General features: G+C 49.7%; 3 protein-coding genes and 2 long non-coding RNA genes across 14 annotated transcripts; 2 read left to right on the top strand and 3 right to left on the bottom strand.

Annotated features, from left to right (window-relative positions):
- Positions 1-42197: 42197 nt before the first annotated feature.
- Positions 42198-44452, bottom strand: LOC144455478 (uncharacterized). The gene is made up of 2 exons (XR_013484172.1): positions 43495-44452; positions 42198-43158 (listed from the first exon to the last, which is right to left on the bottom strand). It is a non-coding gene; the product is annotated as an uncharacterized LOC144455478 (long non-coding RNA).
- Positions 44453-45449: 997 nt separating this feature from the next.
- Positions 45450-47326, top strand: FTH1 (ferritin heavy chain 1). The gene is made up of 4 exons (XM_020968220.2): positions 45450-45873; positions 46537-46683; positions 46772-46897; positions 47008-47326. Exons 1-4 carry the CDS (start codon positions 45760-45762, stop codon positions 47170-47172), a joined length of 552 nt encoding a protein of 183 aa, XP_020823879.1. The 5' UTR covers positions 45450-45759; the 3' UTR covers positions 47173-47326.
- Positions 47327-48333: 1007 nt separating this feature from the next.
- On the bottom strand, positions 48334-67377 carry BEST1 (bestrophin 1). Of its 2 annotated transcripts, XM_020968256.2 has the most exons (10): positions 66871-67377; positions 65394-65488; positions 59519-59752; positions 57537-57691; positions 56686-56763; positions 55318-55470; positions 54285-54365; positions 52795-52946; positions 49231-50206; positions 48334-48526 (listed from the first exon to the last, which is right to left on the bottom strand). In XM_020968256.2, exons 1-10 carry the CDS (start codon positions 67356-67358, stop codon positions 48377-48379), a joined length of 2562 nt encoding a protein of 853 aa, XP_020823915.2. In that variant the 5' UTR covers positions 67359-67377; the 3' UTR covers positions 48334-48376. The 2 variants fall into 2 exon arrangements, 1 of the variants encoding a protein (XP_020823915.2); XR_002320905.2 differs by lacking the exons at positions 49231-50206; positions 52795-52946; positions 54285-54365; ... (4 more) ...; positions 65394-65488; positions 66871-67377 and adding an exon at positions 49038-49223 and having other exon boundaries at positions 48461-48526.
- Positions 67378-77180: 9803 nt separating this feature from the next.
- On the top strand, positions 77181-139522 carry RAB3IL1 (RAB3A interacting protein like 1). Of its 9 annotated transcripts, XM_020968432.2 has the most exons (12): positions 77771-77887; positions 85777-85915; positions 116984-117224; positions 118528-118623; positions 121149-121226; positions 125719-125946; positions 128477-128605; positions 128750-128862; positions 129944-129967; positions 132405-132546; positions 133403-133469; positions 137277-139522. In XM_020968432.2, the coding sequence occupies exons 2-12, from the start codon at positions 85779-85781 to the stop codon at positions 137357-137359; spliced, it is 1338 nt and encodes a 445-aa protein (XP_020824091.1). In that variant the 5' UTR covers positions 77771-77887; positions 85777-85778; the 3' UTR covers positions 137360-139522. The 9 variants fall into 9 exon arrangements, with proteins under 9 accessions (XP_020824094.1, XP_020824091.1, XP_078004709.1 ...); XM_020968435.2 differs by lacking the exon at positions 85777-85915 and having other exon boundaries at positions 77181-77887; XM_078148581.1 differs by lacking the exon at positions 77771-77887 and having other exon boundaries at positions 85663-85915; positions 132447-132546.
- Positions 78568-85608, bottom strand: LOC144455361 (uncharacterized). Its single transcript, XR_013484080.1, has 2 exons — positions 84415-85608; positions 78568-82296 (listed from the first exon to the last, which is right to left on the bottom strand). It is a non-coding gene; the product is annotated as an uncharacterized LOC144455361 (long non-coding RNA).
- Positions 139523-140340: the final 818 nt, after the last annotated feature.

Genomic DNA, 140340 nt, shown 5'->3' with positions numbered 1-140340 from the left:
TGCATGGAGTGGGTCAAAGGGATCTGGAAAAGGTCGATCAGAAGGCTGGTCATTTGCCCCCATGCACATTCAGGATAGGGAATGGTGATAATTGGAGTCAGCTTGAGATCCCAAGGCTACGTATATACATAGGACTGCAGTCTCTGGACTGGAAAAATCACAGCTCTTCAGTTGGACAGGACCTAGTTGGACCTTCAGCATTTTACAGTTACAGAAACTGAAGCCCATGTCCAAGATCACACAGTGATTTGAACCCAGGTCTTCTGTCCCCAGAGCCAATGTTCCTTCTATCATACCATACTTCATTCTGATGCTAGAGTAAAACTGACTGAAGGTGTGAAGGAAAGTCCCCATGGGACCAGTCCTCCTTGGGCACCATAGAAACAGAGCATCAACTTCTGCTGAATCCAGGGGATTGTTGATGTGAGCAAAGCCAGATGGAGTGAGTAGGGACCCCAGAGGAATTGGGCCACTAGCAGGGCACCCCTTGGCCCTCTTCCTCCCCACTTGTAGTATGACTTCCAGGCACTCTCTGTCTCTGGGCCCCATGTGTCAAATGAAGAGGTTAGCTTGGGTTGGCTCTCAGGCCTTCATTTTACGCAGCCCTTTGTTCAGAGAAATATGCAACTTGATTAAAAAGTGCTTAAGAGGAGAGAGAAAGATTTAAGTCCAAGAATCTTGGATTCTAGTTTAGAAGGGGCCAAAAGGGCATTCGGCTGCTCCAACCCCTACCTGCGTGGAGGGCCAGCTCTGGAACATTCCCAACAAGTGGCCTTTCAGCCCGAGCATACAGACCTCCAGAAGCATTCCGGATTGGCCTTTAGGCCCTCCACGGACTCCCGATGACCCAGGGAGAAGAACCATCGGACCTGGTTTGGACCCACAAGGGAGGGCTAGGCCTTGGGGACAATGCCAGGAGTTAAGAACAGATTTGCAACCAGAGTTTCCTAGGTCTGCCTGTGGTGATAAAACACACAAACAAATGTGGTTTTTGTGTCCTTTCCCCTTTTCTGGCTGACTGGGAAGAAAATGGCTAGAGGAATAGGGCTTCTGGAAAGAGCCTGGATTCTGAGTCAGAGGACCTTGACTGGAATCCTAGCTCAGCCCTTGTTCTCTGGGCCTCAGTTTCCTCATCTGTATAATGATCTCAATGACTTCCTCAGATGATCAAAAAGGTTCCTCTTCCAGCATAAGTCTCATGACTTATGACTTAAGACACTAGTTCACAAGTCACCCTCCCACATGTTTGTGCATTCCTGGGGGCCCTTACACTCTGTTTTTGTCCCCAGTTAAGCAATGGCTTCATAAAGCAAGAGAAGGGGAAAAAAAGGGGAAGGACTTTGGGTCTGCTTGGTTTCTTCTAAACTGAGGGCAAAATCAGTGCCTTAAAAAAACAAACAACTCTCCTCTTCCCGGCACTCTGCTGAGGCCATCTGCCTTGGGATTCCTTCTGTTGATTAGGGGGTTTAGTCCTTCCCATGACTTTCCTCAACCAAGAAATTCCCCTTTTCCTTAGTCCTGGAGCTTATTCCCTCTTTCCCCTGGTCAAAGACTCCTTCCCTTGCTCAAAGACTCCAGTCCCTGGTCAAAGATTCCTTCCCTTTATTTATTCAGCACCATACCAATCAAAGTACTGAAAAATTATTTCATAGAGCTAGAAAAAACAATAACAATTCATCTGGAAGAACAAAAGAACCAGAATATCAAGGGAACTAATGAAAAGAAATGCAAGGGAAGGTGACCTAGCTGTTCCAGATCTTAAATTGTATTGTAAAGCAGAGATCATCAAAACCACTTGGTACTGGCTAAGAAATAGAGTGGTGGATCAATGGAATAGGTTAGGTATGCAAGACACAGTGGTCGGTGACTACAGTAAATCTCCTATTTGATAAATCCAAAGACTCCAGCTTCAGGGATAAGAAATCACTATTTAGCAAAAACTGCTGGGAAAACTGGAAAAATGTATGGCAGAAACTGGGTATAGACCAACATCTTGCACCCTATACCAAGATAAAGTCAAAATGGGTACAAGATTTAGATGTAAAGACTGAAAGTATAAGCAAACTAGGAGAGCAAAGAATAGTTTACCTTTCAGATCTATGGAGAAGGGAAGAATTTATGACCAAAAAAAAGATAGAGAACATTATGAAATGCAAAATGGATAATTTTGATTACATTAAATTGAAAAGTTTTTGTACAAACAAAGCCAATACATCCAAGATTAGGAGGGAAACAGAAAACTGGGAAAGAATTTTTACAACCAGTGTCTCTGATAAAGACCTCATTTCTAAAATATATAGAGAACTGAGTCAAATTTATAAGAATACAAGTCATTCCCCAATTGATAAATGGTCAAAGAATAAGAACAGGCAGTTCTCAGAGGAAGAAATTAAAGCTATTTATAGTCATATGAAAAAATGTTTTAAATCAGTATTGATTAGAGAAATGCAAATCAAAACAACTCTGAGGCATCACATCACACCTATCAGAATGGCCAACATGACAAAACAGGACAATGATAACTGTTGGAGATGTGGAAAAATCGAAACACTAATGCATTGTTGGAGTTGTGAACTGATCCAACCATTCTGGAGAGCAAGTTGGAACTATGCCCAAAGGGCTATAAAACTGTGCATAGCCTCTGACCCAGCAATACCACTTCTAGGTCTGTATCCCAAAGAGATCATACAAATGGAAAAAGGACCCACAGGTACAAAAATATTCATAGCAGCTCTTTTTGTGGTGGCAAAGAACCCGACATGCCCATCAGTCGGGGAATGGCTGAGCAAGTTGCAGTATATGAATGTAATGGAATGCCATTGTGCTACAAGAAATGATGAGCAGGTGGACTTCAGAAAAACCTGGAAAGACTCGTATGGACTGATGCTGAGTGAAGTGAGCAGAACCAGGAGAATGCTGTACACAGTAACAGCCACACTGTGCGATGACTGACTTTGATAGACTTGGCTCTTCACAGCAATGCAATGATCTAAGACAACTCCAGAAGACTCATGCTGGAAATTGCTATCCACATCCAGAGAAAGATCTCAGGAGTCTGAATGCAGATGGAAGCAGACTGTTTGCTCTCCTTTTCCTTTGTTGTTTTGTTTTATTGCTTCATTCTCATGGTTCCTAATTGTTCTCTGCATCATGACTAATGGGAAAATATGCTTAATATGAGTGTGTAAGTAGAGCCTATATGAGATTGCACACCATCTTGGGAGGGAAAGAAAATTAAAAAGTCAAAATCTTACGGAAGTGAATGTTGAAAACTAAAAATAAATAAATTATTAAAAACAAAAAAAGATTCCTTCCCCTGTTCAAAGACTCCTTCTCCTGGCTGAATATTCCTTCTTTCGGTCAAAATCCCCTTCGCCTGGTCAGATCCTCCCCATGGCCTCTTGAACCTGATAAGAGTCAGCACTTGGCACCTCAGCTTTGCCTTTCACCATTCTGGTGGTTCAGAAACACACAGACTCCTAGGAGGCACAGCTGGAGCTGAATGAGGCATCTTTGGGCATGTTGGCCCCAGCTGAAGCTGAGCATTCCTTTCTTTGGGGAATTATCAGGGCTTAGTTCTTCTGCCTCCCAGGACGACAGATCCCCCCACCCCACATTGTGCCTTCGGAACCTTGCCAGGGGGTCCAAGCCGGGGAAAAAACCTGCCATGTCTCTAATGTCTGTAACCCCAGCACTTACTTAGAACAATGCCTGGCCCTTTGAAAAAACTCTTGCTGGGCGGCTGAATAAGGGAATGAATAAATGGATCTTAGCCTGAATCTGGCAACATTGGTCTCTTCTGAGGAAAGAGCTTAGACCTCACAGCTCCCCAGCGGTCAGTGGTGAGCCTTGGCTGAGCACGGATTCTCTGCCCAGCCCCGTGCCAGGCGCTGCACAGGAGACCGATGCCATGTAGCCTACGAATTAGTGGAGAGATAAGACACGTGTGGGAGTAACTGCCGGCCAACCAACCCAAGACAGCATTAAGAACAGAAAGGGTGGGTGGCAGCCTGGAAGGATGGAGGCGTTTTAAGAAGTGACAGGCTGACTGGCTGGAGTAGGCGCTCATGGCAGGCTCAGGAAGGAGGGATCTGAGCTAGGCTTTGGAGGCTGGGGAAGGATTCCCAGGGGCAGAGAGAGCGGGAGGGCCTCAGAATGAGGAGAGTGAATGAAGGCATAAGACGCAGGCCCTCGGGAGCTGGGAGCTGCAGAGCTTTTCCTGCTTCCACTCCCTCTCTCTTTCCCCCAAAGTATTATTTTGTGAGCATGGGCTGGAGGACCACCACTCTTGTGGCACCCTAGTGTCTATCTCTTCTTTGTTGGAGGTGGGGGTGAAGGAAAGAGGAACTGGCCCTGCAGAAGCCCAGGGGTGGGTGGGGGGGAACTCCCTCTACCAAAACAGGTAGGCAGCAGGGTGGGAGACATTGAAAGCAACATGATTTGTCCAGTCCCAGCCAGCAGTGAGACTGGAACCCAGGACTTCCTTAGAACAAGGATAACTCTGTATTGACCACATAGGACACATGGTCTGTCCGGCACAGTAAACACTAATTAAAGGGTATTTCGGGCAGACTGAATCAGAACAGCTCAAATCTAGCCATCTAACAATGCCCACACAGCTAGCCATGGGCAGGCTGTGGCATTTTTAAAGTCCATTCATGTCCATCCTTCCTTTGTCATCAGGCAGGCTTCATGAAGTTCTGACTCCAGCCTAGCTGGGAAGGATCCATCAATGAAAATTGATTAAGCACCCACCCCGTGCCAGGCACTATACCAAGCACAGAGGATACAAAAACAGGCAGACAGCTCTGCCCTCAAGGAGCTTACAATCTAATTAGCCAAGTGACTCCAGCCTTCTATCCACAGGAGATGTTTCTGAGACACTCTGCCCGTTAGCTCCAATCACATTCCTGATCATTTCCTTCCACTACTCAAAAATATGTTCACTGGCTCCTTACAGGATAACAAACAGGATTAACTCAATTCTGGAATAGGCGCTGATTAAGCTCCTACTAGATGCCAGACAATTCAAAGGTCACCAAGACAAAGAAAAAGATGCAAACTGCCCTCAAGGATTGTACAGTCTACTGGAGAGATGTTATCTGTGTGCAGTAAGCCAATAAATAAATACACATGTGTGTATATATGTACAAAGTAGTGGTGGGGAAGGAGTCCCAACAATCTAGGGGCTTAGGAAAGGGCTCTTGTAGGAAGTGGGGGCACCTAGGCTGAGCTTTGAATGGAGTCAGGGATTCCAAGAAGTGCATCATAAAGTTAGGAACCTCCTAATTGAAAATATAGAAATGACAGGCACTTGACCAGGGATGGAGTATACCCAACAAAGGGTGGGAGGAAGGTAATAGCATGACATATCAAGAAGACATGCTCATGCTCATGTGAGGAAATCCAGGGACCAGAGAGAGGAAGAAGAGTGAAGAGCTTGGAGGTGATAATCAGTGAAAGGAGAAAGACAAGGGTTTTTGTCATCAGAGTATACAACAAAACACCTGAACACAAGGAAGAAGAATGGGAGGGATTTGGGGAACAGAGTGCAAGCCAGGCACAGAGGGGTGATGGGAACTCAGTTATCCACACATCCATGACGAAGGTTTTGAGTCCAGCTATACAATACAGTGACTGGTTTAGGTACTCAGGGTATTTAGTCTGGGAAGACAAAACTGAGGGGCAACAGGAGAGCTATGTTCCAGTATTTGAAGGGTTGTCTTGTGGCAAAGGGTTAGGACTTGTTCCGCTGGCCCCGGAGGACAGGGCCAGGACCCACAATAGGTGGAAGCTGGAGGAGGAGATGGGACAAGTAGGACTGTGTTTTTGGGCAAGGAGACTGGAGTGGAAACCAACGTTGAGAGGATTTGAAGCATAGAAGGTTGTGGTGAAGATGTAGAGCAGGCTCAGCAGGGGCGAGGCACTGGGAGAGGTGGGAAGGTGTGATCGGATAGAGAAATTTCAGAGTGTTAGGTTATAGACATGGGGCACTTGGATGACACGATCAAGGAGGTGAGCATGCCTGTGTATGGCTGGGGTAGAGTGAAGGTCCCCATCATGGTGGCTGAGAAGATTCTCCTCCTGGGAAGCAAAGGTATCAGAAGGCAGTCCGAATGTAAGCCAGAGTCTGTGAGGCAGGTGCTGAAATCCTGGAGAAAGGAGTGACCAGCGTTAACAGGTACCAACATCTGGATGGAACCTCAGAGGAGGAGAGGCTCCTGGACACCCTTGGTCCAGAAGCATCTGGCAATAGCAGGGAGGAGTGAGAAGGATGGCTGTACCCAAAGGTCTGGCAAGGAAATAAATATACATCCAGAACTGGAGAGGGGAGGCTGAGGATGGATGGTCTTGTGGTTGTAAGGCCATGGAAGGAGTCTGAGCAGAAGAGGTCTAATGTGAAGGGCCGTTGGTTAACAATAGAAGGGGTCTCCATAAGGCAGTGGAAGACATAGCCGAGTCAAATGGAGACACTAGAAGGGTGGAGATGACATGTGATGATCCACTCTCAAATGTATAAAAGGCCCTACAAACCATAAGCATCTGATTGGCCCCCGGAGTTAAAATAAAGACGCCTCTCACAGGCAGAGAATGAGGTATGACTTCATCTCCTTTGCCCAGAGAAGCATAACCAACCTGCCAGCCTCTATTTATTTACCCCTGGTGACTACTTATTTACCAGCAGTGACTACTTTACTGCCGGTTATTAGGTTAGCGCTGCCCAAGCCCAAATCAGAGACCGTGGTGATGACATGCCTGCTGAGAGTTGTGCTGGGTGGGGGCTCTCCCAGCCCAGGGAGCCCTGCCAAACGGCCACTTGTAGGACGTGGTTTTATTGAAATGAATGGAGGGAAGCTGGCTAGGAGCACAACTATCTGGTAAACCCTGCTTTTCTGGAGATCCTCATCAAGTCCAACCCTATCAGATTGAATGTGTGACTTTCAGGACAAAAGATTCATTGGAATGGAATTGATTTTCACTTATGTGATAATAACAATATTGAGTCATTCTGTGACAGGAACCGTGTACGACATGTTCCACCATTCCTCAGAGAGATGTCAGCCCATCTGCTCTTGATGAGCACGTAGCAGATTCATAGATTCAAAACTAGGAGAGACCTTAGAACACGGAATGTCAGAGCTGGGAGGGAGCTTAGAACATGGGACATCAGAGGTGAGAGAGACCTTAGAACATATTAGACCTTAGACTATGGAATGTCAGAGCTGGGAGGGACCTAGAGCATAGCAGACCTTGGACCATGGAATGTCAGAACTGGGAGGGAGCTTAGAACATGGGACATCAGAGGTGAGAGAGACCTTAGAACATGTTAGACCATGGAATGTCAGATGTAGGAGAGACCTTAGACCATGGAATGTCAAAGCTGGGAGGGAGCTTAGAACATGGGACATCAGAGGTGAGAGAGACCTTAGAACATATTAGACCTTAGACTATGGAATGTCAGAGCTGGGAGGGACCTAGAGCATATCAGACCTTGGACCATGGAATGTCAGAACTGGGAGGGAGCTTAGAACATGGGACATCAGAGGTGAGAGAGACCTTAGAACATGTTAGACCATGGAATGTCAGAGCTGGGAGGGAGCTTAGAACATGGGACATCAGAGGTGAGAGAGACCTTAGAACATGTTAGACCATGGAACGTCAGAGCTGGGAGGGAGCTTAGAACATGGGACGTCAGAGGTGAGAGAGACCTTAGAACATGTTAGACCATGGAATGTCAGAGCTGGGAGAGACCTTGGACCATGGAATGTCAGAGCTGGGAGGGAGCTTAGAACATGGGACGTCAGAGGTGAGAGAGACCTTAGAACATGTTAGACCATGGAATGTCAGATGTAGGAGAGGCCTTGGACCATGGAATGTCAGAGCTGGGAGGGAGCTTAGAACATGGGACATCAGAGGTGAGAGAGACCTTAGAACATGTTAGGCCATGGAATGTCAGAGCTGGGAGGGAGCTTAGACCATGGGACATCAGAGGTGAGAGAGACATGTTAGACCTTAGACTATGGAATGTCAGAGCTGGGAGGGACCTAGAGCATATCAGACCTTGGACCATGGAATGTCAGAACTGGGAGGGAGCTTAGAACATGGGACATCAGAGGTGAGAGAGACCTTAGAACATGTTAGACCATGGAATGTCAGAGATGGGAGGGAGCTTAGACCACATCAGAACTTAGACCATGGAATGTCAGAGCTGGGAGGGAGCTTAGAACATGGGACATCAGAGGTGAGAGAGACCTTAGAACATATTAGACCTTAGACTATGGAATGTCAGAGCTGGGAGAGACCCTGGACCATGGAATGTCAGAACTGGGAGGGCTCTTAGAACATGGGACATCAGAGGTGAGAGAGACCTTAGAACATGTTAGACCATGGAATGTCAGATGTAGGAGAGACCTTAGAACATGGAATGTCAGAGTTGGAAGGGCTTTTGGAACAAAACATACATCACATTTTGAAGCTGGAAGGGATCTTAAATAGTAGAAAATCAATCAATAAATCACAAGTCTATATTAAGCATGCACTATATGCTAGGCTGTATGCTAGGTGGTGGTGATACAAAGACAAAAATGACTCAGCCCCTGCCTTCAAGGGGCTTACATTCTACTGGAGGTAGGCAACATGTACATTCATAAGAATGATGTCAGATCTGGGAGACAACTTGGAACATAGAGTTCAGAACTCAGAAGGACCTTAGGACACAGTGTGTTATTGGTTAGAAAGGACTTTGTAAATCATCTCAGCCAATCTATTTATTTTACACATAAGCAAACTGAAGCCCAGAGAGACATACCCAAGGGGGCCCAAAGGCAGGGTTAGAGCCAGGAATATAACTCAGGGTCCTTCATAATTGCTGCTGCTCAGGGTCCTTAGGCAGAATTAGTAAAAGGAGAGAGTCCAGCCCATAGGAGGTGACCAGCCTCCTGTCCTAGACCCTGGTCAGACTATAGCGGGCATTTTGTTTGATTCTGGGCACTACGCTTTAAGAGGGATGCTGCCAAGTTGAATCGATGTCCCCTCATAGGGACTCCCACCCCTGGAACCACAGTAACTTCCTGGCACCAGCCTCTATGGACCCTCCTCTCTTGCCAAACTGGACCATGTCCCACATACACCTTTCTCAACTGTGACCCTGGTATCAAAGGCCACCAAGGTCCCTTCCGGCTCTAAACCTACGATCTTTTAATTAAGAGTTATTATCGCCTGACCCTCACCCCCCACTCAGGACAAGATCACCTATCTAGAGCTGGAAAGCTATGGTCTCCAACCCCATCATCTTTTTAATGAAATTTTGTTTTCGTTCCATGAAAAATCTGCCTTTTCTCCCCCCCTCATCCCTGCCCCCCCTTTTGGGAAAGAAAAGAGCCTATTACAAGCATGTATAGTCAAGCAGCACAAACTGCACTGTTGGTCCTGTAAATAAAGCTCCCTCTACATCTGCCCCGAATCCGTCACCTCTCCAGAAGGAGGCAGATGATATGCCTCCTCATGAGCCTTCAGGGAATGGAGCCGGTCACGTCATTGAACGGAACTCTTAAGTCTCTCACAGCTGATTGTCTTTACAGTATTGTCATCATTGCAGAAACCGTTCTCCCCATCCCACTCTCTTCCCTCTGCATCAGATCGTAGGTGTCCTAGGTTTGTCTGAAGCCGCCCCTTCATCATTTCTTACAGCACAACAGTATTCCGGCACATTCATGTACCTCAGTTCGCTTGGCCATGCCTCAGCTGATGGGCACCCCCTTAGTTTCCAGTTCTTTGCCCCTACAAAATATGCTGTTAGGGATATTTTTGCAAACATGGGTCCTTTTGTTCTTTCTTTAATCTCTGTAGGTTACTACCAGTAACCTACTAGTAGTAGGTTATTAGTAGCACCTACTAGTAGTATCACTGGGTCAAAGGGCATGCCTTTTCATAGCTTTTTGGGCATCACTCCAAATTGCTCTCCAGAATGGTCAGACCGTTCCACCAACAGAGCATTAATGCGTCTTTCCATCATTTGTCATTTTTCTTTTCTCCCCCTCATCTTTACAGATAAAGAAATTGAGACACGTAATGGTTAAAAGCATTATGCTACCATATATGATGCCTCTGGAGTGGGGATTTAAGTCACTGGGCTATTTTGGTTTCCAGGGATTAATTTTTTTTTTAAACCTTGCCTCCGAAGAGGGGAGGGAAAGGCTTGTCTCCTAGGGAAGGTCCTCTGGTAGATGGGAGGGGTTATTCAGGGAATGAAGGGACAGATGCTACTCCTGAAATGTCTGCCTTTTAAGGCTGCCCCTAATCGAGGTCTCTGCCCCGTGCACCTGTTGTGGGCACTGGGGGCATGCAGAGGCCAACCAGCTGACAGGGGATTGGAGGCGTGGACTGGGACCAGGCAAAAATTGTCTCAATGCTCTCTGACCCCTACTCCACTCAGCTCTGGCGGGCCAGCCTGTCCTGGAGCGGCCTGAATAATTTATGGTGTAACTCAGAAACCCCGGCCTCCCACCCTCGCAGAAACTTAAAACTGTCCCCTTCTGGGCCAGAAGGACCTGCCCTGCTCACTCGGAGCAGGAGGGCAGAAGCTGAGCCCTCTTAGGCCTGGGGCAGGAACCAACTTCCTCAGGCCACCACGCTTCCCTGGCTGCTCGTGTTAAACATTCCCAGGTGGAGGAAACTTTCCTGGTTCTTGATTCTGTTCTGTTTCTCCCCGTTCTGCCTCCTTGCCTAGAATCCACTGTGACTCTCCCTATGGTTGGCCATGTGCCTTCACTCAACACCCTCTACATTAGCAATGCAGTGTGGCTGGAGACAGAGCCAGCCCGGAAGCCAGGAAGATGCGGGTTCGAGTCCTCCCTCTGACACAGCTCCCTTTCCAACCTTATCTGTGAGAGTTGCACCATCCCGCCTGACTTCCAATGTCATCGCCTTTGTGCACCCTTCTCCTCTCTCTCCCTCCCCTCCACATGCTGCTGGCTATACTTCTATCACATTTCTCCATCCACGCCAATAATAATTAGTAACAACAACGATAATAATGATCATCAGCTAGCCCTTGCGTGGCATTTTAAGGTTGGCAAAATGATTTACAAACATGATTTCGTTTGATTCTCTCAACAACCGGGGAAGGAGGACTATAATATCCCCCTTTTACAGATGAGGAAACTGAGCCCGAGAGGGGTTGAAGTAACTCTGCCAGGGTCACACGGCTGCATGTCGGAGGCCAGATGTGAACATACTGCAGGCTCAGCACCCCTTGATCTTGTCCCTCGGCATCTCTCACCTACGTTACTTCAATGCCCCCCCCCCAAGTCGTCTCCTTGCTACCCACCACTCTCCCAGAGGATCGTCCTTCCAGAATAGTCTTTCTAAGACGGGTCCTTCCCCTGCTCAAACACCCTCCATGACTCCTGGTTTCCCTAGGATGAGACCCTGAGGGCCTCTGCAGCCTGAATCCTTCCTACCTAACTCTCCTCCCTTATTGCATATCACTGTTTCACAAACTCTATGTTCTGGTCAGACTGGATCAGATCCCTACCCTCAATGTTCCCTCCATCAGCCTCTGCGTCTGGCACAGGGCAGCCCCCAGAATTCTTCCTTCCTTTGAGGCTTAGCGTTTAACAACGAGAGCGTGCAGGGACAGGATGCTTCAAGGTTGGCAAAGCCCTTCCTATGGGCTAACTTAGCTCGGGAATGCTGCTCGTTGTATGACCAGGAGGGGCTGTTTGATTAGCGGCTGAGCCAGTAAAGGTGTGATCTACTAAAGGCTCTAATAGCGCAGTCAACCTGTCTGTCCTGGGTTAGGTTGGAGTGAGGAGGTTGGACGGCTGTAAGTGGGGAGGTGGGAGAGAGACAGGAGAGAGAGGAAAGAGAGAGAGACACAGAGAGAGACATACACACACACACAGAGATAGAGAGAGAGAGAGAGACAGAGAGAGAGAGACACACACACACACAGATAGAGAGAGGAGAGAGAGAGACAGAGAGAGACAGAGACAGAAAGAGAGAGAGAAGAGAGAGACAGGAAAAAGAGAGAGAGAAGAGAAGGGAAGGAAGGAGATAAAGAGAGGAAGGGAGGGAAAGAGAGGAGAGGGAGGGAAGGAAAGAGAGGTGGAGGCTTGGGGTCTTTATTTCTCCACTGGGGCCCAGCCTGGCCATTGCTTCTGTCTGTTGTGTCTCTTATCCTGCTCTTAGGTAGAGAAATGTTGGAGACAATGACATCCTTGGAAGGTGTGAAGACCAAGATGCCAGAAGTCCAAGTCAGACTTGGCCAGTATAGCTCTCTCTGACCAACCTGCCTGACCCAGCGTTGCATGGACCCCATGGTTGAGACGCTATGCCCTACATGGAGGGACTAGTCCAGCAGCTGTGGGACATGCAGAGGTAAGCTCTGACGCAAATGTTTGCTTTGTAGCAGCTGAGTGAGTTTGAACCCTCTCTTCCCAGGGACTAAGCTGGAATAAGGGGAGAGCATGTCCCAGTTCAGGGAGACATTTTTGGACTTCTGTTCTTGCTAGATCTTTTTAAAAAATATCTCTTTGTAAGAGCTAATTGATGTTAACTGACTAAATTGATAGTGGGGGTGCTAATTACTGGTCAATCAATGATAAAGAGGCACTATTAATTGTAAAGGGCAACTAACATTGGAGAAAACACATCAGACTGGGGGCTTAAACCAGTAACATGACTGCTTAGGGCTACCCCTAGACTCCTGAAGGGGATACAGTTCACTGACCTCTGGATGAATTGAGACAAGAACCCCAGAGTCTATAAAGACTTCAGACAAAAGGTAGAAGCAGGAAGCAGAGCGTAGACCCTTGGGTTCTGAGAGGACTGTAGGTGGCCCCTGTACCATAGTGGACAGAACACTGCGTGGGAAGTTGGAAGAGCCCCCTCCCTGACTTTGTTCACTTTCTATTGGGGTGGCTGTGGACAAGTCCCTTTCCCCACCCCCATCCCTTCAGTTTCCTCAATGGTAAAATCTAGGGTGTTGGCCTAGATGAGCCTTGGGGGTCCATCCTGTGAAGCTCTAAATGGATCACCCTACGATATTATTTTGTGTGGCTTCTCCCGGTTTTCTCTCACCATGCCCAATCTGTTCATTCTTCCAGTCGATGAATTGGGGGGCAAAGGCCTGGAGTACCCCGGGGGCTGGCAGCCTGGTCTGCTATCTTCCTGGTCCCATCTGTTGCTACTTCCTTTGGTACATGAAAAATGAAAATGCAAGTCCTCTGCTCCCAAGAGAAAATGAACCTGGGGAAAGAGAGACCATGGGAGGTGGGGCCCTGGCAGTGCAGGGCTAAGCTCTAGCTTAGTTCTGGGATTCTAGGTGAAAAGCTCTGACTCCTGCCAGGCCAGAGCAGAGGGAGTTAATGTCAGCCTCCGGCTGGCTGATGGGCCCCTGTGGCCGAGTGCCCTCCCTCCCACTTGTGGTGGTCTGACTCCCTCTGGCTCCGCCAGCTGCTGCTCCGGGGCCCAGGCAGGGGGTGGAGGTGGGATGCCAGGGGCCTATTTACAGAGGGTGAATGTGGTGGTTGAAGTAACTCGACACACGGTGAAAGAGAGGCAATCGGGAGACAAGGGGGCTAGTCTGAACCCCCTCCTAGAAGCACCCACAGAGGCCCCGGGCAAGCTGCCAACTGTCTCAGAGGTCCCATCAGCCAACTGGGCATTCTGATCTGTGCCCTGCCCATCTCCAGGGCTGCTGTAAAGGCGAAAGGGAGATAAGAGGCATGAATGAGCTCTGAGGAGGGCAAAGGGCCCGACAACAGAAGAGTCCGATTACCACAAGGGGGATAGATTGGTCAGGGAGCACATTCATGTGGCACGGCTCCCCAGCAGAGAAAGACGGGAATTACCAAGAAAGTGGCCAGTCACCCAAGCAAGCTCTGAGAGCCCGAAGGGGGAGGGTAGAGGGAAAGGAAGCTGGAGGGATGAGGACTCTGCCCTGGACCACCATATGACCACCTCTGGGCTTCAGCTTTCTCCAGTGTTCTAGAAGAGCCTTGGGACTGAGGGTCTCTAAGAGCCCTCCCAGCTCTGCCATTCTGGGTTCTAAAGGCCCTCCCAGCTCTGCCATTCCATGTTCTAAGGGCCCTCTCAGCTCTGACATGCCTATTCTAAAGGGCTTCCTAGCTCTGACATTTTGTGTCCTAAGGGACTTTCTAGCTCTGACATTCTGTGTTCTTGGGTCTTTCCTCCTTCTGACATTCCATGTTCTAAGGGCCCTCCCAGCTCTGCTGTTCTGGGTTCTAAGGGCCCTCCCAGCTCTGCCGTTCTGGGTTCTAAGGGCCCTCCCAGCTCTGACAGTCCATGGTCCTAAGACTGCCCCTCAAAAATGGTAGTTCTCCCCAGTCTTCAGGCATGTCCAGCCTCTACCCTAGAAGAACTTGTCTAAGAACCAGAGTGGATTTGGCATCAAAGAATCTGTGTTCTGATAACTTAATGTGTGTGTCTGGTAGCCAGAGAATATTAAAGAACCAAAGGCCAGGTTCTTGAGGGGCAGTTCTTTGACCCCAGTGCTTCCTCTCCAGTTTAACTCATACTTTTCCTGAAGTGCAGCAGGTCTGACCATGTCACCCCCCTCTCAATAACTTCCAATGGCTGCCTATTACCCAAGGATCAAGTGGAAAACCCAGCTCTTTATAGACTTTTTAGACCTGAATCCTTTTCATAGTCTTTCTTAAATGGCTTCTCTGGCTTCCTCACTGTTCTCACTAAGAAATCCCCTCATTACCCCCAAGAAGGTTGACTTTGGGGTGAGACCCTCTGGACAAGGGTCTCAGGTACCCCAAGTTTCAGCGACATGAGGAGAGTCCCTGGAGCTGAACTGACATTCCTCACACTCCAACTACAGCCTGGTAGGCCAAGGGACAAGCTGTACCATCAGGGCACCTGAGGGTCGAGGCAAGGCCCTATTTCACAGTTCCAAGGATAGCTTATCGGGGAGAAGAGTCCCCGCTTTCCTTTTGTATTTTATCAGTAGACAACAAGATGCAGACCTACATCATCATGTCTTACTCTCATTAGGTCAAATGCAAAACAATGAATCCAAAATGAATCCAAAATCTAAAATCCAAAATGAATCCAAACGAGTGGTGCTAATGGTGGAATTCCAGGCATCACTGTGGGCTGGGGAGGAGAGATTTCTCTCTCCTGGAGTGTTTTGTTTGTCCTTCAGATTCTACCAGGAAGGCCTTCAGCTGTCTACTTTCAGTCATTCATTCCAATTCACTTGTATGTCATAGCCTCACCTCCCTGATATCATGGTCCTCTTCAAAAAGGAGCTGCCCTGGCCAGTTTCTTTTATTTCTCTTTCTCTCTCTCTCTCTCTCTCTCTCTCTGTCTCTCTCTCCCTCTCCCTCTCCCTTCCCTCTTTCCACATAAATTATCATCCTCTTACCTGCAGGTGCTTTGCCCAAAGGCAATATAAATTTGGATTGCTGAAACATTTAAAATTTTTTTTATCTTTTATTAATTTATTTTGATTTATCAATAATCACTTCTATATGCTTTTGAGTTTTAATTTTTTCTCCCCCTCCCTGCCCTTCTCCCTCCCCAAGATGGCCTGAAATCTGATAAAGGCTATAGGTATACATTCCTATTAAATTATTTTCACATTGTGATGTTGTAAGAATTACAACCAATAGGAGGTACCACAAGAAAGAGAAAACAAAATAAAACAGAAGAAAAAAATAGCAAATAGTATGCTTCCATCTGCATTCAGACTCCATAGTTCTTTCTTTGGATGTGGATAGCATTTTCCATCATGAGGCTTTTGGAGATGCCTTAGATCCTTGTATTGCTGAGAAGGGCTCAGTCTATCAGTATTAGTCATTGCACTAATGTACATTACTATGTACAACATTCTCCTGGTTCTGCTCACTTCACTCAGCATCAGTCCATGCAAGTCTTTCTAGGTTTTTCTGAAGTCCACCTGCTCATCATTTCTTATAGCACAATAGTATTCCATTACATTCATATACCACGGCTTGCTCAGCCATTCCCCAATGGATGGGCATCCTCTCAATTTCCAATTCTTTGCTACCACAGAAAGAGCTGCTATAAATATTTTTGTACATGTGGGTCCTTTTCCTATTTGTATGATCTCTTTGGGATACAGCCCTAGAAGTGCTATTGCTGGGTCAAAGGGTATGCACATTTTTGTAGCCCTTTGGACATAGTTCCAAATTGCTCTTCAGAATGGCTAGATCAATTCACAATTCCACCAACAATGCATTAGTGTTCCAATTTTCCCACATCTTCTCCAGCATTTATCATTTTCCTGTTTTGTCATGTTGGCCAATCTGATAGGTGTGATGTGGTACCTCAGAGTTGTTTTGATTGCATTCTCTAATCAATAGTGATTTAAGCATTTTTTTCATATGACTATAGATGGCTTTATTTCTTCATCTGAGAACTGCTGTTCATATCCTTTGACCATTTATCAATTGGGGAATGGCTTGTTCTTATAAATTTGTCTTAATTCTCTATATATTTTAGAAATGAGGCCTTTATCAGAGACTGGTTGTAAAAATTCTTTCCCAATTTTCTACCTTCCTTCTAATCTTAGTTGCATTGGCTTTGTTTGTGCAAAAACTTTTCAATTTAATGTAATCAAAATCATCCATTTTGCTTTTCATAATGTTTCTATCTCCTGTTTGTCATGAATTCTTCTGTTCTCCATAGATCTGATAGGTAAACTATTCCTTGTTCTCCGTCTTTACTTATGGTATCAGCCTTTATATCTAAGTCATGAACCCATTTTGACTTTATTTTGGTATATGGTGTGAGATTTGGGTCTATGCCTAGTTTCTGCCATACTCTTTTCCAGTTTTCCCAGCAGTTTTTTTCAAAGAGTGGGTTCTTATCCCAGAAGCTGGGGTCTTTGGGTTTATCAAATAATAGATTACTATAGTCATTGACTACTGTGTCTTGCATATTTAACCTATTCCACTGATCCACCTCCCTATTTCTTAGCCAGTACCAAGCAGTTTTGATGATTGCTGCTTTATAATACAATTTAAGATCTGGAATTGCTAGGCCACCTTCCCCTGCATTTCTTTTCATTAGTTCCTTTGATATTCTGGACCTTTTGTTCTTCCAAATGAATCTTGTTATTATTTTTTCTAACTCTATAAAATAATTTTTTGGTAGTTTGATTGGTATGGCACTGAATAAGTAAATTAGCTTAGGTAGGATTGTCATTTTTATATTAGCTTGGCCTACCCATGAGCAACTGATGTTTTTCCAATTATTTAGATCTGATTTTATTTGTGTGAAAAGTGTTTTGTAATTGTGTTCATAGAGTTCCTGGGTTTGTTTAGGTAGGTAGACTCCTAAATATTTTATAATGTCTACAGTAAGTTTAAATGGGATTTCTCTTTCTATCTCTTGCTGTTGGGCTTTGTTGGTAATATATAGAAATGCTGATGATTTATGTGGGTTTATTTTATAGCCTGCAACTTTGCTAAAGTTGTTTATTATTTCAAGTAGTTTTTTACTTGATTCTCTAGGATTCTCTAAGTATATCATCATATCTGCAAAGAGTGATAGCTTTTTTTTCTTTGCCTAGTCTGGTATCTTCGATTTCTTTTTCTTCTTCTATTGCTAAAGCTAACGTTTCCAGTACAATATTGAATAACAGTGGTGATAATGGACATCCTTGTTTCACCCCCGATCTTATTGGAAATGCTTCTAGCTTGTCCCCATTACATATAATGCTTGCTGAAGGTTTAGATAGATGCTATTTATTATTTTAAGGAAGACTCCATTTATACCTATGCTTTCTAGTGTTTTTAATAGGAATGGGTGTTGTATTTTGTCAAAAGCTTTTTCTGCATCTATTGAGTTGATGATGTGTTTCTGTTTTTTGTTGTTGATATGCTCAATTATGCTAATAGTTTTCCTAATATTGAACCAACCCTGCATTCCTGGTATAAATCCTACTGGTCATAGTGTATTATTCTTGTGATAAGTTGCTGTAATCTATTTGCTAATTTTTTTAAAATTTTTGCATCTATATTCATTAGAGAAATTGGTCTATAATTTTCTTTCTCTATTTTGACTCTTCCTGGTTTAGGTATCAGCACCATATTTGTATCATAAAAAGAATTTGGTAAGACTCCTTCTTCACCTATTTTCCCAAATAGTCTATATAGTATTGGAATTAATTGTTCTTTAAATGTTTGATAGAATTCATGTAAATCCATCTGGCCCTGGAGATTTTTTCCTAGGGAGTTCATCAATGGCTTGTTCAATTTCTTTTTCTGAGATGGGGTTATTTAAGTATTTTCCTTCTTCTTCTGTTAATCTGGGCAATTTATATTTTTGTAAATATTCATCTACTTCACTAAGATTGTCAAATTTATTGGAATACAGTTGGGCAAAATAGTTCCTAATTAATAGTTCCTCTTCCTTTCATTTTTGATACTGGTAATTTGGTTTTCTTTTTTATTTTTTTAAATTAAATTAACCAAAGGCTTATCTCTTTTATTTTTTTTTCCATAAAACCAGCTCTTAGTTTTATTTACTAGTTCAATAGTTTTCTTAATTTCAATTTTCTTAATTTCTCCTTTGGTTTTCAATATTTCTAATTTGGTGTTTAATTGAGAATTTTTTTTTTGGTTTGTTTTTGGCTAGGCAATGGGGTTAAGTGACTTGCCCCAGGGTCACACAGCTAGTAAGTGTTATGTGTCTGAGGCTAGATTTGAACTCAGGTCCTCCCGAATCCAGGGCCAGTGTTCTATCCACTGCGCCACCTAGCTGCCCCAATTGAGAATTTTTAATTCGTTCTTTTTCTAGTTTTTTTAGTTGTATGCCCAATTTGTTGATCTCATCTTTCTCTGTTTTATTCATGTAAGCATTTAGAGATATAAAACTTCCCCTAAGAACTATTTTTGCTGCATCCTATAAGTTTTGGTGTGTTATCTCATTATTGTCATTCCCTTGAATGAAGTTATTGATTGTTTCTATGATTTGTTGTTTGACCCATTCACTTTTTAAGGATTAGATTATTTAGTTTCCAATTATTTTTTCATCTATCTTTCCATTTATTTACATATAATTTTTTACATATAATTTTTACATATAATTACATATAATTTTTATTGCATCATAGTCTGAAAAAGATGCATTTAATATTTCTGCCTTTCTGCATTGGATTGTGAGGTTTTTATGCCTTAGTACATGGTTAATTTTTGTGTATATGCCATGTACCAGCAAGAAAAAAAGTATAGTCCTTTCTATTCCCATTCAATTTTCTCCAGAGGTCTACCATACCTAACTTTTCTAATATTCTATTCACCTCCTTAACTTCTTCATTTTGTGCTTAGATTTATCTAGTTCAGAGAAGGGGAGGCTGAGGTCCCCCACTAGTATAGTTTTGCTGTCTATTTCTTCTTATAACTCCCTTATAACTCTCTTCTAAGAATTTAGATGTTATACCATTTGGTGCTTATATGTTTAGTAATGATATTACTTCATTGGTTATGGTGCCTTTTAGCAGGATGTAGTTTCTTATCTCTTTTGATAAGATCTATTTTTGCTTTTGCTTTGTCTGAGATCAGGATTGCTACCCCTGCTTTTTTTTTTACTTCAGCTGAAGCATAATATATTCTGCTCCAGCCTCTTACCTTTACCCTGTGTGTTCCTCTGTTTCAAATGTGTTTCCTGTAAACAACATACTGTGTTTTATGGGAGAGTTCATCCCATTCACATTCACAGTTATGATTACTCTCTGTGTCTTTCTCTTCATCCTATTTTGCCCATTTATGCTTTTCTTTCTCCTTTCTCCCTTTCCCTCCTCACTAGTGTTTTGTTTTTGATCACCACTTCCTTCAGTCCTGCCTCCCTTCTATTAGCCTCCTCCCTTTTCTTTCCCCTTTTCTCTCCTACTGCCTATAGGGCAAGTTAGATTTCTAGACCTACCTGATGTTCTCTCCTTGAGTCAAGTCTGATCAGAATAAAGTTCAAATAATGCTCATCTTCCTCTCTTCTTTCCCTCTACTGTAATAGGTTTTTGTGCCTTTTCCTGTAATGTAATTTATTCTTGTTTGCCTCTTCCTTTCCTTTTCTCTCAGTATATTTACTTAGATCAGATTCATTTACTTAGATCCCTTTAACCCACTTGATTAGATTTATTTTTTCATTACATCAAAGTCAACTTATACCCGCCCCTCTATGTATACCCCTTTAACATGGTGTAATAACAATACAGTTCTCAAGAGTTGCAATTGTCATCTTCCCTTGTAGGGATGTAAACAGTTTGCCCTTATTAATAACATGTTGTTTTTTTCTGTCCCGTTTACCTTTTTATAATCTCTCTTGAGTCTTGAATTTGAAGATCAAATTTTCTATTGAGCTCTGGTCTTTTTATCAGGAAGGTTTGGAAGTCCCTTGTTTCATTGAATGTCCATCTCCTCCCCTGAAAGATAATGCCTTTTTTTTTTTGGCAATTGGTGTTAAGTGACTTGCCCAGGGTCACACATCTAGGGTCAAGTGTTTGATCTGAGGCTGGATTTGAACTCAAGTCCTCCTGACTTCAGGGCCGGTGCTCTATCTACTTCACCACCTAGCTGCTGCCGATTATGCCCATTTTTGCTGGGTAGTTGATCCATGGCTGCAATCCAAGCTCCTTTGCCTTATGGAATATCATATTCCACACCCTATGATCTTTTAATGTAGAAGCTGCAAGGTCCTGTGTAATCCTGACTGTGGTTCCATGATATTTAAATTGTTTCTTTCTGGCTGCTTGCAGTATTTTCTCTTTTACCTGGTAATTTTGGAATTTGGCTACTATATTCAATTTGAGATCTCTTTCAAGAGGTGATCAGTAGATTCTTTCTATGGCTATTGTACCCCCCTGGTTCTAGGACTTCAGGGCAGTTTTCCTTGATTTCTTGAAAGATGCTGTCCAGGCTCTTTTTTTCATTGTGATTTTCAAGTAGACCAATAATTTTTAAATTTGTCTGTCCTGGATCGATTTTCCAGGTCAGTTGTTTTACCAATGAGGTATTTTACATTTTCATCTATTTTTTCATTCTTTTGTTTCTGTTTGACTGATTCTTGCTCTCTCATAGAGTCATTAGCTTCCATTTGCCCAATTCTAATTTTTAATGAATTGTTTTCTTCTGTTCGATTTTGTATCTCTTTTTCCATTTGGTCATTTTATTTTTTAAGGAGTTCTTCTCGGTGAGTTTTTGTGTCTCCTTTTCTGTTTTGCCAATTCTGCTTTTTAAGGAGTTGTTTTCTTCAGTGCACTTTTTTCCATTTGGTCAATTGTATTTTTTAAGGACTTGTTTTCTGCAATTAATTTTTGTCCTTCCTTTTCCAAGCTATTGACACTCTCTTGCATACCTCTCATTTTTTCCCCAATTTTTCTTCTACCTCTCTCATTTGACTTTTAAAATCCTTCCTGAGCTCTTCCAAGAAGGCTTTTTGTGCTTCAGACCAGTTCATAATCCCTTTTGAGGTTCCAGGTGTGGGTTTGTTGACAGTGTTGTCCTTTTCAGAATTTCTGCCTTGGTCTTTACTGTTCTCATAATAAGACTCTATCATACGTTTCTTTTTGCTCATGGTGTTTGCTTATTTCCTGGCTTTTAAGGATATTGAGTTCTCCTGTTGGGGAGCAGAGGTGACTGACCCAAGCCTCTTGTGTTGCCCCTGGTGGCTGGCTTTGTGTGCTGGGGCCTCTGATGCTGACAGTTGGAGGCTGTAGGGTTCCGGTAGCTTACCCGGTGTCAGGCTGGAATCAGCAAAGTTGGAGCTCTAGGGGTGAGGGTGGGGAGTCTGGCCCCTGGAGGATGCCTGCTCATCTGGCCTTTCCTTTCCCTCCTTTTGCTTTCTTAGGCTCCTTTCAGATGGATGTTTCTCTGCCTGGGGCCCTTGGAGCACTTCACAGAGTTTTGCTGAGGCTCTGGAGACTTGGTTGCTATAGAACACTAAGGCATGTGGTGATTTTCCAAGCCGGTTTCCACCGGTTCCCCTGCCCTCACTGAGGCGCTCAGGAGTCCAGGTGTTGGTGTTTACCTGCTCCACCACCTGGGGTTCAGTATCTTCTCCTGGCATGCTGAAGTGGGGCTTTCTGCTAGCTTACTGGGACACCTCCCATTCTACACTGCTCCCCTTCCCTCAGGGCAAGAGGGGCCTTTCCCGTTAATCCCTCAAGCTTCCTGGGATACAGGACTGCTGCACCCTGCCTTTCTGCTGGTTCAGCTGTTCCAGGGTTTTTCTGGCCTTTCAGAGGTTAATAAGGGATGGAGTAAGAGTGACTTATTGCTTACTCTGCCATCTTGGCACCAAACCTTTCTTTCTTATGGACCATGCCTTAAACCCAAACCACTCTGGCTCTCATTGATTGGCCAACAATAGGTCCCAGGCCAAGCTCAACTAGATCATAGTTTAGGCTCCAATGGCTTAGAGTGAGTATAAATAGCAACTGTTTCTGTTTTGCCCAGAAACCCAGAGGGTCTTCCCTTCCTAGATACAGTTTTTTTTTGGGGGGGTAGGGGAAGGTAAAGAGACTATTCTCGCCTCATTTCTCACCTAGCCTTAAACACTGAATGAATAGGCATTGCCTCAGTCAAACTGAGATGTGTTAAAGACCCTCCCTTAAAAAGGCCAAGGTCTCCCACTGCACTGGGGGCCATCTCCAGGCATCCTGATCTATATCTGGCCACTGCACCCAGATGGCTCCAGAGGAGAGAGTGAGGCTGGTGACTTTACACAGCCTCACTTAAATCCAATTTACCTGCAGGTCACAGCATTGCCTCCCTGGTGTCCTGGTCCTTTTAGAACAAACAACTACAACTACCATAAACATTCGGTGAGCTCTGCAGAGGCAACAGCGTGATATAACCTATTTAGTGGAGAACATGAGCATTGAGAAAAGAATCAGCTGTGAATGAGACCCTGATCGGGCTCCAACCAGGGACAGCTTCCAAAGGCTGGGCCAAGGGACCTATAATCCCCAGGGGGTGGGAGGTTCTGGTGGCACCCAGTTACTGGGATGAATCAGCCCTTTGCCAGGAAGTTCATTCTTTCCTCTAATCTGTGCCTTCTAAAAAAAATCCCTTATTTTCTTTGCAGACTCAGGATAGGGATGAGCAAATACACAGTAAAAAATGAGGAAGCTTGAGAGCCTTGCTCTGGGCCAGTCACCCTGGGGAAGGAGATGCCCTGAAGCCAGGGCTCAGCGACCAGGAAGGGTGGCTAAGCCTGGCTCTGGCTTCCTAGGGATTGACTCTTGGGTTTCTGGGGGGATTTAAGATGTGACCTCAGCCTCTCCTGTATAGCCCTCTTGGTTTAATGCTGCTTCTTCCTGGAAGCCCTCTTGGCCTGGCTAACCCATGACAAATTCCTCCCCTCAGTTCTTACACAACAGGCCTTTAGGATGATGCTGTGCTGTGGGGAAGTGATTGTGTATGGGTCACGCCTGTCCTGTAGTCAGCAAGGTCCTCCCCCTTCCTCTCCCCCGTGTCCAGTCCAGCGCCAAGCCTTGTGATCTGACCTCGGGATTTTCCCATCTGTCCTCTCCTCACCACCCTCCTTCAGGCTGAGCTGACCTCTGGCCTAGGGTATTGCATTTGCCTCCTAACTCAGTTCCTGATTCCATTTTCTTCAACCACACAAGGGTAAAATCATTTTCCTAAAGTCTCAGGTTGGACCATGTCACTCTCCCCCCATCAGAACGGGCTCTTCTGTGTTCCTGACTGCTTCTAGGATAAAACATACACTTCTGAGCCTGGCATTGCAGGCCCTCTCCGACATGGCTCCAGAAGGAAGGTGACATGGTATAGTAGGAAGAGATCTGTCTCTGGAGTCAAAAAACCCAGGGTCAAATCTCATCTCTAGTAGGAAACCACTGAACACCAACAAACAGGTTACTGCTTATGTGACTTTTGACAAGTCATTTAATTTACCTGGGTCTCAGTTTCCTTGTTTGTAAAATGAAGCTGCTGGATTATAGAAGGGGTGGGGTAGGCCACCTCCAGGGTTGCTTCTAGCCCTAACTCTTTGATCTTGTCATTTTCGTTCTCTTCTTTTCCCATTCCTTCCATCAGTCGGGTGTTCAACGGAGTTCGGCTTTGTCTTCAAGAGACCATAGCTCCTGGCCTCCTCTCTGCGCTGGCTATGGGGCCGGGAGGAGAGGGTGGTACACTCTCTGATCGCTATTGCCCCTGTTAGGCACCCCCACCCCTGCCATCTCTCCTCCTTTCAAGCTCCCTCCATGCTGTCCAGCTTCTTGGGGCAATCATCTTGGAGCCCCTCCCCCATGTTCAGGACCTGGCTCATGGTCTTCTTCCCCACTCCATGTTGGCCCCTAACCCCCTGGCCTCCTCACCTCCCATGACCTGGCCTCCAGGTACATACAGGAACAATCACACCTTAGAACCCCAGCCCTCAGAGCAGAATTCCTTGCTACCGCTCTGGTTTCTTCATCTGTGAAATGGGAATGACCATAATTCTTACCTCGCAGGGGTGTTGAGAGGTTCAAATGAGATGTCTATAAAGTGCCCTATAAATGCCAGCTATTAGCACTAAATGTTTAATGAATTAATTAATGCACTTGAAGCCCTGGTGCTATGCTCAGGGAGTCAGAAACTCCACCTTCATCAGAGTAGAAGCCAACCAGTATGACTTCATTCCAGAGATGCTCAGTCATCCTCTTCTTCCTCCTCTTCAGGATGTCTGATGCTATGGTTGGGAACCAGACTGGCCCAGGGCTCACCTCACTTCACTTACCTCTGCCCTTCCTGCTGCTATTTCTCCATGAACAAATCCTCCACCCACGGTTTGGCTCAGGCTTAGCCAAAGGGAAGAGAAATACTCTGGGCACCATCTTGGTGCCCTCATGGTGCAGAGTTCTGAGGAAAGGCCCAGGGACATGAGGACAGAGCCCCGCCTTTGGGAGCAGGTGATCTATGGAGGGGAATAAAATGTGACTTCTTGGAAGGCAGAGGCCATGTGATTTTCTTTTTCCGCTTGTTTTTAACCTCCATATCATCAGCATGACTCATGCTGACCTGGTGGTTCAGGCTTGGGAATGCAACAAAATGAGACAATCCTAAACCATCAAGTATCCAACAAAATGAGCTTGACCTAAGGGCTGCTCAGGAGAATGCCAAGCCTGAGGAGCCCTGGACTTCTACACTGGGACTTTATATTCTGGTGCCCTGGAAGCTTTGCCCCTGGTTGCACGCTTAGTGCCCTGGACCAGTGAAGTCTCCAGGATGGTTTCATTGCCCAGCCTGGGGGAGGTAGATGTTGTGCCTACCGTTGACCAACACCTTCTGCCCTTGTTTTTGTATTAGGCCTGCAAGGGCTAGCAGGTGGACAGCCCTAGAGATGCCTTCAGAAGGTCTCCTGTGGGGCGGCAGAACCTCTGTGGACACTCTGTGGGAGCACATGGGCACAATGAGAAGGTATGAATAAGTAGTGACCACATCGATGGCAATGGAGATCCAGGAAAGTCTGGTGTGTCCTCAGCACTGGAGCAGGTGATCAGGAGACCCTCTTGGACTGAGGCACCTGGGGGCCCCAGCTCCACTTTGTGTCTTACCAAGTACACCCCCACCCCAGGCCCATCCTTTTCGGCTTCCTCTGCCCCAGGCATGCTCTCGGAGGGTGGTCAGCTAAGCTTTGCTAAAGTATTAACCTATAATTAAAAGAGGGGACTCTTTAGGTAGAACCCAAAAAACACTGTAGCGCAGTGAAAGGAAGACTGCATTTGCAGTCAGCAGAAGTGGGTTTCCATCACTATTCTGCTCCCAATGACCTGACTTGGAGAAAATCACATCTCTGGGCTTTCCTTTCTCATCTGTCAAATGCAGGGACTGGACCAGAGGATCTCAAAGCAACCTTCTGGTCCTGAGTCCCAGTACCCTGCCCTGTCTGGGTGGAGTGGCACCATCTCTCATCTAAAAAGACACAAGCTGCCCAAAGCCTGACCCCTGAACCGTATCGAGGGGCTGTGCACTCCCCAGGAAGCAGCTGGTCAGGGCTGGCAAAGACCTCGTGGTGACTAGAAAGGCCTGGCCCAGCTGTCAGAAGGGAAGTGAGCACTGGCAGAAGGGACAAATGTTGCCAAGTGTGGGAGAAGGGGCAGATGTGACTCTTAGACAAATTTCCAATGCACTTTCACTTCCCTTTCTGTTGGACAGTTTCTTCCTGATTCTGGAACTTGAACATTTTGGCATTTGTCACAGAGCTCTGTACTTGTGGGAGACGCCTGATAAATGGTGAGGACTGAAGACTCTTCACCTCAGTAGTTCCCCTCCTCTGGCCCCTCTCCAGCTCAATATGCCCTGCCCAGAACTGACCTCCGTCGGCCTGAGGTGGTCTGAGTGGGGCAGCATCTGGGGGTACCACATCCTGAGAGGCTGCCAAGGGTACAGCAGCTATGGTGGGCCTTTCCATAGCATCATTGTGATGCGTGGAGTGTAGAAGGCAGCAGATACACTGGGGGTGTCGGGGAGGGGGGCTGCTTCTTTTGCCTTGTAAAAAGGACAGCTTATGTTTGAATTGCTGGGTCTGGAGACTTCTAAGAGTTCACAGTAGGTCCAGTGCCCGAGCCCTTCCCCCAGAACCATGGAAACACACAACCCAGGGGAACCCAGATCAGGCAAGAGGGAGAAGGTTGCCGGGTAACCAGGATCCTGGCTGGTGGGGATTCCTTTCAGTGGGAGCCAGGCCTGGGCCACCGACATCCATTCCAAGCCCTCCACAAGCCGGCCCCACAATGCGGACACCCCACTGCCCACCCCCATCTCCAGCCTGGAAAGCTGTCCCTCCTCACCCCTGTCTCTTAGCTTCCCTGACTTCCTGAGAGACTCCATTTAGATCCCACCTTCTGCAGGACATCTTTCCCAGGCTCCCTCCCCGATTGCTGAGCCCTCCCTTAAAGATGACCCTTATTCTCCTCCACGTGTCTTGTATGTTCCATGGTGTTTAGATGCTGTCCCCCCTCCCCTTTTAGGAGATAAGCAGCCGGAGGATGGGACCTCTCCAGAACTTCCTCCCCCGCCTGCAGTTGAACTAGCAGGTCACTTGCCCAGAGTGACTTACCCATTACTCTCCTCGGAGTCCTAGGGATAATCCCAAAGGGGTTGGGGTTTTCTAGGTGTCCACCAGTAGCCCTTCCCAATGATTGCCTCCCACCTTTCCCCCTACACAGGCCCCCTGGCTGCTCCCCAAGCTACCCAGTCCATCTCCAGCCTCTCGACATTCTTCCTGGTTGTCCGCCGTGCTTGGACCGCTCCCCCTCTTCTCCTCCTGACTTCCCCGGCTTTCTTCAAGTCTCAAGTAAAACCCTGCATTCCAAAGAAAGCCTTTCCCCATCCTGTCTTCACTTCAATGCCTTCTCACTGTAGCTCATTCCCAATTTATCCTGAGAATCGCTTGCTCATAACATGGTTCTTGGCATGTTGTTCCCTCCATTAGACCGGGAGCTCTTTGAGGGCAGGGACTGCCTTTTTACCTTCCTTTGTATCTCCAACACTTAGCACAGTGCCTGGCACACAGGCCACAATAATACGCCGGCCTATTGACTGAATGCTTGCCTGATTAACCTCTCCTCCACATCAATTAACCAATGAACACCACTTAGCTTTTACAAAGAGACGTTTACTGGAGAAGGTATAGCAAGTGCCAGAACATAGTTACTGTCACCCACCCCGCTCCAGCCATGAGGCGCATTCTCTCCCCTTGGCACATCTGCTCAGTCTCTGGGATGAGTGGACTCTAGCTCAGAGAGGTGGCTACAGACCACCCGCCTGGGTGGGAGGGCAGTGGTGGTTCTGGCCTTGGACGGAGGCCAGAACTGATGGACTCATTTCTGCCTTGCTCAGCTAGGCTGGCTTCTTGCTGGTGTCCCTCAGGCTGGTGAGCCCTGGCCTCTGACTGCTACCACTCCCCCCCAGGCCTGGGTAGTTAGCGGGAGCTGGGATGGCTTCCAAAGATCTCTTGGATTTCTCCAGTCTCCTGGATACTTCAATCTCAGGACATTCTTTCGTTTAAAATGAGGTTTGAAGCCACATAGCAGGGACAAAGGTGCCGTGTGTGTTCATGGGCACATGGTGGCTGGGTGGCAGCTGTCCTGGCTCTGCCCCTTCTCACCTGGAGGGCTTACAGTGGCAGGGAAGGGAAGAAGGGAGAGATTGTCTGCCTGAACCTTTTGTACTCTGCTCATTACCCTCTTTGAAGGCCCTTTGCCATTCAGTGAGCCAAGAGGAAACCTTCAGAGGATACCTGTTTGTGCTCTCAAGTCGGGGGAGGGCCTCCCCATTACACATGGGAGGGACAAACCGACTCACCTGGCCTTGGGGAGTGGAGCCTCACAGGTGGCACATACTCTCCTGTTCTAAGAATGGGACCTCATCAGCCAGTCCCCTAGCACATTTATGTCTCAGCACTCAGCACCTGGCAGACAAGTGCTTCATAAATGTTTATTGGTTTCCACTTTCCACCTTTGCACTTTGCTCCTCTGCAAGGTCCTTCCTCTTCCTCCTTACTGGCTGAATAACCAAAATAGAATCTCCTCAGGGAAGCTTTTCTAGTTGGGAGAAACCCAGCCTTTTCCCCCTCCTCAGTCATGACTTTAAAAAAAAAAAGTTTGCCCCTTGGGACCTGAGCTTTGCAACTCTTCAGTGTGCTTGTCATGCATTCATTTGTATTACAATTAAATATCTTATCCCCCTAGCAGACTTGAGAGGCAGCATCTCTCTGCCTGCAGCCTGTGAGAGGTGAGCTCAGATCCTGCCTCAGACTTAGTAACTAGGTGACCCTGGACTAGTCATTTAACCTCTCTCAGCCTCAGTTTCCTCATCTGAAAATGGGAATGATAATAAGTATAGTAATTATACATCACAGGGCAATTGTGTAGATCAAATGAAAGGGTCGGTAAGCATGTCTTAAGTAACTACTATGGGCCAGGCACTATAAGCACTAGGGACATAAAGAAGGGCAAAAATAAGGAACTCACATCCTAATGAAGTAATTAGTATGTCATATGTAAGGACATAGAACAAATTCTATAAAGGCTTTGCAAACCTTATATAAACGTTCGTAGCAACTACTGTAATTAGGTTAAAGATCAATACAGTAGGTGCTCAATAAATGCTTGCTGATTTTAATGGGTTAATACAGGACAATAAAGGAACAAAAAGGTAGATGAAGACAGAAGGAAGATATGTCTAAACTTGAATCTCCCCAGGAGCCAAGCCTATAAACAATAGGGACTTAATGTATTTGCTGAGGTAGTGAGTGACTGAAAGGAAGTATAACATTTTAACATATGTATGAGAGACACTTGGTAGGAGTAGAGCCTTTGGGGCAACAGTATTTTTCTTCTAGTCAAGTAATCTCTCTCTCTCTCTCTCTCTCTCTCTCTCTCTCTCTCTCTCTCTCTCTCTCTCTGTATGTATATATTTCAATCTGTAAAAATTTACCTGCTTACCCTCCAAACTGCCCCCTATCCATTGAAAACAAAAGTTAAAAACTCGTAATTAGCCAGTTCTACATTGGCCTTGTCTCATTCTGCACCCTGAGCGCCTTGCTCCTCTGTGAAGAGCCGGGGAGCAAGTTTCATCTCTGGTCCCCTGGAACGGTGACTGGTCCTCATGCTGATAAGAGTTGCTAATTCTCTCCCAGGTGCGCATCTTTCCTGTTGTTATCATCGTATTAATTGTTCCTGTTCTGTTTGTTTCATTCTTTATCAGTTCCCACAAGTCTTCCCAGAGTTCCCTGAAACCACCCCCTTCCCCGTATCTTACGATGCAATAGTATTCTGTCACATTTATATATTATAACTTGTTCAACCATTCCTGAATTTACAGGCACTCTTTCAGATTCTCATCTCAAAAAAAGCTTAAAAAAATTTTTCCCCATTCTTTGTTTTGCTTAGGACCAATCTCTCCCTTTAATCTATCTTCTTTCTATTTCCCATTCCCTCCCCTTTCTCTCCTGTTTCCCTGAGGGAAATGTGCTTTAGCACCATGTGTCAATCAGTCAATCAATAAACATATACCAAGCACCAGCTATGTGCCAGGCATTGTGCTAAGCACTGGGGATACAAACAGGAAAAAAGAAGGAAAACCCCTGCCCCCAAGGAGCTTACAATCTAACCGGAAGGCTACACAGCCAAGGAAGATGAAAAGTGGTATTGGGTAGAGGGGTGGGACTGGCGGAGAAATCAGAGACGTCTCAAAGTAGACCAGCCTGGCGAGAAATGAGGTGTTCTGAGCCGAGCTCCCTCTTTAAATAAGTGAGTGTGTTGTGAGTGTGTGTGTGTGTGTGTGTGTGTGGTGTGTCTAGTCTTCCCTCCTTCGACCACTTCAGGTAGGAGTGAGGTTCAGCCCCCTCCACACCTCTTGCTTTGTCTAGATGTCTACCTATGTACTCTCATGACGTCAGATACCTTTCCCTAATCTTCCTTTCCCCTCCTCCCCCACGCACTCCTCCTCCCTTTTCTTTCCATTCTTTTCTTGAGCTCATTGATGGGTAACAGAACCTCTCTTTCTCCCCGCCCAGACCATGCCAGGGTTCTGGAGTCACACACCCTGTCTCCCCATATTAGAAGGAATCACTTTATCCCTGTTTAGTCTCTTAACATTTGTTTATTTACCTTTCTATGTGTCTCTTAACTTTTGCCTTTGCCTTTCAAAGTTTCCTTAACAAGAAGATTGCAAGCTTCTTGAGGGCAGAGACCTTCTTTGGCCTCTTTTTATACCTTCAGCACTTAGCATGATGCCTGGCACTTCATACATGTTTATTGACTGGTTGAGCTCTGGTCTTTTTATCAGGAGCTCTCAGAAGTTCTCTATTTCATTTCTCGACCCACAGAGTTTGGTCTAAGAAAGACAAACAGAATTAGGTTGTATTCGTGCATTTCTCTCAAAGGGGGCAGCATGCATGCGTCCATGATGACAGCCAGTCTGGAACTGAGCTCATTTTGGGGTTAGGCTGCACAGTTTATATGTCTTTTCTTTCATATCTATATCTATATCTATATCTATATCTATATCTATATCTATATCTATATCTATATCTATATCTATATCTATATCTATATCTATATCTACATCTACATCTACATCTACATCTATCTATCTATCTATCTATCTATCTATCTATCTATCTATCTATCTATCTATCTATCTATCTACCTTTTCAATAGGGGCTGATGTCATCCCATTCTCATTTCACCTCTGGGCAAAGGAAATACCTCTTTTATCAGACCACCCCCAGATTTGGGCTATCTAGACCAAAGAATCTGTCTCCACCCAAGTTTGAATAAAACACCATTGGCTTCCTCACCTTAGATTAAATTACTTGCAGGCTTGGGGTGGGGGCTGACCAGGATAAGGAGAGTCAATGCAATCTCATTATCAGTCATGTCCTTCTGAAGAAAAAAAAACTGAATTTAACGTCAAGACTTTGGAAGAAGTGGGCAGGGGAAGCTCTGAATCTCCAAGATATTGGTTATTAATAATCATTTTTCACACATTAAATGTTCATTTCCCCCTATGGCATTATACTCAGTTTTGCTGGGTAAGTGACTCGTGGCTGTAAACCTACACCCATCCTTTGTCTTCTAGAATATCACGATCTAAGCTCCCTGCTCCTTTACAGTGGTAACTGCTAAATCCTGAGTGATCCTGATGGCGCCTCCTCAAAAGCTGAATTCTTCTGTGTGGCTGCTTGTGGTATTTTTTCTTTGACCTGGAAGCTCTAGCTTTTGGCTATAATGCTACCAGGAGTTTTCATTTGGGGAACTTCTTTCAGGAGGTAACCAGTGAATCCCTTCTATCAGTCAACCAAGCTTCAGCACAAGGAGGTCTTAGATTCTCTGCGTTAGAGGTTCTTAGCCCTTGGCAGTCTGGGTTAACCACCCAGTCCCAGGAGAGTGTTTTTAGATCATTGGAGGGATGTGGTTTTTTTTCCCCGTCTAAATTCTTGGACTCCCTGAAGTCTAAAGCTCTCAACATCCTGTCCCCTCCTCCTTTCTCAACATGTCATTCAGTGACACTGGCCTCTGGCTATTCTGCCAATAAGACCCTTCTCTCACCTCCAGGCTTTCTCTCTGGCTGACTCCCCCAGGCCTGGAAGGCTCTCCCTCTGTCACTCTGACCACTGACCTTCCTGGCTTCTTTTAAGTCCCAACTCAAATCCCACCTCCTACAGGAAGCCTTCCCCAACCTCTCTTAATTCCTGTGCCTTCTCTCAAAAGTTGCTGTCATTCAGCTGTTTCAGTCATGTCCCAGGCCAAGTCCCACTTGGTCATTGTTTGGGCCCTGGTTGGCTCAGAGTGAGTGTAACTAGCAATCTTCTCAGTTTTGGTCAGAAAACCGGAGGGTCTTCCCCTCCCATATCTGTTGTTTTTTTTCAAGTAGGTCAAAGAGGCCATTCTTTGCCTCATTTCTTACCTACCCTTAATCACTGAATGGGTGTTGTCTCAGTCAAACTGAGACCTGTTAAAGACCTTAGCTTTAAGGAGCCATTTCTAGTTATCCTGATCCATATTTGGCCACTGGACCTACTGGCTCTGGAGAAGAAAGCGAGACTGGTGACTTTGCACGGCCCTCCCTCACTGAAATCCATTTCACTTGCATGTCATGGCATCACCTCCCTGATGTCACTGGTTCTCCTTGAGAACAAAGGACAAACAATAGTCATGCCCAACTCTTCTGACCCCCCTTTGGGGTTTTCTTGGCAGATACTAAAGCGGTTGGCCATTTCCTTCTCCAGCTCATTTTACAGATGAGGAAACTGAGGCAGATAGGGTGAAGTGACTTGCCCAGGATCACACAGCTAGGAAGTGTCTCAGGCCAGGTGTGAACTCAGGTCTTCTTGACACTAGGACCAGTGCTCTATCCAGCTGTAATGTGTGCAGCTGATGTCTTTGTGCAGCCGTGCCTCACTGAAATCCAATTTATGCACAAGTTAAGACGTCGCCCTATGATGTCCTCGGTCCTCTGGGGAAAACAAAAACCAAACAATTCCAACAACATTCCCTATGTATCCTTTATGTGGCACGCAGTAGGGGCTTAACACATGTTTGCTGGCTGACTGGCCGAGTTGTTTCCATTCTCTGGCCTGTTTCCTCATCTTTAACGTGAAAGTGGTGGGTGGGATGACTTCTCGGGTTGCTGCCAGCACTGAATCTGTGATCCCTGTCTGCCCTCCCTCCCCCTTCTCCAAATCCAGAATCCTGGCATGAACAAGGCTGTGAGCTCTGAGAGGAAGCTGCCTGGTGGTCTTTGGGATACCTTACCTTTATCAGCCATTGTTCCTGAGAGGGGGAGTGTTTCCCCCAAATCCACTGGGAAAGAAGGAGTGTTTGTTGTGACTGGAAATCTGAAAAGCCGAGAAGTTTCACCTCTCGGACATGCCCCAATTAATAACTAGTTCAACACCTATTATCTTAGAATGGGCAGAAATCACCTGTTATTACTTGATTCGGGAGTTCAGGAAGAAGAGGGCTAAAGGGGCTATTTCAAGAACCTCCTCATTCTGAAGCTGCACAGCCCACAGGTGCTCACCTGCCTTCCTTTCTGCTCTTTTGAATCCAGGCCTCTGAAGCATCACCTAGCTCTCCGCTCACCACAGACACCAACTTTCTCTGTATCCTTTCCAGGATCCCCAAGTGCCTTCCTTCTTTAGAGCCCCCAGGACTCAGGTACGAGGCCAACCGGGCTCCCAACCACGCTCAAGAAATTTGGGGAACACACTTGGGTCACCAGACTTAAAGAAAGGCGCCATACTCTAGGATCAAAAAACAATCTACATGTCCAACATCTGGAGAGATGGCACAGTAATTAATGTAAGCCATGGCACCTCAAGGGCCACCATGAAAATAGCCTTGGCTTTGAGGCCCCTTTGTGAATAGCGTCTGCTTAAACTCAGGAGCCCCCACCAACGTTTTCACTTCTTCAAGTCAACCAGAAGGCACGTGTAGGTTGCACAGGTCACTCCTCTGCTCAAGGAGTTCCAATGGCTCCCTCTTACCTCCAGGATAAGACATGAACCCCTTTGCTTTTTTGTCATCAGAAGCTCCTGACCATCTGGCTCCCAACTGCCTTTCCATGATTCTCCTGGTCAAGTTGCTGTCATGGTCCTAGAGTGGGAGGACCTGAGCTCAAATCCCACCTCTGATACTTGCTGTCTGTGTGACCTTGGGCAAATCAACCTCCCTGGGCCTCAGTTTCCACATCTGAAGAAGCAGTTTGGACCAGATGACCTCTGTGACCCTTCCAGCCCTAAATGCACGACATCATAATCCTGGTACAAGGCGTTCCATCTCCCTGCCCTCTTCTCCCCTGCTTCCTCACCGCTCCCCCTTCCCCATGCCTGGAGCACACTCCCTGCTCGCCTCCACCTCAGAGAATATGGCACCCCCTGTTCCTAGGGCCCTATCCATCTTAAACTGGTTTGTGTTGATTTCATACGCTCCTTGTTTTTCTTTTTCTTCAGCCCCTTTCTCGGTCCCCACTAGAACGGAAGCTCTTAGCAGGCAGGGACTGCTTTGTTTGCATTTTTGGGACTCTAGCTCCTGGCACGTTATAGGTGCTTAATAAAAGCTCATTGAGTGAATGGATGCAGATGTCTGGGCCAAGCACCTCATTTTACGGAAGAAGATCCAGAGGTCCAGAGGGATGTCTTGCCCAAACCTACACAAGTAGGGAGTATCAGAGATGTGGTTTGAACCAGGTTTTAATGACTCCAAATCAAGCCCTCTAGATTGCCTCTTCTGTTAATATGCTGTTTATTGTGCACAACAGATAACACACCTGAGAGGAGCAGGAAGGTGTGATGTAAGATCTTGGAGTCTGGGGACCCGGGTTTGAATCCCCCCTTTGCTACTTGATACCTGGAGCAGATCCTTACCCTCTTTGGACTTCAGATTCCTCCTTTGTAAAATGGGGTTGGCCTGGATGGGATCCCTGTGCAGCAGACTCTGAGGTCCCTTCCTGCCCGAGGCCTCTGACCCTCTGACCGCTCATCAGTAAGTCCAGAAAGCGGGGTTAATATCCCTAGTACTGGGAGTGGACCTGCCACACACACCTCACATGCTCCATCACTCCCATCCCAAATGCTTCCCCCCTAGGGACTTTGACCCAAGCTGCTATCTTAAGGCTCCTTGTGACCCATCATCACACACAACGGGAGTGAGACCTCCAGCGTGTGCGACTGAACACTCAGACCCATCACTGAGGTCTGTCTCATGAATACCACTTCCTCATCACCCGGGCTAACCAGCCACAGATCACAGCTCCACCTACCATTTATTAATCACCTACTATGTACCGGTATACCTGCCACATTACTTAGAAAATGCTGATTGTCTGATAAATCAGGCACCCTGAAGAAGCTTCTATTCTGCTGTAGTACTATAAAACCCTCTCAGGTCCATGCCAGGAATTCAGTGCCCTTTCAGGATCCCCTCACTGCCTATCCATCAGCTGAACAGCTGGTGGAAAGCGCTAGTCTTCTTTGGTAAAAGATGGAGGGACTGGGGCTTAGAGGGTCAGCTCCGACATTGAATAAGAGCTGGGTCTGATTCAGGCCTAAACCGCCCAGTTCCTACCCGCCCCCCAGCCCCCAAGGGAAGGGCAAAGTCAGCAGGCCTGGGTACATTCCCAGAAAACCTCAGGCTTGCACCCAGAGGGAGACCCAGTTGGCCTTGGGTACCCTCATTCTGCTCATGGACTGGCCTAAAGGCTTGCTTCCTATCCCAGCTTCCCTGGACAGGTTCCTGACAAGTCCCTTTCTTGGGATCATGGGAGCACCAGTTCAGAGCTAGAAAGGTCCTTGGAAGCCATTGGGTCCAACCCCTTCATTTTACAGATGGAGAAACTAAGGCCCAGAGAGACTAAGTGAATTGCCCATGGTCACACCCACCATGGCAGACTGGGAATTCAAACCCAGGGCCTCTGGTTTCCCAGTCAGCACTCATGTCTTCCCCATACTGCTTCCTAACTTAGACAATCCCCCACCCCACCCAGCTGGACCCCCAGAAGAGTCGACTTCCTGCCCTTCCTTCCAACAGGACTCAACGAGATGCCAAGCTTGATTTCCAGTGAAACAGCAGAAGCAGGGTGCTCCTGCAGGTTGGAGAGAGAGAAGGTTAAGGAGAAAGGAGACAGAGCAGAACTGCAGAGCAGTACTGTGTGGTTAAACAGGCTGGAAATGAACCAAGAAAGAAGATTATCAAAGCCAAAAGGAAAGAGAGTTTCCAGATGAAGAGGGGGCCCATGGTGGAGGGGATTTAAATGTCCACTGGAGGTCTTAGAAAAGAGATTTGGCCTGGGGGCCAGGGAAAAGGGGATGAGGAAGGAGTAGGCTATGGGGCAGTTGGGTAGCAGGTGTAGATGACCCTTTCTGGAAGGTGATTGATCAGCAATTGGGTAGATGGGATGCAGAATTATTAACCTGGGTCCATGGACCCCTTAGATTTCAGGGAGCCTGTGGATTTGGATGGGAAAGAGAATCATATCTTTTATTTCCACCAACCTCTAACTGAAATGTAGCATTTCCTTCAACTATGAATTAAAAACAAAACCTTATTCTGAGCAGGGTTTGCACCTGGGACTGCCCCAAGGGCTCCAGGACACTCCTGACCTAAAAGGAGAGGCTGGACAAAGTGAGCACTTTGCAGGATTGGGAAGATCTGAGCAGCTGTGCAAGAGAGAGAATACTGGCCCAATTTACTCTGGAAGGTTGTGAAAAGAAACGACCTGAACACCTGAATGTACTGAATGTACATTGCTCAAGCTGCAAGCATTTATTAAGCACCTACTATGTGCCTTGGAGGAAATCCTGGCTCTGACACTTATTAGCTTTGTGACTTTGGGCAAATCTCTAGGTCTTTCTGAAGGGAAAGGGAAGGGAACATACATTTATTAAGCACCTGCTATATGCCAGGCACTGTGTTAAGTACATATTATATATTTTATATATATATACATATTATCTCATTTGATCCTTACCACAATCCTGGGATGTAGGTGCTATTTATTATACCCATTTTACAGTTAAGGAAACGGAGGCTGGCAGCAGTTAAGTGACTTGTCCAGGGCCAAAACAATTAGTGACTGAGGCAGAATTTGAATTCAGGTCTTCCTGAGTCCAGGTCCAGAGCTCCAGGGCCCACCTAACTGCTTCTGGGCCTCTGTAAGGCCTAGAAGGAAACAAAATTTCACTGACATCCCCACAGGTTTAAGGTAAGAAGAGTAAAGCTTTTAAACTTTTTTGTTTTCTTCTGACCTTAAAGAACACCAAATGAAAAAGCATCCCCACGGAGAAAGAACAGAAAAAGGGAATCACACATGAATCTCTATTATCTACAGCTTGCTTTTCCTTCAAAGGATTTAATAAATTCAACATGTAACTTTCAAAACTGTCCTGCTTATTTGTTTCCTTCTGTTCTTCTCTGTGAATGTAAAAATAAAATGTTTCCATGACTTCCTTCCTTCCTTCCTTCCTTCCTTCCTTCCTTCCTTCCTTCCTTCCTTCCTTCCTTCCTTCCTTCCTTCCTTCCTTCCCTTCCTTTCTTCCTTCCTTCCTTCTCCTGGAAGTATCTCCCCCACCTCTTCCTGAGTCTATTTTTTTAAAATTTTCTAATAAATGAAGTACCACATTTTAATTTCAGGCCTTGACAATTATAAACGGTGTGTACATTTACTCAATCGAGAATCAAACTTGGTCTAAACCGCTGTATAAACACAAGGAAACAGAAAGTCTGAGTCATTAAAAAGATGCCCGGGGTTCTTTACTATAAACAAATGATTAAGGGTGTTAAATTATCTTGTACCTGAACATCGTTTATGATGTTTATTGTGAAGGGGGCCACATGATGGCACTGGTTTTATCATTAAATTCTAAGACACAGCTATAGCTGCTCATTGCAATAGTACGTGGAATGTGTTAAGATGACTGTAGTCCTTAGTCATTCTCTATCGTGTACAGAAGCCAGCACCACAACGAAGCACCTTCATCGGCCCACTGAGAGGTTTGACTGACCCACAACCTGGGCTGCACTGGCATCTTCATAAACCTTTCCATTGTCATGGTGACTCCTTTCTTGAGATGGGCCAAAGTCCACCAGCTCTACCTTGTCCTTTTCTTCAGTCCTCTTTACTTCCCGGCAGTAACTTTTCCAACAAAGACCTTAGCTGAAGAAAGAAGGTCATTCTCTGGGAAGTTTACCTTAAATTCAATTATTAGGCGACCTTTTTCCATATGGTTAGTGATGAGTTGGCATGCTTTCTCTACACACTTGACATCTCCATGTTTGACAATATGACCAAGAGAGAAGTGATGTCAATAATTCTATTGTCAAGAGTTGATATTAGCTTCTGAAAACCACCCAATGCTTCAACCAACTGGGTATCCTTACACATCGAAAGGTCCTCACTTGCAGCTGAAATACTGCCCAAATATGACCCCAAACAGCACCTCCTGGCTCCACCTAATCTTCCTCAGGGAATGGGATTTTCTGCTCATCTTTCCTATCTTTGTTGATAGGAACTGGCAGAATCTTTTTACCTCCAACAATTTTCCTTCCATTGTAACTTTTACATCTGTCTTTAGGGCTGATTTCTTATGTTCTTGCTATTCCACACAAATGGACTAAATTTGCTGAAACATTCCAAGTGCTACCTGATGAATTCTTATTTGCATTCCAATACCAGTGCCATTGGGACAAACTTCCTTACCACCCTGTCCTTTGCACACAGTCCCAAAAACTGTCCCAGTTTTTTTTTAAATTTTAGAAGTTTTATTGATATTTTCTTTTCTCACATTTCACTCCCCTTCCCCCTCTCAGGGAGCCATCCTGCTATCAAAGCCAGTTTTCTGGTTGCACCATCACATACGTGCGTTTCCCAAGGTCACTGACTGACAACTGCTGAACAGGATTTTTCAGGGAGATTCTTCTGAAAATGATGTGGGATGGTTGTTTGTTCTCCACCTCAGCCTTAACATAGGTCTGTCTTTGCAGCAGAAAGCCGATGCCTAGAGGGTCTAAGTAACTGACCCAGAACCATCTCAGCCAGTAAGCAGCAAAGCCCTCGTTCTGGGAGCTTTTGTGATCTGAACACTTGGCCGCCTTGTCCCGCAGACAGATCACACTGGCCTTGGGGGGGAGGAGGGGCAGGGTGGCCAAAGGAAGTGACAGCAAGACACAGGATGCGACAGGATGGGGAGTCAGAGGGCCGGGGTTCAAATCCGGAATCTCCCTCCCCCACCCCCACCCCAGTCACTCCTCTTGTACTCTACAATGCAGTGACCCGACCTCCTGCCTGTCCCTCCATCTCCGGCTCTCCCCACTTAGGTCCTTGTCCTGACTTCTTTCAAGTCCCTAAAATCCCGCCTTCTATAGGAAGCTTTCCCCAGCCCCTCTTCGTTCTAGAGTCTTCCCTCTCGTAATGATTTCCACTTTATCCTGTGTCTAGCTTGTTCTACATAGTTGTTTGCATGTTGTCTCCTTCAGACTGTAGGTTCCTTGAGGGCAGGGACTGGTTTTGCCCTCCTCTCCTCCTTCCTCCCTCCTCTTCTTCCTTTCTTTCTCCCTCCCTCTGTCCTTACCCTCCTCCTGCCCTGCCTCCCTCCTCCCTTCCTTCCATCCTCCCTCCGTCCTTCCTCTCCTCCTCCCTCCCTCACTACGTCCTCCCTCTCCTCCTTCCTTTCTTCTTTCCTCCCCCCCCCATGCAGACCCCATCACCTCCCACCTGCTGCAAGTCCGTCCCCACTCCAGCCATCCTCCACTCAGCCATTGAAGTGATTGTACCAAACACCTTTAAAAAACACAAGTTTCCCCAACTCCAGGTGGTCCAGTGTGACCCCTTCATTTCATAGAGGAGAAAACAGGCTCAGAACGGGGTTGGCTCTGCCCGAGGCACACTATGTTTTGTATTTTATTTTATGTTTTTCCCCAGGCAGCTCAAGGTTACACTTCTCAACTCTTTGGTGAGACCTTGGACAAGCCCCTTTCCCTCTCTGGGGCTCAGTCATCTTTTCTGTGCTCAGGGAGAGGACGTGTGGGCTGTGGGCCTCCCAGAAAGCCTGCCCCCCAGCTCCAACCTGGCTGGATCCCCGGGGCCTCGATAGACTCTTCAGACCATAAGAATTGCCTCTGGGCCTCAGGGGTATGTGCCCAGCACTGCCTCTGATTCTCCTGCCAAGCCCTGGCCTAGGCAAAAAGACCCGAAGGCATCTCCGAGGGACCTGACACTTTCCTAAATTTGGCGGGCCTTGCACTATGATCTACTGAGAATGGTTCACTTTAGAGCCTGGGGCCTGGAGTGTCTCTTCACTGAGCCCCCACACAACCTGCTCATAGAGACACCAACATTTCTCGACACCCCAGGGCTGGTTCCCCCAGGGAGAGCAAGGCCTCAGGTCCCTCCTCAGCTTCCTTTAGATGGCCTCCAAATCCCTCCAAGCTCTGACATCTCCCCAGCTCTGGTATCGGACATCTGAGCATCTTCCCAGCTCCCACATCCAAGGCATCTCCCAGCACTGACATTTTATATTTTAAAGGTCTTGCCCAGGTCTGACGTTGCAGGTTCTGGGGTCCTGCTCAGCTCTGTGTTCTAAGGGCCCTCCCAGCTCCTGTATGAAGCTCGCAGGTGGGGCTCTTGACGTCTGTTGTGGTAGTCGGGTGAACCCTACGAACCCCTTCTCAGAATAATGTTTTTAAAGGCATAAAATAAAATACATTGGATTACAAAGGAAACCCATTATACTGAAATAGTCATGAAAATATTTTCTTAACAAGTTCATGGGCCCCTGGCTAAGAATGTGTGCCAAGGTTCCACCCAACTTGACCATTCCAGGTCCTAGGGTCCCTACGGGCTCTGCCCTTTCATGTTTTATGGCCTAAGGTCCTTTTCAGCTCTGACAGCCTAGCAATTCTGGGCTCCCCCTTTCCAGAAGGAACACCGAAGCAGGGTGGGGGCTCTCAGCCAAAATCTTTGGGGGAGGGGCTCTTCCTCCCATACCAGCTGGGCTTCCTGAGTAGCATTTCTAACCCCCCCCCCCTTTCCTGGCCTCCAGAGGTGAGATCAGTAGCAACAGTCTCCTGGACCCACCCCCACCTCACCTCCAAATCTCCCATAAAACCTTCAGGGTTATTGCCTGAGACTTCCCCCAGTGGGGAAATTCCTGGTATTGCTTCCCATCTCTCAGTCAGAGTCCTTCACCTCCCCCCTACCCCCACCCATGACAAAGCAAGTTTTCAAAGGAGTCCGAGCCTGGAAAATGTGCAGAGTCACGGTGGGACAGCAGTCTGATCTGTGTCCCACCTACCCCTGCACTGCCCTCCCAGGCCTGCCCGGAAACCCAGCCTGGGGGCGGTCCAACTACGTGGCCGGGCCAGGCCAGATCCAGCCGGCCCCTGAGCTCCCCCTGGCCGGGCCCCCTGTCCGAGGAGCCCCTTCCTGGCCTCCCTCCCTCCCCGGTAACCGAGAAAACATCTCCAGGAAATCAGGGGCCGGCCGACTGGCCGATCTTCTAGCAGCTGCCGTTGCCCCGCCCACACTCGGGCACACACACAGCACTTCTTCAGGGATGCCCAGCCCCTGGCCAAGCCACGCAAGTCCAGCGATCAGAGGCAAAGGACAAAGCCCGGTGCCTTCCCAGCATGGACAGCCCCTTCTGTGCTCTAGGAGCCTCCGGGTTCCACCTTCTTCTGTCCTAGGGCTCTTTCTAACCGGCTCTATGTTTAGCTCCCTTGGAGCCCAGAGACCTTGGCTGCAGGTCCTACTGTCCCTTCAAATTCAGACATCCTGTCTGAACAGAAATGCCCTCCACACCCCCACAAGACGTCAGGTGGCCCCCTCCCCACCTTGGGTCAGGGCCACACAATTTTCAGTTTTCCATCACCTGTAGGTGCTTCTCCCATCCAAGGTGCCACCAGGCTCATCTTGTCTTGCTGACCAGGGGTGACAACCTGCCATGTATCTAATGCCACCCAGCCCACTCACTTTACAGATGCGGAAACTGAGGCTCTGGGAAGTGAAACCACTTGCCCCAGGCCACAGAAGCATCAGGGGCAGATTTGAACCCAGGACCTCTGCCTCGGGGACCAGCTCTTCCCACTACAGCAGCATACCCCAGAAAGGCGCTAGGTGTCCATTGACTGATCGCTTACAGAGCAGCACCACAAACTGCTACAAATTAAGCACATCACACACCGAACATTGCAAAGGACTTTGCATCTATTAGCACACACCTCATCTCCCCAACACCCAGCCCAGTGCCTGGTATACAGGAGGCACTTAATCAGTGCTGGTGGCCTGACGGATCTGTGGTAAGATCAACAGGTAAGAGCCTGTGAGCCGACGCTTGTCCAAGGGTACACACGTCAGGGTCTGGGACCTGAACCAGGGTCCTTGAATTCCAAATGGAGGTAAGACTCCTCTGGAAGCCCGGAGAAGCCTCCGGACCTGGCTCAGAATCACAATTTTAAATTCATACAATATATAGGATTACCCTCTCCCAACCTCAATTTTATTGGAATAAAGATCTAACTTTTTTCCCCATCCAAGTTTCCAGGCACCTCCCCCATTTTTCTCTGGCCCCTTCGGGTGGGCACCCGTGGTCCCCAGTGAAGAAGTCCCAGTCTAGTGAGCCCCTGGTCGATGGGGATCTCGGAACATTTCAGTCGGCCCTGGGACCTCAATGCTTCTTGTCCCCAGGGCTGGGCCCTAGGAAAGGACCTAGTGCCTAGTTTTCCAGCTGCAGCTGCCCCTAGAGGTCACATGACTGAATCGGAGTAAAAAATCCTTTTTCCCAGGACAGGCCAGGTGAAAGAACGGATTTCCCCCATTTTCTCATTTGCCAAACTCAGCTACACAAAAGATTTTCTTAGAAAACCTAGTGACCCACCACCCCACCTCTCCTCCCGAAAAGTTTCTGGGATGAAGTGGGAGAGGGTGGGGGAGAGAATGCATTCAGGAACAGGCGGGAGCTGGTGACATCAGCAAGTCCCACCTGGGCTGCCCAGCCTGTTCAGAAGAGAGAAGGGAGCCATATCTGCTCTCAGCAGAACCCAGGGAGGGTCCGGGGCCCCAGGGGGAGACAGGAGCACATTCCAAGCTGGCTGTTTGGGGTTATCTCTCTTGCGCCAATTTTCTCTGTCTCTCCTCTGGCTTTCTGCTTCTAGGAGATAAGGCATAACAATGTCACATAGGTATGGCTTGAAAAAAAAAACGGTCTTTTCATGGGAAGGGTGAGGAAGGAGCCCAGGACTTGGGGTTCTGATCCCAGCTCTGTCATTAACTTGGGGTGTGGCCAATGGCCCCTCTTTGAGCCTCCAGCTTCCCATCCACCCGATGAGGGGGCTGCCGACAGCTCCGAAATCCTACAACCAGCCCTTATTAAGAAGCAGGAGGGCTGCAAGGCTCTGGTCATTTGCTCGCCTACTTTGGAGGACCCATACAAACTGAGATCCCAAGTTTCTGCCCCTGGGTTTGGCAAACCACTCGATGACCTCACCTGGGGTGCATCCAGGAGTCTGCCGATAATGATTGTTGTCTTCTGTTCTTAAAAACATGCCCAGTGCCAAGGGCCTGCGGGCGCCAGTACGGATTGTAAGAATCCACCCTCCCACCTCCTGGCACGGGGAGCCAAAGTCTGGGGACCATCAGGCAAGGCGGGAGATGATAGCACAGGGCTGGCCTCTGCCCTCTTGGCTCCCATCCCCACAAAGCCACAGGCATCCAACTGCAAGTGACCATGAGACTCACAAGTCAAAGTGGGAAGGGGCTTATTTTACAGAGTGACGGGGGAGGGGGGGATTGAAGCTCAGCACGAACATGATTTTGTCCGATGCCATGCGGCTTGGCAGGTCACCCAGGCTCCGTCCACTGCACCCTATTTCCTCTTGCCCTGGGTTCCAGGGCCCATTGCAATACCGAGGGCTGCATGCCAGTTTTTGGAATTTCACTAGGGTAGACCCTGGACTCAGAACCAGAAAAGGCTCAGAGGCCATCTTGTCTGAGCCTCTCATTTTTACAGGCTGAAGCGGACTTGGAAAGGTTAAGGGATCTGCCTGGCTGAGGCAGAGCCGGAAGCCCCTCCTCTGACTCGGACCCTGCAGGGCAGGGCGGGCTGCCGCCTCTGAGCTGGTGGAAAGAGCTGGCCAAGTGCATTGAAAGCTCGGTCCAGGTCGGGCCATGGGTGCCCCCCTCCCCATCATCTTGTAGCAGTTTCCCTGCGCCAACTCCAGGTGTCTGCAACCTGGGGTCCAAAGTCATCCTTTAAAAATGTATTCTGGTCACTGCATTTCAATGGAATTGGTTTCCTTTGTCGTAATCTCGTGTATATTATGCCTTTGAAAATAGCAGACTCCTGAAAAAGGGTCCCACCTTCTTTCCCAGACTGCCAAAAGGGTCCAGGACACAACAAAGGTGAAGAACCCCTCCCTCCCTGGTCCCCCTGCAGTCTTTCTCCATCCCCTCCCCAGCATCGCCCCGTTGGCCTCCCCCGAACCACCAGGTACACACGGATCTCTACAGACTCTCAGTCTTTCCTTGGGGACAGAGGTCACTTTTGTCTTTGTCCCCCACCCCACTCCCAGCTCTTTGAGCTCTCGCAGAGAGAGGACTGTTTAATTTTTTTCCCCCTGGTCTTTGTGCGGACATCGAAAGCGGCGCCCAGATTATCTGGTTGTTGATTGACTTGGATGACCTTGGGCAAGGTAGTTCATTTCTGGGGGCCTCAGTTTCCCCATCTGTAAAATGTGGGGGGGGGGCTTGGAAATCAGACATCCAGGGTTGGAAGGTCGGAGACCCGCTGGTCCAACGCCCTCATTTCACAAGGGATGGGAGGGGGGCTCCGCACCCCGCGCTCTCTCCAGGGCTCGGACCCCGACTCAGGGCTCAGATTCTGGAGGTCCCAGCCCTCCAGCGGGGGGCCACCAGGGTCCATCTCTGCTGCTGCAGGGCTGGGAGGGGGAGGCCTCGCTACAGAGGCGGCGCTGAAACCCCCTCCCCAGTTTTCTCTTCACTCCCGGGGGAGGGGTCCCTATGCCAAATACAGTCCCCTCCAAAAAACGGGGAAAAGAAAGTCATCTTAGACAAAGGGGCGCGTGGGTCCAGCCGAGGCGCTCTCAAAACCCCCCCTCCCCATCCACAGCGTCCCCCCACCCCAAGACAGAATGCATGGCTGGCCGTGGGCAGGGGAGGGGGGAGAGCGCGGTGTTGGGAACAGCGGGAGACTCGAGCCTCCGCTCGCCTCCCCCCAGGGGACGAGAAGAGCCACCCCCCCCGTCTCCAGAGCGCAGACTCAGACGGAGGGGGCTGCGAGGGGGAGCGGGCAGCGAAGGGCGGAGGCGGCGGGTCTCGTGATGCCAAGGCCCGCCCCCCCGCGCACCCCCCGCGCAGCCATTGGCGGGGGCTGACGCGACGCGGGGCGGGGCCTCGGCGCGGCCATAAAAGGCGCGCGCGGGCGCCCCCGAGTCGCCAGAAGCGCAGGGAAGGGGAGTCGCTGCGGTTTCCTGCTTCAACAGTGCTTGAACGGAACCCGCTGCTCGATTCCCGGCCGGAGCCGCCCTTAGCCACCTGTCCACCTTCACCTCCACTAACCAACACTTCTTCCGTCCTCCCGTTCGAGCAGCAGCCGCCCGCCTCAGCCGCCCCCGGCCGTCGCCGCCGCCGCCGCCGCCCCAGCCTCAGCCGTAGCCGCTGCGCAGCCGCCTCCTCCCGCCTCCTCCTCCTCCTTCTCCTTCTTCTCTTCGCCGCCTCCGCCATCTCCGCCGCCATGACGACCTCGTCCCCCTCTCAGGTGCGACAGAACTACCACCAGGACTCGGAGGCCGCCATCAACCGGCAGATCAACCTGGAGCTGTACGCCTCCTACGTCTACCTGTCCATGGTGAGGACGGGCCCCGGGGAGGGGGGGGCGGGGGCGCCCCTCCCCTTCCTCCCGCTCCGCTCCCCGCTCCCCTCCCCCCTCCCGGCCATCACCGCGGGCCGGGGCGGGGGAGTCTGCGCCTGCGCAGTGGCGGCTGCGCAAAGCCCCGCCCGCGGCGGGGGGGCCAGCTGGGGCCATGCGGCCAAGGGCGGAGCCCGGGCTGGGAGAATGGCGGAGGCGGCCCCTCCCCATACCGGATCCTCTCTGGTCTTTACACGCTGGATGTCGGGGGGGGGGGGGGCGGCAGCCTGGTGCCCAGTTTGACCTTGAGCCGCTTTCGAACGCAACCCCCCCCCACCTCGTGGGGTCTTGCAAGGGCAGGCCCCCCTTAATGAATGGACATGTGGAAAGCCCAAGGAGCCCGGGAGGAGAATCTCGTCAGAGATGGCTGTTCTGTAGCTCAGATATGTCGAAGCCCAGGAAGTGCAGACACCGCAGCCCGGCCAGGCGGAGCCCTTGGGCGCCGGGACCCTAGGAGCAGAGCGGGGGTCTGACAGTGGCAGTTATTTGCCCCAGATGGTACTTGAAGTGACGCTAGGTGACCCCGTAATTAGCCTCTTGGGGGTCCTTTGTTTTTGGTTCAGCAGGGCTCAGAGAATAATCCAGGTTTTGCTGTCTTTTCAGTCTTACTACTTCGACCGAGATGATGTGGCTTTGAAGAACTTTGCCAAATATTTCCTACACCAGTCCCACGAGGAGAGGGAGCATGCTGAGAAGCTGATGAAACTGCAAAACCAGCGAGGCGGTCGGATCTTCCTGCAAGACATCAAGGTGAGCAGGGGCCCGGCAGGAGCTCCGCGGGTGGGTGGGGGCTCCCGGGGGCGAGCGCTGGCTCACAGGCCGACCTCGGTGTCAACAGAAACCGGACCGAGATGACTGGGAGAGTGGGCTGAACGCAATGGAGTGTGCTCTGCACTTGGAAAAAAATGTCAATCAGTCTTTACTGGAATTGCACAAGCTGGCAACTGACAAGAACGACCCCCATGTGAGTAGCCGGGCCCCTCCCCCTCTGGGTGTGCCTGCCACAAGTGGGTGGGTCCTTAGGTAGCAGCTGCTCCCTGAATGACCGACAGCCCTGCCTTCCTTCGCTTTCAGTTATGTGATTTCATCGAAACCCACTACCTGGACGAACAGGTGAAGTCCATCAAACAACTGGGTGATCACGTAACCAACCTGCGCAAAATGGGGGCCCCCGATTCTGGCATGGCGGAATATCTTTTTGACAAGCACACCCTTGGAGACAGTGACAACGAGAGCTAAGCCACACGCGGCTTCCCCCACACTTGGGAACTGTGGGCGTGACTCCTACTGTCTTTCAGTGCATGCATATTTTGGTTATCTGACCTTTTCATAATCTGTACCAAAAAACGACCACCATTTACATCCCAATAAAGTGACTTGGTACTGATGAAAATCACTGTGCCGAGTTTTTATTTTGGGAGGCAGTGCACCGTGTTATTTGTTACACAAGCTTTAGAAGCTAGTCAGCTAGGGCTAGAGGCGTCAGTAGAGAGATGATTTGGGTTGATTTAAGCGGGCCTGGGTGAGGGATAAAACTGCTCCCCGACCCTCAGACCGGGAGAGGAGCCTTGTGGTGGCCACTTCAGGCGTGGGGCTAATGGGCCCCCGAAGGTTTCCAGGACCGGAGCTGACCAGACCTCTGGGTTGGGGAGGCGTGATGTATGCCCCTTAAGTACCCCTAGTCCAAGGAAGAAGGCGGAGTTCCCCTAAAGAGTAAACAGTCCCAATGGACTTGAAATTTGTCACCCAGGATCCGCCCTAAATTTTAGTGAGACTTGCGCATGCGTTTAGTTGGCGTGAGACAGGGAGCCCTTTGTTCGTGCTGTAGAGGCCCTCCCCTCTTTTCAAGAGAAGCTAGACAGAGCTGTGAACACTGGGACTGGCTTCTAGTCCGGCTCTGTTCAGCTGTACCTGTTTGCCGGTTAGATAAGGGGCCTGGCCAGTGCAGGGGGCGGCGGTAGAGTCCCGCTCCTTGAACCCAGGAATGGTCTTGGCAGGTGGGACCTCAGGCTAGGCTAGGGAAAGAGTTGCTTGACAGAATTGGGGTTAGGGTTAGTCTCCATGAGGCCACTGCCCCGATTCTGCAGGGTGCTGGTGGTTTCACAGAGTCCCGAAATCCCAGCGGTTCTTAATCCTATCTACTCTCTAGGCTAGGGATTTCACCAAAATCCTACGCACAGCCTGGGAGAGTGCCCCTTGAAATGCAGGGGAATCGTGAGCTCCTCCCAAGCTGTTAGTGTTCGGAGGAGAGTGTCATCTGCAGTGCAAGAGCTTGGACTGCGACTGCTCAGCCTTAGGCCTGGTCACCCCCACCCCCACCCCACTCAGCCTTAGGCCTGGTCACCCCCCACCCCCACCCCACCCCTCCCACCGGAAGGCTAAGTGAATGTGAAAGTGGGAGTCACCACTCTGGACCACATCGCTTTGTTTCTTCTTTTTTCTTTTAGCATGTGGGCTGAGAGCTTGAGGGTTCAGGATATTTTGAGTCTTTTGTGTTTGAAAGAAACAGCTGACTGCCGTAAGAAGGGAGAAGCTTGACAGGACAGGCTGCTGGGGAGGTGGCGGCTAACTGTCCTCCTGAACAGTACTCAGCCTGTGGGAGAGAAGGAATGATAAAGAAGCAGGCTGTGCTGTGTCCTCTACCTTTGCTGGTCCTACACTGCCCCTTTAGTGAGCAAGTGGGAGTAACTGAAGCAGTCATGGTGCCCTTCCTTCCTTCCTTTCTTTTTTTTTCTTTCTTTTTGCCTTTTTCCTTTCCCTTCCTTCCCTTCCTCTTTGTTTCCTCCCTTCCTCCTTTCTCATCCCTCTTCTTTCCTGCCTTCCTTCCCTTCTTTCCCTTCATCCCTTTTCCCTCCCTCCTTCCCCTCTTTTCTTTCTTTTTTCCTTCCTTCCTTCCTTCCTTCCTTCCTTCCTTCCTTCCTTCCTTCCTTCCTTCCTTCCTTCCTTCCTTCCTTCCTTCTCCTTCCTTCCTCCCCCCTCCCCCTCCCTCCTTCCTTCCTTTCTCCTCTAACTGGCTTTCTCCTCTGCTGTCTAGTTCAGCTGGGCCATGGGTCTGCTCTGTAACGGAATAGAAGGAACTGTGTAGGGAAGTCTCAGCCCCTCACCCCTGAGTTAAGAGGCCCCGGGTCACTGGTTAACTGAACCTGCCCACTTCCCCCAGTTAGGTAACTCGCTTCTTTCCAGGATTGCCTCTATCAGTCCCACCAAGTCTCCCTCTGCTAGGGAGATGCCCGGGTCTTTGGGGAAAGGATGCTCAGCAGCTACCCTGTGCTCTGTGGCGAAAAGGACAACACTTACAGTCCCCATATCTTTTGGAGGCCCAGGCGTTTCCATGGAGACCTGGCCAAGGGTGCTGGGTCCATTGTCATCCGAGCCGGGCATAGCAGCTTTGTTGTGCCTGACTTGAGGGAACAATGGAGGTGCCTGAGGGATGGAGCTGGGCAGGGAAGGGTCGTCACTGGGGCTGCCCACTGCTGCAGGGAGTGACTCTGAACAGAGCAGAGATGTGTTCTCCAGGGCCAGCCAGGGCTGCCAGGGGCTTCTGGGTCTCCTAAAGTTGTCCGTCTTCTCCACGTCAGGAGATGCAGCCTGAAAGAGGACGTTGGGGCTCTCTAAAGCTGTGGTCTGGGCCTCGGGGGTCCCTGGGGCACTAAGTTCCTCGTTTTTCCTGGGCAGGTGGTCCTCCAGGGTGGCCACCAAGGAGGCATCGGGAGTTTTGCCTCTCTCTGTAGGCCAGATGAAACCTTCCCTCATGCTGGAAGTCACAGAGTTTTGGCTCGCATCCATGTCGCTGGCCTGCGATGGGCAGAAATTGGCACGATTGTCCTTGGTGAAGGATGAGGCGGTCTGGATGCTGGAGAGAGCAGCGCCTCTTCTGCCTGGTGGACGCCTCAGGGGGAAAACCAGAGGGAAGGAGCTGATGGGCGTCTGGGGGGCACTGTAGAAGCCGGGCCTCTCGTAGAAGGGGGTGGATATGAAGGCGTCCAGCTCCCAAAGCTTAGAATCTTCACTCTCCCACTGTTCCCTCAAGCTGGAACCAGCCTGTGCAGAGGAATCGCCCATTGAGGTCCAGGCACTTCTGGGCTTGCCCACATCCTGGTATGGGTAATCCCTCCTCCGCAGCAGGTTCATTCTGGAGGCAGACCTGGTGAAGCCGGGTGGCTGCACCCCCAGGAGACGGCTGAAGGGGCCCATCAGTGGAGTGGAGTGGCTGGCTTCTTCATTCTCTTTAATTTGCTCCAGGGGCTGAAATTCCATCTCTTCCTTCTGCATGCTGGGAAGAGGTAAAATCCCCACCTCCTGAGCCTGGGTCAGGACCCACTTCTCCCAGCCACATCTATCCCTCAAAGCGAACCTTTGCTCAGCCTCCAGCCTGCAGAAGGCGCTGATCAGCACAAAAAGAGCCAGTTCTTGTCCATTACACTTCTACAATAATAACTCACATTATTTACAAAACGCCTTCCGTTCGTTATCTTTATTGGTCCTTACCACCCCATTCATGTAACTAAGTGTCATCGCTCCAATTTACAGATGAAAAAAAGACTCAGTGAGGAAACTGAGGCCTATGGGGGCAAAATGACCTTGCCCAAGGTCAAAGTGGAAGAGATCAGAGTCTTGGAGGCTTAAGGCATTGTGGTCTAATAGAGAGAGCACCAGATGCAGTCAGAGGACTTGAGTTAGAATCCTACCACTTTGCTAGTTAGGTCATGTGTGCTAGTTACTTTTTGGCAAATAGAAATCCCCCCTCTGAGAGTCACTACTTGTGTGATATTGGACATGTCACTTCACTTCGGCCTGCCTCAGTTTCCTCACATGTAAAATGGGAATAGAACAGCATCTATGTCCCCAGGTTGTTGCTTGGATAAATGGCATAATATTTGCACAGCGCTTTGTAAACCTAAAGCACCATATAAATGCCAGTAGATAATTCGATGGCTTTCTCATTTGATAAGGTATCTGCATTCCCTTCCAGCTCTAAATTCTATGATTCTAAGACTCGCAGCCCTAAATCTCATGATTTCCTGAAATTGCAAATGGTAGGATTTCAGATTTTGGGGCATCTGAATGGGGAACTTGCTTTGACTCCTTCCTGGCACTTCTCAAATCATACCACTAGGGGACCCCCAACACCCAGGCAACACTCCACCACCCGCAATGGTCGCCATTGCAGAACTGCTCTCCTGAGTCCCTTCTGCCTCTAACATTCCGCGGTTCTATATGGGATCGATGCGGCCAGTGATGGGGTGACTCAAGCCTTCCCCAAAGCAATGCATTACTCAAGGAAATGGGAGCTGGCGGAGGAGGCATCTTAGGGCGGAGGGAAGAAGAGCCCCCGATTTAGAAATCAGAGGATTTGGGCTTAAATCCTAATTCTGTGGCTTCCTTCCCAGATGGGACCTTGGGCTGGCCACCTTCATTCTCTGGGCCTCAGTTTCCTCATCTGCAAAATGGTGGGGTTGGATCAGATGACCCCTAAAGGTCCTCCCAGGTCTCAATTTATGATTCAATCCTTTGTGACTGTAACTGGAAAACCAGACTAAGATGGAGGAGGGCTTCATTTCCGGAGCCTGGCTGGAGAGCCCCTGAGCCTGCTAGGGGTTCCCTAGAGCTGGCTGGAATCCTAGAGAACTTTTAGCCCCACTCTTTACTTTTTGCTATTAATTTCTTCTCATAATGTTGTCACTGCAGTGCCATATTTTTAGGAGATGTGACTGTGGGTTAAGACTCTGGTGTCATTTGGAACCGTTGGGTTTGGTGTTTATTATTATTCTGTATGCTTGTTGGGATGTCCAAAAGACCAGATGTGCCATAGAATAAAGGTCACATAATATGAGAGAGAGAGAGAGAGAGAGAGAGAGAGAGAGAGAGAGAGAGAGAGAGAGAGAGAGAGAGAGAGAGAGAGGAGGAGGGAGGGAGGGAGGAGGGAGGGAGAGGAGAGAGAGAGAGAGAGAGAGAGAGAGAGAGAGAGAGAGAGAGAGAGAGAGAGAGAGAGAGAGAGGAGAGAGAGAGAGAGAGAGGGAGGCAGGGAGGGAGAGACAGAGACGGAGACAGAAAGACAAAGAGAGGGAGGGAGAGAGAGAGTCAGAGACAGAGAGACAGAGACAGAGACAGAGAGAGAAAGGAGGCATGAGAGAAGGGGGAGAGAGAGAGAGAGAGAGAGAGAGGGAGAGAGAGAGAGAGAGGCAGGGAGGGAGAGACAGAGACGGAGACAGAGAGACAAAGAGAGGGAGGGAGAGAGAGAGTCAGAGACAGAGAGACAGAGACAGAGACAGAGAGAGAAAGGAGGTGTGAGAGAAGGGGGGGAGAGAGAGACAGAGATAGAGAGAGAGGGAGGGAGGGAGGGAGAGAGAGGGAGGGAGAGACAGAGATAGAGACACAGAGACAGAGAGAGACAGAGAGACAGAAAGAGAGGGAGGGAGAAAGAGAGTCAGAGACAGAGAGACAGAGAGAGAGACAGACAGAGAGAGACAGAGAGAGAGGGAGAGACAGAGAGACAGAGACAGAGATAGAGAGACAAAGAGAGAGAGGGAGAGTCAGAGACAGAGACAGAGAGAGAGAGAATGGTGTCTTGGAGGTCCAAGTAAGGTGCCTGGGGTCACCCAGCCAGGAAGAGTCAGCCATGAGTTACCCGGGCTTCTCTCTGATGAGGAGAGACAGCGAGTGTCTCGTGTTCATGTCCTTCAGGCCTCTCTGCTCCAGGATGTCCTATCAGATCAATCTACCTCCTTAGAAACCACTTCCCTCTAAGCCTCATGGGATTTTCCAGCAGATGAAAGGCCTTGGCGTCCATCCACTCCTCCCTCCATCTCCCCACCACTGGGGGTGGGGTAGGGGAGGGCTATCCCGAGGCAGGGGGCTCACCTGATGTCGAAGGTGGAGCCCAGGAAGGAGGCCCGCCTGGACTCGGCAGCCGCGGCCGTATAGGGCGGCTGGGGGTCTGGGTCGTTCCAGTACATGTCCTTTTCCAGGACGGGCAGGTCTTGGTGCATGTCATCCACAGCCAGAAGAGATACCTATGGGTGGGCAGGGGGAGAAGGAGAGAGAAAGAGGAAAGGGACTGCCCTGGGGAGCCCCAGGCCGTCCCTTGAAGCGCAGCTCTCGGGACCAATCATCCCCTCCTTTTCTTCCCCTCTGTGTGAATCTGGCTGAAGTTCAATGACAGTGAATGAACCTAATGAAGGAAGGGCAGGCTGCCGTGGGGAAAGCCAACTTCATCCATACTTTAGCCAGCCTGGCTACTCTCCACTGCACCCCCCCATCTGGTGTTCTCTGGCCCCCAGCCCTTGGCTGACACTGTTACCTAGATCTGGAATGGCCTCCCTCCCGCTTTTGCCATCCTTTAAATACCCACCTCAAATGCCAGCCCCCCCGCCGGGTTTTCCTCATTTCCCCATCAGTGATATGCTCAGACCTCTCCCACAGGTCTGTTCTCCTGCATTAAAGCCTCTAGTGTGGAATATATATCAACATCCCTTTGGGGCTTGTTAGAGTATAAGCTCCCTGAGGGCAGAGAGTCACACCCTAGTTAAAAGTCGTAGCATCCTGGGCTGGAGGCACAGGGCCGGGCACACAGCAGCTGTTCAGTCAAAGTGTGCTGGATATGGAAATGAATGAATGGAATGTGTGTGAAGTGGGAGGTCCCGAGAGAAGAGGTCTGGCTTTCCCGGTTTAGGGTTGTTTGTGCAGGTATGAGCCTCAGGCTTTTTGTTTGTAAATCCAAGCCTCCTGGACTCTTAGCACAGTGCCAGGCAGATACTACTTGATTAACAACTGTTAGTCGACTGACTGCTAGTCAACCCGTTTAGGTCTGACCTCATCATCCCCACACTCACTAAATTCCCCTGACTCACTAGTAGTGCTTAATAAATGCTTTTAAAAGGGGCTGGGTGGCAGGACTTGGGGTCAGGAAGCCCTGATTTCAAATACAACTTCAGACACCTGCTAGCTGTGTGACCCTGGGCAAGTCACCTGCCTCAGTTTCCTCATCTGTAAAATTTGGATAGTTATAGCCCCTCCCTCACAAGGTCATCGTGCTTTATGAAGGCTAGCTAGTGTTTAGCCGACTGGTGACACGGGCTTGTTAGGGAGAGCAGAAAAGTGAATGTGTCTGAGAACATTTTGATAAACTAGAAGTCAGCCACGTGGCGGGTATTTTTGTAAGTCGCATTGGTGTCTTGTCCCGGGTTGGACTGGAAGCTCCAGGGGATGAGGACTTCGTCATATCTAAATTCCGTTATGTCCACACCGACCAGCACGAGGTGGTTGGTTTTTTTTTTTTCTGTCTTGGTGCCCAGAATGAAGCAGGGCCCGCCACAGCAGCTCCGTACGAGCTGACCTTGTCATTCCTGTACCTGTAAGTTCCGATCAATCAGCCAGTTGGCCTCAAAGTCATCGTCGTCCTCTCCAAAGGGGTTAATGAGCTGCTCAGCCACCTGGTATAGGGAGAGAGGAGAGAGCGCGGACCTGGTTGGGAAAACTCATTTCCTCAGCCTTGCGGATGGATAGGACGGGCTCCGACCTGCAGGAAAACTGCAGCTGAGTCCTTAGTGTCAGGCAGGCACAGCCTCTGCCTGGCGGGGGCACATTCGGAGGAGTCTGCCGTATCGAGCGCTCGCTGACACCTTCCTGGGCCCAAGCCCCTCCAAGTATCTCAGTTTGGTGCTCGGCCTCCACCCCCCAAATCCTCCTCTGAGGCCTAGCTCCTTGAGCGTCTTAGAACAGAAAACATCAGGCGGACATAGAACATTAGAGCTGGAAGAAACCCAAGAACTTGGAACAGAGAATATCATATCTGAGAGGGCCTTAGAACAGAGAACCTCATCACTGGCAGGGACCTTGGAACGGAGAATTTCAGATCTGAGAGGATCCTGACTTTAAAAAAAGAGAATGTCAAGGAGAAGCTAGGTGGCTCAGTGGGTAAAGCAACCATCCCTGGACTCAGTAGGACCTGAGTTCCAATCCTAGCCTCAAACACTTACTAGCTGTGTGACCCTGGGCAACTCACTTAACCCTGATTGCGTCCAAGAAAAAAAAAAGGAACATCTGAGCATAGAACATAGCTCACAGAATATCAGGGCTGGAAGGGAGCTTAGAACACAGAACTGAGAATGGCTGGGATGGCAGGACCCTCAGAAACTGTCTAGTCCAATCCAGTCATTTTATAGAACAGGACATAAGAGACTAGAACATTCCTTCTGGCAATCGCTATTGTGGGGGTCATTTAACACCTCTTTCTTCCAGGGCCCCGTTCCTCCCTCTCCTTTCTCCCCACCTCAGATCCCACTCTTACCCCCTCCCCCGCTGTCCCCTCCCCCCACTGCCCAGCTCCTGGCCACTGGCACAGCTGGATGGTGTCCATCGGCGCAGGACGGCCCCAAGGCTCACCTTTAACCAGCCAGCATAGAAGAAGAACTGGAGAAGAGTGAAGACAGGTATGAAAAGGTCTAGCTCGTGGCCTGGGTAGGACTTGGCTGGATCCAGAAACTGCCGCCCTATCAGACAGGCCAGAAAGAAGCTATAGACGGCGACGGTGACCACCTGGGTTATAAGGTGGAGAAGGCCGTGAGTCACCCCTCACTGAAGCAGGGGCTCCTTCCCTCCCATGCCCCCTTCCAAGACAAGCGGAGACATTGGAGGGCTGGCGGCCTCCCCGCATTGTGCTGGCTTCTCCACCAGCCCAGCCTGCTGATGGAGCTGGGCCTAAGGGTCTCAGCATCTCAAGATCATGGCAGCCTAGAACCTCAGAACTGAAAGCTGAGAGTCCAGAGGTCCTCCTTGTGCAGGGACCCCCCAGCTTCCTGCTCAGCCTCCCCACTTCAGGGAACAAGGGTTCTAGGATTCTCTGCTTCTAAGCAGAGCTGGAAGGGAGGGACCTTAGAACCCAGCACATCAAGGCTGAAAGAAGCCTTAGAACCTTGGACACTATAGGATTTGTCAGAATTTCATGCTTGACCCTTTTAGGCCAAAGAGGCCAGGGTCTCTCCCTCTCTCTATCAGAGGAAATGGAATTATAATGTAGCCACAAGACGGAGAGGGAAGCTCAGAGCTCCAAGTGTCCTCAGGCCGTGTGGTCCAGCCCTGCCTGGACAGGAATATTCTCTAAAGCCACTAGGTGGACTGTGGGGGCCCCAGGGCACACTGAACTCTCTCTGCCTGCAAAATGGGGCACACATCAGCTTCCAGCTTCGCAGGGTTGTGAGGATCACGTACATGCAATGAGCCCTAGAGGCGTTAATGATTATCACCAGGGATTCCCAACAAGAGGTCATCCAGTGTCCACCCGAAGACCTCCAGTAGTGAGGAGCTCACGGCTGGCCAGGTTCACATTTAGGCAAATCGCATCCCCAGGAAGTTCCCCCTTATATTAATCTGTCTCCCTGCACCCTCCCACGTGGGGAACATGTAAGACACAAGTGACAGGCGCTGCTAACATCACTGATCACAGACCTCTTGCTCTGGAAAGGTACCTTCTTTCCAGAGGCTCTTGACTGGGGGCCATGAATTTAAATTTTCTTTCAAAAAAAATCACTGTATTTCAATATCATAGTTTTCCTTTGTAATCCCGTGTATTTTATTTTTATGCCTTTAAAAACATGAGTCTGTAGGCTTCCCTGGACCGCCTGCCCACTCTGCCTAGGACAAGAGGAAGACTGAGCCCCTCAGGGGACATCTCTGCTGGCGCAGCACCCAGAGCCCCTGTCCCTCCCGGAATCCTGCATCGTCCTGTCCCTCCCCTGGGTCTGGTTTGCTCACCTGTGTGTAGACCAGAGGCACACTGATCCAGTCATAGCCGTAGAGGGCACCGCACTCGGAGCGTAAGGTGTTCAGTTCCTGGAGAAGAGTAGTAGAAGGGGACAGGGAGGACACCATCATGTGTGAGCTCTCCTCAGTCCTGCTGACCCACACCTCCCACCCTCACTACAACTCAGCGTGCTTGTTTGGGAACTGGCCATCTCTTGTGGCTGCTGGCAAGGTGGCCGAGAGAGAGAGACAGTGGGGTGTGACAGGGAGAGCCCTGGGATCTGAGGACTACCATCTCAGAGCTAAAAATGACCTCAGAACACAACGTCAAAGTCTAGTCTAGCCCTCCTCATTCTACAGTCAGAGAAACTGAGCCCAGGGAGGAAGTGCCTCGTTCAAGGTCAGAGCGACTGCACCACGCATCTTTTGAGTCCTTTGACCCTAAACCCAGAACAGTTTCTAATGTGCTTCCTTTTCCTTATGCCTTTGGAAACCTTTAAGCCTCAGTTTCTCCATTCTGTAAAATCAAGATCACATCATTGGACTAGCCATTTCACAGGGTTGTTGTGAGGAAAGTGTTTGTAAACACTTTGGAAAAACTTTGTAAACAAAGAAAATGAGAGCTCCTCTCTGCTCCCAGGGACAGCGTGCCAGTCAGGGCCACTGTCCCATGTGGTGCCTCGGTGGTGCTACTCGGCGGAGGTTTAGGTAGTGGCGGGTGGATAGGAAACAAGTCTAGCCCGAGGTGGTCTTCCAGGGGCCTGCCCCCACAGATCTCACGCTGCCTCTTACACTCATCTACCACTAACGGGATGACACCCAACCCTCCTCCCATCCTAAGCCCCAAGGACTCCCGAGCTCACGTTCAGAATCCCCTGGAGAACAACGCTGTCCCTGATCTGGCCCTCCCTTCGGGCTTTGGCAGCCAGGTTGGCAAACCACACACACGGAACCCAGAATTTGTTGTGGGGAGAGTTGAGGCTCTCAAATCTCTTGTGCTCCTCAGGGGTCATGAGGCCTGGGGACAGCAGGAGAGAAAACGTCAGGGATGGGCGGATGGGAAGGGGCAGAAGGAGGGACAGAGAGAGATACAGAAATGAGGGCAAAACAACCCAGATCCCCCCAGGGCTAGCTGAATGGCTCAATAGGGATCAGCTCCTTTCTGTGTTGAGTTGGGGCAATCAAAGGCTAGGTGGGAAGACTGCCAGATTTAGAGTCAGAAGTTGCTGGATTGTTTCAGTCATGACTGACTCTTCCTGACCCCACTCGGGGTTTTCTTGGCAAAGTTACTGCAGTGATTTGGCATTCCCTTCTCCAGTTCATTTTATAGATGAGGAAACCGAGGCAAGCAGGGTAAAGTGACTTGCACAAGGTCACACAGTTATTAAGTGTCAGAGGCCAGATTTGAACCCAGGAAGATGAGTCTTCCTGACTCCAGGCCCAGCACTCTATCCACTACACCACCTAGCTGCCTTGTGTCAGAAGACCTGGGTTCAAATCCTTGCCCTGTCATTTGCTTACCTAGGTGACCCGGGCAAGTCATTTAACTCTCTTGGGCTGAGGAGGTTAGACTAGGTGACCTCTGAGATTGTATGCTATACTAAATCTCTAAGCCTCAGGGGGACTAGTTATATGTATTCTGCCTAATGTTAGAATAGGCTGTTAGAAGGAAAGCCCTTCGTAAACCTCCAAGAGCTCCTCAAACATGGGTTGTTGTTATTGTGATGGTTATTGTCTAGGCAGTGTGGTGGGTATAGTCGATAGATATTCAGCTTTAGAATCAGAAAGACCAGGATTCAAGTCCCTTAACCTCTAAGTACCCCGGGCAGCTCTCTAAGATGATAAATTACAGAGCAGGGACCCATTCGCCCTGAGGGTGGGTGTTGACTAACTGAGTATTATAAGCACAGGTCATTCTCTTCCTAAATGTACCCAAATTGTTACTAGCCAGACTTCCCAGAGTAGGAGTGAAGCTGCTGACCTCTCAGTGACCCTCAGGCCCAGAGTAGAAAGGCTAATGCTAGATGGCATTTGTCAGCACTCAGTTTTTGTTTTGCCTGACTCCTTCCCTCCACTATACCCCATACCCCCAGACCCATGCCCGCATGTATTGGTAGAAAGAGCCAGGAGATGTGAAGTCAAGGAGGCTACCGTCCCAGCTCTGGTGGTGATGGTAGGAGTTAGTACACAGAACATGACCCGGATTTGGAGGGAGGGTACTTCACCTCTCATCCTGTCTTAGCAGCTAGGTGACCTTGGACAAGTCATACCTCCTCTTTGGGCCTCAGTGAGGAGGACTGGGCTGAGTGCTAGATTTCTGGGGTCTTCCTAGCTCAGCTGAAATCCCATGAGATCTATAGTCTAGGCTCCACCACCGACTTGCCCTGTGGCTTTGGGCAAGTCACTCTCTGGGTCTTTTTTGGAGAGCTAGGTACTCCTTGGGATTCATGACCTCTTCTGGCTGGGGTTCCAGTCTAGCCAAAAAGCCTGAGCTAGCAACAAAGTGTAAGGATAGATCAATGGGCCTGGAGTCAGGAAGACCCGAGTTCAAATCTAGCCTCAGACACTTGCTAGCTGTGTGACCCTGTCAAGTTCTTTACCCTCTTTCTGCCTCAGGCTCCTCATCTGTAAATGAGGAGAGTTCATAAAATAAATAATAAAACCTACTTCTCAAGGGTTGTTGGGAGGATAAAATGGGCTAATATTTGTAAAACACTTTGCAAAATTTAGAGTGCCATATAAACGTTTGCTGTTATTATTGTAGAGATGGGGGCAGGACCCAGGCCCGAGCCAGTGGGGGCTGGGTATCCCACAGTGCCCCTTCCTGTCGGCCCTGCCCGCTCACCAGCCTGCACCAGGTGTTGGGTGCTGGGGAAGCGCTTGTAGACCGCGGTGCTGACAGAGCGCAGGATGAGGACGGTGCACAGGTGGGCGTAGCGCATCAGGGTGCGGCGGAGCAGCCGGCCTTGCTCATCCTCGCCTTCCACGTTGGCTGAGACCAGGTTCATGAGCCGGTCAGGCCAGGGGATGCTCTGGTATTGACTCCACCAACGGGATACAACAAGGGTCACGTAGAAACCTGGGCCAGAGGGGAGATGGAGGAAGAGGAACTGAGACCCGCCGTCGTTCAGTCCCTCCATCGGCCAACAAGCCGTGAATGAGACAGTGTTCTGGGCTCTGGGCCCAGCAGGATGGAAAACAAATCAAGGAGCTCACAGTCCATTGGGGGCAACATCATCAACACACATATGTGTAATCACGATAAATTTAGAGAATAAATCCCAGGTGGTTAATTACAAGGTAGTTTTGGGCTAGAAGACACAGAGGATCAGGAAAGACAGTGGGAACCAGAGTTCTACGTGAAGGAAAGGAGGGAGAGAGAGAAAGAGAGAGAGAGAGGAGAGACAGAGAAGAGAGACAGAAGATAGAAGATAGAGAGACAGAAGACAGAGAGAAGAGAGAAAGACAGGAGAGAGGAGAGAGACAGAGACAGAGAGAGGGAGAGAGAGACAGAGAGAGAGAGAGAAGAGAGAGACAGAAGAGAGAGAAGAGAGAGAGACAGGAGAGAGGAGAGACGCACACAGAGAGAGACAGAGAGAGAGAGAAAGGAGAGACAGAGAGAGAAGAGAGAAAGGAGAGACAGAGAGAAAGAGAGACAGAAGAGAGAGAGAAGAGACAGAGACAGAAGAGAGGAGAGAGAGAAAGAGAGACAGAAGAGAGACAGAGACAGAAGAGAGAGAGGAGAGAGAGAGAAGAGAAAGAGAGAGAGACAGAAGACTGAGAGAGAAGAGACAGAAGAGAGAGAGGAGAGACAGAGACAGAAGAGAGAGAGGAGAGAGAGAAAGAGAGACAGAAGAGAGACAGAGACAGAAGAGAGGAGAGAGGAGAGAAAGAGAGACAGAAGACTGAGAGAGAAGAGAGAGAGACAGAAGAGAGAGAGGAGAGAGAAGAGAGAGACAGAAGAGAGAGGAGAGAGAAGAGACAGAGAGAGAAGACAGAGAGAAGACAGAGAGAAGATAGAGAGACAGAAGACAGAGAGAAGAGAGAGAGACAGGAGAGAGGAGAGAGACAGACAGAGAGAGAAAGAGAGAGAGAGGGAGAGAGAGAGAAGAGAAAGAGAGAAGACAGAGAGAGAAGAGAGACAGGAGAGAGGAGAGACAGAGAGAGAGAGAAAGGAGAGACAGAGAGAAGAGAGAGAGAAAGGAAAGACAGAGAGAGAAAGAGAGACAGAAGAGAGAGAGAAGAGACAGAGACAGAAGAGAGAGAAAGAAAGGAGAGAGAGAGAGAAGAGAGAGAGAGAAGAGAGAGAGAGGGAGTGAATTCCAGGCATGAGAAGCCACCAGTACAAAACCATGGAGATGAGAGATGGAGAGGAGGCCACAGTGCCTATATAAAATACTGTGGGAGGGAGGAAACTTTCCAGTGAGCTTGGAAAAGTAGGTTGGGGTCTACTTTAAAAAGCCAAAATGGAGGAGTTTGTATCTGCTCACAGAGGCAATAAGAAGTAATAGGAATTTATTGGTGGGGAGGTGGACATAATTAGGTGGATGCTTAAGGGAAATCACTTTGGCAACTTCGGTTAGTGGATTGGAATGAGGTGAGGCTGGAGGGAGGGAGGCTAATTAGGAGGCTGTAGTCTAGGTGAGAAGTAGTGGGAACCTGAACCAAGATGGTGGCCATATGAAGTGGATGTGACAGCTGTAGAGAGGGGAAGGGCAATGTTGGTGAAGGATGGGATCTGCTGGGTGGGCAATCCAGGATAAGCTAAGGGGAGGAGCCTAGGAGGCCAGCCTAGGGATATTCCTGGGGTCAGGAACCTGCCCTACTGGGTGGGAGGAGCCAGGGATGGGAAGGGGCCGAGGACCCTGGGACAGACTTGGGTCAGAGGGTTATAGGACTCTAGCATTCAGAGCTAGAGGGACCTTCAAGATCCTGACACTGAACAGATAGTGAAGTTCAGAAAGGGGAAATAACCTGCCCGAGACAAGTTTAAGGCAGAGCCAGGATTTGAACCCAAATGTTCTGACTCCAAAGTCACTGCTCTTTTCGCTCAGGGCCAGGTATTAGTGACCATCTTCCTCTCTGGGTTTTGACCCTAGAGGTGGGGATGGGGATTAAACCCCAGGCATATCTCAAGTTCTTTTCGCTGTCATCTTCACTTACCCCATGACCTCAGGAAAGGTGGAGGAGCCAGTACTGTGCCTCAGTTTCCCCCTTCTCTGTACTGGAAAGGATCAGCCCTACATCATCAATTCCCAAGGGATGAGGGGAGTGTGAATAAGAACACAGCTTCCTAGGGCCAAGGGGGTCCTGGAAGGTTCATTTCGCTGCTCATTCCCCTAGGTAGAGTGGCTTTACCACCCCCGAAAGACCCTTTTCTTTAAAGTCGCCTGAGAAAGAGCTTTCACTACTGCTCTCTACCCTGTCTACCCATAGCCCTTCTGGTTACAGTTTTAAACTGTTCCCTATTTCGATCACTCAACAAGGATTTATTAACCTCCTTTTATGTGCCAGACAGAATTAGTTAAAAGTGAAACGGTCCCTGTCTGTCCTCAGTTCCAGTGGGGGCAAAACAAAAAAGTCATTATAGAATTCAATTGAATTCAGCAAAGATATATGGACCTGGGGATAGAAAGAAAAAGGTAAAATTGCTCCTGCCTTCAGGGAACTTACATTCTACTGGGAAAAAAACTAGACACAGCTAAGTAAATACAAGTTTCTTTGGGGGTGGGGAATCGGGAAAGCAGTTCGCTGTGTAGTGGAAAATGCTCTGGGCTTGGAGTCAGGAAGATCTGTGTTCCAATCCAGCCTCAGACACTTACTAGCTGTGTGACCCTGGGCAGGTCACTTCACCTCTGTTCGCCTCAGTTTCCTCAACTGTAAGAAGGGAATAATAACAGCACCAACCTTGTAAGATTGTTGTGAATCTCAACATGATTTTTGTACAAAGCACTTGGCACTTAGTAGACGCTATATAAATGCTTATTCCCTCCCTTTATTGCCCATAAGAGTGAGGTGAGCCTTGAATGAAGCCAAAGATTCTGGGAGGCAGATGCGAGGAGGAAGGGCATTCATGGTATGGGTCACAGTCTGTGCAAAAACATAGGGATGGCATTTTGAGGAGAAGGGAAAAGTTATCAAACCAGTTTGCTTGGAATGCAGAGCTCAAGAATAGCACGGAGTAAGTCTGGAAAGAGAGGTGGGAGCCAGACTGGGGAGAGCTTTAAATGCCTACATGAAGAATTGCACTATTCCCTAGGTACAATAGGGAGCCCAAGAGGATTCTAGAGCAGGGTGTGACTGTGATCAGAACTGTGCTTTAGGATGACTTTCAGCAGCTGTGTGGGGGATGGATCAGAGAGGTAGAAAACCAATTGGGATGCTGTAGGAGAGAGGATCTGAGCAGGGAGAAGAATATTGTTCATCCTTGGTTTCTGAGGAGTTCCGACGACCTCACGGAGGGAGAATCGAGGAGCCTTCGCAGATGAGTAGATGTGGGGTCGAGCGGAGGTGAGGGAGAGGGAGGAGGTCCCATCACAGAATATATGAAAGTTCAGAGGAGGGAGGACGGTCAAGGAAGGAGGGGGAGAGATGATTAGCTCTGTTTTCAGTTTGTTGAGTTTGAGGTGAAGACGGACAGCCAAGTGGCACTACCGGGCAGGTATCTGACTGACGCTGTGAGACAGGAGTGCAAGAGAGGAGGGATGGATCTGGGAGTGCTTTGTGGAGAGATAAGAATTAAACTCACGGGAGTTGAGATCACCAGGAAAAAGAGTAAAGCAAGGCTTCTTAACCTGCGGTCCGCAGATCCCCACAAGCGGCTTGTGGAGAGATTTCAAGGGGTCCATGAACATGGGCAGGAAAAAACCCTTTATTTTCACTAACCTCTAACTGAAATTTGACATTTCTTCCAATTGTGAAATTGTTTTAATTAAAATAAAAATAAAATATTACGAATTTCTTTTCCTGTGAATGGATTCCTAGGTTTCACCAGACTCCCCAAGGGATCCACAACACAAAAAAAGGTTCAGACTCTGGCGGTGAGGCAGAAGAGGAGAGGGCTTGGGGGAGGCTCACAGCTAGTGGGTGTGGCACGGCTCCAGAGGAGGAGCGCGCGGAGAGACAGGGGAGAGCCAAGAAGGAGCAGCATCAGGCGAGGTTGGGAGGAGGCAGGGCGCAGGAGGGAGGCTTGGTAGATTGTCCGCAGGTGCAGAGAGGGCAGACGGAATGAGGGCTGCAGAAAGCTCCTCAGATCTAGAAATGAAGAGCCTCCGAGACAGCGACTCCAATGCGGCTCGGGGTTTGGAAGCCAGATTCCAAGAGACTGAGAAGTGAACGGTAGAGGAGAAAATGGAGACAAGCATTAGATAATTCTTTGTAGGATTTTGGCTGTGAACCGGAAGAGCCGAGGCTAGCTTGAGGGGAGGAAAGGCTTTTCTGAGGCTAATGAAGGTCTGCAAAGCATCTGGGCTGGCGTCTCTCGAAGAGAAGAACCTGGAAAGAGTTTTGGAGAGACCTGGGAGCAGGGGTGGGGGGCCTGCGGCCCCGAGGTCACAAGCGGCCCTCTAGGTCCTCGAGTGCGATCCTCCGACTGAATCCAAACTCCACAGAACAGATCCCCTTCATGAAAGGATTTGTTCTGTAAAACTGGGACTCTGTCAAAAAGCCACACCCAAGGACCTAGAAGGCCACATGTGGCCTTGAGGCCGCAGGTCCCCTACCCCTGCCTTGGAGCCTGTGTAGATGTTCTGTAACTGGTTCTGGTCAGCGAACCATGTATTGAAGAGGGGGCTGTGTGATTGGCTGTGGAGGAATTTTTCTTTTTTTTTTTATTAATTTATTTTAATTTATCAACAATCACTTCCATAAGCTTTTGAGTTTTAAATTTTTCTCCCCCTCCCCGAGCACAGGAATTTTAAAAGGCCTGTCACCTCCAGCTGCTTGTTTTCGTCCTCTTTTGACTTCATTCACTCCTGGTGTCTGGTGAGAGACCCTGCCAACCTCAGCAGCTGTGAAAGGTTGGGAGGGTGGGCCGTGGGGATCCAGGCTGGGCTGGGAGTGACCCCTGGAACCACAGCCTAGCAGTAGCTGAGGCTTGGGTTCATCTACCAGCTGAACTACCTTTGAACGTGAGCTAGGTAAAAACCAACGTTAGGTAGGAACAGAGCTAAATTTGGAGGCTCTTCCCCCAGAAAAGGAGGTGATTTTAGGGAGAAGAGCTTCCACGGTGTTGAGAAATGTTTGTACGTGTGTTCTGAAGTAAACGTCCCTCTAGAAGCTTCAGGTATTAAGAGGTTAAGTAGAACCAGGCTAGTTACTGGCCTCTAACAATGGTGGACACAGAGTGGTGGGTACTTGAGTGGATGGCAGTAGGGAATGCACCCCCTCCCCTGCCTCAGAATGCCTTAGGGCCTGCAGAGGCCAATAGAACTTGCCGGCCCTGAGAGACAGGGGCCAGAACATACATCCTACCCAGGAATAGAAGAAGACCTGGGCCTGCTTATAGGCAGCAGGAACAGGGCCATTGGATGAGGAAAGATGGAAAATGGGGATGTGGGACAGAAGGATAGAGGGGATAAGCTCCAGGAGGAGGTGAGAGGTTCACAAGCCCCAGGCCCTGCCCTTCCAGCCCCAGCCCCGCTCATTCTGTACATCAGTGGCCCAGCCCTGGCTCAGGAAAGGAGGTCTAGGGGACGGTAGGAGATGCCTTCAGGACTTACCCAGCACAAAGGATACAGGGATGAGCTGGGCATACTTATCACAGTACAGGGCCAGCTTCTCAAAGAGCAGCCTCTGGCTGTCACTGAGGATCAGTCTGAGAAAGACAGGGAGAGAGGGAGGGGGTCATGGGAAGCATGACAATGAGAATGAGCAGACAGGGCACTGGAAGATCAGGAAGGTCTGGGTTCTAATCCTGCCTCAGACACTAGCTGCATAACCTTGGGCAAGAAGGTCAACTAGCATTTTTTGGGAGGTGGGGCTAGGCAATGGGGTTAAGTGACTTGCCCAGGGTCACACAGCTAGTAAGTGTCAAGTGTCTGAGGTCACATTTGAACTCAGGTCCCCCTGACTCCAGGGCTGATGCTCTTATCCACTGTGCCACCTCGCTGCCTCACAACTAGCACTTCTTAAGGACTGAGCCAGGTACTATGCTAAGTGATGAAGAGGGTCCCTGCCCTCAAGGAGCTCACAGTCCAAGGAGGGAGACAGCATGCAAACAAATTACAGACCGGAGGAATTGGAGATGATCAGTGGGGGAGGGGGAATCCACAGAATGGAGGGGGATCAGGACAGGCTTCTTGTAACTCAAGCGCTGCTGACCCACAGGAAACACCCATCAAAAACTGCCGAAAAAGCAAGTCAACATCCTTCCTCTTCCCTGGGCTAGAAGAGTCAGCAGATCCCTCCCAGCTGAGCTTCCAAAGGCCCTTATGCAGTCATGGCTTCCCAGGGGCTGGGCTGGAAGGTCCCTCCAGCTCTGACATTCGAGGTCCTAGGTTCTAAGTTTTCTCCAAGGCCTGACGTTCTGTGTTCTGTGTTCCGAAATCCTTTCCAATTCTGAGATTCTTTATTCTGAAGTCTCTTCTAGCCTTGACTTCCTATGATCAAAGGTTCCTTCCAGCTCTGATGTTCTATGTTCTAAGATTTCTTCTAGTTGACATTCTAGGTTCTAGGTTTCTCCCAGCTCTGACATTCTGTGTTCTGTGTTCTAAAATCCTTTCCAGTTCTGAGATTCTTTATTCCCAGGTCCCTTCTAGCCTTGACTTTCTATGATCGAAAGTTCCTTCCAGCTCTGATATTCTATGTTCTTCATTTCTTCTAGTTGACATTCTAGGTTCTAAGGTTTCTCCTAGCTCGACATTCTAGGTTCTAAGCTTCCTCCCAGCTCTGACATTCAAGGTTCTAGGTTCTAAGGTTTCTCCAAGCCCTAACATTCTGTGTTCTGACATCCTTTCCAGTTCTGAGAATCTTTATTCCCAGGTCATTTCCAGCCTTTACTTTCTATGATCAAAGGTTCCTTCCAGCTCTATTGTTCTATGTTCTTAGATTTCTTCTGGTTGGCATTCTAGGTTTCTCCCAGCTCTGACATTCGAGGTTCTCTATTCTAAGATCCCTCCAAGTCTAGACATTCTCAGTCCTCAGGTCTCTCTCCCAGCTCTGACCTCCCCTCTGATGGCTTCCCTCCTTCAGACTCACCTGTAAATCATGCTGATAGTGAAGTAGCAGAGAATGAAGATGGAGAATTCGCAGTAGAGAAGCTTGTAGATGCTGCCTCTCCACTGAAGCAGGAGCCTGGAGAAGGTGCCCAGGTGGACGTTTGCCACCCGGTTGGTGTAGGTGACAGTCATGAAGCTCCTGGGGCGAGGAGAAGCCGAGGGGTGGGATGTCGGGCAGCAGCAGCAGAAGGGGCCACAGAAACAGGCAGGGGGCAGGATGACCAGGAACAGAGCACAGATGAGTGGCCTTTGGGGGTGTTTCCCCGAGAGCTGGGGGAATGTAGCCAGGCACTTGTTGCTGAGAGGAAGCACTGAGGCTGGCAGGATCCCATACTTCCCATCACATCCCCCTGCCTCCTCACTTCTGCTCCCGAGGTAGGGAGTTTTCCTGTCCTTTGTCTCTTTCCCCCCTGGCTGGGGAAACTCTCTGAACCCAGAGATTCTGCCGCACATCCCTTGTCCTGACATATGTCCCTTCGAATCCCAGCCTTTCTAAAGCTTATCCGATCAAATAAACACAAGGGCACGTGTGTTGCATGCGCTACTCTACAGGGACATGCATGTGGCTAGGTGTGTCCATGTATGTAATGTGCTCGTGCATGTACGCACATAGCATGTTGGGAGTACACCGGCAGGTGTTCACATCTCTTCACTGACCAAGCCCTGCCGCCCCTTTATTCCCAGAAAACAACTCCCACTCTCTCCCCCCCATACTCACAGGCGGGACGTCCGCGTTCTACCGGTGCCTGGGAGTGTTGGCTGCTCAGTGCCCTGATCGACTCCCCAGGGAACCGGCTGCTGTTGCCGCCCCTACCCCTCATCCCCACTCCCCACTCGGGGCGGGGGGCTGAGTCTCGACCAAACCCCGGCCGGGCTGGGCCCCACTGCCAGCCCCAGTCACTTGATTCTGTAATCCCCATTCCCTCCACAAAGGAGGCTCTTGTCTCTGCCCGGCTCTCTGTCTAATCTTCTAGCTAAAGCCTGCTTGATTCATTGCAGCCTCCCTACTCCTCAACCCCACCTCCACCCCCACCCCCTTCCCTGGGGTGAGGGCCCCCTCTAAGTCTTTCCTGCTCCCCTCCGGCCCACGTGGCCGGAGTGAGGCCCCACACACTTTAATCAGGGCAGGAAGGATCAGTGCCCAGACCCACCTCCCCTAATGTTCCCAGACTTCTTCCAGTGGCAGGGGGAGGAAGAGCAGGAGGAGGTGAAGAAGGCAGTGTGCGTGGGGGGATGGGGAGGTGGGGTGTAGCCAGGAGGACGCATGAATCCCACATGTCCTGGGATGGTCTTTCTGAGGAGTAAGTGAAGATATCAGCTGGGAGAAGTGGACGAGATGGAGGAATGAATGAATGAATGAATGAACATTTATGAAGCATTTTCTACGAGCTAGGCACTAGAGGAAAAGGAAGAGGAGGAGGAGGAGGAAGAGGAGAAAGGGAAGCTGGCAATTGCTACTGGTTTGGCCTGAGGTGGGCAAGGCTGCTAACATTTGGTGCAACGGAAATCATTGGCTCTGAAGTCAAGGATCTGGGTTCAAATCCTGCCTCAGATATTTTTTACCTACTTGGCCTTGGACAAATCACTTGTCATCCATGAGACTTGGGAATTAGACTGGCCCCTGAGGAGCCTCTTCCTGCCCTAAATCTCTGATCCTGCCACTTTCATCGAAGAAGTCCCTGAAAGTCTCAGAGGATGCCACCCCCCAGACCTGGTGGCTATGGATGAGATGCACGACGACCAGATCCCCTCCACTATAGATGGCTGGCTGCAGCTGCTGCATCCAAGCGGGCCTCCTTCCTGCTGACTTCCCTGGATACATAGAACAGTAGGAGGCCCAATACCAGCGCAGCCCAGGGCCTGGGGTGCTCTCCCACCCTCCACTCCCTCTGGCAGATTGGGTCCCCAAAGCATAGCAAAGGGTTAGTGCTATTCCATTTCTAAAAGCTAGTTAAGCTTTGCTGCCTAACTGATATCAACCTGATAACCAGTGGGAGGGTAACACACTGGTGGGGGTTCCAGAGTATTAGAAAACCATGTCTTGGCCCCTCAGGGTCCTCTAGAACCCTGAAGGAAGAAAAGAGTTTGCTATGCCTTGGGGGACCCAACCTGCCAGAGGCAGTGCAATAGATGGAGCTCCAGCCTTGGAGTCAGGAGGACCTGAGTTCAGATTTGACCTCAGACACTTGACATTTACTAGCTGTGTGACCCTGGGCAAGTCACTGAACCCTGATTGCCTAAGCCAAAAAAAAAAAAAAAGAAATGGAATAGCAAGTTGTACATAGTTGATTGGCAGTTTCGTGTGTAGTCTTTTTTTTTTTAAATTAGTATTATATTATGTTATGGAAATGCTTGTTTTTATTCAATAAGTTAAAAATAAAATAAAAATTTAGAGACTAAAAATGTTTATTTATTAAGTTGTTAGAGCAAGAACAGTTGGTATAAAACACCTCAAACTGAGGGAACGCTCTCCCCAGAGAACACCCCTCTTATACCCACATTATGGTGCTGTCCTTTCTGCTCTGGCTTTGTCCTTCCCTCCCTCCTTAGAGGGGGTTGTGGTCCTTCCAGAAGGCACAGTTAGAGGGGAATAGACCCAGACCCAAGAAAGGAGCCCACCTTGCCTTTCTTGGTAACTACTCTTGCTGCCAAAAGCTGGTGGGCAAGGACTTCTTTCTGGACTGTGACTTGGGCCTGAAGCCCTTCCTCTTCCTCTGGAGGCACCCATCCAGTTACAGAGGGCCACTTTGTCTGCTGCAGGAGATAAGCTTTACGCAGGAATCTTTGTCTTCTCCACTCAGTTCCCTAAAGTCAGCCTTGAATAGCTCACATCTTCCTCTCCCGATTTCCTGAGAAATCTGCTTTCTCTTCCTCGTTCTGCTCCAAGCTTCCGTCCAGGCCAGCTGGTGGGTCAGTTCTCAGCCATCCTTCAGAAGCTGGGGAGCTGGCTTCTCTGTCTGCTCTTCCGGGTATGAGGAGGACATGAAAAAGAGCAGCCACGCTCGTTCAGACAGAGCGGCCCCATCTTCCCGGGCACCCGATGGATGGAGAGGGGGGAAGGATTCACAGATTCCACAGAGTCCCGGCTCCACATGAGACATAGGGGTTTTGGGACAGCACCAAGGCAGGAATTTATTTTGCTTCACTAGTCAGAGTTATTACAAGAATTTTGTTTTTCTTTTTTCTTTTTCAGTGGTGAGGGGGTATGAGGTGAGGGAGTTGATTTTTACTCCTGGAAAGAAATTCATTTAAAAAGTGTCAGAATCCCAGGGTTGGAAAGGGCCTCGTAGACCACATCAGCTTGCATTAAGGTTTACACAGCCTTTTGCACACATTATTTTATTTGTTCATAATAACCCTATAAAGGTAGGCTTCTATTTTACAAATGAAGACACTGAGGCTCAGGAAGATGATTAAGAAACTTTCCTGTCGTCCCTCGGAAGTGTCGGGCTAAATCTATGCCCACTCTGTCTGACTCCAAGTCTGGTTGTCTATCTATTTGTTATGCAACATTCCCTCTCATCCTCTCAGATGGGAATCTTCTCTGCCACGTCCGAGACAAGGGGTCATCTAAGTGCCCAGGTACATGAGGGGGTGCCCAATACCTCCTCCTGTAGATTAGACCATTTTGGGGAAACTCTGTTAGGAGGTTTTCCCTAACATTGATACTAAATCTACCTCCCTGTTACCCCCCCCCCCACTGGCTCTAGTTTTCCCTTCTGGGACCGAACTAGGAGGTCCAGTAGAGTCAGGAAGACCTGAGTTAAAATCTGGCCTCTGACCTTTACTAGCTGTGTGATTCTGAGCAAGTCACATACATGCTGCCTGCCTCAGTTTCCTCATCTGTAAAATGGGGATAATAGTAGCACCTGCCTCCTAATGGCATTGTGAGGTTATAATGACACAATGGATAAAGTGCTTTGCAGACCATAAATCGCTAGATAAATGCTAGTTACCATTTATTATTAAACAGAGCAAGTCTAATCTCTTTTCAATGTGGAGGCCCTTCCAATATTTGAAAAAACTCTCACGCTCTGCTTCCCCCTACCCCTAAACTCCAGGCTTCTCTTCTACTCTGTCTATGCTTTATTGATTTTACTCAAAGCTTGCCTTCAATAAAGGGCTTCCCATACAGAGTTAAATGGCAGGCGGTGACTATGGGAGTTAATCTGGTCCATGATCCACTGAGTATGCACTTCAAGGAGGGCACAAGGTGATGGAGGATATCTTTCATGGAGACCCATTACAGGAGGGAATTTCTCATAGATGGTAAAGTTCTCCAGATGCCTGTAAATCTATCTTGTAATCTTTGCATACATTTGTTTGCATGTTGTCTTCTCCATTAGATTTTAAGCTTCTTGAGGGCAGGGACTGTCTTTTGCCTCTTTTTGTATCCCCAGCACTTAACATTGTACCTGGAACATAGTAGGCACTTAATTAATGTTTATTAAATGTATGAATGAATAAATGAATGACATTTTTACTAAATGAATGAGTAAATGAATTAAACGAATGAATGCCCAGATGAGATTCAGCTGATTGCAGTAAGCTTTAGAACACTCCTCATTAAAATCCATGGTCACTTGAAAAAACATCAACTTAGCCATCCAAACAGAAAAAAAGAAAAGCAGACGAACAACACCTATTGCTCTGATAACAATGTGTGGTTAGCTGAGTAGCCCACTGAGAAAATCTACCAAGTACATTTATCCTAGACTTGAATTACCCATAGACAGGACAAAGAACTGACCAGAAGGAAACGAGCAGGCTAGATCACTGTTGGGAAGTCCTGTAGAATTTTTGACAGTCCCAAGCTCCTCTCTACTCCAAAAGACCATATTTTCAATATCAGTATTCTTGGTGTTCTCCACAAAGTCTTACTCAGATGCTTCATCAAGACAAGAAGGTGACCTTGGGGTCTTTCTATCAAAGGCTTGAGTACTGAGTATTCTTTCAGCAACTGTGAATCCTCAAATACCATACTCTTAGAAGAATCCATAATAACGGCTAATATTTAATAGCATCTTAAGGTTTTTAAAAGCACTTTATGTATATATTACCTCATATGATCCTCCCAACAACTCTGTGAGATATATTACTATTATCCACATTTTACAGATGAAGAAACTGAATGAGGCAGAGAAAGATTAGGTGACTTGTCCAAGGTCACGCAATTAGTAAGTGTCAGAGCCTTGGTTTTCAAGTTCAACACTCTGTTCACTCTGCTGTCTGGCAAGGACAATGCAAAGATCAATGTCAAAGAGTTCTTGGGAGGGCTTGGGGAAGATAGGAACTCTCATGCATTTTTGGTGGAGTGGTGAGTTGGTACATCATTCTAGAAAACAATTTGGAATTATGTGACAAAAGTTACCAGATGGTTCATATCTGAGCCAGAGTGGTCCCATTGCATTAATCCCACATGCGGCCCCAAGAAAGCCAAGGACAAAAAGATGAGTCTCATATACACAAATATTTTCATAGCAGCACTTTTATGGTCACAAAAAAGATGGAGACAAAATGAGTGCCCATTGATTGGGGAATGGTTGAACAAACCATGGTACATGAGTGGGATAGAATATTATTGAGTTATAAGAAAAGACAATTACAGGAGATGCTGAGAAGCATGTGAATCTTTCAAGCAACTGATGCAGAGTGAAGTAAGTAGAATCGGGAAAGCAAAACGTTGTAACTTCGATGAGGGAAGTGAAAAGATCAATGAAACAAAGCATTATTGTAATGGCCCATGTTGATTCTGGAGAAGAAACAAGGAAATGCACCTCCCTCTTTTGGTTGGAGAGGTGGGAGACTATGGGTGCAGAATATTGAATACACCCTCAGATGTGGTTATGGTGGAAGCTGGTTTTCTTTGTTATGAGGGGAGACTCGCTTGGTTGTGGGCATGTGTGGCTAGGGCTGGGGAGGAAGTATAGCTGGAAACGCTTGGTCTCTAAGAACAAAAGGATAGAAATAGGGATGGACCTGAGAATTCATTGATATGTGGAACTCCTAGATAAGAGAACTCTCTCTACCAAAGCAGATTGCACCCCCTCTACAAGTGATCATTTTTGAGAATTGTGTGTGACACTGAGAGGTTTAACAACTTGCTTGGGGTCACTCAGGTTGTATGTGTCAGGGGAGGGACATCGCTAAAACTTTAAAAAGAAGTCATTTGGTGGGTCTGAATTGAGTACAGTGAATTTCCAGGGTTGACCTTTGCATACAAGGTCATGTGGGGTGTTCAGGGAGGACCAGCACCTCTGGTGGGAGGGCTTCTCAGGGCTGCTCGTCCACCTTTGGTATCCACCTGTTGCCCAACTCTCACCTGTGACTCCAAGAAGCTGTAGCAGGTGCGGTGGTGAAGATGGGCTAAACCAGGTTAAAGGTAACTGATGGACCTCAAACCCATTGGAGAGGTAGGGGCTGTCTACTTCCAGCACGTGAAGATTTCTCCCCGGGGAATGGGTACACATGCACGATTTGTTCCAGCGGCAGAAGCAGGGAGTGCTTAGAGTTTGGTTAGACATGGAAGACACCAATGCCATCTCTGGCATCCGGGGCCATGGCCAATAATCGTGACTGGATTCTGATGACTCTGGAAGAGAGAGTGAGGCTGACAACTTTGTGCGGCTCTGCCTCACCGGAATCCAATTTGTATGCAAGTCAAGTTGTCACCCCATAACGTCATTGGTCCTCTCCAGAAATGAAGGACAAGTAAGAAGAACGCAAAGCCTGTAAAGGAAATCTCTCTGCCAAAGCTCACCACAACACACGGTGATTTTGTATCTACCATGAGATGCAGCATGGCGTAGCCCACAGAAGACCCCGGCTCAAGTCCTGATTCTGAGAAGTTCCAACTGTATGATCTTGGGCAAGTCTCCTATCCCCGCCCTGCTCCAAAAGTTGCAGAAAAGGAATCAACCTGCATCAGTGGAGGGAATTTCCCCACTTAGGAGTTCTGACATCAATGACATTACTTAATCTCCCACTCCGAATGCACAAGACACACCATTATCCTCTGTGACAATGGTGGGCCATCGAGAGACTGAAGACTGACTGTAGACACCCAAGGTTGCCCTGAGAACCACAGAATCTTTGAAGACCTCAAGGAATGCCTTAAAGATGTAGATCCTTTATTAGGGAGGAGAGGACTGAGATGGGCCTCTATCAGCACCAGTGGGAGGACTGCCCTTACCAGGGAGTTCACAGATCCATTACAATGTGGCTTATGTGCACCTCCCTCCCTTTGCTGACCTTCACAAACCTTCAATGACTCCCCATTACTCATGAGATGAAGTCCAGACTCCTCACCCTGGCCTTCATTGACATTGGAGAGTCCAATGCAGGTGGAGTCTTCTTTAACGACACACACAGGTAAGCAAAGCATTGAACCAGGCTGATGTAAGGGGGCGAGGAGGGGGTGCTTATGGGTGCCTGGCACTGCATGGGACGATACTGCCCTCGGCTCATGGGTCAGTGCGTTCTGATAAACTGTTGTCCCCTCTTTTTCACTCTTTGTGATGAGGCCTAGCTCTCTTGGAGGATGGGGGATGTTGGGGAAATGGATGTGATGTGAAAACTAAAGATATAAATAACATTTTCCTAAAATACAAAAACGCACAGACAGAAATAAAATTAAAATTAAAATAAAAGCACACATTATAGGATATATGCAAATTAGTAAAAAAGGAAAAAAAGAAAGGAAAAGAGAAAGGAAGGAGGGAAGGAAGGCAGAAAGGAAGGAAGGAAGGGAGGAAGGAAGGAAGAAAGAAGGAGCACATGGGATCTCTATTCCCAAAGTATTTGGTCTCCAAAGCCAGCCTCCCTCAGCTAGAAGGGTGCTCAGCGCTCTGAAGTCACATCCAGCCTTCTCATTTTATAAATGGGGGTGGGGTTTGACTAGGTGACCTCTGAGGCTGCTCCCTGCTCTAAATCTGTGACCCCACAAATGGGCTGGGTTGTATTTGGGAAACACAAAGGTTTTCCCCTGAAACAAAGGATCATCTTTTAGATTACTAACCATAGCCAAAACTAGGGCAGGGCAATTGGGGTTTCTCCCAGGGCATCAGATTTAGAGGGCGCAGAAAACACTTGTGGTATCAAAAGAGATAAAATGTGTAGAGCGCTCTGCCAGCCTTAAAGCATTTCTAAGTTCTCTCGGGAGATACCAGGCCCCTTCCTTCCCCGGGGTCCTGAGGCCCAGGGAGTTTGGGAAGTGCTGATCTAGATAGCCTCATGTTCCCTCAGACGGGATTCTGGGCTGTGGGTTCCTGCCTCTCCCAGAGTGACCACCGGAGGGTGCCTCAGCCCCAAGGGGCCCTCCTGCTGGCCCTTGACCTTTCCTCTTTTTTTCTGAGAAAAAGGTCTGTGCTGTGAGCATACCCTGAGCCCCTTTAAGATGGGTTGGGGAGAGTTAGGGGTAGGTGACACTGGCATTGTGGGAAAGAGCTCTAGATTAAAATCAGGGGACCTGCCGGGAAGTGTCGGGAAAGAGACTTCCGCGCCTCCCCCACCCCCCTCTTTTTCTGAGGTGGGGGATAGAGCCCCACATCATTGCATATCATATCAATATTTTTTCAATGGACTGATTAGTTTTTGCTGAATTTTTTTTCTTCTCTTTCTTTAGAAAAAAATTCCTTGTTATAAGGTATGGCTCTTTGGGAGAGGGAAGGAGAGGGATGTAGAGGAAAATCCAGGTGATGTAAAAACAAAAAAAATCTATTTTCTTTTTTAAAAAAGAGTTATTTCTCATTTCTGGGTCTCAGTTTCCCCATCTATAAATTGGGGACTAATTATAGCTAGGGTGTGATATTTGAAGAGCACTTCTCTTAAAGTCAAGAGACTAGAGTTCATATCTTGGGTCTGAGTCTTATTCCCCATATGACTCTGGGCAAGCCCCCTCCCCTGTGGCATGCACCTCAGTGTCCCCATTTGTCAAATGGAGATGACAAGCCTTGGACTGCTTCATTGGTCTTTTGCTGACCTCAGCCTTCTGGACCTCTCTTCAGTCTTTGGCACTGTTGGCCATCCTCTCTGCTTCCTCCTGTCTGAGTTTTCATTCCCTGCTCTTGTCTGATTGTCCTCCCCCACTCCAACTTGGTCCTCTTTGCTGGGTCTTCCTCCCTAACTGTGGGTGTCCCTCTCAGGCTCTGTCCTAGGCTCCCTTCTCTTCTCTCTTCTCCCTCTCTACTGGTGATCATATCAGAGCCGCAGAAGCTAGAACAGAAACCCTCTGAGGGCAGGGGCAGTTTTATTTTTATCTCTACTGCCACAGCCCTGGCTCAGTGCATAAGAAATGCTTGTTGAATTGTAAGGAAAGCATTTTAAAGAGCTATAGGAATGTGAGCTTTTATCAACATTAAATGTTATTAATTACATTAATGAGTCTAATAACTTATTTTATTTTATAACATGTTGTAAATGATGTTTCAAGGATCTATGACCTCATTGGCCTAGGCACACACTTCATAAAGCCTGACCCTTCTGAGATTTAGTGGACAGTTCTATGAGAGTAATGAGTTGTGCCTGAAAAATTCCACTCTCTGGCCAACCTGGTGGTGAGAAAATTAATAGCATAATAATGCAAAATTAAATAAATTAAATATAATAGCGTTTTGGTAATCATCCGTCTAGGGGACTCCCATGGTGGAAATTCTCTTTGTCAACGCAGAATGACTTGTTCCTAGGGAGTGGCCCTAGAGGACTGGGACTGACCCAGGCAGAGGCTAAGGGACTTGTTCAAAGTCGACAAGCTACCAGAGGGTCACAGACTTAAAAAACTAGGAATCTTAAAGGTCAAGTAGACCAACTTGTTCATTTTAAAGATGAGCCTTCGTAGGGCTCTGCAGGATCAAAGTTACAGGTCACAGATGGTGAGACTTGAGCCCCAGGGACTCCAGACCCAGCACACTTTAAAATAAAACAATTATTTACTTTTGGTTTGCAACATTCACTTCCACAAGATTTTGAGGTCCACATTTTCTCCCCATCTCTCCCCTCCCCCCACCCCACCAGCACACTTTTGATTTGCTCTTCCTGACTCCAAGTCTAGATACTTTCCAAGGAAATCAAGATTAAGTTGTATTATTGTTTAGACCGTGACAGACACAGACAGATCTCCATAGCTTTAGCTAGTATGGACAGAGTAAGCCAGAAGGGGGAGATAACTGTGGTTGGGCAGGTGGGGGGCTCCAGCCCTCGGAACGCTGACATCATCATATACTTAGGGTAACCACGGCAACGGAGCACATCACAGAGGTCTCCCAACAGCCCCCGAGTCCCCTGGACACCCAGGCCAAGAGCCATCTTACTCAGTAGGCTTAGAGCAGGACCCCCCGGTGGAGGTGGGCAGAGGAGGGAGGGGCCCTGGGGGCTGACTGTCAAGGCCCTCACCCTGAGAAAACCCCCAGGGCCTAAGAAAGAGGCACAGAGGGTGGCTGGCTACCTGAAGACAGAAGGGCCCCCTCTGTTCCTCCCTGCCTCAGGAGAAGGAGTCCATATCCCGCCCACCTGGTGAGGAGGGTGAAAGCTGCTGGAAAGGAAGAGACCCACCTGTTTTGGGCTGGGGGAGATCAGAGGGCTGGAGAGATGAGGGACCCGTGGACCTGGGGTCAGGCCTCCTGAGCTTCCAAAGACTCATCGTATCTGGGGGCTGGTCTGAAGGGTCAGCTGGTGTGCCTCCAGCAATACCAAGCTGGACCATCTCTACTCCCACGCCCCATCCCACCACTGTAACCATGGGGAAGCAGGGCAAGAAACTGACGCTGTCACCTGCTGGGCCCAGGAACCCCTGAGCGGGAAGTAGAGAGAGACCCTGGGTGCCCTTTATTTAGACCAGCCTGGCAGATTCCACCTGGGCAACATGAAATAGGCACCAGCCACTGCGGCCAGCCCAGGGCAGGGCCTGGACGGTCCTTGGAAGAGAAAGAACTGGACTTGGGGAGGCTGGGCACTGACCCCTCCCCAGGCCCCATGGACACTGCTCAGTGTAGACCGGCAAGGTGAGTCCCCCACCCGCCATCCAGCACCCAGGCCTGGGGCTTCCAACACCAGCCAGACCCATGAAGCCTCCTTCACTGGACCATAGATCAGAACTGGAAGGGAGCTGAAAGGCCACTCAGTCTAGCTTCTTTTTTTACAGATGAGGAAACTGAGGCCCAGGGATGGGAAATTATTTGCCCAAGGTCAAACAGGGAATAAATGAGAGAGGCGGAATTTGAACCCAGATCCTTTGTCTCTAGAGATAGGACTCTGCCCCATAGCCCACCCTGCCTCCCTTCTTTCCTAAGCTGGGAGGCAGGAAATTCTGCACCTAACTCAGCGTGACCAGGAGAGTTCATTTTTTATGGTGACTTTCTCACCGCTCCCCTGGGAGGCTGGGAGTCCAAGAGTTTCTTTTGTTTGGTCCAGACTTAGGATTTATTGAAGTAGGGCACTCCAGGCATGGAAAGTCTTTCCTCTGATAAAGCTAGGCAACTCATCTGTAACTCACCGTCTTGCCTGGGGGACCAAGAGCTTGTATGAGCTGCCTAAAGCCATGCAGCTAGATGCGTGTCATAGGCAAGATTTGAACCCAGGTCTTGACAGATTCAAGGCTGGTTCTCTGTCCCCTGTGCCAGGCTGCCTCTTAGTGCAAGGATTATTGTACCCATTCAGCAGAGAAAACCTATTCAGCAACAGATTCATGTTCAACCAACATTTATTATGCATCTACTGTGTACAAAGTCTTGGGCTGGACATTGGAATGGAGAAAACCTTTAGAGAAAACCCAGAGTCCCTGCCCGCAGGAAGTTTTCAAATAGTAACAGGCTATGTCAGCGACACCGAGAGCTACGTAATGCGCAATATCACCTGGTAGGATCGTAAGACTTGGTTCTCGGAGGCATGCACGTGCAGGGGCTCGTCTTCTTTTCTGTGACCTGGGTTCCTTGGGTAGCAGTCTGGTGGGGACATCAGTGGACCCCTGCTCAAAGTCAGGTTTTCAGATAATTTAAGGAAATGCTAAATTTCAGTTAGAGGTTAGGGAAAACATATGTGCCTCCTCCCCCTAATCTGTGTTCACAGACCCTTTGAAATCTATCCATGTCCGTGGGGTTAAGAACCCCTGAACTAGTCCAACCCCCATAATTTATGGAGGAGGAAACTGAAGCCCTGAGAGGGGAAGGGACTTGTCCAAGGTCACCCAGTGGATTAATGACAAAATAATGCGACTAGAACAGAAGCACATTAGAGATGTCAAAACCAAAGTCCTATGGGAGGCCTACCTTGGGATGGTTGGGAGGGAAAGATTTTAATCAGCTGGGAGGATCAGGGAAGCTTCCTGGTGGAGGTGGTTTTTGAGACAGGTTCTTGAAGGGCAGTCACCTGGAAATCACCTGGTCTGCTCAGTCCTCAAGGGCAGAAAAGGAGCAAATGGGGGAATTTGCCAGGAGACGACATTAGACTGGGGTGGGGGATGGGGAGTGGGAACCAGAAGAATTCCATGATCGATTAGTTTCCTTCTGGGATACGATTACTAGGCTAGTAGATGGGGGGATTTTGTGGCTATGGTATATACTGGATTTTAGCAAAGTTTGTGATAAAGTACATCATACTGAGAGACAGGCATCAGGCGAGAATAAAATCAGGGGTGCATCTTCCAGTTATAGGGAGGCGATCAGTCCCACTGTGCTCTGCCTTTATCAGATTTCATTCCAAAACCCAAATTTAATAAGGAAGCTGATTAACTGGAGAGGGCTCAGAGGAGAGTAACTGGGACGGGGAAGGGCCTTGAATCTGTTGGAGGAGCTGGGGAAAGACAAGCCTCAGGGAGAGGAGGGGCTGTGAAAACTGTCTTCAAATATTTGAAATACTTGTCCCAGACGGCAGAGCCAGGAACAGTGAGTGAAAATTGCGAGGAAGAATATTTGGGCTTGATGTTAATACAAAATAATAGTTAATATTTGTATAGTGCTTACTCTGTCTCAAGCACTGTGCTCAATGCTTTACAACTATTATCTCCTTTGATCCTCACAACATTCCCAAGAGGTCGGTGGTATGATTATTTCTATTTTACAGTGGAGGAAACTGAGGCAAACCAAGGCTAAGTGACCTGGCCAGGGTCACCTAGTAAGTGTATGAGGCTGGATTTGAACTCAGGTCTTCCTGACTCCAGGGTCCAGAAAATCTTCTAAACCCTTTGCTCTCTAAAAGTAGAAAGGCTACTTTGGGGGGTGATGAGGGGGAGGAAATTGGTGGAAATCCAGTTGGTGGAAATTCCTTTTGTTTATGGACCAGGCTGGATGGCCACTGACATCCCTCCAGGCTCTCAGATCCTGGGCTTCTGGGACGAGGGGGGCTCACAGGGATGTGGACGTTTGTTGGGGTTGATCTACCTTGTTGGAAGCTTCAAACTGGCAGTCCCACAGACATTCTTTTAAATTTTCTTTTTTAAATTTTGGAAGCCATTGAGGTTAAGTGACTACTTGCCCAAAGTCACATGGCTAGTAAGTGTCTGAGGCTGGATTTGAACTCAGGTCCTCCTGACAGCAGCCTGTAGACACCTTAAATTCAACACATCTCAAATGTTGTCTTCTCACCCCCAAATGTCCCCTCCGCGGGACCTGCTGCTTCTGTCAAAGGCATCACCGTCCTCCTGGTCACCCAGGCTCCCAGTCTCAGAGTAATCACACTCCCTATACATCCCAGATCTTGTTTCTGCCTCTGTATCTCTCCCATTGCACCCCTTTGCCTCTTCACACCATCACCCTGATCACTTCTTTCCTAGATTATTGAAGCAGCAGCTTCCCATTTTATCTATCTGCTTTCAGACCCTCAGTCCACTCCTGTCCAATCTCCACACAGCTGCTACAGTGACATGCCTAATGTCACTGCTCTCCCTCGGTAAAAACCCATGGCTCCCTATTACCTCCAGGAGCAAATAGAAGTCCCTCTGTTTGGCTTTTAAGACCCTTCATGACCTGGCTCTAATCTTATTATCCTGGGGGTATAGGGACGTAGCTTTAGAGCCAGAAGCATCCCAGGCGTCATTGTTCTAACCCCGAGATCTAGACAGGTTAAATGCTTTGTCCCTAGGCGGATCACGTGGAAGGGGCAGACTCTGGGTTTGAGTCCATCCTCTGCTTCCCAGGCCAGGGCCCTCCCTCTCAGAACCGGCTTGCGTTTCTTTTGTATCTCTGCTCCCTCTCCCAGTAGACTGTAAGCTGCTCGAGGGCAGGACGGTTTCACTCTTGTTCATGTTCTCCCAGGGCAGCACAGTGCCTGACCCAAAATAGCCACTGTGTGCACGTTGAGGGAATGACTGTGTGAACGTGGATCAAATCCTGTGGAAGCCTGGCCCTTCCTGAAGGACACAGTGTCAGAGACTGGGGGTAAACGGGGCGACTTGGACCACTGGGGTGCTGGTGCTGGGCCGATAAGAAAAGGTTAAGTGCCATGTGGGGGAAGGGAAGGAAATAAGTATTCGTACGGTACCTCCTATGTGCCCAGGCACTGTGCTAAGTGTTTTACAACTATTATCTCATTTGATCCTCACATCAACTCTGGGAGGTAAGTGTTATTATTATCCTTATTTCGTAGATGGGGAAATCTAGACAAACAGAGGTTAAGTGACTTGCCCAGAGTCACACAGCTAGGAAGAATCTGAGGCCGGATTCGAACTTGGGTCTTCCTGACTCCAGGCCCAACACACTAGATCCACTGAGGTGTCAATGGACTTCTCCAGCTAGGGCCAATGTGGACCCTCTGGGCCTCTTTCCCCCTTCCTGGAAAGATTCTGAGAGAGCATCAGAGTTCAGAACATGCCTGGGGCCCAGATAGATGCTGGAAAGCTGTTAATGGCTGCCTCACAGTCTGCTCGTAGTGGCAGGATCACCTCCACGGCAAGAAGGGACTTCTGAGGTCATCTAGTCAAAACCCCTTGTTTTACTTATTAAAATTCTTTTCACCTGATTTTTATTAATTTCAATTAAATTAAAATAGTTCCCTTCCACCTTCTACCCTCCAATGAAAAAACAAAAACAAAACAAAATGACTTGCAAGAAATATGCAGAGACAAGCCAACCAAATTCCTGAAGCGACCACCGTCGGTATCTGCCTCTGTGCCCTGAGCTCCCCACCTCGCTGTCCGAGGCGGGCAGCCTGGGTCCTCACGAGTCCTCTGGGACTGGGGTCAGTCATTGGGTGAACCATAAATCTCGATCGTCTCTGAAAGTACTGTTGTTATGGGAGAACATGTTCCCTGGGTTCTTCTCCCTTCCCTCCGCATCGGTTCAGACGAGTCTTCCCAGGTTTCTCGGAAGCCGTCCCCTCTGTCGTGTCTTGCTGCATGAGGGTGCTTGTTCAGCTGTTCCCCAGTTGGTGAGGAGCGCCCCTGCAGTTTCAAGTTCTTTGCCACCGTGTGAAGGAGTTCCTATAAACAAACATAACTTTGACATACCTCACTTCTCAGAGGATGAAAGTGAGACTGAGGGAGGTTATGTATACTACCTAGTTAGGTTTGAGTGTCAGGCATAGGATTTGAACCTAGATCTTCTGAGGAGCATTCTTGAACCCCAAGTTTTTGGTCTCAGCCTCAGAGAGGCCAGGGGCATAACCTCAGTTGGAGAAGTGACTGGGAGTCGTAGGATCATGGATGCCAAGCTAACAGAAACCCCAGAGGCCATTTAGTTTACCCCCCCCATTTTCTAGGTGAGGAGACTGAGGGCAGGGGACATAAAATGACTTGCCCAAGGTCACTGAACCCAGCTTTCCAGAGCTGTTAGGAGTTTCTGAGCCTCAGCCTCTAGATAGAGAGGGGATCTTTCCTTCCTGCTGTCAAGATAAGGGGTCATCCCTGGGATGTGCCAGCCTTGGGGTTGCCTTCCCTACACTCCCAAGTTCTAGAGTTCTGGGACCAAACCTTTTAGAGAAAGCAGAACTCTTGGGCAGGTCCAGCTTCCTGCAGAGGGCCCCGTGGGGCATGTGATTAGTATAACAGCAAAGGGCAAGAGGTGCCCTCAGAGCCTGCACTTTGCCCTCCCCTATTGCCACAAGTTTTAGACAGTGCAGCTCCAGCAGAAACAGGCTGCTTTTGTGTAATTCTATACACATTTCCCTCTCAGTGAGTCCCACGCCCAAAGTTGCTCCCTGAGGCTGGAGGTCTAGATGCATTTCTGCACTGAAAGGACGACCCATCTAAGCATCAGGACCAGCTAACAACCCTTAGCTCCTTCCCCTCCTGAGAGGAGTCTAGAACCTGGGTGGTGCTGCGAGCCTGGAGGGCTGCAGGGGAGCCAGGAGGCTAGAATGACCCTCTTGTCAAGACACTACTTGTCTTTTATGTTGTTTTTCTACTTTCTGTTGGGTGGAAAAAAGACCATCCCATAACCCAAATATTCATGCTATAATCTGAGGCTGTTGGGCTGGGTGGCTACAACTGAATTCTATAATTTTACCAAAGTTCAGGGTCCAAGATCCCAGGGAGGAGAGATTGGGAGGCTCAGGACCTGGGTGCTCCTTTAGAAAGGTTGGTCACCTGCTGGGCTGAGGCAGCTCCCCTCTCTGTCCCTCTCCCTTGGGGCACCGGGAGATCTGGCTCATTGGTAGATTCCAAGCGGGTGACTGACCTGCCTTTCTACAGGCACCAAAGATGTCAGGCCTTTGGGTGGGAAGGTCTACTCTGCTCCCTGCCCAGACGGCTGAGTGTTTGCCCACCCATAACGTGTCCCCGAGGGCTCAGGGAGGGGAACATCCTGGGGAGCCAACCCCTCAGCTCTGGGAGAGCCAGGGACCCCTCCTCGTCCAGGATGGTCAGCTGAGGTTGCTCCGAGGGCATTGGGCACACACCCCTGGATGCTCCCATGACCACCATTGCTTATGGGATCTAGGAATGGAACTGAGAGACCACTGTGTCCACAGCAGAGGAGGAAACTCAGCACCAAGCAGGAGAGTGCCATGACTGAGGCCACACAGATGCTCAGCAGCAAAGCCAGGGACTTAAATGGCCATGGTATCTGTTGCTGGCTCCGCAGATAGAAGCAGGAAGACCTGAGTTCAAATTTAGCCTCAGATACTTCCTACCTTTGTGACTGTGGGCAAATCACTTCACCTCAGTTTCTTCATCTACAAAATGGGAACATAACAGCGCCTACCTCCCAAGGCAATTGTGAGGACCAGATGACATAATATTTGTAAAGCACTTAGCACACATTGCACGGCACACAGTAGGTGCTACATAAATGCTAGCTATTATTTTTCATCATCATCATGGCTTGAACCCCAATTTCACGGAATCATAGGATTCGAAGCTGGAACAGCTCAGAGTGGTCAACCTGTCCCTGTAAACAAAGAAAAAGAGGCCAGCCACACCACTGAATGATGAAGCCACCCTGCCTGGCTTATGTATGTAGCGTCCTGCAGCCACAGCCCCCCACTTCTCAACCAAGAGGAACAAAGCACGTTTCTTTCTCTCTCTCCAGAGCCAAGACGCTCTTCACAAGGAGCCTGCTTGGGTTCAGCCCCCTATTCTGGGCTCTTGTCTTTTACTTACTGGAGCTGTTCTGTTGCTCATTCGCTTGGTTTTGTTTCTGCTCGGTCTGTCTGACTTCGCTTACGTTTTCCTGTGTTCCTCCGAGTCCTTCCTATTTATCATCTCTCACAGGGCATTCAGGGACTCCAGTTTATTCAGCTGGCTCCCGGGTGATGGGCACCCACCCGATTTCCACTTTGTTGTCCCCCCAAAAGTCTTGCTCTGAATATTTCGGTGTCCAGGGGGAGCCAGGGCGGGGTGGGCGTGGGCTTTCTTCCTCTGACCTCTCCATGGAGTGTGCTCCCTGACGGGATCGCTGGGGCCAAGGGCTGGAATGGTTTCGTGTCAGGCCTGAGTGTTCTCTGATGACATCAGCCAGCTGGAGCCCCCTTCTAGAGGTCAGCACCTTGGTGCGCAGCCCCATCTGCCCCAGCTCTGACGCTGGTGTAAGGTCAACCATTGGGAGGTGCCAGTGAGACGGAGTGGGGACAAGAGGTCCAGAGAGGAGCCTGGCCACGATCACAGCTCCTTAGGAAGGGGCTGAGATGAGGACCCTGGTGTCCCGGCTCCTCGGGCCAATGGGTCATCCTCTAGGTCAGCTTGCTTCGTTTGGAGGCACTGACCCTTTTTGACATAGCCACTGTGGGACCTGTCATCCTGCTTAGCACAAGCTGAGTAACCATGGCTGGAAGTTCCTACAGGCCCCCTGCAAACATTAGCTGACCAGTTATATCAGCAAGGGAAGAATCTCAAATGGGCTGAGGCCTGGGTCACGCAGGTGGCCAAATCCAGTCCAAAGACCCAGCAGTAAGCACTTAGAAAAGCTTCACCCTTGTCCAGCTGGGCTCCCAGGGCCATGGGAGTGCCCCGGACCCTCCCTTCTCCCTAGAGCAGCCCCCGGGCCTCCCTCTGAGCCTGGCCGCAGCATCAGATCTGCAGCAGGCTCCTTTGTCCTCCCCCACTCCAGGAGTGAGTGCTCGGGGCCTGGGGCCTCTGGGGCTCAGCTCACACACCCTCAGCAGTCCATGGCACTTCCCTCCAGGCCCAGCCAGAGTCCTCTCCAGCATGGGACTCTAGCTGGTCTCCTTTTTGAAATCTGAGCTCCTAGATCCTGGAAACCCCTGGGAGAATTCTTACTGAAAAACATTCCATGCAGTTGTTCAAACATTCCACACAGCTGGCTGCAGGGAGGGGGCGGCCCGGGCTGGAATTTCGGAAGCCTTTGGTTTCTTTCCATTTCCAGAGAAATACATTTCCCAGGAGAGGCCTGGGCTGGGAGGTCCCTGGCTGCAGGGCTCCCCCGCCTCTGACCTGTCCCTGGGATGGCATTGCACGGCTGGCTCAAGATGAGCTTAGCTCTTCATTCCTTCTCCACTCTCCCAGAGATGCCTGCACCCAAAGTCCTTTCTGGTTCTGGGCAGGTGCCCCAGCTCAGGCAGCCACTGCCAAGCTACCGGCCGTTTCTGCAGGCAAGCCAGGCTGGAGGCCTCACCAACTGTCCCCTCGTGCCTGGGATTATTGGGTAAGTGGTGAGGGGAGGGCTGAGGTGGAGAGACTGCCAGGAGCATCTGGGCACAGCAGGGGGCCTGCGTTCCACTCCTAGGACGACCACAAATTGTGGGTTGGCTTTGGGCAAATGACTGCTCCTCTCTGAGCCTCAGTTAACTCATCTGTAAAACAAGGGAATTGGGCTAGAGATTCTCTCCATTTTCTCCACGTTCTGTCTCCTCCTTCCTCTGACATTTCTGTTCTTGGTGGCCCCAGTACTCTCTGGTCCCGCCCAATTCTGACATCCTATGTTCTAAGGCCCTTCTCTCTGGGACAGCCTGTGTTCCAGGGCAGCTCCAAGCTCTGCTATTTCACAGGTTTGACTTCAGCATCCTAAAGTCCTTCCCAGCTCTGTGTTCTAAGGCCCCGTCTAGCTCCAACGTGCTCTGATTCTTTCCAACTGAGACCCATTTTTTGGTTGCGCTCACATGAGGGAAGGTACAGCGATCCAAATCGGGCCCAACCTGGTCATAAAAGCTCACTGTCCTGTCGCATTTTGCTTCATCTGGCCGAGGCAGGGGGAGGGCAGCCAGGAATGCAAGGTTTTTATAGAATCCTTTAGCCTGCGGGCTGACCACCAGGCCCAGAAGTCCCCTTTCTCCTTGCATCCCCCACGCTGACCATTCTGGGGGACCCTCAGTCCCCTCTCCCTTTCCAGTCCAGCACGTCCTGTCATTGGTTAAGTGTTTCCAGGAGGGACTAAATGTTGACTGTCAGGGAAGGTGATGACATGCTAGAAATTTAGTAGTGAGGTTAACCATGAAGAGAAAACAGGAAGGGAGAGATAGGAGCTTGCTGGGAAATTTACCGAGATGGCACGCTGCAGGAAGGACGTCTCCTCCTCCAACTCCTCCTCCTCCTTCTCCTCCCTTTCTCCTCCTCCCCTCCTCCTCTTCTTCCTTCTCCTCTTCTTCCTGCTCCTTCTTTTCCTCCTTTCCCTTTTCCTCTTCCTCCTCCTCCTTCTCCTCCTTCTGTCCTTCCACTCAACCAGACCTTTTCCCTGAGTTTGGCCGTCTTTGAGCAAAGGGGAAGCTGTCAGATCCAGCAGGGTGACTCCCCTCCCACCGCTCTCCAGCCCCATGGATCCAGGCCTCTTCATGATAGAGATTGCTAATGTTTCTTCCTGAAGACTCAATCAATTAAGCACCTACTATTGCCAGGCAGTAGGGATAAAAGAGAAAAATGAAATCATCTCTGCCCACAAAGAGCTTTATAGCTCGCTTATGGAGATATTCAAGAGGCACCCAGCATAAGCTTTGGCCAGTTTTTTTTTGTATAGCATTTTTTAAAAAATTCTGTTTCATTTTATTTTCAGTTTCCTCTCCCCCATCTCCCCCACCCATCGAAAGGCAAGAAAAAGGCAACCCATTACACATGTAAACAACCATGGGACATAAATTTCCACATTAACCATGTTTGGGGAAAAAAAGGCAAGAAAAAGAAAGATAAAACAATACGATTCAGTCTCCCCTGTGAGGCCGTCGGTGCTCTCCGGACGTGGATGGCGCGTTTCGTCAGGCGCCCTTTGAAATTGTGGTGGGCCACTGAATCAGTCAGAGTAGTGTCAGGTCATCTTTGCAGAAGTGCTGTTACTGCATGAATGGTGACGCTGGGTCTGCTCACTCCCCTTTGCATCAGCTCATACGAGTCTTCAGGGCCAGTCTTCACAGTCCCTCTACAAAGGGCACATCGTGGTACCCTGGGGAGTGTGCTGGTTGGTACAGACCCCTATCTCCTGTTGCTATAGCCTGGTGGGTCTCCTTCAGTCCATCCTCCACTCAGCTGTGGGGGTGGTCTTCCTCAAGTACAAGTCCCTCCCCCTTCTCAGTAAATTGCACTGACTCCCTATCACCCCAAGGCTCTGATGTAAAATCTCTTCCAAACTTGCCCTGCATCCTACCCTCCCAGCAGCCTTCCTCCCTCTCCCTGCCACATGCTCTTCCATCCAATGATAAGGATCTCCATCTCCAGACTCTGGGCATTTGACCTGGCTGTGCCCCCTGCCTGGTGTGCCCTCCCTCCTCTTCTTTGCCTCCTGGCTTCCTTCAAGCCCCAGCTAAAATCTCACCTTCTACAGGAAGACCTTTCCAATCCTCCCTAACCCTAGTGCCTTTCCTCTGTTCTCACCAGTATATACTATGTATATAGATAGCTTGTTTGTTTATAGTTGTTTTCATGTTGTCTTCCCCCTTAGATTGGGAGCTCCTCAAGGGCAGGAACTGTCCTTTACCTCTTTATGTCCCTAACACTTAGCACTGTGCCTGGCACACAGCAGGAGCCTAATAAGCGATTGTTGATTGCCTGACCCTGGAGTAAGACAACCTGGGCTGCAATCTCCTCTCTGATGTAGGCTCTATCTGGTATAGCAGAAAGGTTCATCAGAGGATCTGGGCTGGAATCTTGATTCTGCCACTCAGCGCCTATGTGACCTTGGGCAAGTCACTTCTTCTCTCTGTTCCTCAGTTTCCTCATCTGTAAAAAGAGAGGATTGGACGAGTTGGCCTCTGAGATCCTAGCAGCTCAAAATTTGTGATACATTATTGATTGGTGTGATCAGGGAATCTAGCTCTGGAGCTGGAGGATACCTCAGGCACATAGTAAGTATTTAACAAATGCTGCTTGTTTTTTTTTTTCCAATGAATAAGAATTTTTTTTTCTCTCCCCTCCCCCCCTTGGAAAAAGAAAAAGAAAACCCTTGTAACAAATCAGCATAGTGAAACAAAATAAATTCTCAAGTTGGCCCTGCCTAAGGATGTACCCCATTCACTCTTCATCTTGAATCCATCTCCCCTCTATCAGAAAGCGAGTAGCATGCTCAAACATTGGTCCTCAGAGCCCCTCCTTTTTACAGATAAGGGTGCTGGGGCCCCAAAGGGGTTTAAGCAACTTAACATGAAAGGAATTCTGGTAAAGTAATGAGTTGAACTAGATGACCCCAAGAGTCCCTCCCAACTCAGAAATTCCAGGTGGGGAGTAGAATGGTTAGAAAGTAGGTCTGATGCCCATACGTACAAAAATATTGATAGCGGCTCTTTCTGTGGTGGCAAAGAATTGGAAATTGAGGGGATGCCCATCCAGTGGGGAATGGCTGAGCAAGTTGTGGTATATAATTGTGATGGAATACTATTGTGTTATAAGAAGTGAGGAGCAGGCTGCTCTCAAAAAGCCTGGAAAGACTCACATGAACTGATGCAAAGTGAAGTGAGCAGAACCAGATCATTTCACATAATAACAGCATACATAATAGCAATAATAATCATAATCATAACAGATCATTGCACATAGTAACAGCACATAATATAATAATAATGTAATGATGAGCAAATGTGAAAGGCTTGGCTGCTCTGGTCAGGAAAATGATCCAAGACGATTCCAATGAACTCATGATGAAAAAGTTGGAGAGACCTGATGAATTCTGAGCACAAACTGAAATATAGTTTTCTCACTTTCTTAATTTTTCTTGCTTTTTTGGTGACATGGCTAATATAGAAATATGTTTTGTGTGATTTTACACATATAATTGATATCATATTGCTTACCTTCCCATGGGTGGGAGAGAGAAAATTTGGAACTCAAAATTAAAAAAAAAAGAATGTTATAACTAATAAATTTTTTTAAACAGGAAAAAAGTAGGTCCAATGGGGGGGGATGGGGGGAAGGCAGTGAAGGGTGGCTATCTATCGCACAGGCAGATCTCTTAAGTTACTTCTGAGTGGATGGTTCCTCAAATTTGTCGCTCTGGAAAGCATGTTAAGACCTAAACCACTGGGCAAAGAAGCTTGAACGGGTAGAGGTGGGTGAGAAACCGCCTCTGAGGTGAGGTGGGGCCAGCATCAAGGCTTTGGTCTTTGTAAGTGCTCTAGTCTCTTTTCAGAGGGCCTCTTATACCTAAAGCCTATTCTCCAAGTCCGAATCCTCCATGAAGCCTTCCCAGATTGCTCCAAGCCATAGTGGGAGGGACCTTAGCAACTGTCTATTTTGCAGATGGAGAAACTGAGGTTATAAAATGCTCTGACCCTTAAAGCCCATTACCATCTGGATCCAGCTGACCTTTCCAGGCTGGAGTTCATTACTCATCTCACTCTCCTCTCCACATACACCAACACGTTCCGGGTTTCTGCCAAACCATGCTTCCTCTCTAGACTACCCACCTCTTGCCTCCATTCCTTGGCCCAGGCCTGGCCCTCACACCTGCTATGCTCTTCCTCCTCACTCACACGTTTAAAAACCCCTGGATCCCTCAAGGCTCAGCTCAATGCCACTTCCTCTAAGAGGCTCTTGCTGATTTTCCTAGCTGCTAGTGTACATCTATATATTGATTTTGTATAGATCATGCTAACAGATTACATCTCTGCAGCCCAGGGGTTCTTAAGCTGTCTTGTGTCCTGGACGCCTTCTCAGAATGAGGTTTATAAAATGTATATGTAAGGGTGGATTTGAAACTACCCCCATTTTGGCTCCTTGACTATGTGAGAACAGTATTTTACTGAATCAATCAGAGCTGACAATAGAACAAAAGGCCTCTCTGAAGCCATTAAAACCACTCCCTAAGAAATTTGTGTAAAAGAGAGAAGCTATCTCCAAACTGGGGAGAAAGAGATTCTGAGCTAAAAGGCTGGAGCAGAGAGAAGATTAAATTGTGCCAGAAAAGGAGAATATTTAGGAGAGGCATTTGGTTCTACAGGTATCTCAGAAAGGTGGATCCTGGAGGAAGGGCTGAAAGATGTCCCGAGAGAAGGTCAACTCTTTCCCAAACAGTCCCTCCAAATGCCTGCCCATCCACAGACACTGTGGGCTCAGAACTATTGTAACTGAACTCATAACTATTTGTTTAAAATAAGCTCCCGAAAGTCATGAGGGAAATAAGTCTACCTTGGGGGTGATCTTATTGACTCCTAAGTTTAAAATGAGCAAATTACTGTAAAAAAAAAAGGTGTCACATATAAATATACAAGATTTATATTGAAATATGTTTATCACAATATTTTTAAAAAACAAAAAAAAGTTCACAAAACTTAAATTAAGAAGCCATGCCCTAGTAGAATGTAAGCTTCTTAAGTGCAGGACTATTTATCCTTTGTCTTTGTGCATTCCCAGGGCCGGGCACATAGTAGGTGTTCATTGATTTCAGTTGAATTGGGGTCAGGAAGACTCCTGGATGGTGGAGTACCACAGACAAATATTGTCAACTTTGTGGTTTTCTGGGGTCAGTTTAGAAGAGTCTCCTACCTAGGGAAATCTGCTTACCTAAGTGAGTCTTCTAGCAGCCCTTTGGGAGAGCTGTCAGACAGTGGTGATTAGAAGAATGCCCACCTCTCTCTTGATGGGGACCCCTGCACACTCCCCCTCCCTTTCTCTCTCTCTCTCTCTCTCTCTCTCTCTCTCTCTCTCTCTCTCTCTCTCTCTCTCTCTCTCTCCCCCTCATGTCTTCCTCCAGACAAGATTCTGCCTAGAACTCCTGGACCCTGGGAGTTAATTATTATGGGGCTTAAAGAGATAAAGACTTAACCCAAGGAGACGCCTCCTCTCCACAAGCTGCTACCTGGAGATAGCAAAGGTTAGAGCCTCTGGTCCCAAGGAAGATGAAACAGACAGTTCTGTTTTGTCTGGCTCTGGGACACTCCTGCTGACTGCCCTGGGACCCATCTGGTGGCTGAGCCAGGTTTTGGAGCAGGACTTTTGGGTTCTTGTGAGCGAGGCCTGCCTTCTCCTCACAATGGAGTTCCCAGAGGATGGCCACCGCTGCCCAGCCAGGGCTGCTGCCCCGGGAACCTGCCCACTGCTCTTTGCTGTGCGCACCGGCGCAGTCCACTATGTTCCCAGGCCGGAGCTGAGGGTGACGGAGGCCTCGGGAGTGGCCCTGGACCCTGCCCCACAGCCAGATACCGCCCTGGAGGACCCTTACCAGATGGACAGGTAAACACATAGGGGTGGACGCGTCGGTCAGTCAGTAAACACCTACTATGAGTCAGGCCCTGTGCCCAGTGCTGAGGACACAGAGAAAGGCCAAGGATATTCCCTGCCTTCCAGGGGCGCCCAGTCTAACTGGCAGTGGACAAACAAGCTACGTCCAGAGCAATAGGAACCGGCCGAAGGAAGGCCTTGAAGTGAGGAAGGGCCTGGGAAAGGCTTGTAGGAGGCCCCTCACCCCCGCTGGAGAGAAGAGCAGGAGAGAGCCGGAGAGCTGAGGGAGGGGAGGAGGGAAGAAGGAGGGGTTTGTTTTTGTGTTTTTCTGAAGAGACTGCTGACCTCGCCACACATTCCACTTCTGGCCAGGTTGGACCATTCTCAGGCCCCACATAGGCCCTGCTGCCTCCATGGCCTCTCTCACGCTGTCCCCCGTCCCCGAGGCAGTGTGGTGCAATGGACAGAGCCCTGGGACTCAAGACTGAATCCTGCCTCCAGGCTTTGGCTAGATCACTTCACTCTTCAGGGCCTTCATGTCCTCAACTGTAAGAGTGAGGGCGAGAGACTAGAAAACCTTCCCTTCAAATGCTAGATTGATAATCCCACGATTCCCCCCATCTTTTCCTGTCAAATTCCTACTCATGGCTCAGCTGGACCCAGAGATGTTTCCTCCAGAAAGCCCTCCCTGATAGCTCCCTGGCTGGGAATACTCTTTCCCCCTCAGACCTCCTACAGAGATGGGTTCTGACCCTCCCTCTTAGATGTACTTGCCTGGTAAGAAATAGTCCGTGTTCTAGTTACATGTATTTGTACTTAGAGATCCGTGTGCCCAGGAATGTTGGTTGAATGAATAAATGAGTCTGGGAGGGTAGGAGGGAAAGTCCCCCAGCTGGGTCCTTTGCCGCCCACCCCACAGGCTCAGGGTGGTCAGGTCAGTCCCAAAAGGTCAAGGGGTGTTCCTGATGTCAGCTTATATTTTATAACACTTCACACTTCACAAAGTGCTTCCTTCCAACAACCATGAGCTAGGCAGCCCCGATGCCTTTATCTCCACTTCACAGATGAGGAAGACGAGGCTTAAAGAGATTACCTGACTCACCCAAGGTCACACAGCTAGTAAGTAACCTGAGGCTTGAACCCAATCCCTGATGCCAGGTCTAGGGCCCTTCACCATTTTAAAGGAGAGTTAATTCAGATGAGGAAAGAGGAGGATGGGAATGAGGATGGTGGACAATGACTGGCTTGTTATTTATGCTTCTTTGTTCCTCTCTGGAAAGGAAGCTGGGTAGTAGAGTAGTGGCCTGTGGCAAGCTGGTCTGGGATTTTTCTGGTGGAGCCCCTCGGCTCAGCCTTGGAGTGATCTGTTTGTCTCCTGTGTGAAAAACGAAAAAGGTCTGAGCTGTGCCCCTGCTAATCTTCCTTCTCCCCTCCCCTCAGTGCTGCCAAAATGACATCCCTGAAGCCATGGTTCTCCATGTCTAGAGTGAACTTTCATTGTTACCGCTTAGAATCCTGGGCTTCTTTCAAAGCACAGCTGCCTTTTACCCACCCCCACCCCATTAATGCATCCTCCCTTTTGAAATTATGTTTATGTACTTGGGTACCAGGGGTCACCAACCTCGCTCCCACCCCAAACTCTTGAGGACAAGGCCAGTGTCATTTTGTCTTTGTGGCCTCCATCCCTGGCACACAGTAGGTATCACTGAATATTTATGGAATTGAAAAGGGCCAGCTTTCTGCATTGGCATTTGAGGCTGCTTTGTCCCCAACAGATGCCCCACCTGAAATGTTCTCCTTCCCCTCCCAGCCCACAGTACTGATTGTGTTTTTGCATCCCCTTCATTCCCCAGTATCCCCCTCCTAGAGAGCCATCCCTTCTGACAAAGAATGAAGGAGAGGGGGGGGAAAGCAGTTAAAAAATGAACCAGCGTATCTAAAGGTCTGGCATTACAGGCCATCCTCTGTCCCCGCAGTCCCCCGCTTCTTCACAGAGGGGAATCTGCCTTCTCCGCCTCTCTTTTGGAGGCCTAGCTTGGCTGTTATAATTTCCCAACATTCACTTCTATTGCTCATTGATAATTCTCTTCTTTCCACTTACCTCGTCTTCGCCGTCATTCTGTGCATTTGTTTTGTGTCTATTTGCTTTCATGATTCTGCTTTGTATAGGTCCATATACTTCTTATACTCTTCTGTACTCATATTCATTTCTCAGGGTGCAGTAATATTCTATCATCTTGACATATTAAAAATTATAGTCATCCCTTCCACACTGAAGGGGTTAGGGGCGCGGTGCTCCCCAAACTGGAAAATCTGAGTAAACTGTTTTGGCCGTCCCTTAGTACCAGAAAAGAAGTCCGAATTTTTCTTTTTCTTTTATGGGGTGTTTACAGTACCTTATTGCAAAATTTGGGTTAAGTATTTGATCATATGTAGGTATATTTGGCTGTATGTAGGTCAATGCTAAGTAAAAATACTACCTTTTGTTAGTGTTGTCTGCTGGCTTTCACATTCCTTTTGCAAACTTTAACTTTTTACTCATTTTAACTGTAAAAAAGAAATTGTGTGTATTTATGGTATTAAAGATAAAATATGTGGATATTATATAATGCTATACATATACCTAATGCATTTCTGAGTTTCTAAACTTTCTGTGCTGTCTGCTGGCCTTCACATCTTCGTCTTCAGCTTCTGCAATACTTTAAAAAAAATGTCCTTTTGATTTCTTATGCCCACCTTTGATATATTGAAACTTGGATGGGAAAAGTCGCAAGTGGAAGGGGCGACTGTAGCTAATATTTGCTAAAGCACTTCGCCAACCTTTAAGCATTATATAAACGCTAGTTGACATTGTTCTTATTCCTATTGATAACATCTCAAACGTGAAGCCCTAAGCATAGTGCCCTGCACCTAGTAGGTGCTTCCAAACTAAATGTTCACTTCCCTGCCATTATCATGGGGCATCTCCTTTTCCCCCTCAGTTTTTTTGGTTTTACAAAAAGTGCTACTATAAACAACACTTTTATATATATATATTTATATATATATATATATATATATATATATATATATATAAAAATATATATATTTATATATATATATATTATATATATTTATATATATATATATAAATATATATATATATATTTATATATATATATATTTATATATATATATTTATATATATATATATTTATATATATAGGACTTCTCTTTCCATTTTTTTTTTACCTTATTGGAGTATATGCAGTATAGCAGTGGGATCTCTGAATTAAATGGTGTGGACATTTTAGACACTTTTTTTTTTTTGGTGAGGCAATCAAGGTTAAGTGACTTGCCCAGGGTCACACAGTCAAATGTCTGAGGCCAGATTTGAACTAAGGTCCTCTTAACTCTGAGGCCGGAGCGCTATCCACTTTGCCATCTAGCTGCCTCTAGACACATTTTTAAAAACATGCCAGTGATTCCAAATTAAATGCCCATGTTATTTTTTAAATAAAATTTTATTGATAACCTTTTATATTTTTATATCACCTACATTTCCTGCTGTATCTTTCCTCCTACCTGCTCCGACAGAGTCATCCTTCATAGTAAATAATTAAAGAGAGGAAGGAAAAAAAAGTTTGGCCTAACTAACCACCCCCAGGGTGGGAAACCTTCGGCCTCAAGGCCACATAGGGCCCTCTAGGTCCTCAACATCGCTGAACAAATCCCCTTCATAAAAGGATTTGTTCCGTAAAACTTGGACTCAGTCAAGAGGCCACACTTGAGGACCTAGAAGGCCACGTGGGGCCTTGAGGCTGCAGGTTCCCCACCTCAGAACTGACCAGTCTTAAAGGGCTACCATTCTATGCAGTGTTCCACCCCTGTGGTCCCCCACCTCTGCAAAGAAGGAGGAAATTCTCTTTTCCTCTCTCCTTGCTGGGGCCAGGCCTGGTCATTGTAATTTCTCAGCATTTGGTTTCAGTTGTTTTGTGCCTCTTATTCTTCCGTTTTTGCACTGCTGTGTTCACTGTGACTGACTGCTTCCTTCACTAGGTACCAGTTCATTCTAGAATTTCCATGCCTCTCAACTAGTTGCTTCACAGCTCTTTGCCTCAGTTTCATCACCTGTAAAATGGGGATAAGAACAGGACCCACCTCACAGGGTTGGTGTGAAAGCTCAGATGAGGTATTTACAAGGTGCTTAGTCCAGTGCCTGATATACAGTAGGCACTACACAAATGCCTATTCCCTTCCCTTGCCCTCTTAAAATATCCATCAGTTCTTATGGCACAGCAGTGTGTCATCTTCACGGAATTCACTGTAGCATGTGTTTATTTGTAGCATATCGAGTCTTGTGTGTTACAGTGAAGGTCAGAGGTTTGGGGGGGAATGAACAAGGTGCTGCGGAGGGGGGTGGGAGCTCAAAATTATGCCACGGGAGGAACCATTGAAGGAGCTGAGGTGTTTAGCCAAGAAAAGGCAAGGCAAGGCAATGGGACAGATGTCTTCAAATATTTGAAGGGATGTTCCCTGGAAGGAGATTAGCTTTGTTCTGATTGGACCCCAGAGAACAGAACTGGGGGTCATGGGAGAAAACTGCAGAGGCAGATTTAGATGCCATGGAAAGAAAAGGGAGCCACCCTCAGGGTGGGGACCTCCTCAGGAGGCGGTGGGCTCCCCTTACCTGGAGCTCTTCAGGCAGAGGCTATTGAAACACCTGCTGCAGATGTTATAGAAGGCGATTGATTCCTCCTCAATGCCTCTGGGGTCTACTCCCACCCAACTCTGAAATGCCATGTCACTAATAATTGTGTGAGGATCAGATGAGATAAGATTTGTAAAGCATTTAGCTCAGTGTCTAGCACACAGGAGGCTCTACATAAATGATTATTCCTTCCCCCCCCCCCCACACAGGAAGGGCACTTTTCAGTTTTTCAGAGAAGGCACAAATGAAATGCTTCCTGTGGACTCTGAGAAGGACATCAAGCTGGATAGGGAAGGTGGTTATGGGAGAAGAGAGGGTCTTGAATACCAGGATGAAAGACTAGATTCCATACAGCACTGGGGAGTCATCGTAGACTCTTGAGCAAGGGATTTTAAAAAATCATGCTTTAAGAAGCTCAGTCTCGCAGTGGGAGAGACAGCCAGCCCAGTGTGTTTTGTGAGACAGAGCTCTGGGCTGGCAGGCAGGATAGGTCTAATCTTGATTCTGCCACTAGCTGTGACCTTGGGCAAGTCACTCGCTTTCTGAGGCTCAGTTTGTGGTCTGTAAAGTGAGGGGGTTGGGAGGAGGCCAGATGAGCTCTGAGGTCCCTACCATCTCCAGATAAGTGATCGAGGCTTACTCATCGCCTCTTCTTCTTACTCATGGCTTACTCATCACGTCTCTTCTAGCGCGGTCACTGGCTTTCGAAGGTCTCTCCCAGCTTTGACTTTCTGTGATGCTCTCGTCCAGGAGCCCAAAGACTTTGGCTCAGAGGAAAGACTTGAGGGGGACGCTGATTTTTTTGAGGGGGCCAGAGAAGGATGGGTAATTCTGCCCTGAACGTCCTGAGTGCGGATGCTCTGGAGGAGACTGGGCAGGGCGGGGGGGGGGGTCGCCCGGCTGAGGAGGGGGTGGGGATGCTGGGCAGGAGGCGGGAGCGAGATGCCCACGCGGGACTGCGGCTAGCCGGCTCCTTTCCCGCACCCTCCCCGGGCAGGGGACGGGCAGGCAGCCTCTCTGGAGAAAGATGCCTGGGCTGGTCCAGTCCTAGACCGTCCTCCACATGCCTGGGGTGGGGTGGGCTGGGAGGCGGGGGCGAGGGCACGTGTGTCCTGCAATCGGAGGCTCCCCCTCCCTCCCGCGGCCACCCCCACCCCGCGCCCGCCCCGAGGTCACGTGACCCTCCCCAAGTCACCGCCGCCAGCTCTGCGGGAGAGCCGAGAAGAGCCGAGCGCAGCAGAGGCTAACGGAGCTGCCGGGCGGCCGGGCTGGGGCTCCCGCGGCGTCAACGGCAGGGGCAGCGGCAGGGTCACGGTCACGGTCAGGGCCAGGGGCAGGGGCAGGGTCGGTGCAGCAGAGTCCCAGCTGCAGTTGGTGCGGCCGCGGGAGCTCGGAGGGCAGTGCATCCCCGGTGCCCGAGGGGCGGGGACCGCGGCGGGCAGGGATGCGGCGGCGCCGCCGGGGGCACTGAGCGCCCGGGACCCTCTGTCCGCGCCCGGCCGGCGGTGGCTGCAGCCCAGGAGCCGGGAGCAGAGGGGGAGTGGAGCCAGCATGTGGAAAGGGTAGGTCTGGAATCAATTTCCTCCCTGGACCCTTTGGCCGACTGCTAACTTTCCTTTGTGTGGGCGCCTGGTGCACTCCCTCCCTCCCTCCGCTCCTTTCTCCTCTCTGTCTGTCTCTCCATCTCGCTCTCGCTCTCTTCCTTATCTCTGTCTTCTCTCCCCACCGCCTTCTCGTCCTGTCTCTTTTCTAGCCTCCTGTCCCCTCGCCTCCCTTTCCCCTTTCCCCTTCGGCTGTAGACTGGTGGGACCCAGTGGTGATGGGGAGGAGGGAGGAGGAGAATCCTATAGCTCGGAATGTCACAGCTAGAAGGAACTTTTAGGGTTCATCTGGGAGTTTTACAGATGGAGAAACAGAGGCACAGAAAAGGAGAGTGAGTTGCTCAAGAGAGCCCTTCTGAGAATTCTGAGACCCTCCAGGAAAGAGTCAGAAACTGTCCCCTGGGGTTCCCTCTATGATGGTTGGTCCCCCTTTTCCTTAGGGGCCTTCCCAACTTTCCCTGCCTAGTTTTCCTACCCTCCAACTCTCCCTGATCCCCCTCCCCCTCCCCAAGGGCCAGGAGGATAGAGCTGCTGAGAGCAAGAGAAAGTCAGAAACTGGAATTTTTCATATTCCCACATTTCAATGCCAGCTTTTGACAAGTGTGAGATTAACATGGAAAGGTCAAAGGACCTCAGCTTTGCTGGTTCTAGTTTTGTGACCCTGAACTGGTCATCCCCCACCCCTTTCAGAGCCGTCAGAGCCTCACTTGTTAAGTGAAAGGATTAGGCCAGATGACTCCTAAAGGCCCCTGATTCTAAGGTCCTTTTTTGCTCTGCTTGTCTGTGTCCAGAGGTCCCTTCCAGTTCTGCAAAAGTTCAGATTCAGTGAGATAGAGGAGGAACAGATGGCACTGGGAAAGAGGGAGGAAAGGCCCTTGGGACGGGATCTTGGTGGTCCTCTCCCTCCTTAGGGAGCTCACCTAGGGACAGGATACCTGGATCCCGGTAACATAATGTGTAGGGGGGGCGGAGAAAAGGATGAAGAAAGAGGTTGTGGGAAAGGGGAAGAGGAGCAGAGAACTATCTGTTTTTAAAATCTGGATCTGTCATTTCAACACAGAGAGCTCTCAGTGAGAAAAGTCCCTCTACCAATGCATGTGAGTGAGTTCTGCAACCTAGCAGGCATTAGCCGGGGGTCCTGAGAGGTTAGGTGATTTTCAAGGGTCATATAATTCAATTTTTAATCAAATTCAATTCACTAAATCTTTTTAAAGCATTGGTGATACAAAGAGGCCAAAGACAATCCCTGCCCTCAAGGAGCTTACAATCTACTGAGGGAGACAGCATGTCGACAGAAATATACAAAGCAAGCTATAGAAGTCGGAAATAATTAAAAGAAGGCCAGGGCTAGAATTAAGAGGGGTTCATGAGTGGATGGCAGGGGTGGGATTTCAAGCCAGGTTTTCCTGTCTCCTCGTCCGGCTACCCACTGACTATGTCATGCTGCCTCCCGGGAAGATAATAAGCATCGTAACTTATACAGAAGTAACTGGGGACACAGTGGATAGTGCTGGGCCTGGGGTCAGAAAGATCTAAGTTCAAATCTGACCTCAGACACGAATTGTATGACCCTGGGCACTCACCTGCTTAACTGTTGTTTGACTCAGTTTCCTCAACTGTAAAATGGAGAATCATAGTAGCACTGACCTCTCAGGGTTGTTGTGAGGGTCAAGTGAGGCAAGGTTTGTAAAGTGCCTGGCACACTGTAGGAGTCAGGTAAACGCTCATTCTAGTTCCTTCCCTTCCCACTTAAAGGTTTACATTTGATTCTTGCAGCAACCTCGTATTATTGTCCCCATTCCACAGAGAAGTAAACTGAGGCGTCCCAAGGTCACCCAGTAAGTGTCTGAGGCTGAATTCATGGCCTGTTCTTGACTTCAAGTCTTCAAGTTCGGTACCACTCTACCTCCTGCCCATTCAGATGCTGAATATTCCTCAAGAATGAGGACCCAAGGACATGACAGAGGAGCAGGAAGGAGAAGAATCGTAGAAAAAAAGTCAGAACCCAGGGGATCTTAGGACACAGAATATTAGGGATGGCAGGGACTTTAGAACATAGAACATGAAATGTCAAAGCTGGGAGGGACCTTAGAATGTGGAATGTTAGGGGGTGGGAAGGATTTTATTTTTTAAATTAAATTAATTTTTTCATCAAGCATTTATTAGGCACCTACTGTGTGCCAGGCACTGTGCTAAGAACTGGAGGATACAAAGAAAGGCAAATACAGTCCCTGCCCTCGAGGAGCTCCTAGTCTAAGGGGGGAAGATGACAGGCAAACCATGCTATTATACATCAAGAAAGATACAGGATAAATTGGGGGTAATCTCAGAGGGAAGGCATAGAAATGAAAGAGACCTGGAAGAGGCTTCTGTTTGCCTTCTGTCCCCCACCTGAGTAGAAGAAGAAAGATGAACAAAGCCCTCGTAAAAATATGTCTAGTGGAGCCAAGCAAATTCTGACAGTGGCTGCGTCCAAAAAAACGATGTCTCAATCTTTGAGTCTGTCACCTCTGGCTGCTGGTGGGGCCCAGCCTTCGTCCTCAGGCCCCTGGAGCTGAGGCTCTTTCAAAGCTGGTTTGTTTTTTTAAATAATGTTGCTCCTGTATTATTGTATAATTTGTCCTCTGGTTCTTGCACTCTGCGTCAGGTCTGGGAAGAACATAGGGAGTCAGAGCTGGGGGGCACCTCAGAACATGGAAGGTACTGAAGAACACTATGTCAAAACTGGGAAGGGCCTTAGATCATCAGAGCTTCCTGGCAGGGACCTGCCTCCTAGTCTTAGAAGGAGGGTCAGGAAAGACCTCCTATAGAAGGGATAGATGCCAGGGAAGGTAGCTGGCTGCAGGTCATGGCTCTGGTCTGGGTACTGGTGTGGAGGGGTGTGTGTGTGTGTGTGTGTGTGTGGTGTGTGTGTGTGTGTGTGTGTGTGACACCAGGTGGAGAGCTGGGCTCTGTACAGGCTCTCAGCACTCCCTTCTGTCCCTGAAGAAGCCAAATTTGTGGCCAGAGCGGGGAAGGCTCCTTGACATAGGAGGCCAGGTGGTCCCTGCCCTGTGTTCCAAGTTGGGGTAGGCCCTGGCTCTGCAAACACTTCTCTAGAATGGAGCCAGCCAGTCTAGACGAGCCTCTTCCCACGCCCCTCCTGGGAACCCCACTTCCTCCATTATCTGTTCTTGGGGCATCCCTTAGAGACCAGCAGAGGAGGGATGGGAAGACTTCAGAGGAGGCCAGAGGGAGACAGTTTACTCAGCCGGACTTTGGGACCCTCCCCCCTACACAGACACACATCCTGTTTTCGGCTTCGACCTGGGAGGGGCTGGCTTTTAGAAGTCCAGCATTGCGGCAGGTGGAGGAGAGTAAGAATGTCCCCAGGTAAAAAGTCAGGTCAGAGCGGCATTTCCTGAGGCTTGGCCCTCCTTGGCCCTGAGCAGGGGCCCAGCTTCCTCCCACCCTTTCTTGGTTCAAGCCTGAATCCTGTTCCCCAGATAAAGCTGTAGCTCCTCAGTTCTGGGAAGGAGGAGAGGAAAAGAGGCCTGCAGTGATGGTGTGGGTAGAGTAGTGGACTCTGTGTCTTGAAGGCCTGACTTCGAATCCAACCTCAGGCACTTATTAGCTTTGTGAACAGGGACAAGTCACTCAATTTCTCTAGGCCTCAAGTAAGGTCCCTTCTGGCTCAGAGTCTAGGTACTGTGGGAAAAGGAAGTTCAGAAGCTAAGGGACTGCTGGCATCTCAGTTGGAAAAAAGGCATTTATTAAGCATCTCTTTTTCATTCATGTCTGACTTTTCATGAGCCCATTTGGGGTTTTCTTGGCAGAGATACTGGAGTGGTTTGCCGTTTCCTTCTCCAGCTCATTTTACAGTTGAGGAACTGAGGCAAACAGGGTTAAGTGACTTGCCCAGGGTCATACAGCTAATAAGTCTAGGAGGCTGCATTTGAACTCAGGTCTTCCTGACTCCAGGCCCAGTGCTGTATTGACTGTGCCATCCAGCTGCCCTATTAAGCACCTCCTCTGTGCTTGAAGGAACTGTGGTTGACTTGGCAAATACCCTTGGGAGACCAGTTTCTGCCCTTCAGGAATTTACCTGTGGGCAGTTTCAAGATGCAAGATAATACATGATATTACAAGATAATCCAATGTTTGTGGGCAGGGCCTTAAGAAATGAGTCCAGGAAGGCTTCCTGTAGGAAGTGGCATTAAGCTGAGTTTGAAAGGAGCCAGATTTTCCAAGGGGCAGGAGTGAGGAAGGAGAGCCTTCCAGGAAAGAGTGGCAGCCTGGGCAAAGGCAGTGAGGTGGGGGAGACTCAACCAGGGAATGAGAAGCAGGTGGGTGGCTGGAGCGTAGAATGTTTGGTGGGCAGTCGGGTGATTCACCCACCTTGAAGGGTGGTAGGGGGCTGCAGCTAGGTTGTGGAGGGCTTTGCATTTTGTCCTAGAGCTGGCGGGGTCCCGGGAATGAATGACACGGTCGGACCGTCCAAGTGGACGATGAGTTTGGAGAGGGAGCCTCTAGAGGGCAAGGAGACCAGCCACCAGGCTCCTGCAGTGGGACAGGAAAGAAGCGACGAGGGCCCGAGGAACTGAGAGCATTTATTAATCACCTGCTGGGTGCCAGCCGTTGTTCTAAGAGCTGGGGATGACAGAAAGGACAAAGCCAAGCCTGTAAGGCCCTCACACACCAATGGGGGCCGTGTTCTGAAGGGCGTCGAGAGCCAGACAGAGTTTGAGCTTGGTTGTCCTCCAGAGCTTTGAAAAAAGCGGCAGCCCTGTCATTCTGCCGGGCGCAGGGGCATGGGACAGAACGGACCCTTATTGCCACAAGAAAGGCAGTGGAGGGGTGCAGCCCCTCAGCGGGCTGAGAGAAAGCTAGAGGCTTGCTTCTGGGGCTCTTGAATAGATGGGAGTGTGTGTGTGTGTGTGTGTGTGTGTGGTGGAGGGAGAAGGAATCATCTTAGCTTGAGAAGAAAGTGGTAGTGGTGTGAACCCTCCATGGTGATGTAGGATGTATTAGATACAGGGAGGGTGGGCAGCTGTGTGCCCTGGATCCTGGGCTCTAGGACACTGGCCGTCTCCTAGGGTTACAGCTGAGCTGGAGGGGACCACATAGGTCATTAAGTCAACCCCCTCATTTCACAGAAGAGACTGAGGCACCAGACAAGGTACTACACCAGGGTGATACAGAGGGTGGAGGACAGTCTGGATCATTAAGCATGTAGGTGCTCAGGACATGCTGAATGAACGAATGAAGAGACATCCTCTTTGATAAGTCCATAGGTCACTCCTCTCTCTAGGTTTGTGGGACACTGTTCTCCCCTGATTCTCCTCTTACCTGTCTGACCTTTCCCCCTGCGTCTCTGTTGCTGGATCTTCAGCTCACGTCCGCTAGCCGTGCCTGTTCCCCAAGGCTCTGCACCTCCGAACCTTCTTTTCTTTTCTCTAGTTGTCCATGATCTCTTGGTGATCTCAGCAGCTCCCGTAGGATCAATTATCATCAGCACAGAGATGATTCCTGTACCCTGCCTTCACCTCCCTCCTGAGCTGCAGCTCAAGTCACCAGCTGCTTTTTTAGATACCTCGAGCTGGATGATCCCCAGGCTTTTCAAACTCAGCATGTCCAAAACAGAACTCATCACAGTCTCCCCCCGAAAAGTGCCCCTCTCTTCCTGCCTTCCCTTTTGTAGCTGAGGACACCACCATCTTCCCAGTCACCCAGGCTTCCCTTCACTTCCATAACCAGTCTGTTTCTCAAAATCAGCTTCCTTCAAATCTCGACAGAAGACCCTGCCTTCCCCCTTCCCCCCCAAAAAAAGGCTGGTAGTGCTTTCCCTCTGAGGAATTCACATTTCTATATCATAGAGATACATATTTATTGGCCTGTTGTCTCTCTCATTGGAATGCAATCTTCTTGAGGATGGGGACTGCGTCTTTGGAAACTCTCCAGTACTTAGCACAGTGCCTGGCACATAGTAAATGCCTGGATGACTGCCCCTTCTGGTCCCAGATCTGCTGAGGATGACCTGTGTGATCTTGGGTGAATTAGTTTCCCTTTCTGGAGAAACCAGGCCTCAGTTTCCTCATCTGTAAAATGGGATTGAACTTAGATTGCATCTGAGGTCTGCTCTAAATCTAGGCACCTGCTACCTTAACGGGGGGAAGAACAAGGTTGATGGATGAATGAAAAAAGCATTTATTAAGCACTTAGTAGGTGCGCAAATTCTGCACTAAGTAAGCTTTGGCAGCATGAACACGGAAGTGGACAGTCCCTCCTTTCAAGGACCTTCTCCTCTAATGGAGGAGACAACGCAGAGAGGTACAGAGGGGATTCCTGCTTTGGAGGTGGCTTGTCCTGAAGATGTTCTGAGAGGTCTCTTTCCATTCTGAGATTCTGTGATTCCCAAGGTTCATCCCCTCATAGAACAATCATAAGTTAACAGTGCCTTGTACATAGTAGGTGCTTAATAGATGTTTGTTGTTGAATGAGCTCTCTCCATAGCATTTGGGACATTGCTAGGCACATTGCCCTATTGCAGAGACTCATTTTATACCCGTGATGCGTGGCATAGAGTAGGTGCTTAATGTTTGCTGAATTGAATTGATTCTGAAGACCTGGAGGCAGGGCACTCAGGCCCAAGCCTGTTTTTGTTTTTGACTGGCTGTGTGGCCCTTGGCAAGGCCCCTTTATACCTCAGTGTCCCCAGCCAGTCAGTGGGGAGGGTTCAATTCAGTCTGAGTCCACAGGCATTTATTAAGTGCCTGCTGTGTGTCAGGACAAGGTCTCTACTGCAGCCTCCAACTCACACGGTCGGCGTGAAGGCCAAAGAAGTCCCTTATTTTCCCATCGCCTTGGGCTGTGATGGTGTCTCCCCGGAGTAGGGAGAATGCCAGCATCAATGGGAGGGACAACTCCCTGGATCTGGGCTCTGCCACCTCCCACCTCTGAGACTGTAAGCCAATCTCTTCCCCTCTTGGGTCTGAGCCTCAGTCTTCTCCTCTATAAAATGAGAGACATGGGTTAAATGAGCCCTAAACCCCACCCCAGCTTTGATGCTCTGTGCTCTAAGGACCCTCCTAGCCCTGACATGCTGTGTTCTAAGGGCCTTCCAAGCTCTGACATGCTGTGTTCTAAGGACCCTCCCAGCCCTGGCATTCTGTGTTCTAAGGGCCCCTCAGCTCTGACAGTCTGTGTGTTCTATGCTCTGAGGTCAGTCTCTCCTGGCTCTGACATTCTGTGTTCTAAGGATGCTCCCAGCCTTGACATTCCATGTTCTAAGGGCCTTCCAGGCTCTGACATTCTGTGTTCTAAAGGCCTTCCAGGCTATGACATTCTGTGTTCTAAGAGCCCCTCAGCTCTGACAGTCTGTGTGTTCTGTGACCCAAGGTCAGTCTCTCCTGGCTCTGACCTGAGGCTGTGTACGGCTTTTGCTCAGAAACCTGTGGGAGCCCAGTGACTGCCAGGCAGTGCTGTGGGGGAAGGGAGCTGCGTCTCCCAGGCAGAGCCATTAACATGAGCCAGACTTGGATCTTCAGGCTGTCTGTGGTTTCTTGAGGCTGGGGCAGCTCATTAAGCTGCCAACATCCATCCCTTTTGGACCAGGAGATATCATGCCCTCTCTGGGCTGTGATCTCCACCCCCACCCCCATCCTGCCCCCAGTACTTACAGGCAGAACCCGACCTTGGACAGAGGATGGCTCACATTTCTGTGGCCGGTCACAAATGACAAAGCGCCCTCCTCATCACAATGCCTGCAGGGAATACAAACTTTTATGAGGCTCAGGAGAGGTCTTGTGACTTGCCTGTAAGCGTGATGACCCCAGTTTTCATCACTCTGATGTCCAGCTGTCCTACTGTCCTAGAGGACCTGGGGAAGCTTGGAAGGGCTGACCTTACTGATCTTATGAACAATCCTTCTCAACAGCTTGACTCATGGACCCTGAGCAGGGCCATAACTAGGGCTGGGTAACTGAGACTTTGCCTCAGGGCATCAAATTTTGAGTGAGCAGCTGTAGTCCTGTAGCTGCACAAATAAGGCCGAAGAATTAGTTCAAATGGGAGGCTTTGATTTTAGCTCATTCTGTGCCCTGCACCCCAGGCTCCAGTTTGGCTAGTTAGAGCTCTGGGCCCCTGAGGTGGGGTCGTGGAGGGTGGGGACAGGTGGGCTCAGGGAGAAAGCTGTTCCCACGTGGACCCAATACCAATGATCCACTAAGGCCAGGGCCAGACTTGCCCAGAGAGAGGCTGTTGCATCAGGAGCAGCGTCATTACGCTCCCACTTCTCCGGCGATTCACACAGCGCTCTTCTCATCACAGCTCTGGAAGGGAGGGGATGCCAGCATTGCTAACCCCATTTTACAGATGAGGAAACTGAGCCTAGGGCCTGTGCTAGGTGCCGGTCAGTGGCCAAGCACAGATGAATGAAGTTCTTCGTGCCCTCCAGGGATCACAACTCAGAACTGCTGGAGACTTGGACCAAAAAGTGAGGATGTCCAAGGTAATAAAGCCAGAATTTGAATCCAGGCCCTGCAGGGGGTCTCCTGGCATATAAGAAGTGAATGAATGAGTGAAAAGAAATGAATGGGAAAAAAAGCATTTTATCAAGTACTGACTTACTACGGGCCGGGCCGAGCGTTACCCTAAGTCGGGGCATGCCAATATGAAAGTGAGACTGTCCCTGACCTTTTCAGGGCATACATTCTAGTTGGGGTGGGGACGGCACACGTGGGGGCATGGTGGCCAGGAGGGGGGTTCACTTGGGGGAATTTGTGGATAAGCCCTTCAGCAGCCGTGGAAGCACTGAGGCGACGATCGGTCCCAGGCTAAGAAGGGGGGCGCCTGCTGGGAGATGAGAGGCTGGCAGGGCAGAGGGGGCTGGCTCACTCACTCCCCCACCATCAGGAGCACAGAAGGGCTATCAATCCCTGCGTGACGGGTTCAAGGGCAGTAAGTGATATCGGCGGGCAGGCAGGAAGGGCAGAGATGGTTGGAGGATCAATCCCATCACCTCTCCCTCCCCAGGGGAGCCCATGCAGACAGCTGGCTCTGTGCGGCTGACAGATGTGGGCAGGGAGGGATTGGCAGGAGACAGCATTGGAAGGTGCTTGAGCCCTGAGCCACCGCCTGGCCTCGAGGGCCGCAGAAAGGCCTGCTGTCCTCCCTCTTGAAGCACCCAAGTGGGGATTTGTGGGTGCCAGAGGTAGAGCTGGAAGGGACCTTCGAGGCCATTTTACAGATGAGGAAACTGAGGCCCAGGAAGAGCATGTTGTGGGTAGCAGAGCCTGTTTGGAAATGGGTTTTTTGATCCCCAAGCCTGTTCTTTCTCTCACCCCACAGAGCTCTGTGTTCAAATGTCGCCCCAGCGGGCACTTTCTTCTGTGGCCTGGGGCTCTAGTCCCTTTCTCCTCCTGCAGGATTGTGGACTGCTTCCCTCCCTCCCAGAGGAGAGGGTGAAGAGCAGGCCTGGCAATGACTTCAGAGGTCATTGACTACACCCCCCTCCTATGGGGAAACTGAGGCCTGAGAGGTCTCCTGTGGCCTGTCATGCTGTACATACAATTACAGAATCATAGTGCTTCGGGAGTATTGGTTCCTAGCTCTAGAATTGTAAAGTGCCTTGGAAGCCCTTTTCTCCAGCCCCTGCATTTTATGTATGGGGAAACTGAGGCCGGGGCACCTAGGGCAGATCTAGATCTGGAAGGCCACCTATAGTCCAACCTTCTCACTTTAGAGAGGGAGAACTGAGGCCCGGGAGGGGAGGGACTTGACCAGAGTCACGCAGTTAGTGGGATTCGAACCCAGGTCTTCCTGACTCTGGTGTTATCTGCCCTATCTTGATGCTACTACTCAATCCTGCATTTTGTGCTTCTCACTGGTGTCTGGTGCTCCAGTCTGCCGAGCCAGCCCTCGTCCTAGAGCCTTTCCCTTCCCAGCAGTCCCATGGCCCATTCCTAGGGCGGCCGGTCGGTGATGCTGGGATGGGAGCCCAGCCCGTGTTAGCTCATCATATAGCGTCATCGGGGGCCTGGCGAGGGCAGCAGCCTCAGTGAGGCTGACCCTGGGCCCTCAGGACAGGGTCTCCCAAGGTGAGCTCTGGGTAGGCCCACTCTGGGAGCCTGGATGGGCTTATGGCTAGGAGACGGCCCTGGAGGAAGATTCCGAATGTTTCCGGACGGGCCCCTCGGCCTCCGCGGGGGCAGTGAGTCAGGACCTGGGAACCCTCTCGTTTTTTGTTTGAGCTTTTAACAACAGTAAGACAAGCAGAGCACAACACTGGAGCTCTTTACAAAGTGGGGCCGAGGAGGGTGTGGGCCGGGGCAGAGATGCAGGATCGCACTTTTCCCTGGCCCAGGCACATTTCCTGAGGAAGTAAACCAACAAGGCCTTTTCCTGAATAAACTGCTTGTGGCTCTCTTAAGGCCTGGCTGGATCCTGGCCCTCCTCCCTGCCCCCACTGCCCTGAGATGCTGACCAAGGCGAGGGCGGGGTGGGGCGGGGTGGCCCTCACCAACCCCCTGGTTGAGCAAATCGCCCTTCCCATCCTTGCCCAAGCAAGGGACACAGGGGGCCCTTCTCCCATCAGAGGCTGGGGGCAAGGTGGGGGGCTGGGCAGGGCATGGTCTGGCCACTTATTATAGTAACATTATTCCATGAGGTCCCAGGGGCCCGAGCTCAGACCAATGATGGAAGTCAGAGCAGCAGAGGGGAGCTGCAGATAAGGAAGAACTTTCTAGCAATCAGAGCTGTCCAGCGGCAGAGCTGGCTGCTTCTGTGGGCCCCATTAGAGATGCAGTGATTCCTGCCATCAGTGGGTCGGTGGGTTAGGCAACAATTAAAGTGCCTACTACGTGCCTGGCACTGTGCTGGGTGAGTAGATCTTCAGATTTCGAGCTGGAAAGGAACCTTAAAGGTTTTCTGCACCAACTCCCTCATTTTATAGGAAATGGAGGAAAATCAGACCTGGAGTATGGGGACCAGGTGGAGAGGGGGGTCGGTTTCTGTCTGTGGCTCGAATGCCCATCACAGTGTCCTTTGACTCTTGCTCACCGAACATTTGGCTTTTTTTGGACTGGGTGAATTCAGATAAAGAGAACCCTGGAGGCTGAGCCCCCCTTCCCCCTTTTTATTCCCCTCTCCTCACTGGCTTATGATGGATGGAGCAGCTGAGCCTGGCTCGGAGCCCTGGCTTTTCTGCTCACTGCCTGCGTGACCCCTAGGAAGGCCGTTTTCCCTCTCTGGGCCTCAGTTTCCTCACATGTCAAGCAGAGGATCTCCAAGGCCCTTCTGACTCTAGATGTGGGATTTTGTCCAACGGCTAGGTGTTTCTTAAGGTCCAACTAAGTGCCTGCTCCTGGTCTGGGCTCTGCTGCCCTTCCCCTGTGGCTGGCATTGATTTTCTGAGATTGTTAGTTAGAGGTGGACTTTGACTGTCTGGGTGTGGGGATGGATTTGACCGGATTGGTCTCCACCTCTCCCTCCCCACCTCCCTGTCCCAGACATTTGGGAGGCAGCAGGGGGTGGGGGCAAGGGTTAGGGATGCATCTGGGGCAGTGGAGCGTGGAAACCCGGGCTGCCGCATGACCTTATTCTCCAGCTCTCAGTGGCCAGCACCCCATGACACCCTGCCCTCTGAGGGCCACTGACGCGGGCAGGCTGATGTCCCGGGCCAGGCCTTAGCAGCGCAAATTCAAAGCCCCCTCTGTTGTGGGGGGCTGAGTGATCTTGGGCTGGTGGGGCCTCTCTGGGGCTTAGTCTCCTTCAGGAATGAATGAACAAATGGACGAATGAATGAATGACCAGGCTTGGCTCCTGCAGAGGGGATGGTTTGAGAGAGGAGCCCCCAGGGCGGAGGGCACTTGGGGAGGGGAGGTGGGTGCTTGGTGGCTGCCTGCTCCTTCCTGTTGGCTGTCCCCCCTTGGCCCGGGGTCTCCCATCCTCTCCCTGCCATTAACTAACCAACTGTGTGACTAGGGGCCAGCTCGCGTCCTTTCCCCCATCTTTGAGGGGCCCCCAGTGACTTGGAAGGGGCCTGGAATCAGAAGAGACCTGGGTTGGAGGCTGGCCTCTGAAGCTTTCTAGGGCCCCCATTGCTAAAACCTCTCATTTCTTTTGTTTTTTAATCCACCCTTCCTCCCCCTCTCTCTCATCCCCCCAAGTGAACAACAACCCCAGATCCCCAGATCAAGCCTTCATCTGGAACACGCATTGGCATGGCCCTCCGTGGGCCATCCACTCTTTGCCCCTCTGGGGGGTTACTGAACCCCATCTTCCCGGCCCAGGGCTTCAGCAGGGCTGGACCCCACTCCTCTCGCTGGCCCCCGAAGCATCTCTGAGCCGCCCAAGTTGGTTTTCTTATCCTCATCTTTGAGGGAAAGAAACTGAGGCCCGTGGAAGGGGCTGGGGGTGGGGGAAGGAGGGCGAGCTGGGACGGGGTCTCCGGGCTTCCCGCTGGCTTTCCCCCTGCCCTGGGGGCCAGGCAGACCCCGTCCCGCACGAGAGAAGGCCGCAGCTGGGCCCGTCCCTTCCCCCGGCACAGCCCAGGGAGCCGGTTCACAGAATCTGCTACGGATTCCTTCCGGAAACCCTCTGCTGACGCCGCGTATTCTTGTGGGATGACTCCCCGCTCTCCCCTGCCCCCACCCGCTTTTCCATTTCCTCCCTCCCTAATCACATGCTTCATTCCTCTGAGCCTCCTGAGTCTGTTGGCCCGCTCCTGCCGTCCCTTTCCTCGTACGCCGAGGCGGCGATTTCTCTCAGCCACCCCCTTTCTGGGGAGCAGTGTGGCCTGTTCTTGGAATCACGAAGACCTGGCGTCAGATCCTGCCTCTGACACTTACAGCTCTGGGCAAGCTGCTGAACCTCTCTGGGACTCAGTCTCCTCATCTGTAAAATGGGGATAATAACAACGCCTGCCTCCCGGGCTTGTTGTGAGACAGCATAAAAGCACTTGGTGAACACAAGCATAGACGTCAGGCTGGAAGGGGCGCAGAGGCCAAGCCTCTCGCTTTTCAGAGGAGGAAATCACCGGGTACCAACGAGACCCTTTAATTCATTTGTTCTTGGGAATCCAAGACCTAGTGCTGGTGTGGAAGCCAACAGCATTGATCGAGTGCCTGTCGTGTGCCCGGGGTCCCGGGGATGCAGAGACAAAATCGAGACAGTCCCTGCCCGCGGGGAGCTTCTGTTCTAATGGGGAAGAGCATGTACCTAAATGAATACCCGCTGGATTTAGAGGGCTCGACCGCGGGGGATCCTGTAGAAGGTGGAGCCCTAGCCGAGTCTGGAGGGAATCCAGGACTCCAGGAGGTGGAGATGAGGGAAGAGAACATCTGGCGTGGGGAACGCCGAGGGAAAAGGCGCAGAGGTGGGACACGGGAGAAGAGGGGAAGGAAAGGGAGTCGGCGTCCACAGATACATCCGTGTGCTCATCGATTGTGTCGGGGGAAAGGAGAGGGCCAAGCAGAACTCTGGGCCCCCTTCACCCAGGGGAAGCCGAGAAGGCACCACCAGAGCCCAAGTATCAGGGGCTTTAACAGGAGGAGATTGGGGTCCACTCCCAGCAAAAGATGTAGGAGAAAATGGGGAGGGGGGGAGGGTGTGAGATGGGGCCAGACTGGGAGGGTGGGGAGCCTTGAATGCCAAGGTCAGAAGCTTACATTTGACTCAGTAGGTGACGGGAGCCCCTGAAATCTTTGGAGTGAGGCAGGGACATGATTTTTGAATGGAGACAGAACAAGACAATGGAAATAATGTTTCTAGATTCAGGAAAGATGGGGGTTGAGCATGGAAGCCCAGATGGGACCGCACCCTGTCCCCCCCCCACATATAAATACACCCCTCTGGTGGGAACCGAACCCAGAACTCTAGCCCTGGGTCCATGGCCAAGTCTGAGCAGTTTTTCTTGGGCTCCATTTCCTTCTCTTCCTTCCATCCCTCACCGTATAGGATTTTGGAGGAAAGAGCTTTGTAAACCTCAAAGCCCAAGTGTGATGCGTTATTACAAAAAGCAAGCACAGGGCATCAGGAAGGTGGCTCGGGTCCCAGTATGATGGTTCGATTTCAAGGGATGAGGCTGGAGGCTGGAGAACCAGGAAGGAGGAGGCTGTCACTGTAGCCCAGGCAGGAGGGACCCAGGGCCTGAATGAGGAGGATTGTAATTGGGAATATTGAGAAGGGGCTGGGAGAGAGACAGGAGAGCTCGAGTCAAGTGGCCTTGGGTCTGCTCAGATGGGTGAAGGAAAGGATGAGGAAGAGTCAGGGTGGGCGGCTGGGAGGGAGGCCCTTCACGCAGCCCTGGGCTGTGGTAGGGAAACCTCGGCCCCCATCCTCCCTCCCCTCTGGGAAAGGAGGCCGTCAAAGGCTCCAGGCCGATGGGCAGAGACCTGGCTGTAGGCTTGTATCATTAGGGTCCGTATCATCACCCTGTGCTATGAGGGGTGATGCAAGAAGAGGAGGGCGTCGGACACTCGGGGTCATAGAATTTAGAGCCAGAAAGACCTTAGAGGCCATCTCGGCCAACTTCTTCATTTTGCAGATGAGGAAACTGAGGCCCAATAAGGTCAAGTGACTTGTGCACGGTCACATAGCTGGTAAGTTTCTGAGGGTTTGTCTCAAAATCCAAAGCTCTATCTACTACTCCGTGCTGCCCCTGGAGAAAACCGAGGGGTGGAGTTTGGCCAAGGTCACACAGGTGGAAACCAGCCGAGGCAAGGCTGGAGCTCAGGACCTCTGGATGTCAGAGACTTCTTCCTCCCATTTTTTCTAATGCTTACGCATCCCATGACCCTTCCCTCAAGACTGTGTGCCTTCCCTCTCTCTGTGCCCCATAGCCTGCTTGGCTCCCTGCATTCAGAGACTGGCTGTGCCCTTGTGGAAAGACAGCTCGAGTTGCCCTCAGGGATCCAGGGTCTGACTCTCCCACCCCCGTCATTATTCTGCCTCTGTGACCTTTCAGGTCTTGCTATCTGCATTTTTAAAAATAGTAATTTTAACTGATATTTGGTTTTTACATCACCTCTATTTCCCAGTGTATCCCTCTCAGTCTTCTCCCAGAGGGCCGTCGCTTACAGCAGGAAATGAAGGAATGAATTAAAAATATGTACTAAGCCCTCACTATGTGGCAAATCCTGTGTGAACAGGAAAAATGAAACACTCCTTGTTCTCAAGGAGTTCCCACTCTGATTGGGTGAGACCCCGAATAAGAGACAGCTCAGTGCAGGGCAGGACAGAATTGACGGAAAGGGCCAGAGATCCTGAGGGATCTCGGGGGGGACCAGGAAAGGAAAGCAATTCAGGCAACTTGGTCAACTTATTGAAAAAGTCTGCCATTCTATGCAATGCTCCACCCTCAGTCTCCCCCTGGTCGAAGAATCATGGGCAGTCTCTCCTTGGGGTCAGAGTTGTTCATTATCGGTTTGTAATAAGCAATTCAGATTGTTTTGTTGTCCCCCCCCCATTTATATTGCTATAATTATTCTGTACGTCTTTTTCCTGCTTCCTTCATTTTGATTCGGTTGGTCCAAGTCTTCTCATGCTTCCCCATTCTCATCATACTTCTTTTTTTCTTACGGTGCCATAACATTCCATACACCTCTCTGTGTTCTACAGTTTGTTTAGTCATTCCCCGGTTGATGGATATCAAATTTATTTACTACTACAAAAAGTATGGCTATAAATATTTTAGGTATATGTGGTGGTTGATTGACCTCCTTGGGGTGTGTGCCTACTAGTGAAATCTCTTGAGTCGAATGGTATGGGATTTTTAGTCACTTTCTTTGCATAATTCCAAATTGCTTTCTAGAATGAACCAACTCACAGCTCCACGAACGATGTACCAGCATGCCCAACATTGACTATTCCTGTCTTTTATCATCTTTGCCCATTTGCTGTGTGTAAAGTGAAACCTTGGGGTTGTTTTAATTTGCATTTCTCTTATTAGTAGCAGTTCAGAGCATTGTTTCATGTGGTTGTTAATAATTTGCACTGAGAACTTCCTATTCATATCCCTTGACCCCTTTTCTATTGGAGAATAGCTTTTGGTCTTATGTTGTCTTGCTTATATCCTGGAGATCAGAGATGTTTGATACAAAGATTTTTTTTTCTGATTTACCTCTTCCCTTCCTACCTTAGTTGCGTTAATTTTGTTCATTCCAAACTTTTCATTTGCATGTAACTAAAACTGTCTTGTTTATCTTTTGGAATTTCTTCTAGTCCTTCTTTGGTTAAGAATTCATCCCCTCACCATTTGCTAGGGCATGATCTTCAATGTTCAGATCCCCTATCCATTTGGAGTCTACTGTGGCATGTAGTATAAGACATTCTAACCCTGATTTCTGCCATAATGCTTTTCACTTTTCCTAGCAAATTTGTCCAGAAAAAAAGTAAAAAGACAGAGAAGAGTGTGCTTCTTCCAGCTAAAAAACCCATGGTTACATCAACCACCTTCCCTTTTTTCTGTACCTGCAAGTGGCTTTTGCCCAATTCTGTTCTTCACTTCTTTCCCTCCTTCCCAGGCTCCCATAAGTGCCAGGTGACAAGAGCACATTTTCGAGTTTATTCACAAAGGAAACAGTCACCCACAGAGTGCTAGCCCTGAAGTCAGAAGACCTGGGTTCAAATCCTGCCTTAGATGCTTACCACGGGGCAAGTCTCTCACCCCCTCAGAGGTTCAGTGTCCTCATCTGTGAATGAAGGCTGCAGTAGGTGGTCATTGAGCTCCCCTCTAGCTCTGGGCTTCTGGGGCAGCCAGCTGAGCTCGGGATTCCAAAGTTGTCTCCAGCACAGACTGGCTGGGCCTTCAGCCTTAGAGCACTCCTGGCCAGCGTGAGCTCCCTGGGTCTCCATTGGCCCCTGCGAGCCTCTCTGGGTCTAGAGCCCCAGCACCTAGCTCTGCTGTTTAATTATCTGTTTAATTTAATTAGCTGTGTGAGCCTCAACTAGTTCCTTCCTTTCTCTGAAACTCCAGATCAGATGACCTCTCCTGGTTATGATGTTAAAGCAAGCTGCAGCTCGGCCTCTCAGCCAGTCCTGGCCGGTTTGGGATTCAGGGGTCCCCTGGACTGAGCTCATACATTAGCCGATGGGGCCCATCTCGCTCCCAGATGGCCAGCTTTGGTCCCGCCACCCAAATTCCTGTGTAATTACTTCACTTGGAAATGACTAGCTGGAAAGACCTTAGAAGACCTTTGGTCCAACTCTCTCTCTCTCTCTCTCTCTCTCTCTCTCTCTCTCTCTCTCTCTCTCTCTCTCTCTCTCTCTCCCCCCTCCCTCCCTCTCCTCTTCCTTCTTCTTCTCTTCCTCTCTCTCCCCATTCTTTCTCTCCTTCTCTCTTCTCTCTCTTCCTCTCCCTCCCTCCTTCCCTCTCCTCTTCCTCCTCCTTCTTCTCCTTCTCTCTCTTCCCTCTCTCCCTCCACATCTTTCACTCCTTCTTCTCTCTTCCTTCTCTCACCTTCTCTCTGACTCTGTCTCCCTCTCTTTAGTTTTATTTATCATTTCACTACAACCTTCTCATTTTACAGAAGAGGAAACTGAGTGGGAAAAGGACTTGGTCAAGGTGACACACTGAGTCCGTGGGGTCTAAAGCCCACATCTTCCCCCCTGACTCCCGCTCTTTCCAGCATCCCATCCTGGCCTTTCTCTGCTCCAAGGATTGGTGGTGGGGTTGGGGTTTTCTGAGGAGGGTGGGGACAGCAGAAGAAGGCATAGTGTCATAGGCGGATGATTGAAGCTCTCCAGCCTGGCTCCTCAGTGTTCTCCAGAAGCAGCCGCTTTCCTTGTGGGCTTCCTGAGCTGCTATGGCTGGCCAGGCTCCCTCTTGCCCTCAGGAATCCACAGGGCAGAAGCACTTAGGACAGGGCAGATAACACTTGTGGTGGAAGGGTTGGTGCAGCCTTGGCAGCCCCTGCTCTGTGTGTATGTGTGTGGGGGGGGTTCCTGGCCCTTATCAGATCAACAGTGACAGGCGCTGGGCCCCGGGAGTCTCCTCCCCTCCCCCCAAGGCCCTGCATGCCCTCCCCATACCGTCCAGCTCTGCTGGAGAGTGTGCTGAAGCCTGCTGGCTCATGAGCCCGTGAGCGTCTCCAGTTTCGCTGAGTGAGCAAGTCTGGTGCTGCCTCGGCACAAAAACGCCAGGTTTCCCCAGACTGCTGGGGCTGACCTCCCCCTCCCCAGTTCCTCTCCGCCCCCCCCTCCAGTTAGCAGAGGGGGAAGGGGGGATGAAGGAGGAGGGAAGCTCTGTGGAGGATGGTGAATCAAACCCCACCAGGAGGCATGAATCTTTGCTGTCCTTCCCTCTCACCCCATGCCCCTAGGGAAGAAAAGGAGCCTGTTGGCCAGGGAGGCCCCCTGGGAGTCAGTAGACCTGGCTTCAAATCCCAGGAATTCACTGTGTAACCTCAGGCAGGTCATATTACTTCCCTGAGCCTCAGTTTCCTCAGCTGTGAAAGGGAGGAGGTTGGACCTGATGGGCTTTAAAGCCCAAATCCTTGTGACCAAACGTTAGAGAACAGGGAATGTTGGAGCTGGGAGGGAGCCTTAGAACAGGGAGTGTGGGCAGGGGGACAAATCTTTGAGTAGAGAACAGAGAATATCAAGGACAGAAAGAACCGCAGAGATCATCTACCTAGCCTCTCATTTTATGAGGAGGAAATTAGGCCCTGGAGAGGAAAGGGGACTCGGCCAAGGTCCTATGGAGGTAGTGGTGGGGATGGGATTCGACCCCAGGGCTTGCGATTTTCCCTGGCGGCATGTTTTCTACCTGCTCCTTCCAGCAAAGGCTAACGGCTTTAGGGAAGGCTAATTGCGCTCCGCCTTCAGGATACTAGCTTCTTGCTGACCTTCACCTGTGTCTATCCTGCAGCCAGCCCCAGGCAGAAGAAGGGGGACCGCCATCCCCTGTGACCAGCTCTTGGAAAAGCTCGTCCCCCTGCAGAGGAAGGAAGGACTCCCCGCTGCTGGAGCCTTCCTGCGGGGAGGGCGGCCGAGGAGAGGAGGCGCACGTGGCCAACCCCCTGGACGTCTCCCGCCTGCGCAGCTCCTCCGTGGAGATTCGGGAGAAGGGCTCTGAGTTCCTGAAGGAAGAGCTAAGGAAGGCTCAGAAGGTACCGGGGGACCTGGATGCGGGCGGGAGGTGTGGACCTCCCCTCAGCGGGGGCAAGGGCACAGCATATCTGGGCTAGTGAAGCAGGTTGTGGGACAATCACATATGTGCCAGGCGCTGTATCCGAAAGACAGGGCAGGCCCCGCCCTTGTGTCACGGCCCTTTAACAGTCTGGGCAAGCTAAATAGACAAGCATTTGTTAAGCACCTGCTATGTGACAGGCACTGGGAATACAAAGAAAGGCAAAAACAGCCCCTGCCCTCAAGGCGCTTCCAGTCTAGCAGGGAGACCACGGGCCATTACAAACAAGATAGAGAACAGGATGAATGGGAGGTGGTGGCAGAGGCCAGTGAGATCGTGTTTTTATATGCATAAAACAAAGTACTCAGGATTCCAAAGGAGACCAACCATATTGAGACGTAGCTACCAACACTTTTTTAAATGAGTTCGCAGACCCCGGGTTAAGAAAATAATCTGTCATTTGGGGGCCACCAGCCCTGGGCACAGCTCTCCTTATAGAATATCACATGTGGTCCCAAGGCAAAAAGATCACCGTCACAAATGATGTTAATGTGGTCCAAAAGTGGTACTGAGACATTTGTATGAGCTAGGAGATAAAATGCTGACTCAGGTGTCAGGAAGACTGAACTCTTGACACTTACTAGCAGTGTGACCCTGGGCAAGTCACTTAACCTCAGGTTCCTCATCTGAAAAATGGGAATATTAATAGCATCTACCTCACAGGGTTGTTGTGAGGAAGTGCCCAACCCCAAGGTTAGCTGTTGCTTTTGTTATCATGGCCTTGAATGGCTCAGACCCCGGAAAGCATAGAGTCTGAGCCATACCCAAACAAGAGTCTCCTCTTCCTTCCCCCAACAAGTGCTTGGGTTAGTCATCTGTCCTCTGCTCGAAGACCTCCGGGGACAGGGAGCTCACCACCTCCCGAGGCCACCCACTTTGGGATCGCTCTCACTGGGAGAGAATTCTCCCTTGCCTCAGGGGCCAAGCAGAACAACCTGCTGGTCCCTCTGCTGAGGACCCAGGGTCTGGATCGGAGAATGGGTGAGGATGTCCCCCCCGCCAAATCTTGAGTGGCTTCCTCGTGATGGTGTAGAGGCTGGTTTATTGCTCCTCCTATGGTTAACCTAACCTCCTCTACCATAGACTGGTCTGGGCGGATTTTAGAGGAGTGTGATGCTAGAGGGTGTGTGGTGAGGAGGGTCGGTGGCTGACAGACAGTCGGGCTTGGCCCTGTGGAAGGCCACGTGCTCAGTGGGGGGGGGGCATGCCTCTGGTCTCCCCAGGAGCTGAAGCTGAAAGATGAAGAGTGTGAGAGGTTGTCCAAGGTCCGAGAGCAGCTGGAGCAGGAACTGGAGGAGCTAACTGCCAGCCTGTTTGAGGTAAGGCAGTGCCCTCCTTGGAGGCGCCAAGCTGTGAGCAGGGCCCGCCAAGGTCTGGGGGCTCATAGTGTCATCATGAGATGACATTGTGCTGGGTCCCTGGAAAACAGCCCGGCCCCAGCCCTGCCCCCTAGGAGCTGATGGACACTTGGTGCCCAGAGCAGATGCCAATGTGGTATCGTATATTAACCGGGAAGGTGTTTCTAGCAGGTTGGGGATGGGGTAGAGCTTGGGTATCAGTCATGAGACAGTGTGGTATAATGGATAGAACATCCACTTGGGAGTCAAGAAGACTTGGTTCAAGTCTCCCACCTCTGACATGTACTTACTGTATGACCCTAGACAAGTCACTTAACTTTTCAGAGTTCTGCCCAACAAATCTCTAAGGCTATAAGTTGCAGAGAAAATATCGGTTCGGGTAGACTGACAGGGTTTCCTCATGTAGGCGTGAGTTCCTGGTCCCGTCCAGTCCAATCTACCCTGAGGATCAATCCCTTCTCCCTCAGCAAGTCTATCTGAAATGCCTGCTGAGGTCCTGGTCTGAATGCTGGCCTCTCCCTTTGGGGAGACCAGAGCAGGACTAGTCAGACCCCTCCTGGGGCTGGATCTTACAATCCAATAAGGGAAAGGATACCTAGCCAGCCAACAAGCATTTATTAAGTGCTTACTGTATACCAGGCTCTGGAAATACACAGACAAAAGGGCCCTTAAGGAGCTTACCTTCCACTGGGAGAGACCATGTGCACATGTGTAAGATGCAGACGGGTACTGGGGATCGGCTGGTGAGGGCCCAGGCCTTAGAACGTGAGGGATGTTCTCAGCCTGAACGTGCCACAAGGTCATTTGAGGGAAACACTAGCTGCTTGGGGCTGGTGGAATCAAGAAAGGCCTTCTGCAGGAGTGGCACTGGCACTGAGCTTTGAAGGAAATCAGGAGTTCTAAGAGGGGAAGGTGAGGGGGGAGTGAGGGCGCTCTAGGCAGGAAGGACCATCAATGCAAAGGTGTGGAGGTGGGAAATGAGAGTATCACAAGAGAGCCAGTTGGCCTGGACTGATGACTGTATGAAGGGGAGGAATGTGTGCGGTGGGAAAGGAAGGGGGATGAACACGGAAATGTGTTGGGCTTGTGTAAGAACAGGCAAGATCTGGGCAAATCTCTTAAACTCTGTTTGCTTCTATTTTCTCTACTGTAAAATGGGAATAATAATAGCACCTAGCAGGGTTGTTGTGAGGGTAAAATGAGATAATATTTGTAAAAAAAAAAAAAGTGGCTCATCCTAGGCACTGTATAAATGCTTCCCTCCCCTCGACTGGAGAGTCCCAGGGCCTTTGGGCCTGTGCTGTTCAGTATGACTTTGATTGATAATGTGGATGAAGGAAGGCATGCTTGTCAGATTGGCAGATGACTTGTGAAGTTGGGTGAGGGAGAGCCAGCTGGACATTGACTGGTCAGGATCCAAAAATATCTTAAAGGATTAGAGTACTGAGCTGACTCTAAAGGTGATTTTAATAGAGATAAATGTAAAGACTTAGGATTGGGTTCAAAAAGTCAATGCCACACAGAAAAGATCGGGGAGAGATTCGACTGTGAAAGGTCTGAGTGTTTTGACATTCTAAGCTCGGTGAGTCAACAGCTTTTGTGGAAACCCAAACCTTAGGCTGCATTGAGGGCAGTGTCCAGAACCAGGGAGGCCACAGCCTCAGCCCCCAAGAGCTAGAGTAGTGTGTCTCATTTTGGAGTCCTTGTTTCAGGAGGGACGGTGAAAGTGTCCAGAAGAGGGCTGCCAGGATGTGGTGAAGGGCCCAGAGAGTGTGTCGTGGGTGGATTAGTTAGGGTATTTATCTCAGAGAAGGGGAGGCTCATGGGAGTCTGCAAGGATTTGAAGGACTGTCATGTGGAAGGACAAATAGACTTGCTCTGTCTGCTTGGCCCTAGGATCGAGGCTCAACAAAAGGAAAAGCTTCCTAACAGTGAGAGCTTCCCAAATGCACTGTGTTGGCAGGTAGTGAGCTCCCCTTCCCTGGAGGGCTTCAGGTCGAAGTTGAATGACAACTTGGTGGGCGCATTGTAGAGGGGATTCTTAGTTCAGCTAGGAGCTGTTCCTTACAACCCAGAGACTCTGCCATCTATCATTGACAAAAGGGCCTTATGGTATTGCCAGACAGACAGTGGGTGTGTAGTCAGAGGCCCTGAGTTCAAATTCCTGCTCTGCTCCTTAATGACTTATGTGCCCTTCGATGAGCAGGTTAACTAGCCTTTCTAAGCCTCAGTTTCCTCCTCTGTAATATGTGGGGCGAGGACAGAGTGGTTGGACTAGGTCCTCTCTAAGATTCCATCCCACTCAGAGCTTCTGTGACTGCCCAGCACTGGGGGGGCTTGGGGATGAGATAATCTTCCATGGGGACTAAGGCAGGCCAGACACTGGGTGAGTGTCTTAGCCCAACATGGCGCCAGGTCACAGGAAGAAGTCCCTCAGATAGAACCTGGGTCTCTGAGTGACCGCTGGACCATCCTTCCCTTCGCAGGAAGCACACAAGATGGTGAGAGAAGCCAACACAAAGCAGGCGGCATCCGAGAAGCAGCTGATGGAGGCCCGAGGGAAGGTGAGACATCTGGGTTTCCTTCCTTGCCCCCGTACCCACCCTCTAAGGAGATTCTGTCCCTGCTCCGTCCATTCAGCAGGTCCCACTGTCTTCCCCAATGCCTGAGGTGACTGTGAGCTGGAGAAAGCCTCTTCTCCTTTGGGCCTCAGTTTCTTTATTTGTCAAATGAGAGGACAGGATGAGATGATCTTTAAAGTTTCCTCCTGGTTCTGACCTTTCCTGTTCTCTGTTCTTTTTTTTTTTTTAATAACTAATTTATTTACTTTTAGTTTTCAGCATTCACTTCCATAAGATTTTGAGGTTTAAATTTTCTCCCCGCCCAAGATGGCCTGCAATCTGATATACTTATACATTCATATTAATCGTATTTTCCCATTAGTCATGATGTAAAGAACAAATACAGCAAATGGGAGGAACCACAAGAATGAAGCCATAAAACAAAGCAACAAAGGAAAAGGAGAGCAAACAGTATGCTTCCATCGGCATTCAGACTCCACAGTTCTTTGCCTGGATGTGGAGAGCAGTTTCCACCTTGAGACCTTTGGAGATGTCTTAGATCCTCGCGTTGCTGAGAAGAGCTAAGTCTATCAAAGTCAGTCATTGGGGCAGCCGGGTGGCGCAGTGGATAGAGCACTGGCCCTGAAGTCAGGAGGACCTGAGTTCAAATCCGGCCTCGGACCAAACACTTGACACTTACTAGCTGTGTGACTCTGGGCAAGTCACTTAACCCCAATTGCCAAAAAAAAAAAAAAAAAGTCATCACGCAATGTGGCTGTTACTGTGTATAATGTTCTCCTGGTTCTGCTCACTTCGTTCAGCTTCAGACCATACAAGTCTTTCCAGGTTTTTCTGAAGTCCACCTGTTCATCATTTCTTATAGCACGATAGTATTCCATTGCATTCATATACCACAGCTTGTTCAGCCATTCCCCAATTGATGGGCATCCTCTCAATTTCCAATTCTTTGTCACCACACAAAGAGCTGCTATGAATATTTTTGTACGTGTGGGTCCCTTTCCCATTTGTATGATTTCTTTGGGATATAGCCCTAGAAGTGCTATTGCTGGGCCAAAGGATATGCACATTTTGATAGCCCTTTGGGCATAGTTCCAAATTGCTCTCCAGAATGGTTGGATCATTTCACAACTCCACCAACAGTGCATTAGTGTTCCAGATTTTCCCACATCTTCTCCAACATTTATCATTTTCCTGTTTTGTCATGTTGACCAATCTGATAGGTGTGATGTGGTACCTCGGAGTTGCTTTGATTTGCATTTCTCTAATCAATAGTGATTTAGAGCATTTTTTCGTATGAGTATAGATAGCTTAAGTTTCTTTCTCTGAAAACTGTCTGTTCACATATCCTTTGACTGTTTATCAATTGGGGAATGACTTGTATTCTTATACATTCGACTCAGTTCTCTCTATATTTTAGAAATGAGGCCTTTATCATAGATACTGATTGTAAAAATTCTTTTCCAGTTTTCTGTTTCCCTTCTAATCTTGGCTTTGTGCAAAAACTTTTCAAGTTAATGTAATCAAAATTATACATTACATAACATTATCTCTTGTTTGGTCATAAATTCTTCCCTTCTCCATTAATCTGACAGGTAAAATATTCCTTGCTGTCCCAGTTTGCTTATAGTATCAGTCTTTATATCTAAATCCTATACCCATTTTGATTTTATCCTGGTATAGGGTGTAAGATGTTGGTTTATGCCCACCTTCTGCTGTACATTTTTTCCAGTTTTCCTGGCAGTTTTTGCTAAATAGTGATTTTTTTTTGGGGGGGGGTGAGGCAGTCGGGGTTAGGAGACTTGACCAGGTCACACAGCTAGTGAGCATCAAGGGTCTGAGGTCAGATTTGAGCTAAGGTCCTCCTGACTCCAAGGCTGGAACTCTATCCACTGTACCACCTAGTTGCCCCCTAAATAGTAATTTCTAATCCCAGAAGTTAGAGTCTTTGGATTTATCAAATAGTAGATTAGTTAGTATATTCATTGACTGTTGTGTCTTACATACCTAACCTATTCCACTGATCCACCACTCTATTTCTTAGCCAGTACCAAAGAGTTTTCATGATTGCTGCTTTATAATACAATCTAAGATCTGGTACAGCTAGGCCACCCTCCCCCGTGTTTCTTTTCATTAGTTTCCTTGATATTCGGGACCTTTTGTTATTCCAGATGAATTTTGTTATTGTTTTTTCTAGCTTTATAAAATAATTTTTGCTAGTTTGATTGGTATGGTGCTGAATAAGTAAATTAATTTAGGTAGAATTGTCATTTTTATTTTATTAGCTTGGCCTACCCATGAGCAACTGATAGTTTTCCAATTATTTGAATCTGACTTTATTTGTGTGAAAAGCGTTTTGTAATTGTGTTCATATAATTCCTGGGTTTGTTTCGGCAGGTAGACTCTCAAATATTTTATGATGTCTGCAGTAATTTTAAATGGAATTTCTCTTTCTATCTCCTGCTGTTGGGCCAATGATTTATGTGGTTTTATTATATATCCTGAGACTTTGCTAAATTTATTATTTCAAGTAATTTTTTACTTGATTCTCTAAGTATACCATCATATCATCTGCAAAGAGTGAGAGCTTTGTTTCTTCTTTGCCTATTCTAATTCCTTCCATTCCTTTTTTTCTCTGATTGCTACAGATAACATTTCTAGCACAATATTGAATAACAGTGGTGATAATGGACATCCTTGCTTCACTCCCGATCTTTTTTTTTTTTTTTTGGTGAGGCAGTCGGAGTTAAGTGACTTGCCCAGGGTCACACAGCTAGCAAGTGTCAAGTGTTTGAGGTCAGATTTGAACTCAGGTTCTCCTGTGCCACCTAGCTGCCCCTTCACCCTCAATCTTATTAGAAATGCTTCCAGCTTATCCCCATTACATATAATGCTTGCTGATGGTTTTTGATATCTATCATTTTAAGGAAGACTCCATTTATTCCTATGCTCCCTCGAGTTTTTAATAGGAATGGGTGTTGTACCGTATTCTCTGTTCTAAGACCCTCTCCCAGAACTCCCAGTCTATGCTGGCAGCTTTTGGGAGGACCACCTTATTTCCCCCTTCCCCAGCATCATCAGCTCACCTTCCCAGGCAATATTTTTGCTCAGTGTAACAATCTCTGTAGTGAAAATGATGCCTGTTTTCCCGGAGAAGAGGTCCCGTGTAGTTGAGGGTAAGATTTTGGAGGACTTGGGTTTGGTACCTGCGTAACCTCGGGCCAGTCGCTTCTCTGGGACTGTTTCCTCAGCCGTGATAAGGAGCTGGACTAGACGGCCTTGAAGGTCCTTTCCAGTTCTAAGTCTGTGATTGTCTCTGTGGGAACGGCCCCCCCTCCCTGAGCTGCCAGCAGACTCCGGGCACAGGCACGGTGGGCACTGGCAGCGGTTCCACATCGGTGTGGAGGTCATGAGGAGAGGATTTGTCCCAGTCTCTGAGAAGAGCTTCCGCATCTGAGGATGTGGCAGTGGTCTTTTCCAAGACTCTTTAGAGGATCCCGGTATCTGGGATGACCCCTAGAGGCCAAGGGTGGGGGAGAGTCCAAAAGTGATTGAAGTCGCCATTGTCCCTTTAAAGTCTGCCATCGATCCTCGCTGAGGAATCCACCCAGTGTCCAGGTGCTTGAAGGGACTGAGGGCAGTCCCCCAGGTGTGATTGTAGGAAGGTGTTTTGTTCCAGATACGCCATTTTGGAAAGGACAGTGACCAGCAGGGTAACCAGAAGAATGGAAGGCTGTTTGAAAGCTAGGAATATCTAGCCTGAAGAAGAGAAGATGGGGGTGGGAAGTGTCTTCCAATATCTGAAGGGCTGGAATATTGGAAAAGAATTAGGTTAGATCTGCTTGGGCCCAGAGGGGAGAATCAAGAGCCATGGGTGGAATTTAGGTTTGAAGTGCTAACAGTGCAAACTGCCCCAAAATGGAAGGGGCTTCTCTTAGGGAGGTTCCCCCTCATCAGAGGTCTTTTTTCTTTTTTTAAAGTTTTTAGGCAATGGGGGTTAAGTGACTCGCCCAGGGTCACACAGCTAGTATGTGTCAAGTATTTGGTCTGAGGCTGGATTTGAACTCAGGTCTTCCTGACTTCAGGGCCAGTGCTCTATCCACTGCACCACCTAGCTGCCCCCATTGGAGGTCTTTGTGCAGAGCCTGGATTTCCCCTTACTGGTCATGATGTGATGGGAATTCTTTTTCAGGTATAGGTTGGATTCAGTGGCTGCTCATGTCTCTCTGACTCTTAAAATTCTGTGATTTTATGATGGCGGGGGTGATGGGAAATCTTCCTCATTTCTTTGTCTTCTCCTATCTCTCCTCTTCTTACCCTCCCCAGGCCTCAGTTTCCTTCTCTGTAAAATGGACAAGATGGCGTTGGAGGCACCTTCCAGCTTGGCCAAGGACACTGAGTGTTTTCTCTGTCTTGGGGCTCTGGGCTAGAGAGGCAGGCAGGCGTGGCCACTGACCTTTGCCCTTCCTTTGGCCAGATTGACATGCTGCAAGCAGAGGTGACAGCCCTGAAGGCCCTGGTGATCACTTCCACCCCATCTTCGCCCAATCGTGAGCTGCACCCCCAGCTCCTGAGCCCATCCAAGGCCGTCTTCCGGAAGGGACATGCTCGAAACAAGAGTTCCAGCAGCACCCTCTGCCCGGCTGTCTGCCCGGCCACCGGCCACAGCATCTCCTTTGAGCCCATCGGCCAAGAGTGCAGAGAGGTAGGGGTGGAGGTTAGAGATGCCGCCCATCAGCCTGGGTATCTGCTGCTGGCTCTGAGGAACTCCTGAGCTCCCTGCCAAGGCTCTGGACCCACCACAGCAGGCAGAAGCCAGAGGATAGAGAGAGACCGAGAGACCAAGGGTCACTTAGCCAGCCAACCAGAATTTCCACGGGCTTCTTTGCTTTTGAGCCAGATGGGAAAGAGTCAGAGAAAGTGGGTTTCAGTCCTGGGTCCCTGCCTTGGGGAAGCCACTATATGGCTCTCAGTTCCCTTCCCTGTAAAAAGTGAGAAGCTACAACAGATGGCCTCCTGGGTCCCTTCCCGGTTCAGAATCTCTGGTTCTGTGAGCCCACCTCGTCCAGCCCCATATGGATTTGGGAGTAGTGAGGGACCTCAGAAGTCATCCATCCAGTCCAATTTCACTAACCTCTTCATTTGACAGATGGGGAAACTGAGGCCCAGAGTGGGAAAGGGAGTGACCCAAGTTCTTACTATACTTACACTGAGGTATAAGTAGCAGAGCTGGGATTTGAACCCAGGCTTCTGACCCCACATCCAGCTCATTTTCCACTGTGCCATGCTTTCTCTCTTAAGAGGGGCCCAGAGAAGGCCATTGACTTGCCTGAGGTCACTGCTGTTGCTCAGGAAACAAGGCTCAGTCACCAGGCTGGGGACCTTTAGCATTGACAAGTGGCGCTCACACTCCACACAGTGACTGTTGAAGTGGCTTAGCACTCTCCCCACTGGGAGCGGGTTTGGAGGTTCTAGGACTCCTGAAAAGAAGCCCATTGCAGTATAGGCTGGAAGTCATGTCAGTCATGGAATGGCATTCCCAAGGCGGTGCCTTCTTGTCTGAGGATGCTGCGGATCTGCCCTCAGCCTCTTCTGGTCATCTCCAGCCTTCACCCGATGGTGGGATTTATCCTCAACCATGACTACCCAGAAAAACACACCCACAGTCCAGCGCACTTACGACAGGTTCAAAAGATAGATTCAACACATTTATTAACTCCTACTGTGGACAAAAGATATAAATGAAGTTGTCCCTGCCTTCAGGGAGCTTATGCTTTGCTGTGGGGATACAGCGACCATAGATAAACAGAGACAAGATAGACTGAGGAGGAAGCAGCGTGAGCAGCGGGGGCAGCAGGGAAGCCAGTGTGGAGGGGATACCAGAGCTAAGTGGTTTGCCTGGGGTCACACGGCTAGTTAAGCCAGATTCGAAACGAGGTATCCCTATACTCCACCCCAGATTCAGTCTGCTTTCCACAACGTCCGCTGATTTCCCTTGGCTGGGAGACCTTTGGCTTGGGAATCAGGGCTCTCGGCTTGAGCAGGGTCCCCGGACGCAGCAGGGCATTGGGCTTGACCGGTTCCCTTCCAGCCCTGACCTTGCAGGCCACTTTGCTTGTCCCCTCTCAGCAGAAGTGCGCAGTGTGCCCCCAGGGGAGAGGCGGGCAGAGGAACAGACACCTTTTGAAAACCTCCAGGGCTCCCAAGGCAAACCAGCATGGAGGAGGGCAGGGTCCGGCTGCTGAGTGAAGACACTAATCTTCTCCGTTGTTCTCTGTGTCTGTCCCTGCCTTTTCCTGCTCCTTCCTTCTCTCTCTCTCTCTCTCTCTCTCTGCTCCTGCCCAGCCTGAGGTGCCCACCCTCCTCTCCTTACTCCTATGTATCGTCCCTGGGAAAGCCATCCACATCACTTATGAGCCGGGCTGGCAGACCCTGGCCTCGGAGTCTCCTTCCTTCTCCTCCTCCTCCTCTTCCTCCTCCTCTTCTTCCTCTTCTTGGCAGGTAACAGCCCCAGGGAGGGCGGGCTCCTCAGTCAGTCCCTGGCCGGGTTCCCCTGTGCCCCCACTCCCCGCAGGGAGCAGCAGCAGCCCACCATGTTGGGGGCATTCTCTCTGGTCACCTCCTTAGGGGGCAGTCAGAAGTCTTTCTGGCCTTCTAGGGAGACTCTCTGGAAGTCAAAGGATCAGGTTTCCCCCCTCCCCCAGCTTTGACCCTGACCTAGAGTAAGTCAAACCCCTTTCTCTCTTTGTCCTCATCACCCTGCAGCTGAGAGGATCCCGTGTGCTTCAGCATTTTTTCTTCTGACCTTTGGGATTAGTTCTCTCACTTGTTAGTTCTAATGACGGCAAGAAGCACGAGGTGTACTTGGGCCAGAGCTCTGGGTTTTAAATGGGTTTAAAGTCTGGTGGTAGAGGCGGGAGACACAGGATTGATGTGATCTGGAGAATCTTCCTGGGCCATCTCCGCAGACTACAGTGACCCTTGACCCTCCTCGGGGAGGAGGGGGAGTGGGGCTAGAATGTGGGACTCAGGGCTGAGCTGCCAGTGAGTTGTTGGAGGGCTCTGATTTGCCCCACCCCCCAATCTTGCTTGAGCCCCTCTTAAACTGCCGCTCCTGCTCCAGAAGCATCCCCTGCAGGGCCCTGGCCAGAGGAACCCAGACCAAGGCCCTCCATCCCAGCCCTGCGCCATGTGCTGGGCTATCCCTCACCCCAACCCATCTGGGCCCCTTTCAGGTGGACACCATCCTGTTTGCTGAATTCCAGGCCTGGAAGGAGGCCCCCACCCTGGACAAGAGCTGCCCCTTCCTGGAGAGGATTTACCGGGAGGATGTGGGCCCTTGTCTGAACTTCACCAAACAAGAGGTGAGAGGGAACCAGGGCCCCTGGCTGGGGTGGGGGAGGGGTAGGAGTGTGTGTGTGGCGGGGACGGGGGGGGGACGGGGGGGGGGGACTCTCTTCCTTCGTCCCCCTCTCCCCCACTGATGCTTGTCCTGGGCTTTGCTTCAGCTTTCTGAGCTGGTTCAGGCGGCTGTGGAGGAAAACACCCTGACCATTGAGCCCGTGGCCTCACAGGCACTGCCCGTGGTGAAGGTGTCTGCGATCGAGTGTGGAGGCCCCAAGTAAGTGGAGCCCCCCCAGCTGTCCCTCACCTGGTGCCAGCTCCTTCCCCCTTCTGCCCTGCCCCAGCGGCTCCCCTCCAGAAGCCCCCCCCCCAGCCCTCCTCCATCCCTGGGGCCTCGCTCAGGGATCTGAGGTGGAGGGGAGAGCATAGGGACCCCAGGCCCGGCGTTCTAGAAGTCAGTGGAAGCTGAGGATCAGGCGGGTCCCAGGAGACTTAGGCCTCTTCCTCTCTGTCAGTCTTCTCTTCTCCTACCAGCATGGAGCTGGGAGGGAGCTGAGAGACGTCCAGAGAGAGCAGAGAGAATCACAGAGCCTCAGGCCGTCTACCCCAACCCCCTCATTCAAAAACATGGATTGCCTAAGGCCCCACAAGGTAGTGTTTGACAAAGTCAGGATTTGAATCCAGGTCTTGGGACTTCAGATCCATCATTCTCCCTTGGTGCCTCTTTTAGATGAGATTTTTCAGGACCTTGAAGGGGGACGGTGTGTGTGTGTGTGTGTGTGTGTGTGTGTGTGTGTGTGTGTGTGTGTGTGTGTGTGTGTGTATGTGTGTGTGAACATGTGAACACGCCTTTGGAGTTTCTGCTCTGGGAATTACCCTTCTCTGAGGCTTTGAGCCAGTGCCTCCCGGAAACACACACCTTCCTGTTTTCATGAAAACAGGATAACAGTCCAGGAATTTCCCATTTCTCAACAGCGACTGTTTCCGGGCACAGGGTCTGTGTTACCCACAGAAAACTAGAAGTGGCAGCCTCCCCCTACCCTGCCCCCCAGCTCCGAGGAGTCTAGATTTAGAGCCAAAGGGGGGCTGAGATGTCATCCAGCTGGTGGGTGCCTGTGGGGCCCAGAGCAGGGAAGTGACTTGCCCAAGGTCATTCAGCCAGAGAGCCGCAGAGCTGCAGGTTCTACCGCCTCATCCTCCGAGGCCCAAATCTCTCCTGCCCACAATCAGGCCTCGAGTTAGCGGCCCTGCTGGCTTCCAGCCTCTCCTGCCTTCCTGGAGACCCACCCTCACCCCCTTGCCCCTGCTACTTGCCCAGCCCTGACTCAGTGTCCTTTCTCCCTTTCTCTCTCCCACAGTGGCTTCCGGGCCCAGATCATGACGTAAGTGATGCCAGAGCTGCCCCAAACTAAATCCCCTTGACGCTTTACTAACCTGGGGTTTGTTAGGAGCTCCCTGCTCTGAGGCTCAAACCAGAACTCTGGTCTGGCATCCATTCTTTCATGCAACCAGCACTTATTAAATACCTACTACATGCCAGGCTCTGGGCATACAGTGGCGAGAGAGCCCCTGCCCTCAAGGAGCGTATTCTACTTGAACAAACTGGCATCAATGAACTAACAGGAACTTGTTAAACACCCACCAAATTCCAGGTCCCAGGCACTGGGGGTGTATAGACAGGAGTCCAAATAGGGAGGCCCTCAAGGGGTTTATGGTTTAGCCAAGGCAGGTGAAGTGTCTCTGTGTCTATGTGTCTGTATAGATATAAAACTGATATGAGGTGATTTGGGGAAAAAGGCACCAGCAGGGGGCAGGAGCAGGCTTGAGTTAAGCCTTGAAGGAAACTAGGGATTTTAAGGGATGGAGGGAAGGAGGAGGTGCATTCCTGGTGTGAGGAACAGCCAATGCAAAGGCCAGAAGGTTGGAGTTGGAGTGCAATGTATGATGTACACGGATGAGTCAATATTGAATATCTGTAAAAAACAAAACAATAACTTGGGGGTGGGGGAGTGCCAGGAATAGGAGGGCCTTTGTATGGGGAGGTCTCATGAGCTCAGTCATGAAGGGGAAGGTAGAGGTGAGGAGGGAGGGGGGAGAGGATTTGAACCTGGGCTTCTCCCAACTCCAGGTTCAGAGGTTTTTGTTATTAAATCAATGCTGCTGTCTCAGCATGAAATCATGGCTCTTTAAAGAATGTTCCTTCTGCAAAATGTTAAATGGTTTAAAACCAGGAAAACACTAATTTTCTATTTGGGACTAGGAGGAGTATGTGTGTGGGTATGGGTATGTGTGTGTGGGTGTGTGTGGGTATGTGGGTGTGGGTGTGGGTTGTGGGTGTGGGTATGGGTATGGGGGTGTGTGTGTGGGTGTGTGTGGGTATGGGTATGTGTGTGGGTGGGTGTGGGCATGGGTATGTGTGTGTGGGTGTGGAGGTGTGGGGGTGTGGGTATGGGTGTTGTGGGGGTGTGTGGGGGGGTGTGTGGGTATGTGTGTGCAGGTGCGTGGGTGTGAATACCTTCATAGGATCATAAATTTGAGCAATAAGGGACTTCAGAGGTCATCAAATCCAACTTCCCTCATTGTATGGAAGAGGAAACTGAGGCCCAGAGAGTTGAAGGGCCTTGTCCAAGGTCACACAACTAGTAAGCGTCTGAGGCAGGATTTGCCTCGGGGGGGGGCAGGGAAGGGAGGTACAAACAGAACCCCTCACTTGGGCCGGCTGCCGAGAAGATGGTTTGTCTCATGGGCAGAAAGATTACCAAAAAATAAAAGTAAAAAAATAGAGGCACTTTTCCAGGCACTTGACAACAAAGATAGCTAGGACTTGGGCGGAGGGGGTGGGGGGGCTGCCCTCAAGAAGGCTGTAATCTATAGGGGAAGAGAAGAGCTCAGGATGGCCCTAGAACATAGCATGGGATGTAGGGAAAGTTACAGCTGAGGGGGAAGATTTCTATGAATGATTTTTGAAGAAGGGGGTACCTGCAGGCCTCCATCCCCAGCCCCATTCCATGAGAGAGGCAGAGGAGAGGCAGTGCATGCCTGAAATCCCTGCTTACAGGAGAGGCTGTAGTGGGTGCATTGCTTGAGCTCTGGAGTTCTGAGCAGCATCATAAGGCTCTCGGGTGTCTGCAACAACATGGGGAGCCCCTGGGAGCAGGAGACCGCCGGGCTGCCTGGGGAGGGGCGGGCCTGAGCGGGTTGCAGATGAATCAGATGAAAGGTCTTACAATGATCATAGTAAGGTAGGGCCTGAGTGCACTTCTAGCCTGGGCGAGATGGGGAGACTCTGAGTCTGTGTGTGTGTGTGTGTGTGTGTTGTGTGTGTGTCTACCCATCTATGTGGAAAGAAAGTCAGAGGAGTAGGCCCTGGGCCAAGAGGAGGCAGTGGGGGTGTTCCCAGGGCTGGAGGCTGTGATGTTGTTGCCTGGATTCACTGGATTCACAGCCTCCCTTCCTCTTTGATGTGTCTGTGCACCTACATGTGTGGGTGGGTGTTTCCTGGGGGAGCAGAGGAGTCCAGGGCCCAGGCTGAGGGCTGAGGGCTCAGGGCTCTGCTGAGCTCTCTCTCTCATCCTAGTAAAAGCTAACATCCTCACTTCTGATATCTAGTCCCCCCTCCCCCTTTTTCCTCAGTCTGTTAGCAAGTTGGGTCTGCAGGACTTGAATGGACAAAACCTTAGCTGATCGATTTCCATGGGGCTGCAGTCCTTGCCAGAGCCTCCCAGGCAGAGCCTCCTCTCAGCCAGCCTTCCCTCTCCCCCTCCCGCACCCCATTCTCTTTTCCCTCTCCGCCCCGCCCCCATTCTTCCTCTCCTCCAGAGTCGACCCCTCCGTGATGTCCCCCTGCCTTGTCTCCCCCAGGAAGTGCGCTCTCAGTGGCTTGTCTCGGACTTGCCGACACCGAATCAGGCTGGGAGATTCTGAGAATTATTACTACATCTCTCCATCCTGCAGGGCCAGGGTAAGTCCTCTGGCTACCCTGGACCCCAGGCCATCCTTCAGGGTGGCTGCTGTTCAAGGCCGGGCTTGGGACACTGGCCCAGGAAAAGGATGTCTGAGTTGGGAGGGGGCCGTACAACAGAACACCAAAGTTCTGAGCTGGAAGGGATAGTAGACTCCATCTAGATTTCGCAGGTGGGAACATTGAGACCCAGAGATATCCTTGTCCAGGGTCACGAAGCAAGTTAGTGTCACAGCCAGGCCTGGAGGCCACTTTTCCTAGCTCCTGTGCATCAGTGGGACCCTAGGCAGCCGGTGCCTGCCTCTGAGGAGGGCCTGGCCAGTGGGGATGGAGCCAGCCCAGGCCTGTATACAAATGGCGGCCGTGCATTGTCTTTATTGTGCAGAACCAAAGCTGTGGGATCATAGGCCATGGCTGCCTCACTGTGGGTCAGTGGGACTGTGGGCATTGGGGGTGCCTGCCTCTGGCAAAGGCCTGGCCAGTGGAGATGAGCCAGCCCAGGCCTGTATACAAATGGGGGCTGTGCATTGTCTTTATTGTGCAGAACCAAAGCTGTGGGATCATAGGCCATGGCTGCCTCACTGTGGGTCAGTGGGACTGTGGGCATTGGGGGTGCCTGCCTCTGGCAAAGGCCTGGCCAGTGGAGATGAGCCAGCCCAGGCCTGTATACAAATGGGGGCTGTGCATTGTCTTTATTGTGCAGAACCAAAGCTGTGGGATCATAGAACAGTAGACTTAGGGCTGGAGGTGACCCTGGTTGCCGTGGGGTGGCCATTTTCTGCCACGATGGGAGATTCCCAGAGCCTGAGGGGACCCACTCTCACATGCACCCCCTCTCTCTTCTGCCTCCCTACAGATCACAGCTGTCTGTAACTTTTTCACCTATATTCGCTACATCCAGCAGGGCCTGGTGCGGCAGGACGGTAAGAGGCAGGGCTGGTTGGTGAGTGGACAGGGTCGCCCCCTGGTGGCTGGCTCGCAGCAGGCTGAGCGCAGGTGTCCTGCCCTTGGGTCCAGTCATTCCTTAGGCTTTCTCCCCTTACCTTCCCAGTCTAGGGGACAGGCAGTGCTTTTACTTTATAGATGAGAAAACTGAGGCCCAGAGAGGGATTCAGGTTTAGTGCTGGAAAAAACCTAAGGCATGATCTGAGTTATTTATCAAATGAGATTACATCTGTAAAGTGCTTGGAATAGTGCCTGGCACATATGTAAACCCTAGCTATTATCATCATCATCATCGTCCAGTCCGCTGCAGATGAGGACACTAAAGCCCAGATAAAAAGTGACTCATCCAAGGTCACACAGGTAGCCAATAGAAGAGCCAAGACTTGAACCCAGGGTCACTGAACCTGGTGTTCTTTCCACTGCCCTGCCCTGCCCCTGTGACTTGACTGAAGTCACCTGTCTGGGCTCCGGATTCCTGATGGTCTTTCTGTTCGCCAGTGATGCCCCACGAGAATAAGGCCAGCTTCTCAGGGCCTCAGTTTGGTCACCTGTGAAACAGGAGCAGTAACATGTACACTGCCTGCGTCTCCGGGAGGTTCAGTTGAATTCAGCCAACATTCAGTACTACTCGCTAATTCAGTGCCTATTCTGTAAAGGCAGGGAGGAAGAGTAAATGGTTATGAGGGCTTGGGTTCAAGTCCTGCTGTTTACACTGACTCTGACCCCAAGCAAGTGTCCCCCACACTATAGACTGTGCTGTGCTGCCCTAGGGGAAGGCATTTCCTAAGTGGGAGTCACCCCCAGTGATGGCACAGATCCAGGCTGTGCACATCCTTCCTTTGTACCAGGCACTGTCCTTGGTTCTGGGAATTCCAACTCCCGGACCAAGGCAACCACAGGCTTCTCTCAGGTGGCTTTCCCTCTCCCTGAAGGGGAAACACAGATGCAGGCAAAGGGTTACAATGTGGATACAAAGTCATTTTAAGAGGGAAAGCATGTCAACTGCGACCAGCCCAGGCCTCTTGTAGGAGAGGTGGCCGAGCCAAGCATTGAAGGATTCTGTGAGGGAGGAAGGAGGAGAGGGAGGGCTTTCCTGGCAGGAGAGAGAACACGGGGAGAAAACGCACTGACTGTCTTCTCTGTGGCCGTGGAAAAGATCCGGCAGGAAAGAGTTACAATCCTGCGGAGCTGGAGGGAGAGAGAGTGTACTTTCCATTTGGGAGACCAGACCCCAAGGCCCAGGGAGCAGGTGGAGCTTGATAGGGGACCATACCAAGACCCAAACCCATAAGCCTTGCTTAATAGACATTAGAATCATCCGGGCGGGCAGAGACCTAGGACAGTGCCTCATCTAACCTACCTCTCATTTTACTTTGGAGGAAACTGAGGTTAAGGGAAATCAGGGGCATTCTCTGGGATCCCCAGCTTGGCTTCTCACTGTCAGCTGGCCTGCAAGCGCAGCTCTGTGCCAGACCGTCTGGTACTGACCCTGCCCTCCTGGGGATGACAAGTTTTGAAGATGAGATATATACAAACAAAACAATGCCGGGCCAGTCTAATAAGTGTTACATAGAGAAAAGACCACTGGCCTTGAAGTGAGGAGGACTTGAATTCAAACCCCACTTCTGACCCATGCTAGCTCTGTGACCCTGGGCCAATTGCTAGCCTCTCTGAGCCTCAGTTTTCTCATGTGTAAGATGGGGGTAGAGAGGCAGCAAGAGTTGGCCTCAGAGTCCTGCCTCTCACCCATCCTGTCTGGGTGACTCCAGGCATGTCCCTTAATTTCTCAGCGCCCCCAGGAAACCTATCAAGCCAGAAGTTGCAGGGAAGATGCCCACCTACATTGGTAGGAGAAAGTACTTTTTGGGGTACTCCCTATGTGAAGGAAAGGGCAAGCTGAGTTTAAAAAATGGTTATAAGAAATAGTACTCACTTTAACGATTGTCTTGAGCATTAAATGAGATGACACCTGGAAAGTGCTTTTAGACCCTGAAGTGCTACAGAGATGTCAGCTACTGTCATCGTTAGAATTAATATAATCATCATTAGCACACAGATTTTATCTTGTCCCACTCCCACTCAGGTGGCCCTAGGGTCTCCTGGACACCTATGCTCCTGAGTCTAGTGTTCAAGGCCCTCCAAACTCTCTCCTCCCACACACGAAGCCTCCCCTCCAGTCCGACCAGATTCCTCCCTCTCCCCTGAACAGGGCTAGGCTGATTCCCATCTCTGGGCCTTTCCTAAGGCTTCTTCCCCCCTCTCCTGGAGGGCCTTCCTCTCATACTGGCCTTTCCAAGTTTCCTTATCCTTCAGGGCCCAGCTCAAGTCCTGTCTGGTCCCATAAGCCCTGAAGTAGGGACCTGAGGACTAGGTAGTTCTGGTGCCATTCTCTCCAACTTGATGGGGAGCTCTCCAGCTAAGATGCAAAATGCACGACTCTACCAGTGCCCCACACAGTAGGCACTCAAAGCTGGCTGCTTCAGGAGGCTAGAATTCAGTTGTAGCATTTGGAAAGGGCTTGCTATAGCTAGGTTAGTGAGAAAGGTTCTGGGGACACAAACATTCAAAATGATTTTAAATCATAGCATCAAAGAGAACTGATGGAACCTCAGAGAAACTATCTGGTACAGGTCTCCCATTTTACAGATTGAGGAAGTGAGGCCCAAAGAAAATCAGCAGATATTTCATAAGTGGTTACTAAATGCGAGATAGCGAGGCAGGTCAAATGACTTAGCATTTAGTGAATCATTAAGTGAATGAAAGGTCCGCCTTGATATATCAGGAAAGATTAGGTCCAAGCCCTACCTTGGACACATATGCCATCTAGGTGACCATTTCAGGGCCTTAGTCTCTACAACTGTGAGGGCCAGTCGAGACTCTAGTCTGCATGGTAGGAGGAGCTTTCCACACCAGGATTCCTTACAATAGTGAAATCACACGTATGTACACATGGCAGATCCTGGGCTTGGTGCTAGGGATCCCATGGATCCCATGATCCCCAAATGATTAATCCATGATGCCAAAACGGTCGCTTGCCTCCAAAGAGCTTAGGTCCTACAGGGTGGTGGGGGACCATTGGGAGGCATGATGTGTAAGCAGAAAAGTCATCTTAGTCAGATTTTGCTATGGACATTCAGAGAACATGGCAGCCAGGCATTCGGGTTTGAGTCCTACTTCTGATGGAATCCTCTCTCTAGAAGCAGAAAGGACATCAGAGATCAACCCTTTCATTCTATAGAGGAGAAAGTAAGGCCCTGGGAGGCGGTTGCACAGATTGGAAACCCCACAGGCAGGATTTGAACCCAGGGCTTCTGACTCGGGAGCCAGGGCTTATTCTGTTGAACCAGACTGCCTCCCAACTTGAAGGATCTTAATCTCTCTGGGTCACAGTTTTTCCATTTATAAGGGAGGTGGGTGGCTGGTGGGTGGGTCTGCAAGCCCAGTCCTAGCCCTATGTTGCTCTGAATTGTGTCCCTGGAGATGCTGGTCAAATGACTCTAATATTTACTAGCTTTTCAGAATGCCCTGGGTCAGTCACTTCCCCTTCTCTGAGCCTCAGTTTCATCATCTGTGCACTGGGAAAATAGGACTCTTTGCACTCCCTCACACATCTCTGATGGAACCACTTAGTAATAAGCCTTAGCATTTTATAGATCTCTGAGCTGTTACATCTGTTCTGAGCATAATGGAAGGAGAGATTTTTTTGGGGGGTGGACAGAATTGGGGAAGGTGCTTTGGGCTCTCCTAGTCAAAGCCTGACTCAGTCTCTTCTTTCTGTCTTCTAGTGGAATTGATCTTCTGGGAGATAATGAGGCTCCGGAAGGAGATGTCCCTGGCCAAGCTGGGCTTCTACCCGAATGAGGTTTAGTGCCAAGACTGAGTTCACGGCTCCAGGGAGACAGATGGACACGCAGTTGTGGGAGAGGGCCACGGGGCTGGGGGCTGCTCTGATTGAGGCAGAAGGACATGATGGATGGGTCTCCGTCCTCTGAAGATTTCACCATGGGGGACTGCCACCAGCAAGGAGGCCCTGGAGAAAACCCTGCAGGGAGGAGGGGGGCACAGAAAGGAGCAGATCGCTTCACGCTGGATCTTGGGCTCCAAGGCCCAGGCTCTGTCAGGAGCCAGTTACCGGGCCCTCTGCTGCTTCTACCAGCCGATGCAGTGAATTTTCCAAAAGAAGAAAAAAAAATCTGATCAACAAAAACAAAGCCTGCAGACTTAGACGTGGCCCGTGGGGAGATGCTGAGGTGGAGGGGTCTCTAGTCTTCCAGAGAGAAGAGGTGTTCAGCCCCTGGCCCACCTCCAGCAGCCTTAGAGGGGCTCTTGTGTTTGAGCTCAGGAAAGTAGCCAGGGCCTTGCGCCCTGCCCTACCCGCCCCCCCCAAAAAAAGCAGGACATCAAGGCCCCTCTTAGTTGCCCATCACCCCCCCCCCCCCCCCCGTAATGACTTTGGGCAATGACCAGGACTGACAAGCATCATTCTGGTCTACTGGCCAATGGGGAGCAGTGCCCCCTTGTGGTGTGTTCCTGTCCTTTCAGCCAGGGAAGCTGTTTCCTGATCCCAGCTTCCTGGCCCTGTTAATCCCCAAACTCTTATCTGTCCCTTGGGGAAACTTCTCCAAACATTTTGCCAGCGGTTGGGGAGTGCAGCCTGGGAGGGAAGTGCCCTCCCCCTGCCCTCAGGCCTTCATCCCTGGTGTGAGTCGTGTTTGGAATGCCGTCCCCCCCCCCCCCCCCCGCGCACACCCAGTGATGGTGGTGATTCTCCCTTTAAGACAAGAGGGTGGTCTTGTGTCCCCTCTGCCCATTAGTGGACCTTGTGACCTCTCTATCATACCTTCATAGGGCTTTATGGGCAGCACAGATCTCAGCCAGAAAGACTTGCCAGTCAAGGGTTAATAACCACCCCTCTCCCCCTTCCCCCCCAGAAAGCTTTTCTCTTTCCTGGCTGTCATGGGACATGTCCTAAATTGGAATGCCATCCCCGTCTGCTGCTTCCTGAATGACAATCATTCCAAGCTGGGAATTACAGATACACCATTGGCCGGGCTTGTCGGACAGAGAAGGGCCAAGCCGAGCTGAGTGTATGCGCCCCTTGGAGTGGGGGTGAGGGGAAGGGAAGAAGACCTTTCCCATAAGTAGGCTCCAATGTTATACCTTTAAATGGGACACCTACTTCCCCTGAGAAGTTTAAAGGGCCTTAGCTCTCAGCAGGGACTGAGTTGAGGGCAGCTGAAAGGCTTTGGGGGCAGTCTAGTGAGAGGTTTGCTATAGGGGCCAGAAGAAGTTGGCTAGTGGCCCTCCAACAGGCCTCCCCTGCCTCCAGCCAGGCCCACACCCTGGGCCTCCTACCCTCAACCCCCCTCCCCCCTCAGCCAGGAGATAGGGTGGCCACCTGTTCTGAAGATGAAATGTGTTTCCTGTGTAATCTCCCAGCATCAGTTCGTCTCTTATTCCTGTAATTCCCTGCCCCCACCATCACACACACACCCCTCTAGAAGCAGTTGGGCTCATATAGCTTGAGCTGAGAGGCTTCCCACCTGTCTCAGTCTGTTCAGGAGGCCCTGCAGGCCCGGAGGAGGCAGGGTAGGGGAGGGAGGCCCATTTCGTGCCTCTGGAGTGCCTTTCCTCAGGACCAGCCGAGAGCTCTTCCCTCTAGGCTGATGGATGCTTCCTCAGATGCGGAAGGGCTAGGGATATAGCCTGCCCCATGTCCTTGGCACCAGCCTGTGGGTGGGAGACACTACCCTCCCCTTTAGAGGATGGGCCTGGATGGTGGTGAGGGGTGGGCAGGCTGCCAGGCAGCATTAGGGTGGGGGAGTCGTGAGTCCCTGGAGGGAGGGAGCGGCTATATTGTAGTGATCCTCTGAAGGGACCCTTCCCCCCAAGGGACCTCCCTCTCCCCACCTGGCCCTGTGATCTGGGGCTATTCTGGACACAGACTTCCTGCTGGCTCACTTCTAGTTTTGTTTTTTAAAATGAAATGTAACGAAATCTCTATTTAATAAAGGAAGGATTTATTGGTAAAGATTGAGGAGTTCCTTGCAGGCATTCTGAGAATCAAGGAAGAAACTGTATCCTCTTCATCCCCCACTTGGCTGAAGGATTGGGCAGAGGATTGAATCAGAGCCCAGAGAATCTTTCAGACCTCTCTGGCAGAAAATAGGAGGTCTGCTCAGAACCCACAGTATGGAAGGTACAGGGAAAGAACATTGGACCCTAAACCAAGAGAGACCTGGGTTCAAATCCTGGCTCTGTTTACCAGCTCTGTGACCTTGGCCAAGTAACCTATCTGGCCTCCAGATTCCTCTTCTTTAAAAGGAGGGGGTTGGGCCAGGTGGCCTCCAAAGGCCAGTGCAGCCTTTACCGCTCTCAGGTTGGGCTTGGAGTCTTAATGCTCTGTCTCCCGAGTTCTTTTCCTCTGTTCCGCCATGGGATGGGTCTGTGACATCTTTATGTTCTGTGGTGAATTCAATCAACAAACATCAACATATGAAGAAGAAAAAGGGAGGTGAAGAATTCTGAACTTGGCCTAACATAGAGCTTTTAAAAAATGACATATTAAATTGAATAAGGTAGTATTGTCACTGTTTTATGCTTTCCCTTTGGCACTTCACCATTATCTCCTCCCGGGACACAGAAAACTCTGCCATGGGCTGCCCGCAGTATAGTGGGGAGGCAGGTGGCCACATCTCCCACTGATTTTCTGTATGACCTTGAACAAATCCCTATCCTCTAGGGACTCTTTCCCTGATGGTCAAATGAAGAACTTGGGCTAGAAGGTCTCAGAGCAAAGAGTCAAGTCAACTCGAAAAGCCTTTATTAAGTGCTGACTGTATAGCCAGG

Source organism: Phascolarctos cinereus, unplaced genomic scaffold (genome assembly GCF_003287225.1).
Source record: "Phascolarctos cinereus isolate Bilbo 61053 unplaced genomic scaffold, phaCin_HiC Scaffold_9;HRSCAF=440, whole genome shotgun sequence".
Lineage (NCBI taxonomy): Eukaryota > Metazoa > Chordata > Mammalia > Diprotodontia > Phascolarctidae > Phascolarctos > Phascolarctos cinereus.
This window is presented reverse-complemented; position numbering and strand designations above follow the sequence as displayed.

Bases quoted from the DNA above. Each gene is read 5' to 3' on its own strand.
- FTH1 (XM_020968220.2), top strand. From the start codon at position 45,760: ATGACGACCTCGTCCCCCTCTCAGGTGCGACAGAACTACCACCAGGAC. The intron at 46,684-46,771 runs GTGAGCAGGGGC...CGGTGTCAACAG, and splicing joins TCTTCCTGCAAGACATCAAG to AAACCGGACCGAGATGACTG. The intron at 46,898-47,007 runs GTGAGTAGCCGG...CTTCGCTTTCAG, and splicing joins CTGACAAGAACGACCCCCAT to TTATGTGATTTCATCGAAAC.
- BEST1 (XM_020968256.2), bottom strand. From the start codon at position 67,358: ATGTCAGGACAAGGGATGTGCGGCAGAATCTCTGGGTTCAGAGAGTTT. The intron at 52,947-54,284 runs GTACAGGAATGA...GCCCACCCATAG, and splicing joins TGATTGATCGGAACTTACAG to GTATCTCTTCTGGCTGTGGA. The intron at 48,527-49,230 runs GTAAGTGTTGTC...TCTCTCCCACAG, and splicing joins CTCCAAAAGATATGGGGACT to GCTGAGTACTGTTCAGGAGG.
- RAB3IL1 (XM_020968429.2), top strand. From the start codon at position 91,658: ATGGAGTTCCCAGAGGATGGCCACCGCTGCCCAGCCAGGGCTGCTGCC. The intron at 121,227-125,718 runs GTGAGACATCTG...TCCTTTGGCCAG, and splicing joins TGATGGAGGCCCGAGGGAAG to ATTGACATGCTGCAAGCAGA. The intron at 129,968-132,404 runs GTAAGTGATGCC...CCTCTCCTCCAG, and splicing joins TTCCGGGCCCAGATCATGAC to AGTCGACCCCTCCGTGATGT.